At 37.0% G+C, this 121,563-nt stretch overlaps 8 protein-coding genes, 1 non-coding gene and 1 pseudogene across 9 annotated transcripts; 3 read left to right on the top strand and 7 right to left on the bottom strand.

Moving 5' to 3' along the window:
• The first annotated feature begins 11,852 nt into the window (after positions 1 to 11,852).
• LOC145765015 (retinol dehydrogenase 16-like) lies at positions 11,853 to 21,617 on the top strand. The gene is made up of 5 exons (XM_082576749.1): positions 11,853 to 12,018; positions 13,838 to 14,056; positions 15,069 to 15,251; positions 18,050 to 18,184; positions 20,209 to 21,617. The coding sequence occupies exons 1-5, from the start codon at positions 11,982 to 11,984 to the stop codon at positions 20,835 to 20,837; spliced, it is 1,203 nt and encodes a 400-aa protein (XP_082432875.1). The 5' UTR covers positions 11,853 to 11,981; the 3' UTR covers positions 20,838 to 21,617.
• On the bottom strand, positions 16,644 to 16,746 carry LOC145765767 (U6 spliceosomal RNA). The gene has a single exon (XR_014288641.1). It is a non-coding gene; the product is annotated as a U6 spliceosomal RNA (small nuclear RNA).
• A 2,080-nt stretch (positions 21,618 to 23,697) lies between the features above and the next one.
• On the bottom strand, positions 23,698 to 28,759 carry LOC145765497 (inactive ADP-ribosyltransferase ARH2-like). The gene is made up of 7 exons (XM_082577326.1): positions 28,534 to 28,759; positions 27,722 to 27,889; positions 26,994 to 27,113; positions 26,629 to 26,776; positions 25,995 to 26,115; positions 24,895 to 25,042; positions 23,698 to 24,166 (listed from the first exon to the last, which is right to left on the bottom strand). Exons 1-7 carry the CDS (start codon positions 28,751 to 28,753, stop codon positions 24,015 to 24,017), a joined length of 1,077 nt encoding a protein of 358 aa, XP_082433452.1. The 5' UTR covers positions 28,754 to 28,759; the 3' UTR covers positions 23,698 to 24,014.
• A 2,746-nt stretch (positions 28,760 to 31,505) lies between these two features.
• LOC145787336 (sodium- and chloride-dependent creatine transporter 1-like) lies at positions 31,506 to 54,183 on the bottom strand. The gene is made up of 15 exons (XM_082599065.1): positions 54,084 to 54,183; positions 51,124 to 51,463; positions 47,961 to 48,303; positions 46,901 to 47,032; positions 42,983 to 43,159; positions 42,012 to 42,111; positions 41,448 to 41,580; positions 40,654 to 40,788; positions 39,875 to 39,978; positions 38,981 to 39,218; positions 38,601 to 38,732; positions 36,024 to 36,126; positions 35,097 to 35,197; positions 33,582 to 33,755; positions 31,506 to 32,851 (listed from the first exon to the last, which is right to left on the bottom strand). Exons 3-15 carry the CDS (start codon positions 48,301 to 48,303, stop codon positions 32,606 to 32,608), a joined length of 2,118 nt encoding a protein of 705 aa, XP_082455191.1. The 5' UTR covers positions 51,124 to 51,463; positions 54,084 to 54,183; the 3' UTR covers positions 31,506 to 32,605.
• A 2,504-nt stretch (positions 54,184 to 56,687) lies between these two features.
• Positions 56,688 to 64,429, bottom strand: LOC145788234 (F-actin-capping protein subunit alpha-1-like). Its single transcript, XM_082599999.1, has 9 exons — positions 64,324 to 64,429; positions 63,914 to 63,977; positions 62,975 to 63,026; positions 62,492 to 62,620; positions 60,887 to 61,022; positions 60,049 to 60,210; positions 59,753 to 59,824; positions 59,086 to 59,148; positions 56,688 to 58,024 (listed from the first exon to the last, which is right to left on the bottom strand). The coding sequence occupies exons 1-9, from the start codon at positions 64,360 to 64,362 to the stop codon at positions 57,887 to 57,889; spliced, it is 855 nt and encodes a 284-aa protein (XP_082456125.1). The 5' UTR covers positions 64,363 to 64,429; the 3' UTR covers positions 56,688 to 57,886.
• LOC145765763 (small nucleolar RNA U3) lies at positions 58,994 to 59,071 on the bottom strand (annotated as a pseudogene).
• On the bottom strand, positions 64,429 to 66,323 carry LOC145788235 (protein FAM32A-like). The gene has a single exon (XM_082600000.1). It carries the CDS (start codon positions 66,310 to 66,312, stop codon positions 65,950 to 65,952), a length of 363 nt encoding a protein of 120 aa, XP_082456126.1. The 5' UTR covers positions 66,313 to 66,323; the 3' UTR covers positions 64,429 to 65,949.
• A 31,256-nt stretch (positions 66,324 to 97,579) lies between these two features.
• LOC145765215 (uncharacterized) lies at positions 97,580 to 99,935 on the top strand. The gene has a single exon (XM_082576999.1). The coding sequence runs from the start codon at positions 97,580 to 97,582 to the stop codon at positions 98,711 to 98,713; it is 1,134 nt and encodes a 377-aa protein (XP_082433125.1). The 3' UTR covers positions 98,714 to 99,935.
• Positions 99,936 to 101,451: 1,516 nt separating this feature from the next.
• Positions 101,452 to 105,308, bottom strand: LOC145765184 (uncharacterized). Its single transcript, XM_082576962.1, has 3 exons — positions 105,000 to 105,308; positions 103,521 to 103,658; positions 101,452 to 102,884 (listed from the first exon to the last, which is right to left on the bottom strand). Exons 1-3 carry the CDS (start codon positions 105,228 to 105,230, stop codon positions 102,567 to 102,569), a joined length of 687 nt encoding a protein of 228 aa, XP_082433088.1. The 5' UTR covers positions 105,231 to 105,308; the 3' UTR covers positions 101,452 to 102,566.
• A 1,616-nt stretch (positions 105,309 to 106,924) lies between these two features.
• On the top strand, positions 106,925 to 113,159 carry LOC145765318 (uncharacterized). Its single transcript, XM_082577121.1, has 6 exons — positions 106,925 to 107,030; positions 108,182 to 108,384; positions 108,612 to 108,764; positions 109,390 to 109,592; positions 110,738 to 110,887; positions 111,349 to 113,159. The coding sequence occupies exons 1-6, from the start codon at positions 106,978 to 106,980 to the stop codon at positions 111,787 to 111,789; spliced, it is 1,203 nt and encodes a 400-aa protein (XP_082433247.1). The 5' UTR covers positions 106,925 to 106,977; the 3' UTR covers positions 111,790 to 113,159.
• Positions 113,160 to 121,563: the final 8,404 nt, after the last annotated feature.

Genomic DNA, 121,563 nt, shown 5'->3' with positions numbered 1-121,563 from the left:
ACGTCATCACGTAAAGCACTTACAACTTATAACATAATTACAAAGAAATGTTTTTTTTTTTTTGAGATTGGCGATGATATATCAGTTTTCTTTCACGTAAACGGTTCATATGTAGTCCTCCATCATACTTTCATTGTAGGCCAACTGGCCTTTATATAGCGATCCTCAAAAACCTGATATCTTGAGCAAATCTTTCACCTTGTTTCTCTGAGGAGTCGCCCTTTTTATCTTTGAATTGATCGAGGTGAGCATGTAGTGCGTGTAGTTTCAGTGACATCCTGCATCCCATTTTCTAACAAGCATCTCTGAGTTGATCAAAAAGCACCCTGTAATTTTCTGTCTCGTGATTGGCCAAAAATCTGTTAACTACAGACATGAAATAGGTCCAAGCTGTCTGTTAAACTTCAGACACCAGAGGTTGTTGTTTTACATTATAAAGTCCAATCTCATAGCTGGTTCTTGGAGGCCAATTCCTCTTCTTGTAGTGAAAAGCTGTGTTTCTGCTATCCCAGAGACATAGACAACATTGAAACTTGATAGAACCACCCTGAAGCGCCATTATGAAGGCCACTATCTTGAAATCACCAACAACCTCCCAATTGTAGAGGTCCTACTTCAATGCACTTATCACGATTTTGATGTTTTAATATTCTTCCTTCATATAAACTGAGTAAGCCGGAAGAATGGAGGGACACTGTCACACTTGTCTGCGTTACTCAACAATACAGATGTGAGACTTCTAGATGAGCTGTCGGTGAAGAGCTTCCACTCAAGGATTGCAGGAAATGCCAATTTAGCCTGAAAAAGTTTTTCAATATCATGGCAGTAGTATAAACTGTCTTTAAATGTGTAGAACACTGAAAAACTTCTTTGTGAAATAAGTAGAACACTGTCATCCAATTAAGTCCCATTGCTCTATTGTAGAAATGAGTAACTCAGCAGGTGACTTATAAAGATAGTACTTGTTTTGGATTTGTATGTCAATGACAATTTTCCGACACTATCGTTTATATCTTTTTTATGGCGGTAGTAGGGGCGCTTTTCACCAGTAACTTGGAGCTGAAGACAAGACAAACAGACCGTGTAGGGTTGCATCTCGCAAAGTAGTAAATGTTAATAAATTGCTCAAGAAAAGTATGCGACTGCAAAAATGCTCAGCCTTTTTTGTTTGATCCCAAAAGCAAAACCTTGCAAGGCTTTGTGTGCAAACAGAATCCAATTGTTACTTAATTATACCCATTATTAGGTAACTATTGCTGGAAGCAGCTGACAGTAAATTTTCAACGTTATGTATATGCCTATTTTCATGAAAAATGAGAAAAAATTCAAACTAATCTGAGGAACACAAACCTGTAGTTATTGTGGTACAATAAAGATTTTTTGTATTTTTTAAGCAAAAGCAAACAGAAAATAGCAATTATTTCCCAAGGACAAAATTTTTTTCTTTTTTTGTTACATAGTGTTATATTAAGATCTTGATAATGTTTGAAGTCGCGGAGAATCTTTTAAATCCGGGCCTCTTAAATATTCCGGGCCCGGGTCCAAAAGTACCACCTAGACCCCCCTGTCAATGCCCCTGACTATCAAAGACGACTCGTGCGTGTGTAATGAATGAATTGATGCGCTCACTCGTTCAACAGGCCATTTTTTTTCTTTTGCGGTTGATGACGTAGTTGAAAACCAGTCGCCTTTTTTCCTTGAGGTGATTGAGTGAATCGTTGAGTCAGCCATTTCTCATTTGTTGAAGTCAAAAGTTGTTTTTGTATGTGAGTCTACAACGTTGTGCGTTACCGCATTGATTAACGTTTTGTTTTGAAATGTGTTGTGACTTCAAATCTGATTGGTTTAATTTATTAAGGTTGAGGTATACGAAGTTGGTAGGTCACAGAAGTAACTTTGGCAGTTGTGTGATTGAGATGGTGTTTTAAAGGTGTTGAGCAGTGAAAAGACACGTTTAGGGACTGGTAGTTGTAGATAATGTAGAAAGATTGAACTAGCAATTCAGACTGTAGGTGACTGCTGTAAAAGTACTGGATTTAATTGGGAAACTTGATTGGCTTGTGCCTCGCCGTTTGAAAAAAAAAACTACAATCCTCAGAAATTTCGGTATTTTCTGAATTGTTTATTTTTGGCAATGTAAGGTTGGCTGAATATACATAATTGTCTCGATTTGAATTCTGTCGTGATGACGAAGGCGGCTCACTGACGCTATGAAGGTGATTGGTTCAAACCCCATCGAGAGCAAGCAGCTGTGGCTTACCAGTAGCCTCAATGACATGGCAGAATAAGAGCAGCTGCTTATGATTATTAGGCATACTAGCCAATTTTTGTTCCTCACTCTGTTGTATTGTCTCTGCTGCCAACGCTGTCGCAATGAGCTTGGTATAAGCTGCAACTGCAGTCACAGTTCATGAAAAATACAGTATTATGAATGGTTTATTTTATTACTATGTTGTGCTGAACGTCATTTCACATTCCTATGCCTGAGTTTACATTGAAAGCATAAGCAGGTTGTTAGTGGCTTTTTTTAAATCTTATTTCTTTTCTAGGTGATCATAATGCAATGCAGCAGCTTGGACCACAAGTAATCTTATGCTGCACGCGTATCAGCGATCTGACAGTGTAACATTTGATAACTTAGATTCTGTGGCTGAAATAACAATATTTGCTTTTCCCCTTTTGATAAGTTCCTCCATTTGGATGACGACGAACACGTTTTGGCACTTGAGTGTCTCCTGCCGAAAGGAGAAATAGGTCTGAGTCTTGACAACGCGTTAAAATGTCACATGCTTTTATCTTGAAAAATCGAGTGTTGTTTGAACAAAATATTCATTTATATCAGTAGTTGAGTTCCTCGTAAACTTCTGTTTACCATTTTGCTTCGTTGAACCCTGTAACTACCGGATTAAGTAATTTGCTTGTAAAGTTTTAAATGAGGTTATGCTTGCAAAGTTTTGTTCATAAAGATTTAATATCACACAGCTCGCACATTCATACGATCTTCACTGCTATTCAAGCTGCTAAATTGACCGTTTTTGCATTGATTCAACGTCTGTAGTTGTTAAATTAATGTAAAAAAGGAGTGATTTTGCCAGCTGCGATATGACGAATCTATGTATAACTTTTTTATCTCAAGACTGAGGTCTGAAGGTTTGCTAACTTGAAAATAATGTTTTGATGGTAGGGCTGCTTGAAACAATTTTGTGTCTTGATTGAACGAAACGAAATTTTACTTTATGAAAAACGGTTCGAAATGAAACATAACATATTTACACAAAAATTAATTCGGACGCAAACCAAGGCAAATTTTGTATCGATATTAAACGAAATTTCGTTTCCGAACATTTTTGTTTTGGACGATCAGTATAACAAAACAAAAATACTTTAATGTCGAGGCAACACGAAACGAAATTAACCTAATGCTTATCGTCAGCAATGCAGTTTCAAATTAATTCTGAAAAATGGATTTGCAACGAGCAGACGATGGCTCCTTTCCCAGTTCCTCGATTTGCAGCGTCATGTCGCATCTGGCTTGTATTTTCATGTTTCTCAACGTCGTATTAACGTCTTCGTTGAAATGACGGCTTCAAAATGTTCGCCCGACTATAGTAACTTGCGTGTCAGCTCCAATGATCCCAAGAGATTCAAAAAAGTTTATTTTGCAGCAGTTGGCATTGAGTTGAGCACTGAGCAGCGTATCAGCAAAAATGTCACTAATTGGGTGGTAGGATTTTCGATGATTTGTTGTCTACTCCCAGACATCAAAAGTTGTCATTTTTACATTGATTCAACGTTGATTCAGCGATTGGTTAGCAGAGTGGAGTGAACTACGCAGCGTAGTGGTCACTTTTGGTGCGTTGATAACTTTAATAAACATTTAATGGGCATCTATTCTGAAATACTTCAAAACAGAGATAGAGGTATTATCGCTTTTTGATATGTACATTTCAACTTTTTACCCAATGGCGACTTCAGCCAAAGTGCCTGCAACTCTACAAATAATGTGGTACATTTCAGTTGCAAGTGCGTAATTTATGATTGTAAAGTTACTTCTCTCCCAATGCTACACTCATAGGCGCCGAGTTTTCAAAATAGCTGGGCGGGCGAACGTACTGTCACGCAGGCGCAAATCTAAGAGTTTTTTTCGGGGGGGGCCAGAAAATTTGAAAATCAATTAAAAAGAAAGAAAAAGCTAAACAGATATGAACAATGATACTACGACATATACGATATGCTAGAAAATAGACATTAAAACAACCATTTTCATCAATTGTGATGCCGAGGGCCTAATATCAGCTGTTTAGAAGCATATCAAACCATTTGATACGGAAACATACAATTTTTCACAAAATTTCGGGGGGCCCGGGCCCCCTGGCCCCCCCCATAAATCCGCGCCTGCTGTCACGTCATAAAGGTTATTTTGTGCGTTTTTCAAAAGGGCGATTTTGCTCGGTTGTTGGGCTAGCTTAGTTTTACATTTAAGTCTATGTCTCCTCTAACACGATTTGGAAACAAGTACGGTAATAAATATAATTGGTTCGCAACAACGTCTGGTCCTGGTAATTCAGTTCCGCATATTTTTTGTGATTGGTATGTGCGGGTTGCGGGACGAAAACTGCAATACTGTACTAGTTTCATAATTACATTACTATTGTTGATACAACACGATAACACACACACAATACATCGGTGGGTTCATACGATAAGTCGCTCTTAGCGGGCGCACAGATAAGATACAAGATGCTGTACAGGCCTCGAAATTCGTTTTTGTTGACGGCGGACAAACGTGTCCGGTCTGAGCAGCTATCTCGGCGGACAAATTAAGTCTCACGGCGGACACACCAGTTTTAACGTCGATCGTCATACTTAATCCCTTTATCTTGATAAATCTTCGCCATTTGAGAATCATAGCTACGGTTTAGGCTTTTTAAAATTTCAGCAAAGTTACTCTGAAAGGCTTTCATCAGACCAACAACGTGCGCTTGACGCCGTGTAGCTACTAAATATGATGATGATGATTGTTAAAAATTTGAATTCTATGGACTTTTTGTGTCTGATGCAAATAAATAATAAAAAAATAATACGCCGCATAACTGATTAACTTCCGCCGAACGAGGTCGTGTGGCTTCTTGCGTCACAATGCTCTGGGCACGAGTCGGAAAACTCTAACGCGTAACGCTACTATTTTCTGATGTGCAAAGTTTCACTATAGGCTTTTTTCTTTAGGTTTATTTTTACATGTTATGTGAGCGAAAGTGACGAAAAGAATAAACAAAACATTAGAAAAAGCACAATTATTTTTCCACTCTCCATGATGCGGTCGCCTTTTCAAAATAGTATCAGTATTCCACGAGACCACGGCAGGCTCGGAGTTATAATCAGCGCAGTCAAGGCCATTCAAACATATGCGCATGATTAGAGCTTCAATAACATCGATCTTCAAAGACGTGCGCCAATCTCCACGAGATCAGTGCTTGTCGTTAAGATACGTGATACCGAGATCTATTCCGTGTCTTTTCTCCAGACCGGCTAGTTGAAGGAAAAACGTAAATGCGAGCTCTTCTTTAGCGATGAAATATGCGATTTCAAACAACCTCTTTTGATTTTTTTCGTTGTCACTCATATTGTTGATGGCCTTGATGATCGGAAATTGATGGCTTGGGGTAAACGATATGTTGTGATCTTGGACAAAGCTAATCCTTACATTCGTTGTTCATTTAATATATGCGTCTATCACCACTAAATTTCCTAGTAGTAGGTTCATCGCCCTCATTCTCACTTTCAGAATTTTCCCTGGACCTTTTCTTTCTTACTGTAATACCAAAACTTAAGTTTTGCTGCATCTTGCTGTAGTAGCCTACTCTTATAATCTAACTTTGTAACCAACCTTGCCTTATCAATATTACTCGGAGATCAAAGCCAGACATTGTGACGTAAGACTTGAACTAAGTTGCGCGTGATTAGTGTAGAAGTACCGGTACTCCCATCGATTCTTAGCAAAAAATTCACCTTTGTTACGCTGATTCAATGTCATCAATCGTTAAAGCAACGTAAAATTCGAAAGTTTTTCTGCTTGAATGGAAGCTAAAAGATACAGTATTAACTTTTTCTAGATGCGCGCTTGGAATGCGATAATTTCGCATTCCCAGCGCAAATTATATTCTTGCAACAGTTGTTCGTGCTATGCAATGACGATTTGTATCGCTAGTTTCTGCGATATTTCTCGGCGGACAAATATGACCGATCTAGAGGGTACTTCCCGCGGACATCACATGCTGTGACGGCGGACATGTCCGCCGTGTCCGCCGTGAATTTCGAGGCCTGCTGTAATCATGGTAATGCAACGCAGAAACGATTTTATGGCAATTCAGCTCCCGAGAAGCCATCTAGCGATAAACTGCGCTATTGAACCGAGGTTACATTGAATCCACAATTAGAACAGTTACGTATATAACGAAGGAGCTGAATTGCAACTAATGCCAACCAACGGTTTCATCCGGCCAAACCAACAGGTGTGCACAGTTTAATATCAGTGACATAACAGACGCAACCAGGGTTGCCAGATACTCAAGCTATAGTAAGGCCAAATCCATTATAAAATAAGGCCAAAAAAAGGCCAAATTTTTTATTTACTTCTAAGGCTAAATAAACGCTAACAACTTAATTGAAATAATTTTTTGAAAATGCCATTTTACGATTAAATATGACAGATAATAATTTAGCACTGTCAGAGCATAATGACCGGTTCGTTTGCATAATTTGATTAATGAAAAATTACTGTAGTAGCAGATAAACTAGAAACCACTATTACTTCAATTCATGAACAGTGCTATTCGGAACATCTAGCTAAGCAATAAGCATGAATTTGTCTTATTGAGTATATGTACCAGGGATGTCTACAACTACAAGATTGGAAACTATTTTCAGGGCTATATATGACTACAGAAGAATTATTAAAATAAAACACTGTTTGTATCAACTAAAGAATGTATAAAATTCAATAACAATATAAAATATAGCCTTCACTCACATCAAAACTTATTTGCTGGTTTTTTTTTTGGTCATTTATCGGTCATTGACCGATTTTTTAGCAAAATGTCCGAAAAAAATGTAGTCAATTCGGTCAAAATGTCCGAAAAAATATATAGTCAATTGACTATTAATGACCAAAAATGACTAAAAATGATCGAAATAAATAAAAAATGACCGAATTTTTTCAAGTCATTTCGAACAAATGACCGAAAAGTCTCAGCAAAAAAAACCCAGCTTATTTGATGTATAGAAGTTTAAAACCACGAATCTAAAAAATCAAAAATAAACGAATGCAAAGATTTCCTGTCGTTCTGTAGCATTTTGCGTATTGCAAACCGGATCAGAAGTAAACGTGGAGTGTTCAAAAATCAGTGAAATGTGTTGTCGTAGGCTTTTATAATAAACTTATTCACAGACCAACCCAGTACGAAATCAATACGTTTAAGATGTCATAAGAACTAAAACTAATACTCGGTTTTAAAATTATTTAGCAGCAAACAAAATACGACAAAATTGCACAAATGGAATGCAAACACATCACATTAACAAACAAGGCAAGTGTATACTTTACGGTTTACGGCAGGTGCAACTTAATAGAACCGCCCTGTCCACCGCTAACACATTCTCTACTCTCTACCAATGTCTCTACTCACTAATTAAAATTAAAACGAATATCATATAGGTCAGGCTCTAAGTGATGATAAGTGATACTTTTATATTACAATTGAAATTGAATTTCCTTAAAATAATACTTTCTAAACCGGTCAAAACTTGCAGCCATAAAAAGGGCCAAATAAGGCCAGATTTTCTGGCCTTGTTTGCATCAATTTTTGTAGGCCAACTGCAATTAAAAAAGGCCAGTTTTCTGGAATTTGGCCTAAAAAAAGGCCATCTGGCAACCCTGGACGCAACTGTGATGATTGAAGACGACAAAAAAGAGCATTTTGGCAGCAGAGTTAATTGATTAGGTGGTTTGAGAGAAAATTACTCCTTTGAAAAACAATGCTACAGTTTTTACACCGATTTAACATCTGGTGATGTTAAAACGATGTAAAAGCAGTGGAAATTGCGGTCAGACTTTTGCCGCGAATGAAGTTCCTCACAGGTTTGCGCAATTTACTTGATTTATAGCACTGGGCTACGAGTGGCAGAGTGGAGACAAACGGCGCGGCTGGTCACTTTTGCTCGTTTAACGGCGAATCAACGTTGCTTAACGTTGCATGAATGTAACAATGGCAATAGTTGACGAAAACTAATCGCTTAATTAGTAGGTCTAGTAGGGCCTATCATATGGCGACAAAACCCTGCGAATAAGGTAAGTAGGCTAGTATCAGAAGGTCGCAGATGGTTACAGAAATTTTGGGACTTAAAATTGCATTAAATTTTTTTTTAATTCCTGAAATGTCCGGCGGGCGCGGCCCGCCCGCCCGGGACGCAACTTTGTAAAAGGTACCATAAAAAAATCCCCTTTGAGCAACAAAAGAAAACGTATATCCTAGCTCAGTTTAATCATTGGTTCACCATCGGCTGGCTTGGCGCATTGGGTTAGGGCGGTGGTAGTCATTACAATGACGTGGGTTTGATTCCCACCACTGCTGTTGCTCTTTTTTCTGGGCAATCACCAAACAAGGTTGAAAGGGGATTTTATAATGGTACCTTTTCAAAAGTTGCGCCCGGGACTCGGCGCCGGTGGCTACACTAATTTATGATTATATTTGAAGATTAGTGGCTTTATATACAACTAATCAAAAGCAACTTCATCATGTGGCAGATTGATATCGAAAGGCATACCATCTTTCAGTTAGTAAATTATTTCTTTTCAATTCTAGCGAAGCCTTGTACTGTAATTTATGTTTTCGTAGTCCCTGTGGCAAGATGTTCACTAATTCGTTTTGTCGATGATCTTTGTCTATTGGCGACTAAACGTGAAGTGCACAGTTTATTTGAAATGTTTGCTGGATGTGTACGATGGTGTGTAATCAATCGAAACGACTGTTTGCTCGAAGTATTTGTTTAAATCTTCTTCAAAAGCGAGGCGAGTATTTTTGCGACTCAGTTTGGGAGGTATCTTTTCTGGTTCAAGTGTCTTGACGCCCCAAACAATCCCAGCTAAACGTTGAAACAATGTAAAGTGATCAACCTTTATTAGTTGGAATGATGTTTCACACGTTGCTTGCACATTTCTTGCACCGCGGTTTGCATTGCTTTTACGTTGGTGTTGCAAAACCCCTATGTATCAGAATTACATTCATCATTCATTCATAAAATAACCGGTAACTCTAACCTTCAATTGCGATGCGTGCACAACTGCGCATTGTGTTAAACGTTTTAATACTCTACCATTAAACGTCTTTCAAATTCAAAGATTTTGGTTCTACGTTTTTCAAAGTAACTATGGTTTAATGTCTGGGTATTTTTTTACAAAATCACAGTTAAGTCGAATTTGCAAACGCGTGACTTTAAACACACAGTCTAGTAGCCTGGAGCGAAAGTTCAATCAATGGCCTTTCACCACCTTCTAATTGGCGAATTATAATATAAAGAATTAATTGCGAACTAAGTTAAACCTTACTTGAACTCACGCAAATCTATCACTTGATTTTCAACGGCAGCTGTTCATAAAACGTCGATTTAACATGGAGATGCATCATGATTGACCATGGCTTTACTTGTGACGTTTTCCGCTTTGTGTATGTTTTGATATCAACTCAAAACAAGTTTCCACTGCTGCTTTTTTTTTGTTCGGTTACTTTGGTGACACAACGTGAAGCAAAAACTAGTGTTTCTGACCTAACCAAGGTAAGTAAAAGTTGTAAAGCCTTTTAGTTTATTTTGTTGTCATTGACGATTTGAGACGAAAAATATCTAAAAACGTGCTTGAACGCATCTTCACTGTACAGCAAAAAATGCCAAGTTATAAAATCTTTTTACATATTTGATGTAGCTAAAATCAAGATGAAGAAACAAAGCTTTTTAGAGCCGTAAGCAATGTAGCCTACTTCGATGTAGGCTACTTCTAGAAGTGCATGATTTATGTGTGTAAATGTGTAAAGAGCCGAAACCACAAACGAGCTCGACTACATTCGAACGATCGAAAAGTCAACACAAGAGTGACAGAGATCAAGTTATATTACGTTTCGCAGTTCACTTTCTCAATGTACAAACTATATACTTGGTTGATTCCATGTTTGCGATGTAGCATCAATGTTCAGCAGATTTGTTTGTCCTACCAATGTGAACTTCAAGATTATGTTTTAAGAAAACTGCACGATTCATCGTATTTGGAAAAGGGTTTGTACGACGACGCATGTGGCACATTGGGTAGTTCCATTTGTGTACTGTCTGTTACTTTGATTTGACAAGATCGTGCTGAGAACATTCATGCCCCAATTCTTTTGTTTGTCAATCTTTAGATAAGCTTTATCAAATGTAACGGTAATCGAGGGTAATCCAATGTCTTGGTGATTGAATGTGCAGCGTGCATTTTCTGCTAAGTTTGTGCAGTAATTCTAATCTTTCTATTCTAATCAATTAAACCAGGAACCAGGGCACAGAGCTTATCATTGGCACAAGGCTTGTTGCTTGCGAAATACATCCGGCTTGGAAACGCTTTGTTGTCGAGCTGGTCTGCACAGACCAAGGATGCCAGAGCTTGGTTTTTCCACCTAGATCTGGGTTTTTTTGACCACATCTGGGTTTTAAGTTTTTTTTTTTCAAATTTAGGTGAATCTAGGTTTTTTTTGTTTTTAACTTTGTACAGAGCTTGCACGGTATTAAGGCACTGGGATCCTCGGTAAATGGTCCACACTGCAACACAAAAATGATTTTAAGGTAATGTTTTTTGCATCAATTACTGTAGTCAGTGAGGTACAGCTGGTATACAGTAGTCTAGCGAGTTGTTGTGAGCAGGTTTTAATTGATACATATATTTTTCATCATTTATTACGCTTCTCAGGGGTATTGGTATTAGGCTGCCTAAGCTATAAGACTCAAATACGACTGTTAGTGTAGATCTAATGTTATAAACTTAACTGAACTCTTCTACAGTAACGGTATTCTTACAAAAACGAGTGATAAAAATAAAAAACCCAAAACGAAGCAAAAATTGTGGTATGGACAATCATTCGAAAAGGACTGGCTAAAAGTTCCTGAATTCAAAGATTGGTAGCAAATGAAAGAAGATGCTTCCAATAAAAACAACAGTTATTGTAAATATTGCAAAGCTATACTGAAAAATGCTAATAAATCAATGTTGTTAGCTCACAGCAAGACTGAAAAACACAAACAAAACTACAGTGCTGCTAAGTCTCATGTGAAAATCAATACGGTATATACCTTTTTAACACAAAATTTAGCCACCCAGTCAGATCAAATTGCTAAAGCAGAAGCATTGCTTGCAGGTTATTTTTCTGAGCATCATGTACCATTCACTCACATTAATCATCTTGTTGATGTTTATAGGAAAGCATTTCCTGATAGTGCGATTGCAAAAAATAGATATGAAATAATGAAACGCAAGTGGTGCTAAAAGCACATCAGGCTTTTTTAACCGCTTTACTACATATTTTCTGGACCTGGGTTTTTTTTACCTCATCTGGGTTTTTTTCAGCACACAATCTAAGTTTATTGGAAATCTGTCGCTGGCATCCCTGGCACAGACTGCTGTTTTCAAGAATGAGCTATGCTGACAGCGCTGCTGTTTTACGAGTTAGCTTTTGCTTGTTTTAACGCTGAAGTCGAAAGTTGTTTGTTCATAAAGTTGAAGGATATATGCTACGTTTCTGTTAACAAGTTTGTCTTCAAATTTCTAGATCTTTTGACTGAAAGCGTTTGGTGAGTTTAAGGTAAACGTTAACTCTTAATAAGTTTTGAATAATATTAAGTTTACTTGCTGGGGAAAAATAAAGAGGAAAAGCAGGCGAATTGTTGTGGAAAAACGCCCATATCCAATGGCGAAAGCACAGCAAAGAACAGTGTTAATCACAGGTAGGTAGGCATATAGCCAGGGCCTGATTAAGGCTCACGGGGGCCCGAGGCACAGCTAAGTTTAGGGGCCCCTGTTGGCAATCGCTTTCAATGCAATGCCATATAGTCTCTGCAAATGATGAAATATGGGCTAACAAATAGTTCAAGCAAAGCTATAACTTCATAAATATTAATTTAGCCAATTTATCTACAACTTTCTAACACAAAGGACCCAACCCCATTTTTTTTATTTTACTTTTTGTGCTTTCCGATTTCTTTCAATGAAAAGAAATTGAATATGTGAATTCAAAAAGGGCCCTCCAGTTTTGTTTTTTTTATTTCACTATTTGTGCTTTCCGATTTCTTTCAATGTCTTCTAAATGATACTTAAAAAAACAGCCAAATTTTTCAAACATATCAGTAAACACATAAAAAATACCCTATCAATTTTTCCATTGATTTTGAAATGGGCCCAACTACAGCAGTTGCAATTCAACTTCTCTATAGTTTCTCCACAGAATCCTCACTGAGTGAACTTTTTAGGTATGATGCTTCTTACCAGTATGTTTAAGCATATAATCATTATCCAAGTTTCACCACAAAAGTAAATGACCAAAATAATTAAAACAGTTGTACCAAAAACACTTTGTGGCAATTGGGCCCTTTTTGAATTCATATATTCAATTGCATCCAACCTGTTATATGTTAAATACATTTCTGCAGATCATGTTACTAACGTTATCGCATTTTAACTTGTTTTTAGATAGTAATGGTGTTTTTAGAGATGTTTCAGTGTAGTTAGACCCAAATTTGAGATGTTTTAGTATAATAAGGGCCTAAATCATCTTCTTAATGGACAAGTACACGCAGTGAACTTTGGCAACTCAAAAAACACTTTACTAAAACGCAAAAATCTATTATTTGTGGGCTCCCTGAGATGGTGGGCTCGGGCCCCCTTGACACGGCACTGCTTGAAACCTATAAAAGTATTGACGCCTACGGTACTAATGTAAAAAAAATTGGGAGCCCCCAAAACCAGGGGGCCTGAGGCCTGTGCCTCGTGTGCCTCATGGTTAATCGGGCCCTGCATATAGCATGCTTCTAACCAACACTGTTAAAGCTGCAATGAAATGTTTGGCTGCTGTTTTATCATATGATATAGTCTATAAAATCTAACTCTTTGTTGAGTTGTGGATGTGTGTAAAAAGCTTAGAACTGTACTACGCTACCACAAATCCAGTCAGCAAATCAGTTTTTACATTGCGATTGGCTAATTTACTGGCTGGAAATATTTTTGAAATATTTAGTTTGTTTGAATTTTTCCCGTCCGATAAAGATTTCACATGAGCTGCTGTTATGATGTAGGCCAGGGCTACTCAACTGGCGGACCGCGGTCCGAATCCGGACCTTCTGGGTGTTGATGGTGGACCTTGAGCTTTTGGAAGAATAGCCTCATTGCCACGTGTCAGGCCTTCTTTAAACAGATTTTTACTGGGAGGAAGCAATTCTTAGTGTGATTATCCTAGTTTCTGGGGGGCTTCGACTCCCAGACTCCTCAAAACTTTCTCAGAAATCCAATTCGAGTTAGATTTTACCTAAAAAAGTGGTTTGGTACAGATAGTTTAACTTTCGTAGTTACGTGGGAAATAACTTATTTACCGGACCGCTAAAAATATTCAATTTGTCAAATTGGACCTTTGTTAAGATTAGTTGAGTAATCCTGATGATCCTGATGTAGGCTGTAATGCAAGATTTTAAAACTTGATTTAAGATTACTTGTGAAAAGCAACCACCCTGTTATTCAGCCACCACTACTTATAAACGAATGTTCTTTTTTCAGGTTGTGACATACCCAACTCATATGGTTACGAATTAGCTTTATGCTTAGACAAGCAAGGCTACACAGTTTTCGCTGGTTGTACCGACTGTAACAGCATTGGTGCACGATCGATAGCCTCTCGAGGGTCAACTCGACTGGCCATCTTGCAGATCGATGTCACAAAACAAGATGAAATTGACGACGCTAAAGAAATGATTGAAGATTTGGTTGGTGATGACGGTAAGCCCTTTTTGGCATATATAGGCTACAATAACTTATAGATTTTGTTTACACAATGTTACAAAAAAGCGTGGTTGCTTCTGGATGCTTTTTTGCTGTGGTGACTGTTCTGACAACGCTCCAACTTCGATGCACTGTCACGTTGTTTTATATGATATTACTTATTTACTGGATTACTGGTTACACGAAGGTAGCAGCTGACTTTTTGATCCTGTGGTTTTTCGCTGCCACCCTGGTATCAGCAGTCAGCACCACACTCTCAGTATCTCATGGCATATATCAGTAACTGTATACGGCATATACTGTATGTATATCGGCAATCTGTATATATCACTGTCAGTAACGTGTTCGCTGCTGTAGTGAGATATAAAAAATTTAAACCAGGAATGATGAGTTCACTAAAAGCTTTTTTTGTCATTTTACCTCATGTGATCAGGATACATTTGTTTACATCAGTTTACTCGGACTGTTTCCTTTACCGTGATGTCGTTCTTTGTTTACATGATGCTGTTAAACCAACACTCTGTGTCTGTGACCTAACTCAAAGTGGACATCATGTCAACTTGTAATTTAGGAAGTTGTCACCCGAACCCATTTCCATGACAGCACTCACTTCGACGTTTTCTTAGCTAACCCGAACAGGCGAACATTATGTGTCGAAGTATTTTGAGCTACCCTGACAACCTTTTCTAGCCATGCTTAAAACATGACATCATACATTTTGTGACCAAATGCTACAATCTACTTAATACTTTGACACGATATTGGTGATGTGACTCTTAAGCTAATTTAACATGCTTGAAAATAGGCTACACTTGAAATGTCGCACATATAATCGCTAGATAATTTATAGCACACCTAGCAAGCAAAACTGGTCCTTTTTGATTCTAAAAAAGTCCTTGGTCCATAAATTGAACAAAATCGGGACCAATTTTGCTAGCTGAACAAGTCATTTCATAGTAATTCCAAGTACGGTAGCTTTGAAGAATAACAGCGACATTGTTTTGTTTAGGTGTATGGGCAGTTGTCAACTGTGCTGAATCGTACGCGGTTGCTGAAGTAGACTGGTGCGCTAATGAGGATTTTGACAAAATAATGCAAGTCAATTTCCTCGGTGCAGTTCGAGTTACGAAAGCTTTATTGCCGTTGTTGCGACGCGCGAAAGGGAGGGTTGTCAACCTGAGCAGCATATCTGGTATGTGGTTTTCTTTTGCTTGTTCTTTGTGTGTTTCCTAAGTCTGAAAAGCGATTGCTGTGTGTACAATTTTCCAATGTAGCCTATGGTTTTAGAGGAAGCTTTAAAGTAGGAATTTAGAAAGTCCGATTTTCTTAAACCTTAAAGCAAAAACAGCACAAATACAAATAGAATTCAATTAGACACAACGTCAAAAGTTATGGACGAGAACTGCTCTTGAAAGAAAAACAACAAGACGACCATACGCCCTAAGTATGTTGTCAGTTGCCATCCAAGGTTACGATACTTGCAAATATGAAACTTCAGCACAATGAACGTCGGAGTTTCGGCTAACATAGCCTACACGCAATATGTTCTGTGGTGTGCCATGTTGCTGCTAAACAGGTATTTTTCACCTGTATCAGTCCCCTTGACGTCATGCTGACTGACGAAACGTGGGAAATAAAAACCGGTTATCATTTTTAACATCTTGTAGTAGCCAGCTTGCACTCTCATTTTGCATTCACCTGAAGCACGTGTTGCAAAACTGTGAGAACGCGTTTGCAGTGTACTGGCAATCTGGCATATTGCTGCAAAGATCCAACAAACGAAAGGTTTCCTTTTTCTATCATCTGGCAATGTTGAAGGAATGTATAAACGGCATGGTTTCTCCACTCTGTTTTTAATACGATTTCTCATGGGGCACAAACATAGGCACCACAGCTACCTCGCGGCGCGTTGGCTCAATGCTGCATTTGTATTCATGCAATTTGCTGAAACATTATGACGCATTTCATGCAGCCACCACGCTTTTCTACCAGCAAGTAAGTCCTTTCACACAATAATTCAAGGTCTGCACATCCTGTGCTGCTGACTGGTTCTCTAGATCAGGGGTCACCAAATGGCGGGCCGCATGCGGCCCGCCACGCTGTATCGCTGCGGCCCGCGGAAGGTATCAGCGTACAAGTATAACCAAAAATACTTTTCTTGAGGAGTTAAAGAGCACGAAGGCAAAAAATACTTTCCGGGAAGCATATTTTCGCTTTGCATACGATTCCATAGACCGACCAATCAGATTATAGTTCGAGGTGGGGATTGCTTAAAGCTATTCCAATGCGATGTCCAGCCACACTGTCCCAGTGGTTGATTAAAACGTCTGTTTTCCAATTTCGAAAATGTCGAACATAGGGTTGCTTATTTTAAGTTTGCAAATGTCATGTAAACACTAGTGTGCGTTTCACCGTTATTGTGTTTCACGACCAGTGTTCTCTTTATGCAAGTTTTTGTTGGCAAAATAGGTCGGTGTGCCAACTCAATTTATAATTAATTGGCAAAATATTATATATAAATTTAAAGACTTTTTCTGATTGTAGGCTATTATGAAAATATTTAGCTTAGTATTTCTTTTTTTAAAGAAATATGAAACGCTTCACGATTTCGCGTGTCATCCTTGCGCAGGGGCTATGCTAATCTTCTCTGTATCGTTCCAATTTTAGTATATCTACTGCCGAAGCAAGTTCTGCAAAATGTTGTTAATCAACAAATTCTTACCACGCTGATAAGCATCGCAAATGACAGTTGTCTATAACAAAAGAAAGACAGTTTTATAGACTCACAAAAAGGATGAAAAACCAACTCATTGCTTTTTTAAAGGGAAGACTGTTCATGAGCTACGATAGAAATGTTTTTTGGGTGATTTCCACAAGCATTTGTTTCATGGTGCCTGGTTTCTTTTTTCCTGTTATTGAAGCCTATTTTTCGCTGATATGTTTGCAGGTCACTATTGTTGCCTGTATTGCGATGTGTCAAACATTTCCTTGTTTACTGAAATTATTAATTGCAAGATATCTTTTGTGAAGCGAGGTGACAACACCACTCTTGCTTGGCGATGAATATTCTGATGAAACCGCTCGATTCGCTATAAGTGCGCGAAACAAGTGGCCTCGTTGATTAGGCATTGTTAAAAAAAGTCAAAAGTGTTGTAAAAGGAGCTTGGCCTGGCAGTAGCGTTGTTCGATTAATTTTGTTGCTGCGGTATTCTAACATATTAAATATGAACAACACGTAACGCTAGATACTGGGTACGAAATGCGTTCTTTTTTAGCATAAGAGTCAACCTACCTAACATTTTATTAGTGCAGCCCGCCACAGCTCTCCTTAGTGCCAAAGTGGCCCGCATGCAAAAAAGGTTGGTGACCCCTGCTCTAGATTAATAAGCAGCATTTACAGAGCACTAGAGTCACAGTGCAAACTATTTAGGGAAGCTTTCTCTAGTACTGCTCACTGCTCAGCCATGAACCTTATCATATGTGACACCTTTGCTAACATGTAGATTGTAGAGAATTTACGGCTATTTGGCCTTACAACTTAATTTGCTATGTAGAAGGAGCGATCTACCTGGCGTCAGCACAAGGCTGAGCACTCACAACAGTTTTGCCAATCATGCGGTATAGCTTCCACGCTAGCTATAAAGATTTTTCAATCAACAAATGGAGAATATCTCCTAAACAAACATTTCTATGACCCTCAAAACACATAAAAAGGTCTACAAAATGTGACGCAAATGAAAAAAGTGTCAAACTAATAAAACAACTTTTCACCTTAATCATGTTCTACTTTATACTTGGTAGCTCATGGGGCGACGTCAATTGACTGGCAAAAGCAGCAGTCGAGAGGTCTGGCATAAATTGGTGGTGCGATACCGATGAGCCCAGCTTTATGAGCGAAACACTTGTTTATCTCTGTCAATTCTTGCTGCACTCGCCGCCGAGAAAACATAGATTGCATCGTATTTACGTATGATTTTGTCTAATTTACAGGCTGCGTTTCCCGTGCTGGCCAAGCAGCGTTTGCTGCAAGCAAATTCGCGCTGGAAGCTTTTAGTGATTCCTTGCGACAAGAAATGCTGAAATGGGGGGTGTTTGTGTCCCTCGTCCAACCTGCTTTCTTTCCAAGTGAGTTCATGTATTTTTATTCATGTCTCGTAAATTAACACGCACAACAGTAAGTCAGTTTATTTTTACAATTGTTTAACGTCTGCAAACATTGAATCGTTGAATCAATGTCAAACATGATTGATTTGCTGCATGGGTTGTTGATGTTTGATTGATTTCAAGAGAACTATTCCAGCCAGCAAATCATTCCTTTTTCAGATTTATACAACGTCTTCAGACGTTGAATTAGTGTAAAAATGACTGATTTTCTGGCTCGACAGCTTTCGTGACAAACCATACTTTCATAAAATACTGCATGTCTAGTTTGCTTCGTGACACCTGACCTAGGTTGCCAGTATATTGAAGTGATAAATTTAATTGCTTTTGCAGCTTTATCAATAATAACCAGTCGACAAATTTGATTTCGAGGTGGTTCACTCGATGTCTACGTATGGTGTGAATGCTTCAAGCAGATCCGCAAGATTTTCTTCCCGTGCCACGTTGTGTTTTTTCTTTCTGTGCTGTACAAGCTCTTAACTTTAAACCATAGTTATGGAAATGGCAAACCGTTTTGACCCCGTTTGTCAGCTAATCCGAGCATAGGAAATTATGAAACTAAAAGACATATTTAAGTTCGAAATCTGCATAACATTTGAAGCCTGTACCAGGTTGTTTTAGAAAACCTATCGATCGCGCTTTACCACATACCTACGTAAGCCTTTTATCATGGGCTTGCTGTAGCGTGGCTTGTAGTGAATAATTCATATGACTCTTTTAGTGGATCTAGCTTATGCTGCTACCAGCATTGAACTCGAAATGAATCATTCACTGGTTCTTATTAACAAAAAACAAGCAAGTTTTAACGTTTAAAGGAAGGTTTTTCGTCTCAAAGTGTCGAGTTTGTGTTTAGTTTTCTTTTTCATGAATTGGCTTCAATGATCGCTTTTTAGCGACAACAAACCCATGATGAGTGTGATGTTAGATTTAGACCTGGGCATGATAGGCTCACTTATATTGTTAGTATTCCGTATTGAAATGGAATCAGAAACTTCAACGGTTACTTTATTTTTGGATTGGAAAGCAATTGAATACTTGAATTCAAATTTTCATATTTCTCTTTTCGTGCTTTCCAATTCCTTTCAGTGTCTGATGCCCGAAAACACAGCCAAATTTTCAAGGGTTAACATGAAAAATACCCCCTTCAATATTACCACTGATTCTAAAAAGACCCCAACTTCAACAATAGGGTTTCAACTTTTACCTATTTTTTCCACAGAATCTTCACCGAGTGAAATTTTTAGGCATAATACTTCTTACCGGTATATCTAAGCATACAGTCATTGTCGAAATTCCACCACAAAAGCAAATAACTAAAATAATTAAAACGCATTTATCCCAACAACACCTTTATGGAAATTGGGACCTTCTTTGAATTCACGCATTCAACTGTACTTAGCTATTGACTTAGTTTTTATTCTAACGCATTTGAGAAAGTAGGCTGCATGAATGCGTTCTTAGCATTTAAGAACGATAGGGATTCGAAGTAAAATTTGCTTCCTTGTCAAAATTGACAACCTCAATGGCTCAACCGCAGTCCGCTCTTCACAAGAAAATGAATTTCTCGACGAATAACGTAATGCAAGTGATGTGGTTGATATAATGTTGCGGCGCTTAAGTATTGTTTGCCAGCTCAGTAGCAGAGTGGTTAGTGTCTTCTGCAGTGCTGGCAGGTCTGGATTCGATCCCAGCATGAAGACTTGCTAGCAATGCGCTGTTGTCAAACCATGGCTCAAAATAACTCATGAATATCAGTTTAGTGTGTTTTTATTTCCGATTACCACAACGAAAAACGTGCTGTTTTGTTAACAATATATGCCCAACATAACAGAGGTCTAGAAAGAGGTAGAAGCGACAAAACGTATTACTACAAGGTCGTCGATACATGGTTCATAAGCGATATATGGGTGTTTTATTATTATTGTTTAGTTTACGTTGTGTTACGTGGTTATGATGTTGCATTTATCAATAAACAACGTTTTTTGCAGCTGGTGAAACGGTGCTTTCAGATGCTGAAACTTCCGTTCGACTAAAGCGAGTTCCGCAGGAGATAAAGGATCTTTATGGTGAGGAGTATTTTGTCGACTATATTAACTCTGTGTCGGGATCTTCCTCAAACGATGAGGAAAATGGTGCGTCACCCTCCAAGAAGTCCCCATTGTTATCCTCCAGCCAATCTTCCACTCTCACATCCGGATACTCGTCGTTGTCGTCAACGGGAAATTTTGTAAAAAAGAACGGGGATTCCGACACTGTGCACCGGCGCAACAAGTTTACAGAGTCGAACTCAACTTCAACGGGCGCAGACAAGAATAATTCTTTAAAACCTGTCGATACAGTAAAACGCAGAAGCTTTTCGACTCTCACATCTTCGACTTCGTCTACTCTCAAATCACAAGTCCCATCTAATCTTGGGAATACAAATCGGGTCCTACATGCCCTAGTTGAGGCCGCAACCGCCCAATCCCCTAAAGTACGGTATTTTGTTGGTTCCTTGCCCGACAAAATGCTCAAGTCGTTCAGTCCCGTTTTACCAACGGTATTTCTTGACACTTATTTAACATCTGGAGAAATCGCAAAGGTGGTACCGAAGCACATAAAGGAGAAGTGGGAATAGCAGTGAAAGAACGTGGACTGTACCGTAAGCCATTGAGATAAGTTTACGGTTTTAAAGCACGAGATTCAGATTACACGCAATCGGGCTCATTTCGTTAAACGAGTTATCGATTGGCAATGTACTGTACAGTTGTAGTAGGCTAGTATTTTACCTTGTGGAATACGATTTAATTTATGGGCAAATTTGAATTGTTGCTCTCACTTAATTTTTTTATTTCTTACTCGTGTTTTAAATTATGTTCTTTTTCTCAACCTCTTTCACATTTGTTTTCCGAATTTTTGGGTTAACACAAATTTCTAGGCAACCCAGTTTGGCTACTTACTGAAACGCCTTAAATCGTTCGAGGCAAGGGATTTAATCTGTTTATTTTTCTTGAATCAGTTGAAAACCTGTACATACGGACACAATGAAACGTTATTTAGACACGAAAAAGACATGAAACAACACTGCGTTGCGATAAATTTACTCTTGCAATAAGGTTGAATTGGATCCGACTTATGTATTTATTGCATTGTTGATGCTGCTATTTTGTTACGTTGAACAAACGTCCTTTGGACTTCAAATTAACTATCCTGAAGTGTTTTATCATCCCGCACATACAAGAAAGCTGTTACTTGTTGCTATTTCAATTTGCAATTTAGTTAAAATCCAAATGCCGCTATGACAGACGTTGTATCTGTCTTGTGTAGCCGAGGACAATAATACGAAGGGAGACTTATGCAATGGATTATTTTCTCTTGGCCCAAACGCTGTGGTAGCCACACAATAAAACGCAAAGCGACTTTATTGCATTCATTGTTTTAATAGCAATGCACCACAAATGGGTACTCAGACTTTTGAAAAGGATACTTGGAAGACAGTTTAAGTTTAGATTTAGAATAATTATGTCATTTGGGGCAACCACTTGCCTACCAACCAGGAAAACCAGTTCATTTTAACATTTATTGAAAGTCTGCAGTCGTTAAAAATATGTAAAAAGAGACTGATTAGCGGGTTAAACTGATTAAATAAGCAGTCCCATAGGGAAATCACTAAACAGTTTTTACAATCGTTCATGAGCAAGGCTCTGATTGCATTTTCTGTGAAATCGATACAGGCTTAGTTTTGTAAACTCTTGTAGTGTGGGAATATCATCAAGCTCTGGGGCGTGGGTGGTGTGAATGTGGTGATATAATCGTTTCGGTTGGGCGCCTTTGGAAACATTGCAAACACTGCACTTCAAACCAGCAACTTAGGTCTGCAAACGTTAAGTCAATGTGAATAATCAAGTGCTTTTCTGACGAAGTTAAAGAGTTGTTTGCTATTGTTTTTTTTATAATGTTTTGCTCAGTCAGGGTAGGCTACTGTATTACTGTCAGTCTTCACAGCACACACCCTTTCAGCTGACAGTTTAGTGATGTGGTAGGAGTAAAACTACTGTAATATGACGTGAGCATTTTCCTCGAGGAGGCTATTCCACTTGAATGTGATATCTGCTGGGTCGTGTTTGCACCGAGGAGAAAAGACATGTCGTGTTCAAGATAGTCATCTTTGTGGTAAACGTGCGCATTATCAACAGAGAAAAGAATAGCTGGTCGTGGTTAGCATTTTGGTGATGCTAACTGGCAACTGCTGTATGCAAGATCGAGCCTTTCAACCACTTGGGTTAGCCTAAGAAAACCCACAACCTTGGAGCTGTTCAAATACTACATAACTCCAAGAAAATTTTTGAGTTTGTGACTTTTTTTGTTTTCTTGGCGGTTACTTCTGACTATTAGGTTGATCGCCCATTTGAGGAAGTGTCTCGATAGCCTATCAGATCGCCTTTTTAGTTGCGGTAGCGTTTTCCTGTTTTAATTAGGCTTTGGCGCCACTCTCTTTAAGATATTTACCCCGCATGAAACGTTACATAAAGAATACAACAACACCGCGACATATTATTTTCTGTAGGCTTTATGTTTAATGAGTAAAATCATTCATCACTACCATTATACAAATTATATGTAGAAGCTATACTAAAGATTTTGCTAAAGTTCTCAGCAATTAAATGCTGCTCATGCTGAATGCACAAGCAATTTGCAACTTGGTGTATAAAGCTAGACAAATATTTCATCCACGCCACTCTGTTCTACAGGTGTTGGTAGGCCTAAATATTTTTCGAAATATTATTGCATTTGATTAGTGCGTGACTTCGTGAATGAAGAAGCTTCAAGATCAAGTGGCGCTGGTTCGACTCTCGGGGTGCGCGCTTGAGCAACGCACGCTAAGGACTGCCCTCCATTCAGCGGCAACTAATGGATGGAATAATTCCCCGCCAACAATTACACTTCAACAATCGGAAGTTTTATTTATCAATCTCGATAACCGGTCTGCTTTAGTGTTTCAAAGCCCTCTGCAAGTATGCGAAACTGCCAGGATTAAGCTCTCAAAGAAGCTTTCCCATTCTGAGAATAAAAAACAATCTACCAATCCATTAGGATATTCTACATTTTTGTAATAGGTTACCCTCAAGTAAATTCTAGTTGAAAAACGTTGTTGGAAGTAATTCGATTTATCCAACTAAAGAAGTAGGTTACAAACTGCAAAGACCCTTCAAAGAATCAAAGTTGTAAATCCAACAAAGTAAAACCGGTGTGCAATGTAAATCTATATAACTTAGTTGTGCTGGCCAAGTGGAAATGCTTAAAAAAAAGTCATTTGTTGTAGTGGACAATTTATTGTCGCGTCATCACAATGATACAGTACGGTATGACAATTTTCGGAAACAAAAAATATAGCCGCTTGCTGAAACGCCATTTTCAAACACTGTAAAAGAGCCTAAACTTTTTTGATCTTACAGAAATTTAATACAAATCATATCGCTGTGACGAAGTGCAGGGTTACTAAAAAGTGTCATAAGATTCAGCTTATGGGCAACAGTAGGCTGTAGTTTCACTTTTTTTCCCTCTGCAGAGAAGATTGGCTTTCTGGTTCAAAACCTCTACCTTTTTGCATTGATTTGCTGATTGAATATGGTGCACCGATGGCACCTTTATTGAAGAAAGTTTCGTACAAAAATAAATGAACTGTTAAAACAAATTTTAATACTTTTAGTGAAGTTTAACAAAATTAAGCTTTTCAGGACATTAAAAAAATGCATTTCAAAAGTTTAGCCTATTGACCAGATCAGCGTAACAGCTTCAGTTCATCGACCACAGACTATTTATTAGCAAGTTTGAATAAGTCTTCTCCAAAAGTTTCCAGGTCGTTTCGAAATTCTATATTTTTGTGGTGGTTGTCTGGGACTCCCTCCATCCCGTACATCAACCCGTACCAAAAGCCCGCAATTCCACCGCTGGCGTCGCTGTCACCTTTGATGCAAACTCAAATATAAATGCCAAGACTAAAATCAACACAATAAAATTCTAAGAACAACTGAAGCGAAAACATAACATAACCGAAAAAAATTTTCGTTGAATTTAATGTGGTATTATATCAACCAAAACAGATCAGTTACAAAAAAGTTGGTTGGTTGGTCTTTGGTTCCATTTTGAATTGGTCCAACAGAAGTGTTTTAAAACTTTTGGCTTACAGATTGCATGTTCTTTGAGTAAAATAATCAAGATATATTGGGTAAAAACGGAGTCTTCTACAAGTCAACAGTTGTGAACTGAGCTAGCTACATTTGAGCAAGTCGCTGAAGTTGGTAAAGGATGAAACTGAGCAGGTAACAACTGAGCAAGTCAAAACTTGACATGCCACAAGTCAGCAAATTCAGTTTAGCAAGCGATGACCAAGCGAGTCCGATGTGAGCACGTAAATCTCGTTTGCTGACTTGGCAGTAGCTGAAATGTAGCCTACTTGCTGAGTTGAAGTACTTGCTGAGTTGTCGCATGCCAAGTGGTCCGACCAGCGTAAAACCGTAGCCTAAATTTGTTTCTAATGTTCAAAAAAATTGTAATCTTTCTGAAACGATGTCAATCGGTTTTGGCTCGGTTTCAAAATGAAAAAAAAAACACTTAATTATCTGCATAAACTAACGTTACTTCCAAAACAGACAACGCAATCAAAAATGTTCAAAATTGCAATGGCAACTCACCTCCGTGAAGCATTGCGTGACGACAAAGGTTTGTCCATATTGTTCCGTTTTTGCTCTTTTGTGCCACCAGGAGAGCGTCGTATGCAACCATTGGTGCGTCATGGCCCCTTCGTGCAGGCTTTCCACAGGAACTCCAACGTTTATAAATCTGCGCAAATTTTAAAATAAAGTAAGGCAATATTTACAAATAAAACCAACTAAAGATTGCAGTTTACTTCAAAGCATCGTAGCAGCATTCTTTTCAGTTAAAGTAAATACGTTGAATACAGTGACAAGATACAATTCTACTGTGTCATGCAGATCCAAGTCGTGCACATCCAGGGTGGACTACAAGCAGAGACGTAACTATGAGGGGTTGGGGAAGCGCCTCTCCAAAGGGAGGCATTACTATTTTTTTTGTAGAAAAACGTCCATTGGTTCATTATAGCCAGCAAGAGATCACCATACTCAGGGTTCATTTAACGATGCCAGTTTTTGAATTTTCAACAGCTAGATCTACTTCGGATGGATTGTGCATTAAAAACAAATGATATACCTGTGGTAGCAAATGAGGCTAAGAAACTCGAAAACTTTATTAGCTTAAATTAAAAATTGTGATAAGCTGCAAGCTGTTGAAAAACTGCTTGATAAATGTAAGCTGTTTGAAATTTAAAAGCTGTGATAAAAATGAATCACTGATTGGCATCGTCCTGGCCAAGTGATGACAGCATCAATAGGCCTACGACACTGCGAACTCTCGGAAGGAAGCTCGACGCCTGCATTAAGAGAACGTATCTATCTTGACGACATTTAAGACGTATCTGAAGAAGTTTGAAGGTGGCTCACGAAGACCAGCTTTTTTACCTTTCCGTCTACGAGCAACTTAATCTTAACCTTTTACAACCGACCAAAAGCCTGGATACGACAAACAGTGATTGACCAGCACTTTGGTCTCCAATGAATGAATATCCGATGTTAGACATTGAGTAAATAAGCACTGAATTTAGCTTTTATGAAGATCTTTAATCAATGAACTGGCACTTGCTTTGAGAAAGGCCGTCATGTTGCTATTGGTTTGGTTTACAGGGTTGTTGATGTAGGCTAGAAATCATAAGACTGACCTTTTCTCTGGATTTTATGTCATAATTTTCCGGAAACAGAGGAGAATCTTGTCCTTCTTGAAATATTTGTCGTTGTCTGAGGTATTCTTCCCATTTCACTTCAAAGTAGCCCCACTGTGAACTGAAAATCATACCAATGAATTCAACGTAAGAACTATCCAGAGTTTGCAAGCGATGAGCGCAGGTTATTGAAAGAACCATTCTAATCTTGATGCTAGGTGATCTCAACGATTTTTGATAATCAAGCTGTAAAAACATGATGCCTCTAATATACTGTGGCTTAAGCATGAGAGGTGTTTTTACAGTGTTTTTCAAACAAAGCTGAACAAATTTTTGTATTGAAATGAAATAAAAGATCTTAATGTATTTTTGTTTCAAACAGCATTTTTTGTGCACATGCTTATTTACGGTGTCGTAATTTTTAATAATCTATTCCGAGACAACAAAAGCCATCATTTTTGCATTGATTCAACGTCTGCAGATGTTGAATCAATTTAAAAATTACCAATTTTGCTGTCTGGGTTGTTACTTCATTTGTAAACTCAAATGACGTAGAGAGATAAAAGTTTCTAAATTGCAGAATGTGATGTTTCGTTATGGAAAAGATGACCAGTAGTCACATTGCAAAACACACTTGTATTCTTGATTGTGGCGAATCGCCTTTTTGCAATGAGCTTTCATGATATCCAAGCATTTAAGCATATCACGTCCCCAAGAAGTAATAGGTTTAGACTGTAGAATATAGGAGGTGAAGAGCGCGGTACATACAGATCCAGTGAAACCTACAAACAATATCGAAGTAAACAAGTAACTCAAGTAACAAAAAATGCTTTAATTTTTTTGTTTGCATATTTGACCGCTCAACCAACAAAGCTATCGTCTTTAGTGCATTTTGTAATTTTTTTCCGGCAAGATCATCACAATTAACTCTGTAATCATTTTTATTTTTAATCATAGTAAAGAGCTTAGAAAATAAAGTTCCTTGTCTTGTAAACTCACCAAGAGGATGATTGTGAGTCATCCTCCCACACTCTGTCGCGACAGCAATGAGATCTTTCATCTGTTCAGGCTTGTGGTAAACCAAACCAATGCACATTGCTTTGGTTGCAGCACCATAGCCTGTAGAAATTGATGCCATTGTTAAAGCTGAAGATTTTAAATCGAGTCCTGAAGGATTAAAACAGACGCCATTTTACCATTTCAAATGTGGTTGAGTGTTTTTTTTTTATTTTGGCATCAGTGTAGGTTATAGCTACAGCTATTACTTTTTTAAATGCAGTCTTTCTTTTAAGCTTAGGCCTATAGCTAGCCTTAAGTTGTTGGAAATCTATTATATAATCTTCATGCACGTTGTACAAATGCATAGTGTTATTTCTCTTGGATATTGAGGTGTTACATGTTCTGTTTTCCAAAAGAAGGAATGGACAAATAAGCAGACCAGTTGAGAGAATAATTTGAGCCCAGTACGGTACCAATAACATGTTTGGGCCCCAAATCAAAACATTTCTAAGAAAAATAAACTATATCCAAAAAATAAGCAGTGATTTCTTCAAGTTTTCGGGCCCCTAAAATTACCCTGGACCCGGGTCCAAAAGTACCCCTGGACCACATGTCAACGCTACTGCAAATAAGCATAGGTTATAAATCTGATATTTCTCGATTTATGAAAATGGTTGATCCGTAAGACACAGGACAAAACAAAACGTAGTAGTTTTAAACATTTTTACCTGAAGCTAAGCGATTGAAAGGAGTGTGCCAACCTAATACTTTTCCAGGATGAAGACATAGGCAAGCTTGTTGAATCGCTGAATCTGGGCAACGGCTAGCCGACTGCTCGAAGGCTTGCACGTAGTGTTTTGCGAACTTATCGTAAAGATCATCTTTCCCTTCGGCCACTGCAAGCCAACATTATCATTTCATTTTTGTCATAAATGCAATGCAACCATGATAATAAAAGTGGCCTAACTGCAACTTTCGTAGACATCGCTATAACAGCATCTTTGGTCAGGAAACCAGCAGAAACTTACAAGCGCGCTATGCAAAATGAGGCCAAGCGAATTGCACAGTCCCTGTCTAGATCCTATCTGTAAACTGAATGTCAGCAGTCACGTCTATTACAGCGACGTCCACGCTTGTATTATGCCCATTAGAGCTAATTTCTCCAAATTTTCATGACTGTGAAGATGCCCTACAAATTCCATCTAGCGCTTTATTCTCTGTAACTTTTCCAAAAGAGAATACAATTTCTACTCGACCTAGTAGAATCAAACTGAGATTTACCAAAAAAAGCAATGAGACTCCAGACTGCAGACTCCCACCCGTGGCCAAATTTTAATGGGCCCAGATCGAAAGTTTTTTTTTTAATCCTTTATTGTCATGGTGACTTCAGACAACAATTTATTAAAGATTAAAAACAAAACTGTTTGACATAAATTTTCATTACAAGCACATCATATTTGGAATCCCAAATGTGTTAAAGACGTAAGCTATGCTAGCCTGTTCTTTAGCTACACAACAGCACATTAGATTTGTAACTTGCCTGGTTTTTCAACTAACGCTTTACACGTTGCCATATGCATGATCACAGATGCTGACACCGGCCACTCTTCAGGACAAATTACAATCGATTCTAATCCACCTAGCTGTTCAAGTTCTTCAAAAATCAAAAGCCCACTGCCATTGTTCTTCCAAGAGGATTTCTTATACCCAATTGCATCGCCAACTGCAGAGAGTATCATAGCGGACTGATACTTATCCATCACGGAAAGGACTTTCCTACTTTTAAGACTTGGACACAACTTTATAAAGTGTAGCCTATTTAGTAGCCTGCAGCCTGACAAAAGATGGCTTAAGTAATAAGCTTAGTAACCTACTACGAAAAGAGAAATGAAGCATTTATCCAAAGAAATGCTTGGTCAACTGGTGTTGTATTTTTTAAAACCTTCAGCTTGTTCTGTATCAAGTGATAAACCGTAACCAGGCATAAGAACCCAAGCAACTCACTGAGACTCTGTGGTAACAAAGCTGAGTCATTCGCTATCAGTATTTGTACCATTAGCAAAATCAGTTCAACTCATTGACAAGCGTGATGCCTTTTGTGACAATAGCAGACAAAGTACAGACATCGTAACCACAGTACAGGCTACTAGCCAAGTGCCCCCGGGATCCGCTGCTGTGGTAGGCTACTGTAAGGATGAAAAACTACCGTGAAGAGACTACCCGCAGTGGCGTAGCACCATTGCAAAATTTGCTGGATAGCCTATTACAACTTAAGTGAGTGAATTGTGAAGCTAGATAATCTCAAGACAGTAAATCAGTCATTTTTTAAGTTTTCTGCAGACGTTGAAACAATGTAAAAAAACAACTGATTTGCTGTCTGGGATGTAAACTATCATCCACTGAAAATATTAAAGGTTTTGGATCTTAAAACTTTCAAATAATGCGGTGCGACTGGTCTACACAGTGAAGCAAACAGATATTACTTATTAGCTGCAAATCTAAGATAATGGCTAGGTTATCATTAATACCAAGAAGAAGGAGAAGTTACTTGTGCTTTTAAACAACATTTCTCGTCGTAATAAATTGTATGGTGCTGCACAGAAAAACATCTTGGGTGCTTTGGGTTTATTGCAAAGTTTATCCCTCTGGGGATTTGGAATAATGTTGTTGAAAGAGCAGTTTGAAGGTAAAAATTAAGTAGCCTACAGTAGAATTCGCCTATAGTGACTTTGGCTATAGTCATGGGCTCCGTTAGAGGGGGGGCGCGGGGGTGATTACCCCCCCACCAATTGGAGTGGGGGGGTAACTAATACAAAATTACCCCCCCACTAATGAAGAGATAAAAATTTCATTATTAATAGTTTTTCACTTTTGTGTTTTATTTTCATTTTTTATTTTGTTGCACAACTTTTGAGTTTTTTGCTTGGAAACTCCAACTCGCAAGACGACGCCAAACTATGTATCCTGTCAAGAATATACGCATTGCAACGCGCTATGTGTGACGTCATAATTTCTCACTGCAACAAAGTGTTTAATTTCGCTTTTTTACCACTCACAAACGAAATCTACTACAGTTGCACTGTTTCAATGTCTTTCGGCGTTGAATCGTTGTAACTCGGCGGCCTTTTTCGCGGAGATAGCTTCTCTTCGCTTTTGCTTGAACCATCCGGGGCTTGATAGTTTTGCCATGCCATGCGATTTTGCTGATGGCGAGACGATGGGTGGCTTTTAAATTTGATTGCAAGGGATAGGTGAGTCAAGTAAAATTCTTACTTATTTTTAAATAATGTTATTATTTGTAAAATCCATTTTTTGTTTAGTGTTATTTCTTACACGGCGCAGATGGTAGGCCTCCCTGTAGTATCGATCAAGATGTCTCTCTATTTTCAATTGTTATAAACGTTAATGCATTTTAGCTTTAATTTTATCTTTTTCTGAGTTGAATGTAGGCCTAGATTTGACCTTAACGCTTTTCACCTTTTAAACCTAACCTTTTATCGTCTGAAGTGCAAAATTTGGAGGACTTGAGCCAAGGAAGAATACTGAGAAGGATTTTTGCGTACATCCCCTCTTCCAGTCAAAATTGTCTCAAAACTTCAAAAATGTGGCAAATGTTAAAGAGCTTTTGCTCGCGATTTCAGATTCGTTGAGATAATTTTTCGATTTTAAATCGTGCTGAAAAGCAAAAATTTTGCGTCTTCGGCGCGAAAAGTGTCGTCTAAGACGCTGTATAAGAAACTGAAGCTTTCAGCAATGCGAAGGGGGTGTGGAGGCCACTTCCCATAAGTATATGTGATGCGATAATCCAATAATCCCCCTGTCGATGTCAAAACATCATTCCCACCCTTGCTTAAATTACACCCCCCACTCTCAGGAAGTGTCCGGAGCCCCTGGCTATAGTAACACTTCGCCTATAGTGACACGTGTTGCAAAGTCCCGTTTGCAAACCATATGTTTTGCATAGAAATGACTTCGCCTATAGTGACTTCGTGTATAAGAACACTTTGCTTACAGTGACACCACATTTCTGTCCCTTGGGCTCAAAAATTTCCGTATAAGGACACTTTACGGTGTATTTCCAGTTTAAGTTGGAATCATATTTTGTCCTTATCAGCATTCGCCAGTTCCCAGCCAGCAAATCCATCTTTTTACATTGATTTAACGTATGCAGAGGTTGAACCATAAAGGATTGATTTGCTGACTGGGTTTGAATTAAACCAACATGGGATACGCATGCGCAGATACTGCACAAGTAACGTTATCAACGACGTCATCATTCGTCTATAGTGACACTTCGCTTATAGTGACACTTTTCCCGCGGTCCCTTCAGGTGTCACCATAGGCGAATTCTACTGTATATCATTTAAATAATTTGCTCGTGTGCGGCTCTTCAGAAAAAAGCGTCTTTTCTTGCATAGCCCCCACAGAGGAAATAAATTAAAAGAAAAATATATTTTTTCATAAATTAAAAAGAAAAATAACTTATCTTTGAAAAATATAAACAATAGCCTATTTATGGCGAAAACGATTGAATTATTTCGCATCAACTAACTGATTATAGACAATTCTTTTGCAAGAAGTCCAATTGTATTTACGAGTGTGATAGGCTGCAGTGCAGTACATATGTGTCGGTCTACAAGCATTATATAGAAGACTACGCAAAAACACGGTATGTACAAGACGCATTCGACTCAAATTTAAAACGTATGCGTAGCCTAACAATTTTAAATAGCCTATGAAGAAACGATTAATATCAAAAGTAATATAATTATTCTAATCTCATGCATATGATTTAATTCTGCTATAGACTCGACAGCTGCTGTTCAATATTTTTGGCAATGTATGATGATTGCCAAAGTGTATAACTTTGAATATATTATATAATAAATAGTACTATCAATAACACAATTTAAAAGACCTCAATGCCAAGCAGGGTGACTTAAGCGAATGCATACAAGTAAGTTAGATTAAGACAAAGCGAAAATTAAAATTGTACTATACGTAGATCGGACAATGACACTATAAAGTTATGAAGCATGGACAAGATTCGGGAAAAATTTCGTCTTTACCGGTTTTCGTGTTATCTCTTTGCTGTCGTCTACCGGAACTTTTCAAGCTTGAAATGGAATGCCACCTTTCCGGCTGCAGAGTGAAAAGTGAATATTGTGGTTTCAATAACAAAGTGGCTAACATTTCATGAATTCACGGTTTCAGCATTGCGGGGATTTGACAGCTCGCATAATCCTGTACTGTAAAGTAGAGCCAAGATTACAATAACAGTTTTGATGCTCATAAGTGCAAGTTGCAGTAGCAACCGACACTTTGCAGAAAATCAATGCTCACGATTTTATTCTCACACATACGGTACGTATTAGTTCTAAATGTAATATCAACAAATACACGATATAACGATATTGAAAGTGATTCTATAATAGGAAGATACAAAAAACACGGTTGAGGTTATAACATTCCAATCAATTGCTTCAAAGATTGGAGCTTGTTTGTCACAATGGACACTGAATACTTCACTGAAGATTCAACGGTAGCTTCAATGTACAACTCGTGTTTGGGGTTGATTAAACATAAAAACAATGATAAAACATTTATCAATTTTAAGTCTCTTGATGAAACAATTGCATGCTCTCATATGACGGTGGAGATTGATCCCCGGAGGAGCAAGATGTCTTGGAGGAGGAGAAAACCTCAGTTGTGACACTGTTGGAGAAAGAGTGGAGATCAATCCCGCAAATCGATGACCCAAAAATGTCGTGGATTTTGCTTCTTTTTTCACTCATGTTTGTGTGTTTCATGTTCTCATGGTGGCTCCGAAACTGCGGAGTAGACGCCTTTGCAATTTTCTGAAGCACAAGTTAAATAGAAATTAATGTTGTTTCAACAAAAAAAAAGAGATCTTGTCACAGAACAACAATCTTTTCTTACGATCAATGAGTTTCAAATCCGGTTTCATCCAAATTTTTGAAAAAGTTACATCAGAAGTCTTTTAATTATGTAAAACAGAGGAAGTTAAAATTAACTAGCCATAGAAGGAGAAAAAGCAACAAATAAACTAAAATAACAACATGAGATTCGGAAAGGGCTACTCAAGAAAAGAGGTGGAAAATATGTAGATAAAATGGGATGGAATACATTAGAAGATCGAGAAAGCTAGAATAATTCGTGGTGGTCATCTACTAACCGTGGCATGGTCACCAGACGGCAATAGTGAGCCTCACTGCATATAAAAATGATAAAAACAAAATGTTTTAACGGACGATGCACTCATCTTCTAACTTTAGCGTTAGGCTACTACCGATAAATTATGCTTAGTGAAACAAAAAATAAAATAAAAACCTCTTACTCGCAGTGGATGTGATGCACAACAAGACTGATAACGTATGTCACTTACAGTTGGTGAAATAAACAGCATATGTATTATAGCTTTGGTAGAGAGATAGTTTTTGAATACCATAGCCAGACTATGAATACATGAATTATGCAATTCAATCACATAGATATTACTTTCTTAAAAATTTACAATGATTGAACTCCCCTGACTGAACTCCATAAATTGTAACCTCAACGCCGTACCTCTACTATGGTATCTCCGGGCGCGATTGCCACTTGGTAGATAGCGCCAATGGGAATGCATAGCATTGAGGATAAAGCAAGAAGCCAGCCGAAAAGTTGGCCCCACCATGGGTACTCATATGTTCGGTTGTAAGTGAGAGGTTTATGGGAAACCATTGTGAATATAAGAATGCCCTGAAACAAAGCACAATTGTTGGAGCCCAACGATCTTTTACACCAAATTATGGTTTATGCTGAGGTAAGTAACATAATGTTTTCAAACGAATGGATTTATTTTTTAAATTAAAATTCCAAGCTTCTTAAGTTTCTAATTTTGATTTATTAGCTAGCAAATAACATAAAAAGCTTAGAAAAAATAGAGACTCATATTAGGCAGTTTTTAAAAATATTTGAACAAGCTAAACTGAAGATGATCTAGCTGCTAGCAGACAGAAATCGATTCTTAGCTGTTTATGATTGTACTGACTCGTGCAAAAATAAATTTGTTTGCATTTAAAACGAATTAAGATATACAGCCTACTATCTACAAAAATAAAGTTTGATTAGTTATGTCCTAGCGTCAAAGTTTGTTCACAATGTGCAGCCAAAAAGTGTCAATGAATGCAACGACTCTTGCTTTCACAGCAAACAGCTGCAGCTACAACAGTTGTCGCTACGCAGTCTGCTTTGGCTGTAATCAAGTGTAAAAGTCTTAATTGCTACACTACAAAACTTGTCGCTGACAATTAATACGTTAAGTTTCTGGGCAGCCGATTGTAGCATCGAATAGACAGCGATAGACACGTGTTTCGCCCATGAGGCTGGGCTTATCAGTATCGCACCGTATTCTTGCCACTTGGGTAATCGACCGCCGCTTTTCCAGTCAGTTTAACTCTTATCTTTGTGGAAAGAAAAGAGCCAACAAAACCAGCAGGTGCCAGGGGTAGGACATGTGAGGACATGTGGCCGGGAAGAACACCCCTTCTTCACAAATTAATACTGTACGTTGTTGCCAATACTTGTTTTACTGCACCAGACTCCGTTTGTTGATGGACTGTCCTGTACAAGCTTCGAACATTCGTCGTTCGATCTGGTATTTTTAGTGTAGAATCATGTAATCACCAGACAGTTGATCATGTTGGGCCACAACTCTTTTTTCAACTCGCCAAGCAGCAAGAGCACCCGACATTCGCAAATACACTGCACTTCACGTGCATGTCAATAAAAACTTCTACACAAATACTGCTGTGCCCAAATCAAAGATGTGACAAAGTTAACAGAGCGGTTAATTGTCAATTGTCATGGGCCTAAAGGACACCACAGCCGAAGTTTCTAAGTGTCAATTTTTTCTAAGTGCTTGAACGGACGTATCCGCCATGATTGCAGAGTGGTGCCCTTTCGACTATAGCAGTTGGTTTCTCTCATGATTAACAGTAGGCCCACGCTGTTTTAGAAAGAAGTGTTCACGACTCTTGTCAGGGCTATGGTTTGGTGAGTTCAACTGCTGCTACTGACTGCCTTTATGACCTCACTTACCATTGCAGTTGCTGGCGTAAAGAAGAGCCAACAAAACTTGATGTAGAGTGAAGGCCGGTAACCGATCATGTCCTCAATGTTTCGATAATAGCGAGATGCACCTGATATGGTGAAGCAAAAATAATAATCTGAACGCATTACAATAATATTAATAAGACTTTCGTTTTGAATAGAAATAAATTCTTTTTTCAGTAAATAAGAATAAACGCAGTAATAAAATTATAGTAGCCAAACCAAATGTGTTGTGTTATGATTACAAATTATAGCATTGCAAATAAGTTGAGAAATCATCATCATCAATTTTGCTTCAAAGAAGCCTGATCTTCATTCCGAAGCATCAGGGTCGACGAGATGTCTTCAGCGACTCCTTCACCTCTCTCTATTGTTGGCATCTTCAATTTTCAGGTTTCTTTTTGTCGTGTCATCTTTCACGGTGTCATCTCACGTTTTCTTTGATCTTTTCCTGTCACTATCTTATTCCAAACTCGCTTTGTCAAATTGTTCTCATCTATTCGTTCAACATGTCAAGCCCATCTCAGACAATGACCACGTAAGTACTCTTCAATATTCTCAACATCAGTCTAGTCTCTTAAGACATCATTTTTAATTTTGTTAAGAAGTGTAGAACTAACGTTAACCCAACATTCACTTCTATAACACATTACTCTTCTTACACTCGCCTTGTACAACCTTTCTTTCAATTTGCTAGAAAGCATTCTGCCACAAAATGCACAAAGTGTGCCTGACAATTCTTTAAACTTTTTTTAACCTGCACATATCCTTGCGTCACTGCTCTGCTGGTGCAATTTATCTATTCCTAACATATCTCCAAGAGAGCGGAACTCTGTAACAACTCCTATCTCATCGCATATTGAGAAATACAAAAAATAAACACATTCAGCCTGTCAGCACATGCCAATAACCTACCATAAATCCAAGCGATTGCCACACACTGCCAGAAGGCCATCCAGAGGAGCGTCATACCACTGGCCGAGTAGTAATCAAATATTTGGAAGACATACATTCCACCCTGTAAAATAATGAAGCAGTTATCAGCCTGAGTGTCGTAGTTCGACGATAGTAGATTTTTGAATGGTTAAATCAGTGGTTCTTAACCTGGGCGCTACCGCCCCCTAGTGGGCGCTGTTAACTTTTAGAGGGGCGGAAATATTCAGGGGGCGTTATAGGGGGCGCTACATTCAGAAGGTGTAACGATATTTTCCTCACTGCAAATTTGCTTTAGTAGTTCTGCTGGGGGTACGAGAATCCACAGAGGATGAGGAGCTATATACAGTATAGAGATTGTGTTTAACAAGGGAAGTAGTGATTCTCTCTCAGAGCATTCTATGTTGGCCTATACAGCACAATGCACAACACCATCCGACAAGCGTGGACGTCGGATGGTGTTGTGCATGGCCTTTGTTGTTGATAATGGGCATTGTTTCCCTTTCCTTGTAGTAAGTAAATGGCATTTTGTGGTCAGCTTTTGGCAGGGACAGCGGGCAGGCAGTGCAAGCAAACCATAAGGACTGGTCATAATAATAGTCAGTCAATAATGGTTATTAGTGTAACTCTTACTAACTACTAAAAAATCAGCAGAGATGTGCCTTAAGACTTTTAAGTTAAGAGCCTTAAGGCACATCTGTGCTGATTTTTTAGTATTAAAACTAACATCGGCTTAAACTAGTTTTTTCTTACTAACTAATAACTAATTACTACTGGCTGTAGGCTAGCCTTATAGTCTTGGAAGAAAATGTCATTAGTAGGCTACAGCCCTTATATTATGGTGGGCGCCAGACTATGGAAATCTCTGAAAAGGGGCGCTGGGGAAAAAAAGGTTAAGAACCACTGGGTTAAATAGTTACTTTTGTTTTTAAATTTACAATCTTATGCAAAATCTAGTGGTTGTCGAAAAGAAGATATAGGCTAAACGACGAAAATCAGCACCTGACGTCTTTTTAATATTGGATGAAGAAAAAAAAAATGACAAAAGTTCCTTTCACAATCAACCAACAGATCGATAAATGTAAAGTAGGCACGAACGTCACCACAATATCTTAGATTTAGGACAGTTTATATCATCACTGACAAACGACTAAGTATGATTAGCAAAAAGCTATGAAAGTTATCCCAAGCTAGCAAAATTAGTCCTTTTTTTACTGGTCTGCAGATGTTGAAGATCAATGCAAAAAGAGCCCATTTTGTTGGTTGGGTTATTAGGTCGTCTGGTTATCTGATTTCAAAGAATCTCAAGCAACCTTGAAGCCTCAGTACCACCACAGCATGAGCGAAAATAGACTTCAAATTCATACACTTTTGCATGGAGCCATGCTGTGTCATTGCACCAGACTGTCATGCAATTGTGAGAGATTTATGATGTATTGCAAAAATTTTCAAGGTTTTGGTGTGGAGCAAAAAGAAGAAGCTTGAAATCGTCCTTGTGAAAGAAATGAACTTTTCAGGAAACTGCGTTCATCATCATTATGTTCCTTCCTCGCATTGAGGGTTGAATACAATGCGCCATTGTTTTCGACCATGAGCTGTTCGTACTGAACTTTCATAACTTAATCAGTTAATCAGTTAATTTGTCCATTTAGTGATGTTTGATGTCCAAATCATTCTTGGTGTGCCTTTGTTTCTTTTACCGTTTATGTATATATAATATTTATTTCTATTTGAATAAGGACCTTCTGATGATCCTCCTTTAGGGGAAGCAGGCTGTCAAGGGTTTAGATAGTAATAACTATATTTAATATACCCAGTGATGTACGCGCATACAAAAAATATTGACGCCGTCAGCGTAAACGCAAACGTTCGAAAAACCATACGCCGTATGCGTCAACGTAACTTGTAAAAAAAGTTGGCGGCGTCAGCGCATACACTAGCGTAAACTTATTTTGTTTGCTAGGTGCCAAACATTCACACGGTATAAACCACTTGAAACAAACAACATTTATTTTGAATTTCCACGAAGAAACACAAGCATCTGAAAGTGTTCATCTGACATTTTGCTGCAGACTTGCGGCGTATACGTACATCTCTGGATATACCGTAATATTTATGTATATATAATTTAAACTTATTGTTTACTGTAATATTAAATTTCAATGTTGTCCATTTTTAAGCATGTTCATGTCCATATGATCTGACATATTTTTTTTTTCACTTTTTTAGCTTTATTTAGGCTTTCTTAACAACTGGACTGTGGTCAGACATTATGTCACATTCTGGAAACTGCGTTATCAAAATTGATTAAATGGGAGCGTTTTCCCACAGCCTGGTATCATAGAAAATCGTGATTCAATAACCTCTGTGGCATACTTTATTAAACAATATTGCAATCACTAAAACAAAACCACAACGAACACACCGCTGCAATCCACGAATAAGTGTATCCCAGACAGCGAATCCGTCGTTTTTTTTTACATTGATTCAACGTTGAACTAATAACGCCTGATTTGCTGTCTGGGTAACAACTGCTGGCCACAAACTAAAGTCTCTTGCCTGAGTGATCATTGGAATTTCAATGATGTACCAAATCAGACATACAGCTGCGGCGAAGGCGGCTCTCCATGGACGGAGAGTTCGAGGAAATTGGTCGATGACAGCAGTAAGAAATCCTTCCACACCAACAAACTGTAAAAGTGATTGTGTCAAAGCCAAACATGTTGTTTTGCCAAGGAAAGCAATTATTTAAAAGCAATTTTGAGAGAATTTCAACAAAACACTATGATGTGTAGGTTTACATAAAGTCGACCTTACGAAAACTCCTTGAATACAGTTACTTTTTTTTTGTTTTTTTTAGGGGGAGGAGCGATCACCCCAATCGAACCCCCCTAGAATCCGCCATGACTAGGTCCAACGATAATGATGCTACCACTTACTTGACTGTCCAAGCCAAGCATGAGAATCATCAGAAAGAACAGACAGGACCACAGGGGAGCCATGGGCATCAATGTGACGCCTTTGGGGTAAGCTATGAAAGCCAACCCAGGCCCGGACTCGGCAACTTGATCAATTGGGATCCGCTGTTCATGGGCCATGAAGCCAAGGAAAGTGAATATGACAAAACCGGCAAAGAAACTCGTCCCAGAGTTGATTAGAGCCAATATCGTGCAATCCCTGCGTAGAAATAAAGATGAAAACGGGGTAGAGGTACCACGAATTCAGAACTGTAGCACATTCGATTTGTACGCTCCAGTAGCTCAGTTTTTTGAGCAACCGACTTTGTGCAACAAGAAGCCTTAAGATCATGCGAAGCTGGTTCGGCTCTCAAGGTGTGCGCTTGAGCAACGCATTTAAAGGACTGCTCTCCATTCAGCGGCATCTACAAAATGGAATAATTTACACACAACACTTCGACTATAGCAAACTTCACTTAGCCAATTTCGGTAACCGGGCCTGCGTCAGTGGTTCAAAGATTCTACAAGTATGCAAAATTGCCAGAATTTAGCTCTCAAAATTACAAAAAGGTTTTGTTAGTCCGAGGATAAAGAATCAAACCAACTAATAGTAATACTGCACGTCGTACACACAGCCAAATAAAATCCACGGACTTAAAATTATGCATTTGAGCATAGATTGGAGTAACACTGACTATTTTAAATTGCAGCCTATATAGCCTACTGTGTTTCAAATTAATGACTTTCTAATTTTAAGTGAAGCCTAGTACCGTAACATTTTCTTGAAAAGTCAGATGTCAGAAACACTACTACATTCGAAGAAATGTGTACAAAATATAAGCTTATCACAATAAACTGATATGTAAGTGCCAATACTTCCAACAGTCATTGCTGTAAATGTTGTAACTCCCTAAAGCTGACAGAGCACCAAGTCCAATTGCGTACGAGAAAAACACTTGAGTTCCAGCATCCACCCAAACCTGCGAGTAAAACGTCACAATAATGCAAAAAACTAATAAAAAAATGCACTGCACTTGCAACTGAAGGTGTCAACAATACAAGTGCGTGATAGCAGTGGAAGTAAAAAGAAGGATTGTGGTGCTCCGGGGACGTTAACCTAGTCGCATTTTCTACATAAAATATATTTTGTAGCATCAATATAGAAGGAAATATGAACAGTCTACTCCGAGAACCGCCGAAGACCTTCCAGGTCACTTCGCAGCCACCCGCTGCAGTATCCACACATTCTACGTGATCGTTTGTATTAATTGACTTTTTTTAATGAATGTGTGTAATTATACTCGCAACAAAATAAACGCCAATCAATCAATCAAGGGCCACGGAAAAACGACAAAAATACAAAAATCGCATTTTCAAAGCAACATTTCTGCAATCGATATTATTTCAGTTGCTCTGCCGCTACTTCAAACGACGTTGACCCAACGATTCGAACATGAAACAGTGCAGTATATTTTTCTGTTTTTTCACAATGCTGCAACCAAAATTTCACCCAAACGCATTTATAATGGAGACATTTTTTCGTGGTGTGAATAAATCTCAAAATTCCATAGACCTAAAACTAAGCAAAAATACCTTATTTTTCAAATTTCTGATGAATTTTACTGAATACGATGATCAAGCGTGGTGTTACTGACCTGCGCTTCTTGTAGTTTTGTCCAGTTTGGTTTGAGATAAAATTCGATTCCTTCACCTGCGCCATCTAATGTAACACCTCGTATAAGCAAACAAAAGAGGACAACGTAAGGAAAAAGGGCAGTGAAGTAGACAACCTGAAATTTTAGTGACGGTAATCATGCTGAACAACAGAAGAAAAAGTGCAATTAAAAGTTTGCATCATTAGGTCATTTGGCTTTACAAAACTGGTCCCACTTTTTAATCGATACAACCAAGACATTGCCTTTGATGAAACAAAAAGTAAAAAGGGAAACGCAGATAAAAAAAAAATTAAAATTTCAAAATTTTTCACCCGCTGTTATTTACGCTTTTGTTGTTTGTAAGCCTTTAACAGGGCTGTGAAGAAATCCATGAAAAATGAGTGGCCTTGCACATGCGATGCTTGACCAAGAATTACGATTCATGAAGAATTAGATACGGTAGCTTAAATGTTTCAAACAAAAATATTTTTTTCTGTTTTGTTAATAGCCTAAACTTCACTGTCTTGGTTCCTTTTCCATTTTAAGTTCCTCTTAAATGAATTCCTTTGAACAATTAGCTTAAAATACCTTTAGTCTAAAACCATTTGATTACATGTCTGGAAAAGCAATTGCGCAACCAGCAAATCAGTCTGTTTTTACATTCATTCTACGTATTCAGCTGTAAGTAGTTTACATAAGTTGTAACGATCACTTGACATGTAGTGTTATGGCAGCCGGTGGGAGCTTTTACCAAATGATCAAGGAGTTAGTTCTCTGATAAATATCTCCCATACCTTTCCAGTAGACTTCACTCCTTTACAAACACACACGTAGCACAAGAGCCAACTTATTAACAAACAGATTGCCAGCTGCCATCGTATTTCTCCAGGTTGGGTGATTTCCGGGGTAATTTGAAGCACTTCACGCCTAAAAGTACGAGATGCAATTAATGCGTGTATTCGATTTATCCATACATGCCTTTACTGGCAGCATGCAATTAAGCATTAATTATGTATTGGTCGATCAAACTTCTGATTCAGTAGAAGGCTACTTGGCAGTCTTTTAGTCTTCGATTAGGCTTTACTGGTAATACGAGGAGCCAATAATAATTTATGTATTTACTACCCCCCGAGAAAAAGTGTTACTACGATTCTACGAACTATACCGACGGACTACTACTCGAGGGTAATATATCAATTACGATGAAAGAGAATAGGCTAAATATCACTGTAAAGTCTGCACCATAAAAGAAGTATAAACAGCTGTGAATTCAAACATTTCAGTCCGCTCAAAGCCAAAGTTGACTTATTACGTAAAAAAACATTAATCATAAATTTCAGGAAACACAAACATCTTACTCCCAGAACTCAATCACCGGAGAGGTCCTGGAAATGTTGAAGAGACTCACATTCCTCACAGTGCTTGTAAGATTTTCCATTCCACTGATATTTTCAAGTTCTGACACACAAACAAGCTAAACAGGTAAGTTTTTGGTATTTTAATATCTATAAAAGAATAATTTAACATTTTGCTGTGCCATTTAAATGTAAAGCTTGCGATTTACTTAGGTCCATAGCATCCTGTTAGAGATCTATCAACATGTAATGCACATTTTACAGTTGAAAGTCATTAAATTGCTTGTTTTCAGTCATTAACTTGTTCTTCGAACATTGATGACAGATTGACAGAATGAATTGGAGAGGAGCTTTGCTTATTTTAGTAAGATTGGAATTTGTCTAATTAAAACCATTAAAACCTGCTTAAAGCTTGCCTACAGTTTCAAATTTATTTAAAATGTAAGTATCAAAACAGGCGTTGAGGGCTTTAAGAGCGAGTGAGATTCAGGGGCGTTTAAAGGAAAACTTGGGCTTAGCAGGAATGGAAGGCTTTCCCCTCCAAACAAGATGACCATAATGACAACAGCAAGACTTTAAAGATTACACGGATCATTCTTTCAGTTCTTTACACAAATATGTGTTTTTGTCACTTGGTTTCAAAGAAGCATTGAAAGAAAAAATACAGGGAGTAAAATCCATTATCAAAAAGTTTGGCTTCAGCGCAGAAGGTCAGGACGATAACCTTGCATTGTTCAATTGCCAAAAAAAAATTATTCCAAACTAATGATCGTGCCTTCTAGATCTACCACTTAGCTTAATAAATTACATAAAAGCAGTGTTAAGTATTAAGTTGGACCTAAGTATTTAGCTAAAATATTAAATAAAACAAAAATGATGCTTAAAAAGTTTCTATAAACCTCACTCCAACTTCAACCTACTGAAATACTACATGCGTAATATTATATTGCAACGTAGATAAATTTGTAACTTACTATGATGATAAGCCGTAAAATTAGTTGTACAGTTTTCGGTGTTCCAGTCATGTCCACACACAGACCAGGGTAGCACGGAAGTAAAGGAGCGATACAAGTAATACAAGGCCCAAGTTAGAACCATAATGTAGTAGCTGTTGCAGAAGAATACAATGACAGTGGAAGCAAATCCAATACCTACGAAATTAATTCACAGTTTTTAAAACTTGTGCCTGTAGGTTTACTGGTACTGGCTTCAAGCATGGGTCTAACGTTTAAATCGTTTAAAGTTTACTACCGAACATCCAACTTGATGGGAATTGTGGACCTCCTTGACTTGAATGAGAATTGAACCTCCATCGAGACTGTACTACGGTGTCCAGCTCCAGCATATCATTCTTAACCAAGTTGGAAGTTTGATTTCCGCTCAAGACACATGGATATGCACCACTGATGATCCCGAACAAGGGTGAAACTCGAGTATGGCGACTTCCATTTTCGTTTGATTAGAGACTTTAATTCTTTATAAACCCCCACGGCCCACATCTCCATAATTCGTTTGCATCAATGTTAGACCAAATAGCAGAAATTTAAAATAATACTGCTAAGTATGTCTAAAACTACAAACTTGAAACATTGGCTAAAACAACGGGTTCGGCTCATATTAAAACCCCAGTTGTCTTAAACAATTTTAATAAACACAAGTGTGAAGTTTAAAATTTAAATTTTCGTTTCGGTTCTTGCCATTGTTCCAACTATCCGACGACTGAAGGTTTTCAACTAGAACACTTAAAATGAACAGTGAACGTCTTTAAAATAAACAATATGTAGATTGAAAATAAAAGGTTAGTTTCAGATAAGTATATTCATTACGTTTTATGTTAGATACTGTATTAAGACAGATAGAACACCAGAACTTAATGAATTTGTTGTTTTGTTGGCTACTGGTGTTAGGCTACTTCCGTTTGCTTATTTTGTCAACAAACTTGTTGCTAAAAGACTAACCTGACGATAAAATTAAAGTAAAACGAAAGGATCTCAAATAGCAAATGCTATAAACAAATCCCTTCAACCGGTGCCAACCGGATTTAGCGCAGCGGTGCTGAGTGTACAGTTTTGTTGAAACATAAAAACCACATACTTTGGGCCCTCCGATTTTAAACAAGTTGTGCGGACAGCCAGGAAGAGCGCTCCTTTCTACATTAAGAGCCTTCTTTTTGCGATAGTATAGAAAATCACATCGGTGTCTTTATGATCATAGCCACATTGCATTAGTTTCAGTAAAGAAAATACCTAAACCTTATGATTGGATTATTTTCACAGCTTCTAAAACGCAATCCAAATAAACTATCCAGGTTACCAACTTGTAAGGCTGAGCTCTGCCATAGAGACCAGCAGTTGGTGACCACTTTTCTGTTGTAGTCTACTATTAGACGAAACGGATTTCTTTTGGCCAAACTTTATGCGATGAAACGCGGTTCGAAATGAAACTAACATATTTACGAAGAAACTTACATTCAAGATGAAACGAAACAATGAAAGATATCTTATGTTCAACACACTGCCGCCCTAATTAGTAAACCTTCCTAGCGCATTAGGCAATGCCATGTGTTTTTATTCAGATTTTGGAGGATGCTGTCTAAGTTCCGAAATCCTTGCGCGTTTCGTTTTTGCTTCGAATTCTCACAGCGAAACGCAACCGATTTCATTTAGAAACAAAACAGTTTTTTTATTTCTGTTTATTACACCAAAAAAACTTATAAAACAAAATGTAGTAATTTGGTTTTGAAAAGCTGTAGGCTAGGGGAAGGGAAGGTAGGCTAATTTGATACACTTTTAACATTTTTTCCTGTTAACTGAAAATTACTTGACACAAACTATTGATTTTAAGCTGAAATGAAAGTCTGATCATTTACACACTTTTTAAAAACATTTTCACTTTTCTACTTTTTTACTTTTTTTTAATTGAAATTTTAAAAACGTCACTCAAATGTATCAATTTACCTTCCACGGAAGGTAAATTGATACACTCGGAATGTAATTTGATACAGTAAAACTAATAAAGAAATCCCATTTGACAGCAAAGCAATAAATAAAAATTTATTATGTGGTTGGCTTGCTTGGGTGCATGGATAACTGTTGAGGCCCATGTGTGCGGCGAAGCTTCTGTAGCGGGATGGACATGGGGAGGATGATTGGCTGGAGTTCTTATTCAAGGGGGTGCTTTGCGCTTTTCTCATTTTTTCACAGCAGATAGCGTGTAGGCATACGGAAGCTTATATAATAGTTGTTTCCCAAAGCAGCAGGTCTTGTTAATAAAGAAGAACTTATTTAAATCAACTAGATCAATGACAACATTTATTACACTCACAAAAAGAATTTAATATACTGTATCAATTTACCTTCTCTACATGTATCAATTTACCTTTTTCAAAAAAAGTTTTAAATTCTAATTTTTGTATGCTTGGTTGCACATTGCAGAAAAAACCTGACATGCCCTTCAAGCCTTATCAATGAACTGTCAAATGAGTTTGGTTTCATCTTTCAGGAACTTTTCTTTAATTTTCCAGACGAAAATAATCATGAGTTAAAATTTGTACGAAAATGCTCAAAAAACACACTTTTACAATTTATGTCATAAAAGCACGAGTTAGCTGCATGGTGCAATTTTTGTAGGCATTATTTTCACAGGTCTTCCACCTAATGACAATATTTTTGACTAATATTTTTTGTACATTTCTGTAGGGAGGGTGTATCAAATTACCTTCCGTATCAAATTACCTTCCCTTCCCCTATAGGCCTACTAGTCTCTCAAATGAAACCCTGAGAGCTTCTATCCGGGCTTCTATGCCAAAGTTAGTTGTGTTTGATGTTCATTTAATCTGCAGTTAACCAATTAAGAATTTTACAACCCACCAGTCACTAAAATCAATGAAATAACGAGCCGAAGTCAAAGTGCCATGACAAGTGTCAGCTGTTGATTTCCGTGGGGACTACAATACAATTAGCATCGCCAGGCAAAAGTACTGGAACAGCTTTAACCACCTTCATCAATTCACACGTGACGACAAGCATTAGTATAGCCGGCAATCGGTTAGTTATAAATAGTTTAAAGCTGAGGCTAACCACATTTGGTTATCAGCATATCGTGACTGTTAATGCGAGTCCTGAGCTGGACTGCAGATCATTTTTTATTAAAAAGCAAACAATGGCCAAGGCCATTAAAAATGCTTGATTTGTCACATTTTTCAGTTTCTTTGTTGTTGTTTTGAAATATAAAAAAGGATCGTACAGTCATTCAATTTTGACTGTGTGTGAAGCTACATGTGCTTGAGAGGCTGATGACCTTTTACTTTTTTTGCTAGCGGTTAATACTTTGAATTTTTTTTTTGCCAACCACTCTTATTCAATCCTCTAATAACTTTCTCCAGGCGAAACCACGGGATATAACATTACCTCGTAGTGAGCAGTCCAAAAATATGACGTTTGGAAAACTTAAGTCTGGTTGCTAGCAACAATTTTCAAAAAAAAATATTTACAATAAATCAAAAATGATGTTTTCCCTCTGATTATAATTTTGTTAGATCTCAAGCCAAGTGGTGTCACCGTGTCAGACTGCATATTCGCTATCTGTCGCAAATCAGGTGCATGCAAGTATGAAGCTATACCATTAAATAATTAATGGTCTTCTAATCCTATCATTTTCTTTTACAACAAAGAAAATTACTTAAAGCTGGTTAAAAATCAATAAAAATAAATAAATTGCCTTATGCATTTTTTTATAGAATCACAAACTGCACTCTTCTTACATTAGTATGTTATTTACCATATCATGGTCTAAAATGAAATAGTTGGTTGAAAATATCAAAATTTGTAAAAATTCCACCAACAACTACGCTTCTCTCTCATTTTCTTTTCATTTTCCATTCTAATCTCTACCTTTCATAATGGGACACAGATCCCATATTCCAATTCCTCCTTGCTTCATAAACTGCCCAAGTGAAATTTCCAGGAAAAAGACGGGAACCCCGCTGACCACAATGAAGAGCAAGTAAGGAATCAAGAAAGCTCCTGCAATGGCACAGTGAATATCCACATTAATAACAGTGGGAGGAACAACATCACCCGTAATCGATAACCTGGTTCGTTTTTAAATCGTGAGAAAAACCTCTGCAAATATTTTGCCTAAAGGACAGATAATGAAGGCAACAGAAACTGTAAAGACTTATTCTAATCTTTAGGTTATTTGTTGGCAACAGAAGTAGGCTAACAAGCTTTAAAATTTAAGTTATTAAAAGGTAAAATTGGAAAAAATTATCTCTCTGGTAACCGATTAAAACGAAATTTTCTGATTTGCAGTGGAATTACATAAAGACTGATTAAATTGCGGAATGAGGCTACAAAATTGAAAGTCTGAATTAAACAATAACTAATAGTCTAAGACTCTAAACGATACAAACCTAAAAACGAAAGTTACAATAATTATGTGATTCGATTGAAAGAAAAAACTATTGCGCAACAGTCAAGAACTGACTTAAAAAAAAAAAACAGTTTAATCGTGGTGCAATGTAATGTAGTTTGACCAAATGGCAAAAAAAAACATTGACCTTTACTATTTCTGGCACAAGTAACAGGGCTTGGCATGTGGGGAGCGTGCCGGAAATAGTTTAAGTGCCAAATTAGATTGTAATTGTACCCTACTAGTTGTAACGCTTTTGTGGAAAAGCTTATTTTGTTTGACCCATTTCAATAGTTGGAAGCAGTTTGAATAGCAGATACGGGATTACAACGAAATTTGATATTCAGACTCTATGATGGTTCTTTGTCTCAATTTTCATAGCAAGCTCTCATACCAAGAACATGATTACACAATAATCGTGGTCTACGTTTACGCAAAAAAAGAATTCTGTGTTTTAGGTGATTTAACATCAAATCATACAGTATTGACTTAAACCAAAGTTTAATGCTGCAAATAGCCATTTCAATGAGTATGTCTTACCACCACCATTCTTGTAACACAGGTAAGGAAATCTCCACACGTTTCCGAGGCCAACTGCAAAACCGACACAGGCCAGAATGAAGTCTAACTTTTTGCTCCACGTTTCCCGATCTGAAGAATCATCCATTTTCCCTTTGTTCAAAACTTCTATGTCATCATCTCCTAAGATACCAACAGATACACGGACAGACACCTCATTAGGAGGAACAGAATTTTTATGTTCAGCTGCTGAACGAACAAGAACAGAATCTTCGTTTTCGACCGGGTTTTCAGAATCATCTGGATACGTCCCTTCGTATGTGAACTCATTTTCACCAGTCCCATGTTTTACGAATGAATTCATCTAAAAAGATTGAAACATATTGCCAACAGGTTTACAACTCTATCTGCTAAATGACAATCCCCTTTAATTAGTACAAATTTAGTGCAGTTCGGTTGCAACAGTAAGAACTCGCCAGCTGTTGTGTTAAGAATAAAATAAATTTTTAAAAAGATACAAAATTTTTTAACAAAATGTCTCGATGTGTCTATATTTCCAAACCCCTTACCTAGTAGTGGAGCCAGGCTACATATTTTAGCAACGTGTAGGCTATTGCCAAAACAGAATACAAGTCACTGTTTTTGTCATTCGTGAATACTGACTGAATATAGGGAGGGCTTATTTAGCAGAAATTTTCAATTTAACTCAAACCTTGAGTTTTGGATGCAATAGGATATTCTAAGACTTCTGGTCTATTTTTTAAGTATCTATTCAGTCCCTCTCCCTTACCCTCAAAACTAGGTTACTTTCAAGAAGGACTACTGTGTCTTTACGTCTTGTAAAAAATGCCTCATATTATTGTAGCCTATTTGCGTCACTTATTGGTTGCATCATTTAAACTTCAAATATTACTTGCTACTTTGCTGAAACTCGCCAATACGCTTCAACGGAGCCGCAAACAATTTTTCTTGTCTAGATTTTGCACATTTGTAGTAAAACAAGAAAAGTTGCCATTACGATTTGTGCGCATTGCAAAAAATGTGACGTAAAACTTGCTTTGCATTCGATCTATATAGGGCTTCATTTTGAGATTCTCCTGTCAATTGCTTTTCGTTTAACAGCTTGCAGTGTTTTCTTAGTCATACAAGCATAACATCCTGCCTGACCAGATGTGGCACCAACTATCCGTTTCCTCTGCTGACTGCAATGCAATCACGTAGCGGTAGGCTAGTTATTTTGTTTATGCTTTTGCTGCAACAACCCATTGGAAACTTTAGATCGACAACTGGTGTTTAAGACGCTTCTCAATAGCAATATTAAGTGTAAAGTTAAGTTGTTGTAGTGGATGTTTGCTGACATGTCGTAATTACTGATATTATTCATTGGCTGTAAACAGACTATTGAGCTTTCGTTGAACATACAAACAGGATGAATGTAACATTGTTATGTAAAGTTCCCCAGCTCAAGAACCACCATTTCGTTTGCGCCAAAGTTGTGCATCAGTGAGCTTGAATAGGACTTTCTCAAATGCTCTTAGGCGGGGCATTTTGCATTGCTGATAATATTGGACAGAACATTCAAGACTATTATTCTGGACGACATAAAATGTCCTCTTGTCTCAGAAGAAACGAGGAAAATGGGAAAGACTCGATATTTGTCAATCACGTTGTCGTGGACCATAAATGACTCTTCTTCTTGCTTTCAAGTCTGTTTGAGTTTATTAATATCGTTGATATTTAAAAACTTTTGAAAAAGCAGAGCCTAAAGTTTTTTGATTGTCAGGTGTATCTGCAGATCGTGATGAACAGTGTGCACTGTTCGGGTTAATCGCGTTATTTACAATTTTATCACTGCTTACTTTACGAACAGGAAAATACAGTCATGCTTTTATACACCTATATATACCTATACAACTCATGTTTGATTCTATATTCATAGATACTTCTTTTGGCCTTGTTCTATAATTACAAGTGGGCGATTGCCATTACTAATTGACAAACAGCAGGCCTACCCCTGGGCATAACCTACAGGAACAGCAGACCTTGGCATTAAACTTTTCACAATATCTGAAAGTAATACAACATGTAACACACAAAATGATGAAATGGCTGTACTTTTATAAAAAATGGATGTAGTTTAAAAAAACCCCTAAGGTAAAAAATTCCATGAAAAATCTGCACGCGCTGACAATTATATACCGTCCAAAAGTAGGCTATTTCTATCGTGAGAGAAAGACTAATTCGGGTGCTATGAGCATGTGTAGGCTACCATCAGGAATTTTGACCAGGAATGGATTTTTAAATACACTCTCACGTGACTAATTACATAAATATTCATGCATTTCACTACACGAAAAACTAAGGAAGTTTCGAAATAGATTTCAGGCGAGTTTGGGTGTATTTAAGGAGCTGTAAATTTAGCCGACACAATACGAAATTGGTCACTGAACTCTTTATTAAAAATCTTTCTTTTAATTTACCAATGATCCAAATGAATGCGTAGTGCAACAAAGAATTAATTATTATCAAAGAAATGGAGAAAACCACGATAAATTGATAACTCAATATCAAGCGTAATGTAGAGCTTTGGGCACACAAGTGTAAATAGAAAATTTGAAAACATTATGAAGTTGAAATTAACACTCCCCCTACAAATAGACATTGCTATAAAACGTGTGATCAGTTTTGGAAAGTGCACTCATGGTTCACTGCATTAGCATGCCCATAGAAAGCGTCTATGCTAGGGCTGTTTTCTTCATTTTTCTTTGTTCATTTAAGGAAAATGCAAGTTTAATACCAAAATTATCACCTAGATCTGTTCACATCTGGTATACATACAGTTAATAAAAAAAAAAGATTTTGCAATAAAATTGAAATTATCGATTGAAAACACACTGGACACATTTAAGCTTGAGTTTTGGCGTGTCTGAGACCTTAATGCAACGTTCGGTTTGCGAAATATATACGAATAATCAGCGAAATACTGGACTTATAAAAGCTAAACAAAGTAATTTGTCTAAGTGATTTTTGCTCCACCTACTATTTGTTATTGAAATAGCCAATATTAAAGCGACAGATGTTTTTACCGGGTCGGTTAACAGGCTTTTACTTTTCAAAAAATGGAAGTACAACATTGCCAATATTTCATTTAAATATTGCTAGTTTAGAATATTTTTCAACGTACCTTTGCTGGAACTGAGAATATCTTGTTCTTCTGTGACTAAACTGGCAATGGATGAGAACGTTGAGAAAGATTTTGTTAAATGTTGGAAGATGGGGAATGCCTTGGTTGGGAGGTAGCTGTACTTCAAGTTTTAAAAACAATCAATGAAACACTTAAATGTAAATAATCGGAAATATCTCATGGCTTACAACTTGATCTGACTGGCCATTCTTGCTCCAGCAAGGCTTAAAATCTTCTTTCTGTATGGAGATAGGCAGTGGTGTTCCCAATATATACTTAGCTCTTTACCTAAACGCGTCTGGTACCACCTCCAGCGAATTTTTTTCACTCAATTGTTCAACTGAAAAAAAATAAACAATACAACGCTTTTGAAATACGGCCACAATACACAAAAGAATGATCTAATTATAAGCTTGGTTGCGCAACTACTGGACAAGTAAGAGAAGCTCTGAAACTGAAGGTCTTATAAATCAAGGTCGAAACAGAATGACCTATCTTGTTCAAAAACCCAACAAAATGTAACCTGATAAATTAGGGATAGGTCACAAACTGCGATAGATTTTGTACTTGTTACTTTTTTTCTGACAATAGCTGATACCAGTGTGGCATTAATCATGCACAACAAAGCAGACGACTAAATATAACACTTTTATTCAATCACAGGTTTACGTTGCACAACAACCGCTTTCTACCTCACTGCAGTGTGATTGACGTTGAAGGCAGCTGTTCTTTGCTTCTAATGCTTTAATCTTGAAGCAGCATTATGTTACGCTGCTTGAAGTGGACATTACGTTTTACGGCACTAACGCAAGCGTGGCGACGCTGATAATGGCAACGTGTTTCTTAGCAGAGAACAACTGAGGGTTCAATAATAGTTTTTAACTTCTTTTAGGTACAAGACACATGATTAAATTTCAGGTCAAGTGGTGGAAAGCAGGTCAGGGTAGCTTAGTCCAATTCTACCATACCATCAATTGCGTTGACAGGGGGTCTTGGAGGTACTTTTGGACTCGGGCCCGGGATAAATTTGAAAGCCCGTAACCTTCACAAGCGGCCCGGAAACTTGAAAAACACCGCGTATGCTTTGAATCTGTTGTCTTTTTCTTTAAAAGTTCTTGATTTGTGGATCAAGAATCTCATTGGCACCAGGTTCAAATTATCTTCCCTGCATACCATGTAACTTAGCATTCATTTAAGCCTCAGAGTTTTGTAAATGGGGCACCCAGAAAAACATGGTCAAAGGTTTGTTTCTTTGTGCCGCATTGGCAGATTATTTTTTAGAAACTAATTCTAGAAAAACTGTATCGATTCAAGGCTGGTCACACTTCATTGAGTTTCCCATTTTAATTTTTTATACGTCTTATTGTTTATTATGGCCTTTTACATAAGTTCTACAGTAAGCTACTACTACTACTAGTACTATAGGCCTATATTTTACTTCGTAACCGAAATATATTTAAATTTTGTCAAAACTGAAGACCGAGAAAGTAAAAACGCATTTTTCGGATGATATAACAAGATATTGTCTGACAGTCAACAAAAAGAGTGAAAAATGCAGGTTAGTATCAAAGTTGTTAAAATGTTCGTTCTAGCCCAGTGTTTCTCAACCTTTATTGGTCCAAAGCCCCCTTTATGAACTGGCAAAATGTTACCGCCCCCCAACAAAAACGATTAATTACGACAAGCGAATATAAAACAATAAATACTATTAATACTACAAAAAGTGCTCAATGCAAAGCAAAAAGCCAAGCAGAGCGATATAATTACATCAAATATAGTTACAAATCTCTAAAACCCTTAGAGCCTGTTTTACCCTAAAATGGGGTAAAACAGGCTGTAAGGGTTTTAAAGACTAGTAACAATATTTGATGAAAAGCAAATATATTTGTGCGAGCATGAAAACAGTATAGGCCTACTGGTAGGCAGTGTGAACCTTGGGCTTGGTGAGAAAGTGCCAGTTTCTTCACATCCGGTGCAAAGCTAGTGAGAAACATTCGAAGATCACCTCTTATGGATATGTCGTGAGTTTCGCTGTTTGGTATGTAGCAGAACAACACAGCTGAATCCCTTTTCCACCAGGTATGTGGTAGGAAATGCTACCACAAAGATACGAGCTCTTTGACGAAATCGTTACTCTGGGCGGTAGATGGGTTAAACCAGAATGCCCCTAATATTCAAAACGCCCCCCCCTGCAAAGTCAAAGCGTCCCCCCGGGGGGCGGTACCGCCCCCGTTGAGAACCACTGTAATCTAGCCTAGTAGCCTGTGCTTTTGTTAATTTTCGATCTAACATAGATTTTGGTCCAGATTTTCCAAGGTCCAAGGTCCAGTCCAAGAATCTCATTGTCACCGGCCCAAAATATCGTCCCAACGGCCCTGGGAAAACTGACACTGATGAAAACTGCTGCAGAAAATAAATAGGCTAAGCCAATATACAGCAGGGTTACTCAACTAACTTTAACAGAGGTCCAGTTTGACAAGTTGAATATTTTTAGCGGTCCAGTGAATAAGTTATTTCCCACGTAACCACGAAAGTTAAACTATCTGTACCAAACCACTTTTTTAGGTAAAATCTAACTCGAATTGGATTTCTAAGAAAGTGTTGGGGAGTCTGGGAATCGAAGCACCCCAGTAACTAGGATAATCATAGTAAAAATTGCTTCCTCCAAGTAGAAATCTGTTTAAAAAAGCCCTGAAACGCAGCAATGAGGTTATTCTTCCAAAAGCTCAAGGTCCACCATCAACACCCAGAATGTCCGAATTCGGACCGCGGTCCGCCAGTTGAGTAGCCCTGATATACAGCATACAAACATATTGACATCTCAAACTCTTATCACGAAACTTGTCTGTGTACGCCACAAGGTAGCCCTAATCATTGTTTAGGCTAGGGTTTTTCTTCGTATTGCAACCAGAAATATTGTTGATAATAACATACACCAAGCAAAATATAAACTAACTTACCATATTTGAGCCTTTATCAATGCAGATAATAGGTGGTATTGTTGCATTTACAACATCATATATAAATTGAATCCTAGCCTGCACGCTCACCCAAACTAAGACTGTAAAACTGGACCAATTATGTCCATTGTTTGCAAACAATACTTGTCAAGACAAGTTTCAAAAATTGATTGGGGTCAGAAGTTCAGAACCTGAATGTCGTGGTAAGCCATAACAGGACGTTACAGTAGCAACACCAAGGGCGTCCGCAGGTTTTCGGTTAGGGGGGTCAAGGTGGGTTCACTCCACCCTTTCGGCCGGATGCAAATTTTTTTTGAAAATTTGACCATTACACCATCCAGACAATTTATCATTTTTATCAGTGTTTACATTTCTACGGATTTTTATCAAAATTGGCCAGAGCAAAAATTATCAGAGTTATATAATCGTTTTATTGCATACTATTATCTTGCTCAAGTGAACCTGTAATATATACATATAATATATACATGTTAAGCGTAAGGTGTAATATATACATTTGGCGTAATAATGCACTTTGTTTTGTCATAACTGTGTGGTTTCCGCAGCGACCAACTGCTAGTAGCTAGTAGTTCCAAGAAGAGATACAGTAGTAAAAGAAGGTAAGAACAGAGAAAAAGAAGCATTTCAATTACGCGATGGTATTTGGGAGTCTATTATCTTTAAAACCATACACAGAAAAAAGTTATGAGTTGTTATTATATCAACAGCAAATTTGAAAATTAGCGTCAAGTATTCAGAGCAAATACTGGTGGCACCAGTGAGGAATACTATCGCCGCTCCATTTACGTTCCTTACATAGACTCTTTAATCCAGTCTCTGAAAAGCCGCTTCTCAGAGACGAACATGCCGGCATTCATGTTATACCGACTGCATCCAGCGCAGATGGAGAAAATTGACCGTTCAGACTACAAAGCCCTGGCAAAACCATACACCAATTCTACAACTTTGACAATCAGCAGGACGCCATGTCGTGGTATGACATAACCATAAAAGGAAAATTTCCTCAGTCCGAAGACCAGGAAGAATTGGAATTTGTGGACTTGGTGAAAAATATGGAACTTTTTCCCGCTGTACGTCAAGCGATGATAACATTACTGACCCTCCCCGCCACTACTTGTACGGTAGAAAGATCATTCAGCACAATGAGGCGGGTCAAAACATGGCTCAGATCAACCATGTCTGACTATCCGGGCTGTGTATGATGAGTGTCCACAGAAACCGAATAAACTCGGACAAAAATTCGTTTATCCAAAAAGTCATCAAAAAATTCGGTAAAGACCCATGTCGACTTCACTTTGTATTCAAGAACTGATTAACTAAACTGGTGGCTGATTGTTCTTTTCTGTATGATTCAATGTTACGAACAGCTTCATTGAATTCACGAAATACGAGATGATTTTATCTGAAATTGTGAATTATCCTTCTTCAGATTTATGTGAGATAAAGCCAGTGCCCGCACTAGTAATGTGGTTCTGAGGGTAGGCTACAGGAGCTCAAGTTGTCGAATTTTGCGATTACGGGTAGCTCGTAGGTATCTTCGTAAATTAATAGAGGAAGTGAGATACTCCTGAAGAAGGGTGATGATCACAATCGGAGAGCTTGACCAGCCAGTCATCACTCGTATCACCTTCACCCCTCCCCCCTTTTCATAAAATTGCCTATTTTTGCATTTGCTCGCTTTTTCATCCAACAATTTTCCAGGGGGGGGTCAGCTGACCCCATTTGCCCCTATGTGCGGACGCCCGTGAGCAACACCAATATGTTGCTGTTAGGATTTGCGCCAGTTTAACACTCGTGTTGTTGAATTGCATTCCTTTGCAAACTACTGCCGACCTTGTTACCGAGATTGACTGAATAAAGTTTTTGTTTGTGAAAGTGTTTGTTGTCTGAATTATTCTATACACCAGGTGACGCTGAATGGAGAGCTCAAACCAAGTTATTCATGCACACCCCGAGAGTCGAACCAGCAACGCTTGATCTTGTAGTTTTTTGTGCACAAAGTGGGGCGGGTAGCCACGTGAAATTTTGGGGCTGACATGTTGTCAACAACAATTAAATTTTATCAAATAGAAATGATAGCATTCGGACACAACTACAAAACAATAAGCCTCAATTCTAAAACTTATATTTCATAGTAGTCCTACATAATACAAGGTGGTGAAATCGGAGGGATTTTGGCGTGTCGGAAAACGGAATAACAAAAAAACAAAAAAAAGCCGACTTTGACTTCATATAAAAATAATGAGCAATATTTTTTTGTAACTTAGCCTAATCACTTTTTAAAATATTATTTTTTGTTCTTTGCACTGTGTTTAAAACTTTATCAGAAAATAAAAGTGTTAGTTTTTGTGGAAGCCGCTGTTTCAATTTTGATCACAACTGAAGTGAAATTAAACGAATCGAGGAGTCGTATATTTTTCACACGACTCCACAGCTCTGGTGCAATAAGCCTCATATAAATTGCAGGAAGGAAGTGATCAGAAAAGTCATCAGTGATAAAAAGTTGCGAGTTTTTCTTCTTTTCCATTTTCCTTTTCCAGAAACCATTTCTGCTCTTAAAAAAGCCTTAATACTCTCATCACATACGATGCTACCTTGTTTAATTTAATGAATAAAATGAGTTGATTGCATGCCAGCAGTGAACCCGCTAATGTGAAAGCCTTTAACATAAAAACTAACATGTATCTCTGCACAATACTGACAGAAAAACTGAACTGATAAACACCTCGGACGTTAAGCAAGAATCAGGTGATTCTGTCTGTAGCCGGGAACAGGACTGATCCAAAGTCCTAACAAGCCGGGGCCAACTTTTGATTAAAATCTTCACACTGAGTTTAGTTGAGTTCATGATTGCTTAAGTTGCTGTTGAAATGTGGCAACACTGAAAGTGTACCAGTAGTCAGATATAATGTTTTAAGAAACGATTTGCTTAAGGAATTCGATATACTAACCATTCCAAGACAGTAATTGGTCAATGAACGATACCAAGCGACAACTTTTAAATCAACCTAAAAAGAACTGGACATCGGTTGGGCACCAGGCAGCTGACATGCGTGGAAGGGAATTCCATGAGCTCTGAAGCTTTTACATATTTCAACGTTTCAAATACGAAAAAATTGCGTTCTGTAGCTGCAAACTGAAGCATGGGATGCAGCAAATATTAAGCTGCAAAATGACAATTTGTTAGGCTCTCCATTGGTATCGGTCAATGAAACATTTTATCAAGCAGTGGTAAATTTTAAGCAAAACCATCCGGTTGAGGTCGATATTCTTGGGTATAAAGCACAAATATTGTCTTAATAAAAACTACAAAGAGAAGAATCAATAACGTGTAGAAATGATATACAATACATATTACATAGTAACTGGTACACTCTTATTTCCCCGGATATGATTAAAACGATGAAACTAAATCAAAAGCACACATAACTAGCCCGTGTACGATACTTGAATATGTTTCTCTTTTGGAACTATAGTAATCTTCAAAAGGAACATAAAACTAGGGGTGGAACATTTACAAAAGATGATTGAGTGCCGGCTTGGTAAAAGCTGACGTTGTTGCAAAAAGACTGCAGATGTTGAACGTCCGTAAAACTTCAGTTTTACCAATTGAACACGTGTCTTATCAGAGCATAGAGTTTGCAGCATCAATATTTTCATTTAATAACATTTACATCGGCACAACACACTTTAATTTGACGGAGAAGTCAGTGCATTCACGCCGAGATTTCAGTAGTTAACGATTTATATGACTTAGAACAGTGGCATAAATTTAACAGCGGTCACTTTCCTATCTCCTTGCCAATCTGATAACCGAGAATTTTGTTCCAATCGATCTTGGTTCTCGTAACCGGTAGCTGGCGCCGAAGAGCTTTAAATGTTGTCGTTGACATGGACTGGTAATTTCCAATAATGGCGTTCTGAAATAAATGATGAAAATAAATCATGTGGTACACGCAATAGACTACTAATGTTGAATCTAACGTCTACAGATGTTGAATCAATGTAAAAAAACGGTTGGTTTGCTGTCTGGGTAGAGGAAAGGGATTGAAGGACACCGGGATGAACTGTCAATGTACGGTATCGGCAAAGATTTAACATTCAGAAATTGTCTTTTTATATTGCATTTTTTTTACATGAAAACGTGTAATAACCCAAGTAGCCTATGCAGCAAATGGTGTTTGCAGAGGACTTTTCTGATTAACGAATGTACGTTGACAAATTTTGGTCATAAAAAGAGACGAAGACCTATCTTCTATACAAAAGCCAGCATAGCCGAGTGGTGAGAGCCCTACTTCGAAGTTCCAAACCGCTCAAGAGCATGTGGCATTGTCGCTAGGTCTTTGGCAGGACCCTGAAAGACTTGCCTGAAAGTGGGTAAGAAGATTGACTTTCTTGCCTTCCCGTCCACTTAATTTTCAACCACCAGGCGTTAGGTTGGACACAACAAAAAATAAATACACGTTTATATTGATATACTAAGAAAAATGTGTCAGACAAGTGTGCATCGAGTAAATTCCAGCATCTTCTTCTTCATGCTTTAAGTCTCATTTCCCGGATGTCGGGATAGGACGGGGTCTGGCAAGGCACATACTTGCTAGGCTGAGCTTGCCAAAAATCATCTCCATTCATCACGAGCCAGGAGGTAAGTGTTGGTCATCTACCACCGCTTCCTGCTATCACTTACTGTATCAGCCCACGTCTTCCTGGAACGTCCAGACTTCTTTGTGGTGGAAACTGGCCACATCTCGGCAGTGATTTATCTATCCGCTACTTCTTTAATCATGTCTACACCAATGGAGACGGTTAAAGCGAAGGGCATCCTCGATTTTTGGCAAGCTCAGCCTAGCAAGTAGTGTGTCTGAGGTGGTATGCTGGATTTCTTGTGTTCTGATGTTGCAGATCCATCGCATGAGTGACGTTGTCAAGATGCACACTACAGAAATTATCCTTAAAAGTATGATCTTCACGTTATACAAACCTGGTAGTCGAATTCGCATTTCTCCACCAGCTTTGCAACATCTTCACCAATCTGCTTCTTCGACTGAAAAGAAAAGCATCAATTAATTTCACTCTATTCAGCTAGGGGTATAAAGATATATGCCATCACCATGCCACGGTTTTCTAACTGTAAACAACAATGCTAAGTGTATGTTTTTTTTTTGGAGTTTAAAACTTCAATGTGATGGTCTGTTTATATGCCAAATTTTAATAAAAAACCACACAAATGTTAAAACAGCTTGGAAGAAAATTTCTCTATGACCGAACCAGCATTAACCCAAATTTCACTGACGTTGGATGACGAGGAAAATTATGACGTTCCAACCCAAATTAGGCGTTACCAACATTAAACAAATGTCTTTTAACATTAAAGAAACCAACTTCAAAGTTGGCCTGAAGTTAAATTGATATTTAATTTTACGGTTGATATCACAATGATACAAATGGCTTATAATTAGTGACAAAATTGTAACTGTCAAACAACAAAGCATTGAACATCCCAAACAGCAAATCAATCGTTTTTTACATTGATTCAATGTCTGCAATGTAAAAAAAACAACCGATTTGCTACCTGGGTTGTTCTACGAGCCATGAATAACTGAATGTTTTAATGTGTACAAAAAAAGAATGCAAGAGCAGGTACTCACCGATACTGTTAAGTTGTCTTTGCATTCTTTTTGGCTGACCAGTTGCACATTGCCATCTTCATAGTAATGAACCTAAAATTGGTGCGTTGAAGGTGGTTTTACAAAGAAATTCATCCATCTACGGGAATTGTTTGTAACATTGAAGTTGTTACTATCCTAGCAAACATGAACAAATAATAATGTTCAGCTAAATGGACTTTTCACATGTTTGCATCTAATTTTGTTAGATATGTTGTATAGACAGAACAAAGTCCATATTCCAGGCTCCTAATCATTGGTATACACTGGCACTGCACCTGCGTTTTCAAGATTCCAGTAATCTTGGCATTCCCGCCTTCGATTGTGACATTCCATTCAGATCGCCATTTCCCATTCCAGAAGTTTTCGGGGCTGAACTTGTGATCTTCAATGCAGATAGTGATGACGGTCGAGCCGCCTGGGCCTGACTTCCCATAAACCTTCACGAAAATAGGAACAGTCACGCTGCGGATGAATATGTAAATTTACCGAAACTTCTGGCAAGTATACACTTAAAAAGAGTTAAGTCAATAATAAGATGACCCATTTAGCAAAATATGCCTTTTTACATTGATTCAATGTCTGTGGGTGCAGTATATGTGATAACAAAGAACTATCGTGAGCACATTTCAAGCAAAGGTGAGGTAATTTTTATCACTGAGGCTGAGGGTGTTTGAAAACGTGCATTTACGAAATGAAAAATAACTACGGGGATAACAAAAACACGTCTCTGTTGCCTACTGAAATCTTGCTCTTTGAAACCAGTTTTAAACCAAACAAAACGGGCGAACTTTCTAGATGGAAAAAAATCTTGACTGGTGCCACACATAGGCGATGGTACTTCTCAGCCGTGTGATGGAAGCGATTGCCTTAAATTTAACAATTTATTGCATGCCTTTAAAACTATAAGCACAGTAAGTGCACTCACACTTATCCACTCCATGACGTTTTCATCGAGTCGATACCAGACAGCTCACGGCAGGGTCAGTAGTAGTGGCGACCCAGACAGCAAATCAGTCCTTTTTTACGTTGATTCAATATCTTAGACGTTGAATTAATGTAAACAATGACTGATTTACAATCTGGGGAGTTATGAAATACACCAAACAATCTTACCGTGTATGTGCCGTTCGGGTAATGATTCTTGATGTAATCTTTCAAAGCAGAATCATGAGCCCGTCTCCAGCTATCGACGTCAGAGTCAACATCTTCAGGCTGGATACTGCTCACAACTTTCGAAGAGAAGTTGTATCTGCACCGTTGTTGAATGCAAACAAGTAAGTTTTTAATGAAGACAAATAGCAGATAATGACAAACGGTTTATTAGTTATCGGTGGTTGTTCCATAAGCGGCTTTTATAAATTATCAAAAACAAAAAAACAGCATTGAGTAAGACATGTTTGACTGCAAGCGTCGACATACGAATATTTATAATTGATCTAAACGAGAAGCTATTCTAGTTGAAATTGATGGACAATTGAATTGCATCTAATAGCTGGATACCACAAAGCTTGAAGACTTGCGTAATACTGAAATTGCTAAATTTATGTGCGAGGTCAACAATGAGTGATTGCTTCACACTTTCATTTATAAGCAGCAACGCTCCCTGGTAGGCTACCAGAAACTCTACGAAACTAGATTGTCACTTCCTCAACGCTACAGAACTACCAACGTTGCGCGAAATATTCTGTGGCCAACGCTGAAATAACATCTCATCCAAAATCGTCTTTTGCATCTTTTAAAGATCACAAATTTTCCGTTGCTGATTATTTGAATTATAAAGGCAAGTTACACATATCGAATTATGAACGTTTATGTATATTTTTCCCACACTGCCCATCAATTATTGTCACTATATTTTTATGTCTGAACATGGCCACTTGACTAGAATACCTTCAATGGTAAATTTTGCAGCTTTTGCATAGTAAGTTGTCTATGTCGCTATGTTAATCTGTATCGATGTGCATGTGCTTGTAACTGAAATACGAGTGATTTGCTATTCTATTGTGCTTTGGTTTACTGCTTCTTTGCAACATCAACTAAATTTTATGTACACTTTTAGCACAATATCTTGTTTTATTCTTTTATTTTCGTCCATGCTGTCGTTTGTGGTGCGAAACATTGCAGAAACGCAAATTGGATGGAGTGCTACACAAATCATGCATATAAATTCTGACGTATCAAACCTAATAATTAAATAGACACATTAAGAAAGCCGTACTTTGAAACGGAGCAGTATCTTTGCCCGTTTAATGTTAACCGGTTTACTTCACAAATGTAGATACAAACAAACTGTTTTAGTCTGATGCTGCGGGTTCGCTGTAGTAGTATCGTCATAGCACATGACTGGGCAATTGTGTTCCGAAGGCTAGTGCAAACCGCTACTACTACAGCAACAGCAAACACGCAGCATCAGGTTAAAACATGTCGTTTGTATGATTGTATCTACATTTGTGAAGTAAACAATCATACTGCTAAAAGCGAACCTCACTCTATTGTTAGCCGGTTTGTTTTCGATTATCAAAATTACAATCTATAATATATTATACATTATTATATATAATATACTTTAATATATCTGTCAAAGGCGTTTTCGGAACGACCCTCCTAGACTTTTGATAAAAAAACAAAAAAACAACAAATAGCAAACTGACTTTCAACAAAATCATCTAACCCACACATACAACAATACATTGGATTAATAAACAAGTGAGCACTCACTGGAATGATTGTTTTGACCGTGGATCTAAAAATCGGGCGTTGTCCACCTTCCCGTGCATAGTAAGCAGCACAGATTCGTTATCCACCGACACAGGGGTGAACTGGTCGGTCCGGTACTTAGCGAGAGAACTGCGAACATGAAAGACGTGATCGTGCTTTAATGAAGTTTAATAAGTGATGGAAGAAAGTACTCAGTAGAACAACAGAGAGAAGTATTGTACTTTTGTGAGCTTGTGTATTAAATGTGTGGTCGTTATCAATCTTAGGATTTGTAGCGTTGGTTATGTTAACAAACTGGAATGAACACTACGGTACTAGTAAAAAGTGGATTAAAAAAGCAATAGCCTACTTTTTTGAAAGACAAACCGAAAAAGACAAAGAAACTTCATGTAAAATGGGATTGCTAAACACTTTATTTGTTGAACAGTTTGAACACTACTCTAGCGCAGCACTAGGTGTTGAGAACATACCAAACATACTCACCCAAGCATTCCATCCACAAACGAGTTGTCATTATTCAATAGTATCCGGACATCTAAAATAAAGACAGATAATAACGTAAGAGAATCCTGTGATTTCACCTTGAATTGGTAGCAGTCATGAAATGTACAAATATGGAGCATTTAGTAGAAACAAAGTAGATCAAGCCGCAGCTACACAACAGATATATAATTATATAGTTATATACTACTGTAGTACACTATATGTCAAAGGTTGATCACAGATTACAGGTAACATCCAGTTACTTTCTTAATGAAAGTTATAAATGTAAGACTAAACATATGTAAAAATAAATTATTAGACTAACAATAACGTACAGAATAACGCAATCCCAAGCAGAGCGGATTAAACCAATCCCAAACAAAGTTGCTACACTCCAACCTTAAGTTTGTTTCACTCTTGATATTAACCATCTAAAGATCTCATCAAGAGTGAAACGGACGGTTAAGGTTTTATAAAATAGTAACTGTATTTGCTATTTGAACAAAAATACAAAAAAGAATGTTTGTGTAGCAAAGAAGATTTATGGACTACAACTTAAACAAATCTGCCATTTCTTTTAGTGTAATTTAAATATTAAAATGCATAACCATTAACCAAGCAAAGATTCACAAGTAAAGTAATAAACGCTGATGTCTCTCATCTCTGTTCTGGTTCCTCGATGTTATTGAGGATAAAAAATTAGGCTATATAAGGGTCCTTCATTTATCATACAACGAGATGATTTTGGTGAGATGTCTCACCGGTAGAGTAGACACAAAACAGAAACTATTTGAATAAGACACTGAAGAAGTCGCCTTTACGATGGCGAAAGCTTTATAAGAAATTATACAAGTTTTCAAACCTGACTGATTTTAATTACTTGTTAAGGATTAACAAATCAGTACATACTTTAGATAATTTTGTAAATAGCTGTCTAACCTTTCATTACAGTTTCCACTTCTCCAGGTGGGGCATGGGCAATGAAGTCACTAGCAATGCGAGCCTGAAAGCATTAAAATCAAATTTTATCACACACCAAAAAAACTAACAACATAAATATCATAGCTAACGGTTTACTTTTTTAATACTTGAAAAGCGTTGAATTTCATAGGGCATTTAGAATATTAGATTCCTCATAAGGGATAAAGGTAAGCTACAAACGTTCAACAGTTAAAACTATTTGTAAATTCGTAAAAATATTGTTATAATGCACAACTGTGTTGTGTTGTTGTGCCTTGCCTGTCTGTGCTACAAAAAAGAAAATTCTCTCCCGAAACTATATTTTTTAACATGTATTGAGGTCAGAAGAAAAATGAAAACTTCTTTAGATAAATATTATATATAAATACCTTCTCATCATCACTGATTTGTTCACCGTAATCATCCATCTTGAATTCTCTTCTTCAAACTAAATTTGAAGCTCACAAAGCTTAAACCACCCAGCTAACACAGGACTAATCAGAAAACACGTATAAGCAGTTGAAATGTATATAAAGGAAACTTCAGTGCGGTGCTGTACAATGCCACATTCACGACTGATAGTTATAACGTCTACAAAACGAGTGACGCCAATAATGTTAATCATACTGTATCTACAACTCTACATTGTATCGTAATCTCTGCTTTTCGAATACTTCTTTTCATGCCATATAATTTCCTGTGTTTTGAATAAAGCATAAAACCGCAAAAACACAATTGAAATTCATCACAAAGCACATCAAACATAGATTTAAACCCCATTTGCTTTCAAACAGGGAATTTTTGTGACAATATTTTGGCTTTTAAAATTAACCTGCATCATCAAAGCATTACTTGTAGGAGCATGCCAGGAAAGAGAAAGGGCAACATTTGAGCTTTAAATTTGACTGGAGACCAATCTGCTATGCTTGATAGTACCTCTATTTTGCTATGCTTGTTAGTAGTCAGAATTGCTAGTATAAATTGATGGTCTGAGTGGTAATTAATAAAAATAATCTTTGTGTATATTTTGGGCATCATTGCACTTAAAACCTGATTCATTTTAACTTAAACAAAAATGAGTGCTTTCAAGACAGAAAAGTATAAAAGCCTACTTAATTCAGTTCAAACAGTCTCCAGTTATGTACTACAGAAAGCTTTTCCGTAAGTGGTCAAGTTTATTTTTGTGAAATAATATCTGGCAATAACAGCTTGGGTGCATATCCAATCAATATCATGACAAAATCGGATAATCTAGGCCTAACCAATTTGCTAAGCTTTTTATGTGTTCAACCAAAATTCAGCACATATAGGAGACAATTTGAATGAGGTTATCCGATAATCTTGGGGTTTGGGATTTCTTATGCAATGATATATTTTACTTATTTTATTTGTATGAACACCAGGAGTGTTTATACAAATAAGTGCAGTAACTAAATTTAAAGCCAGTAATAACAGTGCAGTATTCTCACAAGTCACAATCTTAGCAATTTCAATTTTATTTTAAATTAAATGCATGAGCAGCAACAATGAACAGAACTGCAGAATGCCTATAACAGGACATGCTAACTGTGCTAAAAATGCCAATGACTTAATAGTTAAATTGTTCATCAATTTGTGACAAAGTTCAAAACTTGTTTTCACAATTTCCATGGCACTGACAAAGAAACCCTTCCATGCTCATTTTACGTTGATCTCATAAACTTGTTTTTGATATTCATGAACAACTGTTCAATATATATACAATTAACATTTGTAGTAGCTTGGCAGCTTTTTATTACTACTGTATTATACTTGGTAGTTACATATTAATCATAACGTCAATAGATAAGTTTGTTGCAAACACAAATATGATTTGCCCTTCTACAAGCTTTTGAGATTCTCCATACGATTCAGCTTTGTTCAAATACAAATCTTGCAAAAATAAAAACAATGTAACACAGGAGGAAAATTTCTATGCATCAAAGTTTAAGCATGTACAGAATAAAGCATACGAAATTAAACGATGTAAAAATAAGCTACTTAGTCCAGCTTACTTTTGGTATGTCATAATGTTCAGACAAAGAATCAAGGTTTCTGTTAAACTGTTCTACACGATCTCTGTGAGTAGTGGATGCTCTTTGCATAATCCTATCCAGTTGCTTTTTATCCTGTGACTCTTTGAAACGATGCTGAGCAGGAGTAAGTTTGTCATACTTTGGAGCAGAAGCTTCGCCTTTGTTTGATTTATCTTCGACTGAATCCAAGCAAACTTGCTCCAGCTTCTTCTTGTCTTTTTTGTGTTTCTTCTTTTTTTTCTTTTGTACTTTTCCACTGTCCCCTTTAAATTTTAATGGCCGTTTTTGAATTGAATCAAAGTCATACTCATTCTTACAAGACATAATAAAAACCTGGATCTGGTAAAAAATATAAATTTATCAACGCAAACTGGTATGGCACTTGACAAATGATGATAATTACCGTAACTTTGCTTTCATTTGTTGTTGACCAACAAAGATCTACCGCACCAAAAAAAAACAAAACAAAAAACGATTTAACAAACTTCAAGCAAAAATGACTCTAAGAAACGTAGCCTCAGAAGCTATGCCTCCCTTTCAACTTTCATGATATATATATATAATGTTTATGATGATATCATTCATTTTTAAGGTCACTTTGACATCACAAAGTGTTTCCTGAGTCAGATCCTGATTCCAAAGTGTTTCCTAAGACAAAAGTAGCAGTAGTATGCTACTTTTTAGATTGATAGTAGTAGCACACGCTACTTTAAAGCGAGTAGCGCAATACCTTAAAAGTAGCAGATGCCTACTTCTGCCCATGCCATGCTTACCATAAATAATTGAAATAGGCTAACTTATCTAACATATGGTTTCTTAAACTAAGGTCCATGACAACTACACAAGTAGTCCATAATGATACTAATATTAACATACTGTATATACTCGAGTATAGGTCGAGATTTTTGCAAGTGATTTTCACCTCAAAAAACCTGAGTCAACCTATACATGCGACAAATTTGTCTCCATTACGGTTCCTTTGAATGACCTCTTTATCAAGTGCTCTCTTTTGGTTGGTATCAGCAATTGCCAAAATGATCAACAAAATAATGCATTGCTTGAGCAAAAAATGTCTCACAAATCTCTGTTAATTACAAAAATCAGTCAAACATTTTTTGAGTTGATTAAACACCTGTAGCCGTTAAAACAGCGTGTCAAGTGACGTGATAGATGCATGAAAGGTATAATTTGTCACGTGAGCGGTGGATCTTATTAAAACAGATGGAAAGGTGCTGCCTTGTGTTTCTCGGCAGTCGAGTGTAGCAGGAACTCAGCGATAGACACGTGTTTCGCCTATGAGGCTGGGCTCATCAGTGAGTTCCTGCTACACTCGACTGCCGAGAAACACATGTTTTTGGAAAAGTCTTGATGGCTAGTGTGGAGGCTACACCAGTATGGTTAGCGAAACACAATGCTCGCTGTTCTATAGTGAGTAGTCAGGTAGTGCTGACGCCAGGAAGATCGCTCCTTTTCAACAGGTGCTGCCTTAAAAGAAAGATTAAAGCCATTGATTTCAAACAAAACAAAATATGCAATAAAGGCTGGCAACAACAAGATAAGACGTGAAGTTACTGGTAATATGTGAGAATTAAATTAAAAACCGATAAAAGAAAAGATATTTGAAAAGTGGGAAAAATATTGAACAAAGTGGTATTGTTATGCATCACAAAGGATCATTCACAAAGTTTTTTTGTTAATTACAATAACAAAGAAACAAAAATTGAAGTGATATTGCTAGATTCAAGCAAAGCTGACTACCAGTTTGAGGGCCAAAAAACGGAGCTCGTGGGCCAAGTTTGGCCCGCGGGCCTGTAGTTGGACCACGCTGTTTTAGATTATACTTTCACGCTGTTTGGGCAAAAAAACTGATGCAAAATATGATTGGGGTCCATGAAAAACAGCCTTCCAAATAAGATACTTGGTCAATGGCCTAAAAAGGCAGTTTGGAAAACCCTGATCTAAAGAATGAAGGATTGCAGACAAATATTACAAAACTCATCCATTCGTAAGTTTGCTGAGAGTTGAGCAGTTGAAAGCTGAACAGTGAACAGTGAACTACTGAGTCCAGATTGCCACTGGCCAGATGCAGAATGAAAATAATACCTAGAAAAAAAAATCAATCAAGATGAAAACAGTGTTGCCTACACTTTTTTTCTGTTTCGATTTCCGGGAGAAAAAACGTCACGACGACTGGCTTAGACAAAAATTGCTTCAATTATTTTTGTGCTTTCGGCATGCAAAGACTGCACATAAAAGTTGCCATAAAAATGTAGTAAAAACATTTTTACTACTAATGTATTTTCTTTATTCCTATATTCTATCAATAAAGAAGAAACATCTAAACAATCTTTCTTGCTTAAAAAGCACTGTACATAATGGTATAAGCTACCAATAAAATTTATCAAACTGTCTTCAACAACAATTCCCCCAGTGCTTACCAACTTGTTCAATAAATGTATTGATAAAGGAGTATAGGCTACCCTGATGTAGTAAAAGTCTTTCAAGTTACTGCAATCTTAAAAAGTTGCTGAAGGAAAAATTGTTCTAACTACAGGCTTAGATCACTTTTGTCCACTTTCACAAAAAAATTCGAAAAATGTCTATGTGAACAAATGTACTAATATCTAACAAATAAAGATCTGACCACACCACATCAGTATAGATTTAAGACACAATACTCCTCTTCGTTAGTTGTTTCAAACGTTTGTAGCCTACTAACCTACTATGTTACGACGCTATGCTAACATACGACCAAAAAAACTTTTGAAATCAATCAACTCTTGTAGCAAAGACGTTTTAGCTTTAGTACAGCCAATTGTTTAATTGACAACTTACAAGAAACTTCCAGCTAATAAATAACACAAGCAAAAGCATTTTCATTTTTTTTTTATTTAATTTTTACTTGGCTGTTTGGTTTGACATGTTTTGCAACAGATTAGCCTACCAGTAACCTACAGAGTAGATTGGAGTTATTAGGCTATCAAATAGCACACGACATAAGAGTTGCGCTATCTAAAAACAACTAGGCTAAACATTGACGAAATAATTGTAGCAAAACAATTAAGTAAACCCATCGCCACCCTGTTCAATTTCTCATTGAATTTCGTGTTTTTTGCTTTTGTTGGCTCTTTTAGTGGTGATTTTTTACTGTTTGTCTTCATTTTGTAGCAGTGCCGGATTAAAGGGGGGGGGGGGGGAGACTGGGATGAAGCTCAGGGCCCCCACTTTTAGGGGGCCCACCTCAAAGAAAAAAATCTGCTGTAGAAACATGGCGGTAAATGTGCTGTAGAAACATGTCGTTCTGCCGCTGAGCTTTTTCAATTGTTGCAAAGCCTTCATTCATGGCTCGTCTCGTCTATTCATCGTTGGCAAGTCCATCGAAAATTCCTAGATGATTTGCCTGTTTTAAAGACATTATCTGATACAAGATGGTCAGCCAGATATAATGCAGTCAGTGCATTAAACAAAGGATACAGTGAGACCATTTTAGCGCTTGAAGAATTTGCCCCTGATGATGCTCAATCTCGAGAGAGCAAAGTCGAAGGAGAAGGATTTGTAAAAAAGTTGAAACAACTGGAGAAAGCTATTTTGCTTGAAATGTGGAGTGCAATTTTGGAAAGGTTTCAAAAAACAATCCTGTCCCTTCAAAAAAGTGGATTGTGTTTGAATAATGCAGTAGCCTACAGTTGTTACAAAGTCTTTGTCAAAAGCTTTGTCATGAGCTTTGTCATGAGCTTTGTCAAAAGCGAAAGATCCAACTTTGAAACGTACGGTATGAAGATAAAGGTACCGTAAGAAGAAATGTGGATCCAACACCTACGCACTACGCAGGTTCTTCAAAACGAATTCAAACCCAACGTCATAGGCATTTTGATGAGCCCTCTACAGAGCCAACGATTTTTTCCCTAAGAGATAAATTTACAGTTGAAATGTATCTTGCCATAATTGACCAACTATCTGCAGAACTGGATAAGCGTTTGAAAGCATACCGTGACGTCGAAAGTAAGTTTGGCTTCATTTCAAAACTGACGGATCTTAGCCCTAACGAGATTCATCAAGCTACTGTTGCATTGATGAAGGAATATCCCATGGCTTTCGAAGCCAATTTTCGAACTGAAACAGTTCATTTTGCAGAGTTTTTCAAAGTGAAAACTGTTGATGATGGAAAAGAAGCCTCAGAAAACCCTAATAAACACAAAGTGGAAAACAGTGTTGAGCTCAACATGTTCTTACTTCTAAGGGAAAAGGTGCGTTGAAACCTTTCCCAATGTGTTTGTTGCTCTGCGAATGTAGGCTATTTGTGTATGATGGTCTCCAACTGCAGTGGAGAAAGATCTTTTTCAAAATTAAGGAAAATCAAAAACGAAGTTCGAAATTCTTCGCGGCAAGAGCGAGTTTCGAATCTTTCGCTTCTAAGCATTGAACACGATATTTTGGATTCATTGAATTTTGAAGAAATGATCTGCGATTTTGCCACGAGAAAAGCAAGAAAGCGTCCATTTTGAGTTGATATGAATAATTTTCTAGGGCAGCAAGCAAAATGACTACCGGTACCGCCTACCAGTTGCAGTTTCATTTTTGATTTATGGCCTATAGGCTACTCCTATGAATATGCTTCTGTTTTTATCGCGTGAAGCTGACAAACAATTCACAGTTCATACATAAAGTTGCGGCCAAAAACAAACGTTTAGTTTTTTTGTGAAACGATTAAGCTTACTTTGATCGCTCGGTATCTCAACAGTTTTGTGTTTAAGCATTCACACCAAGCACTAAAAGTTTATTGTCATTGCTAATTTGCTTTTCAACCATAAAACGAATCTTTTCCGAAGAAATACTGTTGAAAATTAACCAGGTTTTTCCTCACAATTTTCTTCGGGCAAAATTGTTTGTTTTGAACAGTACAGTATTGCACAAAATGAACATGTTATCGTACAGTACCGTACCGTATATCAATAATCGCCTATACGCAATTAAAAAAAAAGAAAAAGAGAAAAAAAAGCAATTTGTATTGAAAGTGTTGCCACTAAACATTGCGGAGAAAGGATCGAGTTCACTTTGAACAGTGATAGCTTATCTCACAAACGGATACGTTTGTTGATCTGCTCTAAAATAATTGGTTTTGCTTTCAAAAAGACAACTAGAGAACAGTGGTGTATCTAAAGAATAGAGGCATCCTTCGGGTAAGTTTGAGACAGGGAATGGGATGGAATGGAATGGAATGGAAGACAGATTTTCAGATGGAAGATAGAAAATGTCAGGGATGGAAAGGAATGGAAGATCTTGATGATGGGATGGAAGAAAATCTTCCATCATTCCATCCCAATTCCATCATTAACTTCTAACGCTATATCAAAACATGCAAAATATTACGTTGCTTGCTGAAATAATTCGAACGGTACGTTCAAACAATAATTCAAACGGTACGTAATCCTTAGGAAAATACTGCTGTTAAATTTTTAGCTTAAATTTAGCCTACGGTTTTTAGGTTTATTTGTGGCATATTCAACGTGGAGATCACAAAATGTGAAGATGGAAGATGGAATGGAAGATGGAAGGGATTTCTGTGTTAGAAGGGAAGATTTTTAAGATGGAATGGAAGAAAATCTCAGGATGGAAGATGGAAAAAACGTCTTCCATTTCATCCCATACCCAGGTTTGAGAGTTTGCGCCCTTCTAATAAATTCAGCATTAAACGAATTATGTCATTTTGTTGTTTTAAAAATATTGTTCCTGTTCGCTTTTTTCGATCCCAATCGCAGCAAAAGAACAATACCAACTACACAATACACACAAATCGGGGTTTGGAGGCGGAGCCCCCAGCTCCTGAGAAATGCTTTTAGCGTCATTGACTGATAACTTTTTTAGCGAAGAATGTCACTTGATAAGGGCCCCCACTTTCAGCTTAGCCCAGGGCCCCATAAACCCTTAATCCGGTCCTGTTTTGTAGCCTATAGCATAATGTGTTTTTGCATTTTTTTCTCATAGTTTTTTTGATTAGGCTATTTCCTCTTGCGTTCTTTTCTATATTGGGATTTTTTTTTATCTTTTTATTGAATTTTAAAGGGCCGAAAATTATCAAAAAGTTCCAAAAAGTCCACCAATCAAATTGCACGAAAAAATTTATAAACCGCTGGCTTAGACTAAAACTGTCATATTTTTGGTAGCGGTGGTTTATGATTTAGTCTACGTTCAAGTTTAAGATCATAAAAAGAAAACTTTGCAATAGATTTAAACTTGCCTAAACATATCTTCTAGAGAGGGGTTATATTTTGCATCGTGTGGTTAACGAGAAGGACAAAAACCTAAGCAATGTAACATAAATCTATCCTTTGCGACGTAGAGCTGTGCAAGTTTGGTTTGACTTCCGATGAACGGATGGCGCAAGAAGCATATGGAATAGTTCACCAAGGAAAGCTGGTTTGAAGCACAAGCTACAATTTCGTCAAAGAAAGATCTGGACTTACTGTAAGCAGAATTTATGTTTGGTTTGATATGATTTTACTGTCACTCATTTTGTCAAAATTTGACCAGTGGTTTTCCCCTTTCCACTATCCTAAGTTTTTAGCCTTGGCTCAGACCAGCTAACTCAGTGCCCCGGCTCAAGATCACGCGGCGCTGTTTGGTTCCTGGGGTGTGGGCTTAAGCAACGCATTTCAGGAGGCACCTAGTGAATGGAATAATTCCCCGGTAACAACACTTCAACAATCGGAAACTTCACTCTGCCAATCTCGGTAACCGGCACTGCGTCAAGAGCCTCTACAAGTATGCGAAACTACCAGGAATAACCTATCAAGGCTTTGTCAGTACGAGAATAAAGATTCAGAAACCAAACCAACCCTTAGATACCTATATAGCATTGACCTTGACGCACCGCAACAAACGATTTAGACAACCAAACCAGGGTGTCAAACTAATTTTTACTGGTTAGGCTATTAGCCTAGTGCAACTAGAACTTCATCGTAACAAACGTGATGTTTTTTTTTTTATAAAAACAAGTGACTTTCACAAAAACGTTTATACTGAAATATGAATCAAGTTTTTGAGCTGAAAAAAGCTGCACGATTGCATATTTTCCGCACAAGCAGCTGGATATTTCAACCTATGCTTGCGTATATTGTGTTAATCCTATTTTTCTTTTTTTGAGCGGTTCTGCTGTTACTGGTACCTCCTTTATGCCACGACGACTACAATCTTGGGCAACCTTCAATCTTGGATAGCTTTAAGCAGGGCTGTGGACTGTGGAGTCGAAGGAGTCGAAGTCCTTAAAAAAGGTGAACTCGGACTGCGGCTTGATGTAAAACGATGAACAATAAAATATTTATAAATTCAAGAAAAATGTACAAGTCCAATTGATGTCAAGTTATCTTGTTGTGTTGTGTATCCTTGTTGTGTATAGAAATTTAGCCGGCGTAGGAGTCGACTAATCATAAACCGAGAAGTCAAAGTCGTGTATTGTTCATTCGACTCCACAACCCTGCATGTATAGGTATAAAATCTTTAAAGTCCGATACTGGAAAAGGTTTTTCTACAGTGACCGGAATGCAAAGAGATAGGCCTACTGGTAATTCACTACAGTAGATCAACCAAAAATAGCACAAGTTTCAACTCGTAAATGCTGTAATCTACCAGTTTACTTCCAAAGTGCGATAAGATCAAAGTGTGATAAGATTCACCAAAATAAAATATAATCAGCCATTTTGGCTTGTTCTGACCATATGGTTCTCAAGTTCAAAGTAACATCAAGAAAAAACACAGAATCATCGATTTACTTGGGCTGTAAACAACATTTTTCGATTATTTTGTAATTTTTTATTGATCTAGCTTTCGTAGGCATGTCGTTATCCATATCAGTCTTGGGGGTAGTTAACACATTTTGTCAACTTTGAAAGATAGTCTACCTCTAAGAAATTGATCCCACAAAGTAGGCTACTAAAGTTCTGTTTCTTGGCTATGCATGTTCCTAGAATTTCTGCGGCTGCACATTCAAAATGAGCTTTTTTCGTTGCAAACTTGCCAAATTAGTAAACTCCAAGTCAATTGGTTTTCAGAGTAGCCTACGGAAGGTTACAAGTTTAAATTGGAGTTTTGGAGAAACATTAGTTTGTCAGGTTTGAGGTTTTAGCCTTACCGCAAGCAACAAGTTTGACATTTTTTTTGGAAACAAGCTGTATCAAAATTTGCACTCTCTCTTTAGCGATAAATAGAGTGAAACTGCAATGAGCTCATTGATCACGTGCTTGATGTGGTTACCGCGTTTTCTTCACTCAACATGAAAAAACATGGGAGACTGTAGTAGAAAATGCCTTTTCTCAGAAGAGAGATTCTATTTTTGCCTTTCCAAGAGATATCAATTGCTCTTCTGGACACAAGGTTGTGGGTTGTGAAAATTTCAGGTCAGTTAGACAATATTGCACAATAATTAATAGCCTACAGTTCCTGATGCTGTTTCAATGTCGCATGACTTGATGTCAAACTCATCGAAAAGCTTTTCATGGATATAATTTGCTTGGTCAATTTTTAACCAATATCATGGAAGCAAAGTTCGTGGAGTGATTTTGAACAAACCTTCACAGGTTTATACAATGTCCTGGACCAATAATTCCAATCTTGTTATTGAAACGTCCGTTACAGTTGCTGTGTGGAAAAATTAGGAATGTGGAAGCCTTCTGGGGAGATTTAATTCTTTTTTTACGACAGGAAGTAATAAACAGCGGTCTTTGGTATCACCAGCATATTAGACTGGATATTTGAAAAAGTTGCTGCAGCTGGATCTCTCACCAAACACCAAAGCCGTTCTTTTGGAAGTAGGAAAGCAGCAGATATAACCGAACTCTAGAATATAATACCTCTGCAATGTTGACAGTTTGTTCAGTAAAGGGCACCACACAGGACTTTATTTTCTTAGGCTAAGGCTATGGTGCAAAGTGGAGCATATTACGTATTGAAGAAAAATAGAAATTACAACAGTGGATTATTCACCGATAAAGCTAATCAGCTTATTATTTCATGGATGAATTTTCTTCATCATCTACCAACTATAATCAGTTGAATTATATCACCGGTTACTGATCCTCCAATGGACTCTGCACAAATTGACTTTTGAATAACTATAGTCAGACTGATAGATTAATTGACAACTTAAAGATTCCCTCCTGGCGCATGTCCACTGTCCAGTAACCCTCAGCCTTCAGAGTTGCTTTATTAAGTTTTTTTTGTTGTTCCCGGTTTGTCATAAACGTTAATTTAGAACGTGCGCATTTTCTAGAGTGCTTTTAATACATTATTTTTCACTTAGTTTTGCTTGAGGTGGGTCAACACGCTTGTAACCACCATGTAATATCTGTGAGGCAAATAAGGTCATGGCACTCTCATGCTTGATTTGACTACAGATGAGCCGCCATACCAAAATAGACCCAACCCCGGTATCATACCAAACCTCGTATAATGGATTTTACTCTTAGGGGGACATTAACTTCGACAATCTCATACCAGTTTGTTTATTAATTCAATGGCTTTAAAGAGTCTATAAAACCTTGGAAAGTGTTAATTTCCTGCTATTATAGATTGATATTTTTGAATAGAAAAACATTTTTCAATTAAAATTATGTTGAAATTTTCGAAGTGTATGAGTGAGTATTATAGAATTGTTATTTCTGCTTTTGTAGACTCACCAGTTGCGTTAAAGGTCTATCAATTTTTTAAGTCAATTGTCACTAAGTCATTAAATCACTGTCATACGCCGTAAGCGTAGGCTATTTGTAATCTGCAGGTCGCTGTAGCAGATGGGATGTTTTGACCAATCAGAAAGCAGGATTTAACGCGGCTGAAAGAAATTTTGCGGGAAAAGTTTAATAAATGAAGTTTTGCACAACTCGCAATAAGCTTATTTGTCTATGACAGTGGTTCCCAAACTTTTTCAGCTTATGGCACACTAGAAAAATTATGAAACGCTTGCGGCACACTTATAAGCAGGGTTGCCATCGACAAGGACCCCAAAATAAGGACAACCTAAGAATTAAATTTTCATACGAAACAAAACAAACGTTTTTGAACATATCTTTGCACTTATACGAACTATGATATATCAAAGGCGATAGTTTTTGTCAGAAACGATCTGTTCCAGCAACTCTATTTTCGTAGAAAATACTTTCTGCATCTCATGACAGCTAAAGTCTGGGCTTACATTTACATGTAGCGAAGATTTAACTGTCATTTCACTAAGTCTGTTTCTTTTCTTAGTTTATTGAGCCGAAACAAGAGAGAACACCTGCTCCCAAAGCGCATTACTGATCGGAAGAGAGACGGTGACGCTAACCAGCTAGTAGAGCAACAGAAAATATTCGTCTCTAGTAAAGATCTTCATCCACTTGTCCCCAGGTTTATCCTTTCGGAACACAACATCTGGAATCTTCTTGAGCACAGCAATGACAGCCGAGACCTCATCGAAGAACTCATGCTTCATTGCCATTGGCGGATCAATTTGTTTCGCTAACCCCTTAACTTTCTCACACTTAATTGTTTGATCTCTTAGCAGGGTAAAGTTGAAGTTTATTGGAATGTTGAATGCTTATCAAAGTGATAGCACTCATTGATATATTCCCAAAAAAGATAGAAGATTTGTAATTGTTAAAAATAAGGCAAAATAAGGACTCAAGTCAAAAACAAGGACATTTCTTAGAAATAAGGACATTAAATTTTCTAAGATATTGGCCTTTGAAATAAGGACAAATCTTAGAAATAAGGACGGTAAAGAAAAGTTGCTTTAAAAAAAAAACATTTTTACGTGTTAATGCAATAGATGTGCTTGTTTATACCAACATATGCGACTGAAATGAGGTTGCATTGTTGACAAACATACCCGCATTTCATCATCAATATTATTCTAAGCAGTCTCTCTCGTTTACAGCTTTTAATTTCAGTCAAAACAGAAAAGCCATGTTCACATAGCCATGAAGATGCAAATGGGAATATAATTTTGATTGCTTTTGCACCGATCATGGAATAGGATTTGGAAGCAGACAGCCAAAACTCATCCAAGTTTTTTTTGTGGAAACAGCGTTTGAAAAAACGGGTCGTTTCGTAAATCAATGAGTTCTTCTTCTGCTTCTGCAGAAAGATTGCTTCATTGCTTCCAAATGGTGGGAACTGGGAAGTAATGTTGCAGTGCAAGCTGAATTCCAGACTGTGTGCTCACGATTTACGGAAGGATTTCTTGTTTATGAGTTGATTCATTAAGAGCTGGAAACGAATCAAAGACTTTCTTCGAGACTTTTATTTCCCTCCGGATTGTCAACCATCAGTACAAACGCTCACGCAGCTACTGCATTTCAACTCAGAAAGCAAAATATTTTCATCTGCCAATTTGAATATGGGTTCTCCTTTGGTTGTGTCCTTCAATTCTTTGCAAAGCAAACATTCATTTACTAATGTTTCAGTGTTAATGAAGAGAATAAATGCCAGCAAATGAGATTTTCCTGTTCTGTCAGTAGATCCGTTAACTTGTAAAGATCATAGTACAGACAGCTCGTTGTCTGTAGCAACAAAGTGTTTGCGAACTTGATCCATTAAATCTGAGGATATAGCTCTTCTATCCTTCGTGAAATTATGTTATTTGACAACAGAACCATAACTTTTTCGGGGGAAGCACTACCAAACATTTTTTCAATAACAACAGCTAATTCCGGTCCAATTACTGTTTCTGCATCTGTGTGTGCTTTTTTGTGTTTCGCCAACAAGTGAGCCACTTTGTAACTTGCAATCAATCCTTTTTCCGGCAGCTTGAGGTAGCTATTCATGATCTTTGCCTGCTTGTTTGTTTGGGACTTCAGGTTCGCAAAATATCCTTTTGGTTTATCCTTCAATATTGGATGATTTTTCTCCAAATGTCTGCTAAGCTTACTGGGAACAAGCGACTCATTAGATAAGGCTTTATTGCAGATAATGCAGAAAGGTTGTTGGTTATCTTCGGGTCCTGAAGCAATAAACCCGTACTGAACGTATTCTTTAGCAACCCAATTATGACGTGGAAATTACCCTACTCTATCGGCAATGCCATAGTTGGTTTCATTGTCACATGTGCTCATTTATCATCTATTGAAGCAATCAGAACGCTTTTAAGTCGCATATGCTCGTCCGCATGGCTTATTTTAATTATTTATACAGTTCTTTTCCAAAATTCCAAAAAGATTCGCGGCACACTTGAAAATCTGTGGCGGCACACAGTTTGGGAATCACTGGTCTATGATGTCGAAATTTCCATAAGCATGTCAGCCACATACTTGATAAATCTGAAAACTTAGCCTACCGGACAAGTTAACATTCGAAAATCTTTATGCAAACCTAGTCCCAATGCAAACCTTGTTTAAGACTAAACTTTTGTTGCATTTTTTTTCAAAACTCTCTTTCTGATTTTTTTCAAGTTCGATTTTGACAAATCATGTTGAAAATTGTGTGAAACCTGATCTCCATAACTTTTTCAAGCGAAATATTTCGCACCTGAGTTAAATCTTGCATTTCTTATTAGTCAATCTTCTTCGTTTAAACCTTCTTCTCCACTCCAGGGTTCGAGGGGCTCCTCTGCCTTTTACCACCCTTGGGCAGTGGCGATGACGAGGTCTAGACGCTAGATGTTTGGGCATGTGTCGAGCAGCCAATGGATAGATTCGTCATCCAGTTCACGCAGGCCACTCACACCATATGGCGCATGATAGATTGCGCAGTTACAGATGATGTGGTCTGCGGTTTGTTCCTTCTTGCCACACTCACAGATCGTGGATGGATGAATTAGTCAATGAAAAAGCCATTGGATGCAAACTTCTGCTCCATTGATTCCAAACTCCAATCTGACTCCAAACGCAAAACATAAATCATAATTTAAGTTTTTATAGACTTCTACGTATAACATTAATACCTTCCCTATTCCCTGACATAAAAAGAAAAGAATATTTTTAATAAAAAAATTAATGCTAGGAAAATAAAACCATAAAAGAACACAAAATAACAACTGCACCAAGTGCCGCGTAAATATTTGCCTGTTAAAAGTATCAACGGGCAAAAAAATCGGAATCCTGCTCCAATTCGGCTCTTGCTTTTGACAAGAATTTCCGACTCTGGCCGAAAATCTAGACTCCCGCTTATAAATAGTACTCTAAAACTTCAGCTCCTGTACACCTCTGCAACACACACACAAAATATTTTACAGTCCAATTTAATTTTCAACTTTGCCGTAATTAGCAATTTTTCAACAGACAAACATTGTTAGTGAAAATTAGAAACTGCAATTCATATTCTTTTTTTTTTCATGACAGGCACTTTGAAATATGTGACTTTGTGATAATAGTAAAATTAAATCATGAAGGTCACTTGTTGCTGTATCACTTTCATTTGTTCATTTGATAGCGATGAATCAGAGAATGAAGAAGAGAAACTCATTTCAAGTAAAGACGATGAAGTTGTGAAATCCAAGCCCCCAGCATTGATGGAACCTGGTTTGCAAAGCTCGAAAACAACGTATCAATCAAGCTCATGGGATACCGATGACGAAAACAATCCTAATCGAGTGATCAACGTCATCAAAAAGAGCAAAGTTTACGCGCCTCCTAAAACAAAATCAGGTCTACTTATGAAATCATCTGTTGATCTAAAAATCAATATAACCAAAATACCCACCGGTGATATTGTAAGAATTTATGCGATTGAAGCAGCTAACGTGGTTCCAACGACATGGGCAGACGACAATGATGAATTCACTGCAGATGAAGTTTTCTCGATCCAAGTTCGCAGCAAGCTAATAAACTCAGAAATGAGGGGACGTAGCCAAAAGTATGAAGTTGCTAAAAATTTCTCTGGTTCAATCAGGTTCAGAAACGAGTGCTTGCATTCAATCACAAACATTGAGCTTTTAAGTCAGCAAATTCGATTTCGTTTATATATTGTCTACAGACAAAGACGAGATGTCTTGATTGGTGAGTACATTTTAGATCCAACTGTTCTTGATCTGGCTTCCAATAGAAACGCAACAAACTTCATACTGAGACTACATAATGTTGATTCTGATAAAATACAACCTCCTGAGATAAAAATAAACTCGTCCCCTGAAAGGCAGTTGCTATCTGAGTCGATATCTCCAACACCAAGATCGGGGTCAGGCTTTTCATTCTTTATCGATAGCCCAAAAAGATTTCCCTTTTTTCCCGATAGCGCAGAAAAAGACGATAAAGTTGAGATTGCTGGCAAGTCAAGTGCGGGGGATGAGCAATCATCACACAGCCCTTCAATATACGAAAAAACCACCCAGGAGAAGCATTTAGACTCCGCAGAATATACTAGCATGTTCGAGCAGTTGAAGAAAACGGTCCAACAAAGAAATGACAACATTTCTCAATTGGAAACAGCAAGCGAGGAATTAGCCGGTGAAGCTGCTACTTTTGGAGAAATAACTGAAAAAATTAAAAAGAAATACGAGAAGAAGCTTGGTGGAAAAAAGTTCCAAGAGTGATCTCGTTTTCATCGTTGTAAATGCATTGCTTGTTTATTTTTTATCGATGACAAATTCCAAAGGACCTGCTTTTCGAGAAGAAAGAGAAGTGCGGGTGTTGGATAAAGTTTCATGAAAACAAATCACCTTTTAGAACACGAAATAATTCAAAAACATGCTATTAATTATAAAAAGGAATAATTGCATTCATGAGAATGGTGAACTGCTTAGTCAAAGTAATTTTTTAGCGAGTCACATGCTGTTTGGTTTTTAAATGTATCGTCGGAAGTCTTTAATCTGGCAACAGCAATCTTGTCAAAACAGTAAATTAAAGTGGCAGTTAATTTTGTAATTTTGTGTTAATTTTATGTAATTTTATGTTGTAATGTTATGTTATTAATTTTCGGTTAGAAGAATTCGTTATTTGACCTTTTCGTGTGTTCTAAGTATTCTACCGTGCTTCTGAAAATACATCATGTCAAATTTTTTTGGCTTCAAGAAAAATTTAGCTTTTTTGATGCCCCGTAATTGTGTGTAGCCTACTAGTTCGGACAAAAGAACAATGTGTAATTTGCAGTGATTCTTCTAAGAAAAAAGACTTGTACCAAAGCAAAAAAGAGACTTGTAAAAGTGACATCTGCTTGTAAGTACCCATAGCCATTGGACAACAAAACATTTTGGTACTAATGCGAATAGAACTTGCCCAAATTAATTGTGCAAATACATATTTAAAAACGCAGCAATTTGCAGTTTTTTTTACAATTTTCCCAATTACAGGACATTTTTGCCCGAATTTGTGTTTTTTTTGAAGCTGGGGAGCGGCTGTCCATGCTGCAACCCCATATCATACGGCTATACTGTATGTGTACCGATACATTGTCTGGGGCAAATCAAACGAGGAAGATTGGACACTGCGTGTGCATCACATGCAAAGATTAGGGCCATGTGGCTTGTGCTGGCATTTCTGGTTTGAATTTTTATTATTGTGATCATGGTGACTGTATGAAGAGCAACCTTCTTATATTAAAAACTTTATGAATTGATTGACTGTTCAGAACTTGAAAATAGCCAGTCGTCGATGTCTTAAAGCCCCTTCGTTCATTTGAATTACGATGATCATTCAAAATTTATATTTCGTTTTTCTTATTTTTCTTCTACTATAAATACTTTACCACTTTTAGTCGTTTTTTTCTTCGATACAATTCCGTACAATTGTTTATTGCTGGCGCGAACACGTAGAGAACGTCAAAGTAAACGCATGAATTTGGCAGCCTATACCAAATGAGAAAGATGGCAAAGTCAAAGGTTTAAAATAATTATGTAAAAACAGTGTTTGGATATCACTACCTTTAATTTGCACAGCCATTTTGACGACAGCTCCCATAGAGAGTCAGACGATAAACTGCAGCTTTGCGCTATAGGCTTCTATAGGCTACTCACTATTTAAAAAAGGTTTCGCGAACGAGATTTTAAACTTTTGGATTGACATTTTCTGTGGTCCAAATTACTAAAACCTTCGGGCCAAATTACACTTTTAGATGTGTAATTCGAACTAGGTTGTTATTTTTTTCATGTATCATTATATTATTGTTTGTGTTAAATTTTAATCGATACTTGGTAGGCTAGCCTACGCTTGGTTAAGCGCCCGACTCAAGATCACGCGGCGCTGGTTCGGCTCTCGGGGTGTGTGCTTGAGCAATGCATTTCAGGACTGCTCTCCATTCAGCGGCATTTAGTGGATGAAATAGTCCTCCAGCAACAACACTTCAACAACTATATGAAAAACTTTACTCTGCCAATCTTGGTAACCGGTCCTGCGTCAAAAGCCTCTACAAGTATGCGGAACTACCAAGAATAACCCGTCTGAGGCTTTATCAGTCCAAAGATTAGTGGCGGCTCGTGGCATTTATAACAGGGGGTGCTGCAACCGGAGGTATACGCGAAAGAGCGAGCGCCAAAGGCGTGATGTCAAGGTAAGGAGGTATGGGGCATGCCCCCCATAAATTTTTACTTTATTTTAGTGGTATTTCGTGCATTCTGAGCACTTAAATTCCTGAAATTCAACAAGTTTAAATAGGCAGTTTTAGCATGTGAAGACACCAAAAACATGGCTTTTCTGATGAAAACACAAACGGGGTGGTCGTTAATAACATGAATGAGTTTATTTCGCATTTGATGAGCAAACAAAACACAATGGAAAATGAAGATAGTAAAAAGCGAGGAATTGTAGCAGAACGAAAAAAACGTTAAAGAACGCAAAAATACCTTCTCATCCAACAAGTAGTGTTGAAATTCTCATGAAATTGTTTCTACTTACGACAGATGGGGAGTTTTATTTGCAATTGCCCCTTCTGGTCCACTTCATTTATAGATAAACTCCATTCGGCGCTTTTTGGCTTCAGCAAATCTATCAAAACTCTTTCATTAAAATTAGGTAACATAGTAACAGCATCAGTCGCAGCCACCTAATATTGCGCTTGAAAACGATGAAAGTATACCGTACTTGCAACAGTAGCTAGCCTGACCAGCAACTGCAGAATTTGTAGTTCGGAATTGTGGGATTTTAAAGCAACCTCAGCCAAAATATGACGGCACAATTTCTCTTTGTTCTTCTTTTATAAGATTGCAGTTCAGGGCTTCCAAATATAAAACTTAAAAAATCATAATACTTTTTAAAATCCAGAAATTATAAAACTTCTAGTCGATAGGATCTATAGAGAATATGAGAAAAAAACGTGAAATTAGTAAAAAAATAAAATACTGAAATGTGCAGGGGTGCTGCAGTTCTGCAGTTTCTATGGACGAGCCGCCACAGCCAAGGATAAAGATTCAAAACCAAACTAACCATACCATTTAGTAGCATTTGTGTTCCCTATGTTAAAAAAAATAAAGTTAACATCAATTTTATGGAAAGGAAATATCATTAGTTTATTATTTGGGGGTCTAAATTATACAGGGGTCCAAATTAAACTGTTTTTATTCGTATGACTTTACTACTAGCTAAGTAGAAAGCCTTGTCGTGCAGTGCTTTTCAAGATTTTAATAAACAGGATATCTCTGTTTTGATTCTTTCTCACATAACACCAAAGATATTGGAACAGTCAATGCATTGTATAATCGTAATAGCAAAGTGTGCATATCAACAACCTGTCTTCCATGCTGTACTTCACAGAGAACTAAAGAAAAACTTTGTGGGACTTAAAACTTAACTAAGGTTGGGAACATAGTATTTCCTGTGTTTTGCTTAAGTCTTCACCATTTTTTTTCATGACAGGAAGTAGTAAACAACAGACTTCGATAACAACACAGCATTTTTAGACGGTTAGTTTACTTAGTAGGTGCAGTTAAAAATCTCAAAAGGCATTAAAGCAGTGCTTGGTGGAGTATAGATAAATAAAGTGCGGGCAACAAATTTTAAAAATTAGACATTAGTTTTATGAAAGTGTGATAGTTACATTTTTAAGCTACACGCAAAAGAAAGGTGTCTTTTACAACATAAATAGGGTTTGCACTGTACTTTACAGTTTTTGCAGAATGAAACAATAAACATTTTCAAAGTTTTTCAAAGTCAAACAATTTCAACCCTTTTACAAGACGACAAAAGGAATCTCCTTATATATGAAGGAACTGGGATTTAAGGTGTTAACTTTTAAGGTGAACTAACTTTTAAGATGTTGCGACCGTTCGGTTACCTTTGGGTCATTTAAGATCCTTTTGTAGAGCTGGTTGTGGGTGTAATTAACGTTCTTTTGTGGTTTCTTGACAACTTTAACGTGATGAGAGAGTTTCCTTGCCTCAATGGGAACGCGCCAGAAAATCAACAAGAGAAATAGATCAGTGTCGCATTTATATCATTTGCCTTGATTTACTTCATTGTTGGAACGATCACACAATCGTAGCAATATCGCCACTGGAAGGAACTCAACAACGGCTTAAGAACAAAATCAGTATCATAAGATCATCACCCGCAATAGTACCAACAACGCATCTACATCGCACAATGACATATATCATCAAATACTTTAAGAACATACAACTTATTATCACAGCAACAGAAACTACACATTGACTGCACAAGACCTTATCTAATACAATTACATCATTAACTGAACAGTATCAAAATCGACTGACTAATATCAAAACCGACTGACTAATATCAAAACCGACTGACTAATATCAAAATCGACTGAATAATATCAAAATCGACTGCCTAATATCAAAATCGACTGAATAATATCAAAACCGACTGAATAATATCAAAACCAACTGCCTAATATCAAAATCGACTGCCTAATATCAAAACCGACTGACTAATATCAAAATCGACTGACTAATATCAAAATCGACTGCCTAATATCAAAATCGACTGAATAATATCAAAATCGACTGAATAATGTCAAAATCGACTGAATAATATCAAAACCGACTGAATAATATCAAAACCAACTGCCTAATATCAAAATCGACTGCCTAATATCAAAATCGACTGAATAATATCAAAACCGACTGACTAATATCAAAATCGACTGAATAATATCAAAATCGACTGACTAATATCAAAATCGACTGAATAATATCAAAATCGACTGAATAATGTCAAAATCGACTGAATAATATCAAAACCGACTGAATAATATCAAAACCGACTGAATAATATCAAAATCGACTGACTAATATCAAAATCGACCGACTAATATCAAAATCGACTGAATAATATCAAAACCGACTGCTTAATATCAAAATCGATTGACTAATATCAAAACCGACTGCTTAATATCAAAACCGACTGAATAATATCAAAATCGACTGAATAATATCAAAACCGACTGACTAATATCAAAATCGACTGATTAATATCAAAATCGACTGAATAATATCAAAACCGACTGACTAATATCAAAATCGACAGAACAATATCAAAATCGACTGCCTAATATCAAAATCGACTGCTTGATATCAAAATCGACTGACTAATATCAAAATCGACTGCCTACCAACAAAACCGACTGACTAATATCTAAATCGACTGCCTAATATCAAAATCGACTGCCTAATATCAAAATCGACTGAATAATATCAAAACCGACTGCTTAATATCAAAACCGACTGAATAATATCAAAATCGACTGCCTAATATCAAAATCGATCGCTTAATATCAAAACCGACGGATTAATATCAAAAATCGACTGAACAATATCAAAATCGACTAGTTGCTTAAAAGATCAAAGTCCCAATTGGTGTACAATAGAAAGTCCAGCCCAAGCTTTTGCTCGCGTTAGGCTAATGCGATAAAGCAATTATCCCTTGCTCCTCCCTGCAGACAATGGAAGAATTGCACTTGTATAGCGGATTAGTAGGCCTACAGTTTTCCTAGAAAACTGTCTGATAACAATAGACTTAATCTACTTTCTGGCTATTGTTTGTTTTCGTTCCAACTTTGGAAAACTAGTCCAGCTGTGATTATTATTTAATGTTGAGGTAGGTGCTGAAAATACCGTATTATATTAAAAGATAATGTATTTGATCAAAATTATTGAAATTATTTTAATATGCTGTAGCTGAATAATATTTAGGAAAAGTCAAGAAATCTCGTAGTCGTAGCTTCAGTGATTTCAAAGATACAACTGTTGATACAAAAAAAGTTGAATTGACATCCCCCCAACCCCATAGCGTAGCCAGCCCAAAATTTTTGGGGGGCCAAATGTTTTGACTTTAAGCGATTAACAATACTTTGTTTAAGGCATCGCCCATCCAAGCACATCACGACAAAAAATGCTTAGTTGGCAAACCAAGTTACCGTAATAATTAAGCTAAGTCGCTATAAATTTCAGCAACATAAAATCCACTTTTCCAAACAATTTTTTTTGATCTAAAACATGACAAATGTTTATGACGCCATAAGCAAACAGCACTATGATCAAACCTCCATTCGTCGCTTTCCGCCAACTAAGCTCGTGACAACTCGATAGTAGGTAGGCTACCTATGGCAATACTCTACCTAATGACACTTTGAACCAGGAGTTTGCAACCTTTTTTCCACCGCGACCCCCTCAGTGCAATCAATGGAGTCTTGCGACCCCCCTTAAAAGTATTCAACAAAAGCATATTTAATGCAAAATTTACCAAATTCGATTTATGCCGACATCCCGTTATGTTTAGTTTTGCTGTTCCAACGTATACTTCCGAAACGAAAAACGTTTTTTTGCGATGTTGTTAGGCCTACGGCTTTTATTATATTTCCTCCGATTGTTATTTCCATTTTCTATCAAGCTTGGATAGATAGATTATAGGGAAAAAATAATGAGAATAATCTACGTTTTCGCACTTTCACCGGTTGAGTTTATTGCAATCTTTTATGGATTTATTTAAATCAATTTCAGTGAGATATACTGTATAACTAGGCTATTAAGTTTGTCAATGCGTGCACATGTTGCTAAAAGAACTTCCAAAATAGCCGACACTAATTTTTTTAATGCCGTTGAAAACGATACTGAGAAATCTATATTTTGCATAGGATTCTACATAATTTTGCTTTTTTACCATAGCGTTGTTAAACGATATAATAACCTCAAGTAGAGGAATGCTCAATTGCGAAAAAACGCAGTTTTTAATCTTTTCTGGCAAAAAAGAATTGAAAACAATACACTGGAATTTCAAGCGCCTCGCAACCCTCCGACAAACGGCTCCCGGTTGAAAAGCCCTGCTCTAAACTCAATTTCGATAAAAGTGGCGCTTACGTGGTATTGGAAATGGGCTCTTCATATGTATTGACTCAACTCAGTCATTCGTTTTTAAGCAAAAACTGTAGGCCTACTGTACTGGATCTGTATCACTACCAGCTTTACAAAAATTTAACCTTAAAAAAATAATTGAGGGCCGAATTTTTCCAGGGCCTAAGGCTATAGCCTTATTAGCCTAATGGTTAATCCGGCCCTGCCTATAGCCTACTCCTATGAATATGATTTTGTTTTTATCGTGTGAAGCTGACAAACAATTCACAGTTCATACGTAAAGTTGCGCCAAAAACAAAACGTTTAGTGTTTTTGTGAAACGATTAAGCTTACTTTGATCGCTCTGTATCTCAACAGTTTTGTGTTTAAGTATTCGACACCATTCACACCAGGCACTAAAAGTTTATTGTCATTCCAAAATTTGCTTTTCAACCAGAAAATAAATCTTTTCCGAAGAAATACTGTACTGTTGAAAATTAACTAGGTTTTTACTCACAATTTTCTTGGGACAATATTGTTTGTTTTGAACAGTATATTGCACAAAATGAACATGTTATCGTACAGTAGGCTATCTATCAACAATCGCCTATTAGCAATTTGTATTGAAAATGTTGCCACTAAAAATTGTGGAGAAAGAATCAAGTTCACTTTGAACAGTAATAACCTATCTCACAAATGGATACATTTGTTGATCTGCTCTAAAATGATTGGTTTTGCTTTCAAAAAGACAACTAGAGAACAGTGGCGTAGCCTACCTAGAGAATCGGGTAAGTTCGGGTAAGTTTGAGAGTATTGCGCTCGGGTCGCTCGGGTAAGTTTGAGAGTTTGCACCCCTCTAATGAAGTCAGCATTGAACAAATTATGTCATTTTGTTGTTCTAAAAATAATGTTCTTGTTTAATCGCTTTTTTCGATCCCAATCGCAGCAAAAGCACAGTACCAACTACACGATACACACAACTCTGGGTTTGAAGGCAGAGCCCCCAGCTGCTGAGAAATGCTTTTAGTGTCATTGATCGATAACCTTTTTTAGCAAAAAATGTCACTTGATAAGGGCCCCCACTTTCAGCTCAGCCCAGGGCCCCATAAACCCTTAATACGGCCTTGAATATAATTATAGGGAAAAAGTGACTGGTAAATAAGACTAAAAACGCTGTTTAGACATTATAAAACGTAAAATTTGTGAAACATTAAAAACTGCCAAACATTTGTTGCAAAAGTTATTGTAAAACTGTTTATAAATCAGACGTAATTAAATACTGAGAAACAATGGAGGCAAACTTATGCTGACTCTAATTTCCTGATTGATCTGAGTAGCCTACATTGTTTCTCAATATTTAATTACGTCTAATTTCTGAACAGTTTTACAATAACTTTTGCAACAAATATTTCGCAGATTTTCAATGTTTACAAATTGTACTTTTTAAATTGTCTAAAAAGTGTTTTTAGCTTGAATTACTCGTCAATTTTTCTGTATAATATTCTTACAATTTCGCGTTATTTATTTACGTGTGCTTTCCAGATACTGAAAAAGTTACCGAAACTGGATGATTTTGTTTACTTTGTACATTCTATCGTTCGGGTCGCTTCCTAGTCTATCGATCCTTGTATAATGTGTAACTCTCCATAACACCGAGAAGCTGGAACAAAAGTCGGGGTACATCAGCCATTACTTTCTTACTATAATGTAACCATTGATAGGCAAATCTTAGAAATTTGGGAGGGCATGGCCCCTTTGCCTCCCCCCCCCCCCGGCTACGCCTATGTCCCAACCTTCAAAGTGTCAAGCCACGATTAAAGGAATTTCACGTGCAAAACCAAACATTTACAGGGTGTACAAAATGATCGGATACAGTTGCAGGTTTAATAAAAATGAAATAAAGTAAATAATGAAAAAATTACGTTTCTTTTTCGGATAGTACGTGTCTGCTAGTAGCAACATGAAAAATTAGTTCTTAACGAAACACAAAACAATAAGGTAAGACACAAGTAGCCTATACAACAAAGTAGAAACATTGGAGCAACACAAAAAACAGCGACGAGAGATAGCGAATAAGACCAACCTGAACATCATCATTGTTTTAAAGTCGAATTCACAAAGTCGGATCGCATCTCCTATAACTCGACCTCGGATTGAGCCCACAATTTTGTAGGCTTATTCAGAAATTAGAAGTTAATCACTGATTCGCCACTTCTTTCATTAATGAAAGATTGTTTAAATCTGAGATGAAAGACAAGTAGAATCAATAATCAAAGATTAAATCCGAGTTTGTGAACAGGAAATTGTGGGTTCGATCCAAGATTCGATCCGACTTCACGAATTCGGCCTTTTGCTGAAGCCTAGAATTGGGCGAAACCAATTTCAAAATTGATAGATCGTAAGTGACGCTGGTCTACTGACCTAGTACATTCATTAAACTAATCTAACATGCAAAGCAAAACACAAACAACGTTAAAACTATGAAAATATTTTAATTATTTTGGCCACAGTTACACGACATGTCGGACAATGATATCCCAAGTCTACGATCTGTGACGCGCAACTTTCACATGCATTAGCGTGGCCACAGGGATCGAAGCAAAATGTGGCTGAACGAGGCTGAAGGCAAACGACACACTTTTCTTGTGATGGCTGACTTGTCACAACATCCGTTCCAATATTCGAAGCAAGATGAACTGCTTCTAGATCTGCTTCATTGGCTGATATGGACTGGATATATTCCAGAAGGGTAATCTGATTACTTCTAAACTTCTCCTTCAGATCAGTTCTCAAATCGAACAGATCTTGAGTAGCCTGTCTGCGTGGCCGCGAAATTTCCAGCCCATTTGCTAACCGCTGATATTCGTTGTCGAAATCAGCTATAACATTGTTAATGTTCTTCATAAAGACCCATACATTGGGCTTGTTTACTTTCACACGCTGCTTTAGTTTGGCGTGAAAGGACTCTGCACCGTTGTTTGTGGCGATGTCAACATCAAATACAGAGAGTTCCATCGCTTGCACCCTATCTAACCAGTATGATTTAACATACTTTTTGAACTTTTCTAATTTCAGCAATCCTGATGGTTGTAAAGTGATGTCGATGTGCTCATTCAATGCATCATATGCAGCATTTATATCTGAGGCGGGTGCGAACGGAAGTGCCATTGCACATTTTATCCAATTTTTCAAGGAGCTGTTTGAAAAGTAACTACTGACTAGACCATGGTGTTGCAATTGGCGCCAAAGTGCTTGTTTGTAATGAAACATACAACCTACAAGGTTGATGTTGGGAAATACTTCCTTAATAGCGCCTCGTGATGCTGCCTCAAAATCAGAGATGGCCCTTGTCGGCTGAAATGAAGGCACCATTGTTTTAATTTCTAAAAATACTGCCTTATAATGTTTCTTCGTTTTTGACACCATAAAACATATCACGGCTGGTAGCGTATGGTTGTTTTTGAAGACAAATATGGTAAACATCTGAAAGAAAAGCTTTGGAACTGTAAAAAAGGTTCCATCAAATTGTATGGTGTGCGAATTTTCAAGTTCACTCTTCATGGTATCGCTGGAGAGAAGGATGGCACACACACTTCCTTCGCACTCAACATTCCGTTGATAGTAGGTGTTAAACCCGCTTTGCATCAAGGAATCAATAAAGTCTTCTATCGTTTTAGGGACTTTGGGCACTGTAGAAGCTCTTCTTTTTGACATCGAGCTTTCCATTTCCTTGAATGAAATACTTGCACCAAAGGGGTTACTTCTCGTTTCGTTATCGAAAAGTTCACGCAAACTTCCTGTTTCATTCTCAGCTTTCCTTTTGAGAGCGCTTTTCAAAGCAACAACTTCAGCTTGATACAATGTCTCATCATGGTTATGAGGTTTCGTAACCAATATACTCAATGACGATGCATCAAAAGTACCCGCACCTTTGCAGTTATTTGATTTGTACAAAGTACATCGCACGTACATCTTTCCATTTCGACTGTAATTTAACAAATATCGAAAGCCTTCGTGTACGTAAATATTGGAACCACGCCTTTGGCCTTCTTCAATTTTAACACTCATTATCAGTAAAGCACACGATTATAATAGCAAGCAAAAAATACTTTCAAAACTAATCTGAAACAAGCAATAACAGTTGAAACAAGCAAATCGATTGAAGCTGAACGTTTCGTACAATATTTTCCGACACACCTAAAATACGACAACCAAAATTAGAGTGATCTAGCCTAAGTCTGCTTTTTTTCGTGGTTACTGGTCGAGCGGTCGTATCTGCATGCTGCTGATATAGGGTTAGGTTAGGCGGATAGTTGCAAAAAACGCTGTTCGAATAACGAATTTATCCAGACATTCGTCTGAAATTCGCAGCTCTTACCAAATCCTTGATTCGTAATACATGAAGAATCACTGCAGTTTAGTCTGTAGGTGCCAAAACGAAATGCTCTCAAATAATTTCTATTAATTTCCAACGTTTCCACTCAAAAAGACAGTACCCTTGCAATAGACAAATTCGAAATAAACTATATCAAATTGAGATTGGTATTTAAAGACAAAGAAAAAGAGAGATTTCGAATAGTTGTGGCAAACACCTACAACGAGCTTAAATCTGAAAGATAGAACTAAACTATTACTGTTTATATTCATGCCATAAATGAAGCTGCACTAAAAGTGCGAATACATGCTATGGCAATGCTCACATCAAGCTACTAAACTGATCAAATAAATTGAAGGATGGATGGAAAGCGCCGTTTGCGCCGTTCACTTTCGACTGCGCTTAGAAAGCAGTGGCCCATATCTTTACTAAATACATAAAAGTTACGTTGAACAACAAAACACAGACATCATAGCGAGAGGGCAAGAAAGTCGCTGTCCCATGATTCCACAGGATTCGTATCGAAAGTTTAAAACAGCGCCACTCTGGCGACAAATGTAGGAGACCTAAACATGACGTTGCCAAGACAAATATTTACGCAATATCTACGTAACATTAAAATCAGAGAGAAAGCATTACAACCTTCCCGAACCGACGATGTGTTTGTAACAACTCCACTGTTGTTTTCTTACTACAATAATTGACGAAAACTAATCGCTTAATTCAGTGGTTCCCAACCTTTTTTAACCGGTGGACCCTTTCAGTCGTTATTCAAATCTAAATTCCCCCCCTATAAATTTAGTTTGTTAAAAACTCGTTTACATTAATATTTTAATCTAAGTCTTGGAAAATAAACTAAACTTTCGCTAGTAATAAGCTTTTTAGCCTGTACGCCTAATATTCCTTTTCATACTAAAATAATTTAATTAATGAAGAACGTTGCTGAAAAGTATTTTATTCAAAGAATACACTCAATCAAAATACAGTATAAGAGTCAGTGCATTTAACAGTCTGTGTGAAGCTTGTGATTTGTTGTTTTGACAACTCATGAATGTGGTGGAAGAATAGTGGAAAGAGCACAACGAATATCATTCTCCACGTCTAATCTGTTTCGCTCTTTTGTTTTCATTTCCAAGAGTTGAAAAACCTGATTCGCATAGATAAGTGAAAGCAAACGGGAGGATATTTCGAATAGCTTTCTCTGCCACTTTGGGATAGAAATTACACATTATTGGCCAAAATCTAGTGATTAATTTTTCTCTGAATAAGTCTTTTGCGCAAGAAACCGTTTTGAGTTGTAAAATTTCATCCTGCAATTTATCTGGAAGGTTTTTCATCAACAATGTGAATGAATTTCCTATTAAATCAAGCTCATCGTCATAAACTTCAGGAAAATATCGAATAAATTCCAGTTCTAATGCTGTGAGATGTTGCAAATCAATTCTTTTTCCAACTCTGGAAGAACTTGTTCTTTGCCGTCAACAAGCAGCACCGATGACAATTCTTTAAACATGGTAACATGTTCAATTGTTCATTCTAACTTGAACATGTTACCATGTTTAAAGAATCATCATCGACTTTAAAGAATTGTTCATTCTAACTTTTCTCTTTCAATTATCAAGCTTGCTGGTGAAAACTACCAAAGCATCTTTAAGTGCTGAGCGGTACTGGCATCTGCTTCTTGAAGGGCCACCCAAGCCAGGATGGTCGAAAGGTAGAGGCCAGACAAAACGTAGTCCCCCTCGACCAGGACAGCAGAGCCTTCTAGTATCTTAAGACAACTCCTAATAACAGTGACATTAATCAATCACTCACTTCCAACCTGCCTTGAGCCAGCATGGAAGCAGTAGGCCTACAGCTTGTAAATTCACATGGTAGCCTACCAATATCTCAATGACTCAAAGATACAGATAACCCATGTTGAATTGTTGATGCGCAATCTGCTTTGAACGGAGATGGCGATTGGATATATACCGTATATTGGTGTTTTTCCCTTGCATTTTCAGATTTAGTTAATTCAATGGACCAAACAAATAAGCAAGTAACCTAATCCATTTGTCATCATTCAGCAATGCAACAAATTCCAATTTTATTTAAAGGTCAAAAAATAATTTAAGCTCGTCTATGAGCTCAAACACTCGTTTGGTTACGTTTCCTCTTGAAAGCCATCGAGTATTTGAATGAAAAAGAAGTAGGCCTACGTGATGGCCTGCATCCATGTCAGTGCACAGTTGCTTAAATAATCGGAAGTTAATCTAATAATAATTTCCTCTTTAACACTCTAGTGTAGGCCAACTTACGAGGCTTAAAAAGGTTTACATTTCCTAAAACCAAATTCCCCCCTAAAAATTGCAAAATTCCCCCCCTAGTGGGGAATTCACCCCCGGTTGGGAACCACTGGCCTAATTACTAGGGCTAGGGCCTATCATATGGCGACAAAACCCTGCGAATAACAAGAGATTAAATGTAGCCTACTTTTGTTTTATATCTGCTAATTTGATTTTGATATTATGCAGTCGGTTTTGATATTAGGCAGTCGGTTTTGATATTAGTCGGTCGGTTTTGATATTAGTCAGTCGATTTTGATATTATTCTGTTGGTTTTGATATTAGGCAGTCGGTTTTGATATTAGTCAGTCGATTTTGATATTACTCAGTTGATTTTGATATTATGCAGTCAGTTTTGATATTAGGCAGTCAGTTTTGATATTAATCAGTCGGTTTTGATATTGAGCAATCGATTTTGATATTAGGCAGTCGGTTTTGATATTGGTCAGTCGATTTTGATATTAGTCAGTCGGTTTTGATATTAAGCAGTCGGTTTTGATATTAGTCAGTCGGTTTTGATATTAAGCAGTCGGTTTTGATATTATTCAGTCGGTTTTGATATTATTCAGTCGATTTTGACATTATTCAGTCGATTTTGATATTAGGCAGTCGATTTTGATATTATTCAGTCGATTTTGATATTAGTCAGTCGGTTTTGTTATTAGTCAGTCGGTTTTGATATTCTTCAGTCGAATTTGATATTATTCAGTCGGTTTTGATATTAGTCAGTCGGTTTTGTTATTAGTCAGTCGGTTTTGATATTCTTCAGTCGATTTTGATATTAGTCCGTCAGTTTTGATATAAGTGAACTGATTATTTCAATCATGTGTTGATATTGGTGATGTGATGGCAACGATGCTGAGATGGTATTCATATTGCGATGATACTGTTGTGGTGGTGATACAACTACTAGGATGGTATTGACACGTGGCTGATATAAGTAACGTTTAGGTTACGTTCCTTCATTGATATTGCTATGGTGTAGCTCCACGGCTGCTTTTGTGATTAATACTACGGATTTGATATTATTCAGTTGCTGTTTTCAGTCTGTTGTTGGTACTAATGGTGGAGTCCGCCTCAATGACCTCTGGAATCACTAGTGGTCACGGCGATCGAGATCTTCTTGATAATCAACGGCGCAGTATTGATGATACAAATTTTTAGATAGGTTACTTTGATGTACTTTAGGCCTGATCAAAAGAAACCACGCTGCGAAACCACATTTATCGTGTCTCTTTTTTTTTATTTTTTTTTTCTTCGTGTCTCAAAAGGTAAAACTGCAAGCGTTTTTGGCTGCACACCGTCAAGCATTAGAAAGACTGATTTTTATCGATTTCTTTTTGTGGTAATAAACTGAAACGTTTCAATACAAATTTATCTATTGTAGATCTATGGTTCCCAAACTGGAGTACAAACCCTGAAAGGTATCTGTCAATGCAACATTTTTTGATTTCATTAACCAATAAATTAGGCTAATTGGTCAATTTTCCTTTCAATTTGTTCGCCTTTTTGTTTCTTTACAAATTAAAGTGATTTTCCAAAAAAATGTTTATACATTAGTATGCTATGCCACTGTGTAGTGTGTATATCCTGTAGGCTGCTATATAATTATGCAAAATTTGCTTTACTGTACATTCTTAATTATTGTAAGGCCATCTTTTTATAATTATTCTTGCTTGAAAAATTGGAGTTGTCCTCCATTATTTCGAAAAAGAAAAAAGGGTCTATAAGGTAATAAATAATGAGAACCACTGTTAATACTACTGTGATTGCCAAAACTCAAACTTAACCCCCTTTTTTACGGGGAGATCGATTTGGCATTGCTATTTTTAGAACGATATTACTGCAATACTACGCAACCAATAAAGTCACCATACATACCGTAGTGTTATTTATTTGTCGCACAATAACACTGTAACTTTATTGCAAGCGTAAACAAGAACCGGATTCAGGAAAAATTTCAAAAAAGTGCAATGAGTAGCCCATGTACGCTATTTGGTCAATTTGTCACTTTTCAGCTAAACACAAAGGATGGAAAGACGTCACATATAGGCTGACAGGAAAGCAATTTTTATTTGCACCAGTCTAGTGGTAGAGTGCACCAGTCTAGTGGTGGTTTGTGTTGTTAAGGCTTCATCAGAATGTATCAATTAGAATAACTTAGAGTAGTTACATGTTCCCATTGTCAATATGATGCTGATGAAAAAAATAAAGTCGCTAAAAAGCTTGGATAGTTGTAGAGCAACAACGAATGAACAAAGGAGGCACAATCACTGGATTAAACTCGTCAGTACGATGACCATACGCTATGACCCTGGCTCTGAGCCTAGCTACAGTGTGCACGACTTGAAAGGATAAATATTGAAGGCGGAAGCAAACTTTTGTAATTTCCGTTTTGATCATTTTTTTGTATTTGTTGTTTCTTTCTGCTTAGATTTGCAGTAAACAGCTTTTTGATAGATAAACGTTTGAAGATGATCGATACCTGTACTACAGTAGTAGCCTATAGGCTACTGTAGGCTGTAAATACCTTTTTGAATTTGTAGTATTTTTTCGAATGGTATTTCAAACAAAGAAAAGAAATGTTGATTTAGATAGTTGTATTGGTTTTAGTATAGTTTGGTTTACTTCGTTATAAAAAACGTTTGTGATATGTCTTAAATGGATAGCGGGCAGCGCAATACAGGTCTCACTGCGAAATAGTTCCCACAATCAAAAGATTTCATTGCCGGTGCCGATGAGTGCATTAGTGTTGATAGGGGGCGTCTTGATTTTTAGGTCCGATGATATTATTTGTACCTGGGCCAAATTATCTTCTCAGCTGCCCTGGGTGTGACAAAGGAAAACAGATTGAATTACCGCAGTAGAAGCAGAGAAGGACAGGAACAAGAAATATACTTTTTGAGACAAAACACGTCACAATATAGAGACGATGAACTGCAATTCTGAAAGTGCTTTTGTTGACACCCGCTCTTGCATGGAATTAATGTTTCAAAATATACTAAACACTACGCATACAAGTGTTAAGATGTTGTTACCCAAATTTTAAATTGTTTTTTTTTTTATTTTGATCCCAAGCACATTATAACGTTCGCGTTTTATCGCTTCTACCTTTTTCTAGACCTCTATATTTGGCACAGGGGCGGATTAAGCAAGTAGCCTTAGTGGGTCGGTTTTAACAAAACACAATGACGTGTAGAACTATACTAATTGCAAAAATACTATAAATACTGCAGTTACTTTTTCGGTGTTTCAGCTAGGCAATCGTTCCTCTCCCCCTGGATTTGGCACTGGATTGGCATGCATTGTTTTTGTTGTAATGGTCAGAAATAAAAATATACTGAACTGGTACTTAGAAAATCAAAAATTTAGATTATATAAACATGACTTGTTTTTTCAGCAAAACTTGAATTTGTTTTCTTAACAGTTGTCGACATATTTTCAATCGATACACGTTGTTCTGTGGAAGCAGAGTACTCAATAAATCTCGATTATTTATTTTAAATACTTTTGAATCGACCTATGATGGTCTTAGCGGAAGTATATTTTTAGTTTTGTCTCACTTTGACATTGATGACATTGTTTTTCAGGCAAACATTATCAGTAAAAAACAAAAGTTACTATAGCCTGCACTGTTTTGCTTTTTGTGACAGGTTCTCAAAAGTATGTGAAAGTTTTTGCTCATAGTGACGCATAGATACTATGAGGATCACCTGTTGTTGCATCACTTGTGAAATCAATGAAGGCAAATCAGAGTCGGAAGAAGATAAACTTATTTCAAGTACCGATGAAGTTGTGCCATGCAAAGGTACATCCAAAGAACCTGTCTCGCAAAGCTCAAAAAGAAAAACTCGTAAATCAAGCTCATGGGGCACAGACGAAGAAGACAAAGAAACTCGAGCTATGAACATTATAAAAAAGTATAGGCCTTTTTTAAGTCAAAAATCCAGGTCAAGTCCAATAGTTGAATCATCTATAGATCTTAAAGTCAGTTTTACAAAAATGCCCGGACGTGATAGTGTAAAAATATTTGTGGTTGACGCCACTAATATAAATCCAATGCTTTGTGCTGTCACCAATGATATTGGTTCTTTTTCTGTAGATGAAATTTTCTTTATCCAAGTTCGCAGCAAGCTCCTCCATTCCGAAACAAGAGGACATACCAAAGGAAAGTATGAAGTTTCTAAAAATTTCTCAGGTTCAATCAGGTTTAGAAACGAGTGCTTGCATTCAATCACAAACACTGAGCTTTTATGTCAGCAAATTCGATTTCGTTTGTATATTGTTTTCAAACAAAGACGAGATGTCTTGCTTGGTGAGTACATTTTCGATCCAACTGTTCTTGATCTGACTTCAGACAGCAATACAACGAATGTCACACTGAGTTTACGCAATGCCGAAGGTGAGGAAGGGAAACCACCAGAAATAAGAAGAAACGTAACCCCTGAAAGACAGATTAGTTCTGGATCTGTATCCCAAACACCAAGCTTCATGCGAGGTTTTTCAATCGGCTCGGGCAGTTCGCATAGATTCTTTTCTTTCTCCGATAGCGGAGAAAAAGAAGATGAAAGTGAGGCGGATAAGTCGAAAGGTAGCCTGACTGACCGATCTTCGTTCGGCTCTTCAACAAATGAAGGAGCGATTCTAGAAAATCCCTTGGATTCTGGAGAACATGCGAAACCTTTTGAACAATTGAAGAAATCAGTACAAGAAAGAAAAGAAAACATTTCGCAGTTGGAAACAGCAAGCGAGGAATTAGTCAGTGAAGCTGTTACTTTCGGGGAATTAAGTGAAAAGCTAAAAAGGAAATACGAAAAAAGGCTTAGTGGAAAATAAGTGTGCGAGTAATCCCGTTTTCACAAACCCATTTGAAAATCTTATCTTCTTTTTATCCCTAAAAAAATTCAAAGTAATCTGCTCTTCGGGAAAGGAAGGGAAGTGTCGGTGTAGCAGTCCGAAAGACACCACTTTTAATTTAGCACATTCATGATATTTTCTAAGCAAAATGGGATTAATCAAATCATTGAAAAATGTTTCTCAACAATCAAAACTAATTTCAAACAATAAAGAAAATCAGAACTTTCTAACAAAGCAACGGGTTGTGAATTAAGCTTCACTTTGCTCCGGCTTAAATTAAGCTTTGAAACTGTTAAGATGCAAAAAGAATATGCATCCTTCCAAAGGATTTTCATTTCGTCTTTTTTTACGTTCCTTCTGCAAGTAATGCAACTCTGGCATGAACCAATTGGTGTTGTTGTCAACATTTCTGGAAACGATTTGATTTTTCTGTATCTAAATGAAAGAAAGTTTGTGTAATATCTAGTTGAATGTATGTATTAATAGCCTATATAGCTGGTACTGTAGTGAAATTTTGTATCCAGATATACTACTTTTTTTTTATTGCGGCTTACCATATTGTGTTTCTAAAGGGGCTTTACGCTATTGTGTTCTACCTTTTCATTAGTTTTAATCAACAGGATATTTATGCTTTTATTCCTTTTAACATAAACAGGAAGCTATCATAACACTGAATTATTGTTATCACAAAGTGTGTGTGTGTTGAAAAAGTATCTTTCATTTACAAAGATCAGATCTAATGAATTATTTCTGGCACTGAAAACCTAACCTACAAAGCTTATCTGCTTGAAACTCTTGACTGGTTAGTACCAACAAAATGCGCATCGTTTTTTCTCTTGACGTTAGAAATTTAATAGCCTATACTTTGAAAGCGACATATACTTTTACGGCTTATCTCTGAAGCTTGTGAATTAACAGTGAGTTTTGTCAACAAACAGGTTCATTATAAACACTTTTAAAGCGAAAATTTTAGTTTGTCTAAAGCAATTGTTGACTGGTATAAACCGAACAAAGCAAAGTGTTTGGTTGTGTACTTGTTATTGTTGGTTTTGAAATGTCTATTACTCATTTTTCTTTCTACTCTGCCTAAATATCCGTTGATTGCAGCAGTCATTCTATTTCATTGTGATAATAAGCAGTTCATTGTAATAGCAGATGCAACAAAATAAATAGTTGAAGAGAGGAAACGACTATATACTCCAGCCCCTATTTTGACGTGTCATTATACGTGTTTAGCTAAGACAGTCTCCTATTCTTAAGCGGTATCGAGTCAATTCCCTTTGGAGCGTCTTGTGAGTTTTCTCACCAGTAGCGTTGATAAAGGGTTCAGAAGATACTTTTGGAGTTTGGACCAAAGGGTATAGTTTTAGGAGCCCAAAACCTTGGTAAGAGGCCCCAGAACTTACAGAAACTACAACATATTCTTTTAATATAATGCGTTTTTCTTAAAGTTGTCTTGATTTACCGCCCAAGAATCTCATGGGTAGGCTACCGGGTCCAAGTCATCATTTTAACGGCCTTGATTCTCATCGCTCGGCCACACATTCGACGAATCTATATCGAACTTGTTTCTTTGTTTCATTAAGACTTTGTGTAGGCTATAGCTTATATTGTCAAAACGGGCCATTAGCAAACAATGTTGGCTATAATAAGGAGTTTGTCAGCCAATGCAATATTTGCGTTAAAACAAATCATAAAAATCGTGTAGATTGAAGACAAGTGATTTATTTGATCCCATCCGGAAAATACCATCCTTAAAAATGTACAACAAAATCTCTCACGCGAGCCTCCACACAGACGTCACAGTATCAGAGAACAACAGAAAGGAAAGGTAATCCCCCCCACAGTGCAGACGCTGCGACATCTGGCGGTTCATTGTGAATTTTGGTACGGTATTGGTTATTTATGCTTTTCTCCTCAAAGAGAAAATGAGAATAAAGTAAGAAGAGCAAATAGAAACATAATAAAGCGGAATATTAAAATGCTTAAAAGAATCAAAATACTTTGAAAATGCTTAAAACCAGCGTGATTAAAAATGGCTTACATCACCATGAATCCTCTAAGTGGATTTTTTAATAGGGATTTTGATCATGGGATGTGAAAATCCACTTTTGGCGTATCCGCCACACTGGAAGAGGTAAGTTTTCTTTTGATTTACTAATTATTGTACTTTTATGGGTTATATCAATCAGTGAAGTTGGATTTTCTGTAATTTAAATTTTTGTTGTTGAAAGCAAGTTTGTGGTGAAGTGTAAAAAGTGTCGATTTGGCAATGAACCCTTCTAATGTTGCCGAAAAGCGGAGCTTGGTTGGTTGGTTTTGAATTTTTATCCTCGGACTGACAAGGCCTTGATAGGTTATTCCTGGTAGTTTTGCATACATGTAGAGGCTTTTGACGAAGGGCCGGTTACCGAGATTGGCAGAATGAAGTTTCCGATTGTTCAAGTGTTGTTGCCGGGGAATTGTTCATATCACTAGATGCCGCTGAATGGAGAGCAGTCCTAAAACGCGTTGCTCAAGCGCACACTCCGAGAGTCAAACCAGCACCGCGTGATCTTGAGCCGGGCGCGTAACCACTGAGATATCGGGTCGGACGGTCCTGTAATCCAATGGCCCTATGATCTTAGGTTTAGGCTATCATAGGCTATCAGCTTTTTTCACCTTCCCAAAACAGAGTACAAAAATAAAGTTATTTGTCGTAAAAATGTTGTCTTGTCAAGATCTTTACTAAACAAACTTACCACAGATGCAAAACTTATTGAATCGGCTACAAAAGTTTTTTTTCATTCACTCTTGGACAGATTTTTTTTTTTTATCAAGTATTTGAAGAATGTGGCGCTAGGCTATACGCAGTTTCAAAAATAATGTGGTTTTTGTGTTCGGAGATTTTCATTTTGTTTCATTTGACAACGAAACTGAATTGTTTTTACTTAGAAACAAACAAGGAACAAATTTTATCATTAATGAACTTTATAACAACCACAACAAATTTTTATAAGAAATAAAATTTTACAAAGTTGCATTTTCGAAACAATTTCTTTCCGTCAATCATACCAAACACAGCCCATGTAAAATGAAACATCCAAAATATTAATGGAGAATTGCATTAAAAATTATCAACATGTAATTGTTTGTAAAAGGTTCAAAGTAAAGACATTCCAAACATGTTAGCGCTGAAAGAAAGTTACAACCGATAAGGTTCTTTTTCAAAAAATCAGGAATGTTTTAAGGAAGAGAATCTTTCTCTTTTTTTTACACAAACAGGTAGAAACAAATTTCTTAGGTTGTCAAATTCAGTTCTGAAGTAGGTTATTGCTAATCCTACGTTCTGTACATTGCTAGGTTTTGCAACTGACATTATTTTGTTACTGCCAGTACATCATAAAAAAACGTATTGATAGAAGTTTAAAAAGCAACTCGTTATTGATTTTATATACGAGAATTATGTCAATGAAATAGATGAGCATCAAAGTTAATTACGTTCTACCAGTAAAGTTTTTTTATTTTCATATTTAACGCTTGAACTATGAAAAACTGAGTTAAATCACAAATCAAATGAGTATCTTTGAGCTACACTTTAGCATTAAACTTTGAAGAAAATTTACACCTACCAGCTGATTAAATCAGTCTATGTGATGTCACAATAAGAAAAAATTTACTTGTTGGAAGAAATCTTTTCAGTTACGTGAAAAGTTTATTGAACAAAAGTAAAAACGCAAAAAATATATATTTTTTGCTTTTTCTCTGAGAGTTAATAGCGAAGATTGAAAATCTTCATCACTTTGTAGCTTTGACTGACTTCAAAAAATTAAGAAAGTAGAAAATATAAAAATCAAACTACAATGTCGTTTTTTGCTGGAGCAAAAAAAGTTATAGTAGGATACAATCTTAGAGGTTGTGCTGTTGTTTTTCGCAATACATTTTGCACCAGTCTTCTGCGAAAGTATCGGCTTGAATGTTTGTCTTTTGTTGCATTGTATTCTGGTATAATCGGATTTCGTTTGTTTCTCTGACGTTCTGAGCGGACATTATCCAGAACAAAGCTCTTTTCTTTATATTCAACTACTTCAGCAGGAGGAGTTGGTATGGAACGGGATCTGGCTGACATGCGATGTAAACCTCTTTTTTCTGGAGGTATTCTTCTTTTTTCCTAAATGAAAAGTCGATTTAGTTTGTTTAATCCTTTTGCAAATGATGTCGTGCTGTGCGACATGCATAAAGAGCAGATAGCAGTGGCTAATCCAGCAAGCAAATCAGTCGTTTTTACATTGATTCAACGTCTGCAAACATTAAATTTGTTTCTAGGTTATATCTCAAGCCAGTGTGGCCCAAACTGGAGAGGCCAGATTTTATAACCATGTTTGTTACCAGTCCTCTCCTTACACGCACCAAGTCTATTTAAAATTCTTGAATGCACTTAATAAGATGATGGATGTCCCATTCCAGGAAGAATGCTTCCCGTACCCTAAAGCTATGTATTGCATGATAAAATCGTTTTTTTTTGTCGTATCTTGGCTTCCACCTTGTCGTTGAAGATTTAGATTAAATGGACCAGAATGCAAGGAAGCCAACCTTCAGGCATGCCTTTAAGTGTCTTACAAAAAGCGCAGTTACATGCTCTTGAGCAGTGTCGAATCAGCGACCTTTCGAACGCCGATCCAGTAAAACCAGTAATCAAGGTCTTCATGATCGCCTTTATTTAGTTCTGTGAGAACGGTCGTTCTAAGCTAGAGCTATTTTTGCCCTTGAAATTTGTAACCGGTTTAATCTTTTCCATTAATCTTACTTGAACTGAGACTGTTCTTGACACTGTCTCTTTAACCATCGGGGAGCGAAAATATCCAGCTGAATGGCGATCATTTAAAGCGTCATAGGGTCGAATTATTGACTGTCTCCGTGGCCGGTGGTAAGGACTGTTGAAAAACTAAAACAAAGAAGAAAAATCTTGTTTTATTTTATTTAACCTAGTAAGGTTAACCTACTTAAACCAGCAAACTAAAACAACACCAGTATAGATCTAATGCACACAGCAAAAGACCGAGCATCTTTGAAAATTTGTCTACAAGAGGAAGCCAATACTTAGAATCAAGTACGACAATGGTTGATTGGTTTTTGAATCTTTATCCTCGGACTGAAAAAGCCTTGATAGGTTATTCCTGGTAGTTTCGCATACTTGCAGAAGCTTTTGACGCAGGGCTGGTTACCAAGATTGACAGAGTGAAATTTCCGATTGTTGAAGTGTTGTTGCCGGGGAATTATTCAATTCATTAGGTGCCGCTAAATGGAAAGCAATCCTGAAATGCGTTGCTCAAGCGCATACCCCGAGAGTCGAACTAGCACTGCGTGATCTTGAGCCGGGCACGAAACCACTGAGCTAACGGGGCGGACAATGAAAGAAAAATAATGTTGTTCGAGCTATGTTCCTCACTGCAGGACTGTGGTAATTGACATAATATAGCCTAGTTATAATTGCACAAAAAGAAAACAGGTTAAAAAGAAAAGTGACGAAATGAAGTGATTTGAAATATTTTTAAAAACTTAAGAATTATAGATAATAACCAATGAAATACTTGACAAAAACATCTACTTTTAAATTATCTTGCATCATGTTAACTGAATAGTTCGTAACTAAATATGTGTTGATCTTCGCTCTTTGAAGACTCTTTGTGGCATTCTTTAGATAACAACTTTGAAATTTTAATCAAGTTTTGAATTAGGCTACTTTCGGTAACTTTGGTATACTCTTCAAATTCAAAGTATTACGAAGCAAAGACAATTTAGACAATTTCCAAATTATTTTTACGTATAATTATTTCAGTTATTATAGTTTAATTGTGTTATGGAGTGAAATATGTAGGCTACTGAAAGTATGCTTGATTGCAATTATTGGAAAGTGCAAGAGAGTGATGTCGTGCTTTCCAAACAAATTACAAGGAAAGATAAAAAGCACGGAAGCGTCAACCAAAACAAACAAGTATATAGTTGCTTTTTGCCTGCAACGTTGAAAAATATAAGCCACTGCTGCAGCTCAATTAAATGTAGTTCAAAAGTTTAACTATAAAGAAATAAAAAAGTTTATTTCCTTTCTAAATTAAGTTTCATAACCAATAACTTTCTTACTGTATGCTATAAGTCGGAACTGAGTGCAAACTTACATTTACCCATTACTATTCCTGTTTTAGATAGCTTTCTTTAAAAAGTATAATGCCTCTGATTTGACCTAGCTACAGAAGGCTTACATATCAAACAATAATTTCATTCTCACCACATCAGACTTGATAGCATCCAGAACGTATTCTCGCTCTCTACTTTGCTGCACAGCTATAGGAGGAAGAGGAAGCATGCTTGGGATGGAGTCCCGGACTTTCAACGGAGAATAACAAGTTAGATGAGGATGATGTGATTTAGGTCTTCTGGGGGATTCCCGTTGGCTTGACGACTGAGTGAACCGTGGCTTTGCAACAGCAGAGCGGTACACCTTTTCTACATCCAACATATCTGACTTGTGCAAAAAACTTTACTACGATGCAGATATATATCACAGAGTTTGTCTTCTCAACGTCCTACGCTACCTTTAAACTGGTCTGCTATCTTGTAGCATTTGCAGTGTTCCCTTTAAACTGAATGTCTCGTCGAAAACAAAGAACTTATTTAGACCTTTCTTTTAGTTCAATGGAGTTACATGTTGATCAAATAAACTCCAATCACGCTTTCCTTTGTTTGGATCTTTGGGCGGCAATTATCGGATGGTTTCCAATACAATGTTTGACATTGTCTGCTATTGTTGTTTAGTTTACAGTAGGAGGCTAATTATTTGCCAATGGTATTGAATTTCATGTCGCCGGGAGTAAATCTCACAAGATCCCATTAAAATGTCTTGCCATCGCAACTCTTAATGTCGATTTGAGTGTGAGAGAAAAATTACACTTTCATGTCTGCTATTAAGAAAGCTTTTTATTTTAAAAATTAAATTATAATTTTACACTTCAACGAGTGCACTAACATTTTAATGTTTCAAATACAATAATTTTTCTGACAATCAACTTCTTTAAATTTTTCTTAATTTTTCTTCATAATGTGATTCCTCCCACAAAGTAGGCTACAAGAAAATAAAATTTCTAAACTCTCTATGAAAGATCTACCATGGACCACATACATGAGCCAATGGTTTTTCAAGCAATGCCCATAATCAGGAATATTTTGAAGTATCGACAAAGTTAAGAAAATTGAGAACAGAATTTTCTTAAACGAGTTTAATATAAAACGCGATTTCAAATTAAAATAAAAAAATCTGTATTTTGGAATGAAATAGCCGTGACAGTTACCAAGAAAAACAAGTCAATCCACTACCATTAAATTAACTTCTTAGTGCTACGTTACCATGCTATAACACTTAATAATTAGACGTGATTAAAAATTATTTTTTCTTAAATCAGTATCAAGTTCTTTAAATAAACTTGACGTTTATTTACGCTATGCATAGTTAGTGTGGAAAATTTAAATTCAAAAGAAAAAAATGTAAATAATTTAAAAACAATTTATTTAATTGACAATAGTATACATATAATTTTTATACTTTATAATCATACACTACATATATGATATAGTATAGTGCACATTTTTATACTTTATATACATATTTTTATATTGAAAGTCATACAGTACTTACGTACTGCACTGATGAGGCCGGAAGGCCGAAACGGTGTACCACTGTCTGCAGTTATATACTATGATGCGTATCATACTATATTTTATATGCATTTATTTTCTTTTTGAAATCTAAAAGTAGTGGAAATTTTAAGCAGCACTTTTGATTGTTAAGTGAACTGCTTTGAAGAAAATTTTAGTGCAGCCAATCTAAACCAGCACACTATATGTATGATAAGAAGAAGAAGACATTGAAAACATTAACCAATACCATAATTATAGTACATGTATGATATTGAAAACAAGGTCTCAAGTTCTCTTTCACGAACGCATGCAACAAGTAACGTTTAGTTACGTTGTTCAAAAATGTTTTATGGTCAATTTCACAGAAAAGGTTTCTTGGACAACATCAATCATTTAATTAATCACGGCTCTTGAAAGAAAGACAATGTGCTCGGAATATCGTTTACATCAGAGGTCACCCTTGTAATATGCTTATGTAAAGAGCTTGTACACAGCTGTCTAGATGTCATTTTGGCCAAAGTACAGACTCAAAGAAGCTCATAAAGTGATGCTTGTATTTGAAGTGATTAAAAATGGTTAAACTACTCAACACACCGTTTGGAGAATATGGCTACGTCTTAAATCGGTAAGTTTACGTTGTGTAAATGGTGAAGAAAATAAGCAACAATGCCTTTTTTAAGCTATTTTTTGTTTTTCAAATGATACTATAGGTCTAAAGCTTGTTTTTCTAGTTATAATAAGAAAATAGTCATATTTATTATTCAAAATTGAAAACTCAAAAAACAATGATTTATTGTTACTTCTATTTATTACTGAGTGCAATGTTCTAACGAACTTAACCCAATCACCACTAGTATACCAGCATTGAGTTTTTAAGAAAATTGTTAAGTTTTGTTAATTGCGACTTAATTACCCTCCTCTCATCTGTAGTATTTGTCTCAGCTGACAAAATTAATCCTTTATTTCGCTTTAAATTAACTCAAAATTTGCAGAGGTTGTCTCAATGTAAAACAACGATTGTTTTTGTTATCTTATGGCATCACGGCTTGCTAAAGCAAACAGTAACAATAGCAGGGTAAGCATGCGGTTTCAAGTAGGCTTTCAAAAGGTTTTAAATGAGGTTTTGCTGTTAGTAAACAAAAGAAGATTAATCCCTCTTGATCGGGCGCTGGGGACATTACGGGCTTACTCCTCTACTTTTCTATGTATTTTTTTAAATGCTGTTGTTTTAAAGTCTAAACTTTTTGACCTTGCATTCGCATTGCATATCCACTTAGGCTTCTTCTACTGTACTTCTACTACTAGGCTACTACTTCCTCTACTGTCAGTAATATTTTCTTAGGATTGGATGTATTGGTCATTTTTTTCCCTTGAAATAGTATATTATTCTTCGCTTGATATTACTCAACAAGTTACTCTTCTGAATCCTGGTACGTTTAAACCAAGCTCAAGTTTTTTTTTCAATCTGTGCTCCCGCTACTGTAGCCTACGCTCGACTCAACACACACACTGGTTGGTTTTGAATCTTTATCCTCAGACTGACAAAGCCTTGATAGGTTATTCCTGGTAGTTTCGCATACTTGTAGAGGCTCTTGACGCAGGGCCGGTTACCGAGATGAGCAGAGTGAAGTTTTGTTTTGCAGGCCTAGTTTACATTTGTAGTTTATATTTGAAGTTTACATTTGTAGGCCTAGAAGAAAAGCAAGCGCCCACCTATTGCAATGCATTTAATTACTGAATATTTTAATCCTTTAACGAAAGAAAACTGTTTCACAGCGACCCTGTGTTCGATCAGCTATTACCGGAGTTGTCAACAACTGCACCAGCTGAAAAGCGTAGTTTGGTCAACCGCCCTTCTGCTTACGATGCCAAGTACTTGAGGACCACCGATTTGTCAAAAGGATCAAAAGTTTTTCGAGTTAGTGACCAACGCTCCTACATGAAACACGGATTGCTTCATAAAGGTCAAGCTCCATTTGGTGGGTACACCTTGTGGGTGTAATTCTGCAATGTTTTTATAAAAACTCAAGTTTTGAAATTGATTAGCAGCTTGCGAAAGACAGTTTATCCATTACTATTTTTCCTGTTTCAACTTACTGGCCAGATATTACTTTATATCTGCTTGTTTATATTTTTTTGGTCATGCTAGAAAGTTACAGTGAAGAGTTATAATGTAATATTGGTGTTCGTACGTTTATTTTCAAAGTATTTCTGGATCATGACACTGCAAGAAACAAACTTACGAGTGTTCACAACAGCACATCTGCAAAAGCATCTCAGAAAAGTGAACGTGTTGGAACGAAGCTTGGCGTACGATTGCCACCAAGCGTCAAACAAAATTGTAAATTTGTTGCCGCTGGTAGGTAAAATTTATGCAATATAATCTCAATTTAGGGCTTCGTATTCTTTACAGATCATCGCATAACGAATAAAATTGTATTTTTCATATCAAGCAGACCTAAGCTATTAAAACAAATTTTCTATTGTAAGCAGAATGTCAAAGCACTAACTTTTCAAAAAAAGCGTTTGTGACCAACTTATCATCTATCTCTAAAATTTCAATAAAGTATACTTATCATCAACATCATCATCGGCCATGCCTGAATAAGGCGTCGGCTGCCGTGAGTCTCCACAACAATCGATTGTCCATAGTTCTTATTAAGTTTACAAAATGTAGGTTTGTCCAATAAAATATATCAATAAAAAACATTGTAACATAAAATGGTTGACGCTTGAAATCTTATCAACTTATTATCATGCGTTTTGAGAGTTGAAGATTACGATTTGTTAGATTGTTCCACTTTTGACCAGTCTTTGGATGTGAGCTGATCACACATGGATAAAGGGAAAACCTACAGTGGAAATATATACCTGTAAAAACAAACTGTGTATATACGAGTACAAATAACGTCACAATACGAGTGAAAACAACGTTACAATAATGACATGCACCACGTGTCATCTGCTGCTATTTGTGCTCGCAGAGGATAGCCAACACGCTGGAAAATCGACTCTAGCCCAGCAGCATCACGGATTTGCAAATAGTTACGCTGCCAGTCGAGCTGATCTGGGATCTTTGGCTACTCGATTGGGCAGTGGAAACGAGGATCCATTCAAAGGATTGGACGGATGTTGGGATGATGGATCTGATAAGAGGATGGAGAAGATGCTCAAATCTAACACTGAGGTACGAACAGGGAAAACGGATTTAGAATAGAGGGTGATTTTCACCTCAAAAAAGGTTTTTATTTACGCAGCATTTGATCCAAAAATGTGGCCAATGAGAGAGTTTAGCTGCAAAAGGAGTTTCGTAGAAGTAACTTTGTAGCCTAATTGGTGAATTCGCACCTTAAATTACATATTATAGTCTCCAAGACGATCCCTGACAAAAAAATTGACAAAGAAGTTGTAAACAATATTGAGTTTTAAACAATATTGAGTCATGAAGCCGATGAAATCGCTTTTGCGAATCTGAGGTCAATCGAACACGTCTGCCTTGGTTTTGAAAGAAAACAACTTGGGTAATGCAGAAAGCATATACTAAAAAGATTCACTATCGTTATCCGGTGACTTTACAAACTGTTTTATCAATTCGAGTTTTGTGCGAAGTGGGCAAATACCTTCTTTTCTCAGCTTACGATGGAGTAGTGCACAATGTTTGGCAGGCCTGCCTCCAAAGTTCACCAGTTGGTCACTCTGTATGTGTCCAGTGTTTCTGTCGATATTTGACAAAGACTAATTTAAAGCAGACTATTTTGTGGTCTACTCAGATGATCCAGATGTTCTCGTGACCATTCACTAAGTTGATGATCTCTTTTGTCATCATACGCTTCTCTCAAATATAGGCTACAAATTGTATATCTCTGATCATCATTTTGGCTGTTGGTAACAAGAGTAGGAGCTTAATGCTTAACTACAATCTCTCCTTCCTTCTGTCACAACCATAACTTGCAATTTTTATTTTTATTTTGATTGAGTCTGAAGTAGGGGCAAAAACATAATTCTTTGTGCATACTTATGAACTTTACAACGGTTAGACTCAAATTCAAAGTACTCATCTAAGTTTTCAAATAGCATGAAAACGAGAGCTTGCAGATAAAAAACGACTTTAGATTTGGAATCAGCGCTAAAAAACTTATCAACAATTGATTGAAAAATGTCATGCAACAAAAAATTATTCTCCAGTGTTATATTATGTTTCTGATACTTTACACTACCTCGTTTGGTCAACTTGAAATTGTACAGTATAAGAAACTTTAAGTATTTAAAAGACTTAAATCTCGTACAGTAAGAACCAACTGATGAGCTTAATTATGGGTCAATCTTTTTCAGCTGATGACAATTGAACCTTCTGAAATGCCGCTTAGCGAACTAAGCAAACTGAAAAACCGACGATTGCAGGACGTTTATACGAACATGTACCGAAAGCATGACAACACAAGAAGGAAGCTTATAGCTGAAAGGGTCCGCACAGCGGAAAAGGTGAGTAAACGATGAAAGGCTACTACTGAAGAAACTACTGGCTACTACTGCTACTATGAAAGGCTACTACGACAGCTTTTTCAACTTTGGTTGCATTTGAAAAATTCTAAGCGTTATGCGTTATGAAGACACTTCATAATCTTTAAAGCCAAAGTTGTGGGAAAGTGTTTTTCTCATGTTGCATTGTTTCCATATGTGATGAGTATCCTACGATTGGATCTTACAAACATATAGCCTACGGTACCTAACGTATAATTTTGCAAGCATACTTTTTCGAATTAAAAGTAACATATCCGAGTAGCTGTGCTTAGTCCTATATTGAAGTTGGAAGAAATGATAGTAAAAAATGCTGAAGATATACGATAAAGTATAACCTACCTACAAAAGGTATTAGCATGTTCAGTTCTTCATTAACTATAGTACAGTATATCTCATTCTCTTTTCATGGTTATTGTTGTTAGATAAAAGAAAATTTACATCTTGTTGAGTTGGAAGAGCAACGTAACATGCTGAGGACTTCGACTGCATCGCAAAGAAATCAACTAAAAGAGCTGAGAGAGAGACATGCTAAAAGCTTCAACAACCGTTTAAACTCTCTTTACACTCCCAAACTACATCAAACCGGAAACGATCTTGTTCCCGAGCCTCCATCCACTTACAATTTGCTGAAAGAAACCGTGTCAAGACTGTCTTTACCTCGAAAAGTGTACGGACTCCCAGAAAATTGTGATGAGCCAAGACCGGATACTGTTCCTTCTAAACCAATATATCAATTTCCGCCAGGGAAGTTATCGCTAGATTCTTTTCTTAGAACGAGAAATAACTTGCCAGGTAAGTTCAACAATGTTTGGAACAAAACAAGCCCAGTTTCAACACCAAGAAAATCAGAAGCAAATCAATAACAAATAAACTGGATGTTAAAGTTTATTACGATTTTCATGCAAAGCACACAATGTAAAACTAATGTTTACTCTACGTTCACTGATCAGACTTGCAAGCGGAGTGGTAGGCCTATGACTAGATTTATTTTTCATACCCTTTATTTTGCTGATGTTCTTTTTGGCACTTATAAAGTGCTTTAGTTGAACAAAATTGCTATTAAATACTGTATAAAGAAAATGTGTAGCTTACAGGAACTTTGTATTTCATTGTGCAACACAAATTTATTTGAAAATTCACTTCAGTGAACAATTCACTGTAGAAACGTACGCAATTGCTATTGCAATACAGTAGCCTATGTCATTTGTCAATCGGATTATACATCAAGGAATTGAAGGAAACCTTGACTTCAGTAGGTTTTGCTCAAAAAATAAAAAGTAAAACTAAACAAAAAATCTTTCTCTATTGACAGCACATTAATTTGTCTTGAAAATTGTTTTGGTCAAAATATTTTTGTTTCAAAAAAAAAAATGTTACAGCTTACACATTTATTGATAAAGGTGTGACTGACTGGTCAAAAAATTCCAGGAAAATAAATTAAGTTTAATAACTCAAAAGCATTACTTTAAATTTCAATTATTTCATTATTTTAAATTACTTAAACTTTCCCCACAAGCTTGTTGCGGCCGCAGCAGTTCCTATTTAAAAAAAAATTACTGCTTGGAAAATAAAACCACCGAAATACGCAAAAAGAAGAACTAGCCTATGCCAAGTGCAGCGTAAATGTTTGTCCGCAAAAAGATGAACTGATTAAAAAACTCGACTCCAACTTTTGTTTTTGACAAGAATTTCAGACTCTGGATCTATTCCGATTACTAATAACTCCAAAACTCCTGCTCCTGTATACTAGTAAGTGGTTTTGAACTTTTGGTGCTGTGATGATAACATGATACTTTGATCCAGAGTTGTCTTATTGGATTTTTATCTACATAGAAAAAGACATGTGAAAGCTGCGTTTAACTATTCTAATCTAGTTTAAATTGTAGCCTACTCTAATTTGTGAAAACTTGAATAGCTTTAATTTTAAGTCTCATCTAGTTTGCAATAACTTTAACAGCTCCATCATAATTTTAATCTAATTTCGAAAAACTAAAAAACTGTATTTGTTCAAGACTGACTTTAATAGGTTTCGGATGAAGAACATAATATTAACAAAAACTTTTAATGGACAATAATATTGTAAAAGTGAAAACAGAATAATCTGACAAATAACTTTTCACTGCAAGGCTGTATCGACAACAAAAAATGCTTTACATAATTATGATACCGGTACAAGCACGTTGAAAACAATTGCCAAGTAAGCTAAAGTAAAGCAAACAAATGCGACCAAGAAATATTACTGATAGACTCTTTAAAGCAAGAGTAAAATTATGCGGAAAGGATGTGGATGTAACAATGTGGAAAATGTGATGCGTAACAATGTGCATTGTGATGAATTAAAATTAACTTGAACAGTTGCGCACTCCTTGCACTAGAGACAATAGACTATTAGACAAACAAAGCAAACAATAAATGCCAATTTCTAGGAATGTAAATTCGCCATAAATTACGTAGGCGATTAAGTTGATAATATAGGACAAGTCATTTCATAAAATACCGCGCGGCCACTCAGAATCTTCCCGCGGGCCACAAGTTGGACACCCCTGGCCTACAGGTTTGATACACAACTCTGAAATCGGTCCAAGCAAAAAAGGCTAACTTAACTTGTCATCGTAGGCTAATAAATTTGGGATTTTAGTTATAAATCATATAGTAAAATCAGCGGGCACGGTTACCTAAATTTGCAGAGTAGACCTGCTGTTTCTATATCTTTGAGATTGATAAAGTATAATTGCAATGTAGTTCATAACGTACAATAGGTAGTACATATAGATCAAACAAAGCACAATTATTATTTGTGCAATATTGACCCAAAAATAAAAGTGCATCAACAATTTTATGATTATAAGAACGGCACTAACGTGTTTAGCTAAATAGGCAACCAAGAGTAGGCTATTTCAAAGATGTGACGGAAAAGTGATTAAAATCTCGAAATTTGCATCGTAATTTTCGGTTTCCAGCCGTGCAACCTTGTGTATGTTGTATGTGGTCTATGTACAATTGTACATTGTACAGGTATTATATTCTTTTCCACTCACTGTGGTGGAAAGAGGCTGGAATTTGGACCGATGTATTTTTCAAGTTCAAACCAGGGCCCAGCTCTGAGTAACCACATTCCACAAATAAAATAGAAAGAAATGAAAATACATGTCGCTTGAAATTCGGTTAAAATGTCTTTGTTGACATTCTCGCAGATAGGCTGTTGATTGAATCACAATTATTGTGGATTGAATAAGGCAGTTTATTAAAAAATAAAGCACCAATTGCTAATAAAACATAATAATCCGGCGTAATTGCGACATTGTAAGAAGATTAATAAACTTGCTGCCATGACGTATGACGTACATAAAATCAAGCCATCGTACAGATAACCTGGTGTAGTCGTTTGATACATTTTCTTTTATCTTAAATCAATACATTTGCAGATAGTGCATTTAGAAGACAATGGATTTGTTTACCATGTAAGAACATAATATGGCAAAGCAAAAAAGGGACATTTACCATCCGATGGCGACTTGAAAATAAAAAGACACAAAAATATAAAGATGTAGCCTAAATAAAATATAAAGAACACTGCTATGTCATTATTCATGAATGCTTGTGTTTGATCAGGAATGCTTATTAGTTATTACAATACTGATGTCCATTTTCAGTTTTTTCAGCTTCCAAGTTGTTAAATTAGTAAAGTATTTTAAGTAGACCACGTGCCATTCAATTTATTTTATACCAAACACGCGGTGAACCCTGGCATTAGCCTTAACAGAGTACAGTAGCAGTATTCAATATTCAGTAGGTTAGTAGGCTAAATTAGCTGCACAGCATAATCAAGCATAGTAAGGTGGAGGAAGATCGTTAGGGTCGTCTTCTTCACTGGAAGAGGTTGTAGCATGTGAGTTAGTTGATGTTTCTTGATACATATTTCCAGTTAACCTTGAAGTACCAGCATTGAGTGGTTCTTCAACTTCAACAACAAAATTTAATTGACTAACTCTTGATTCTCTTCTTACTTGCTTCATCAAGTCATCATAAGAAGGAAGTCTTGTTTCAGGAATATCAATGTTATGATCAGCGATACCTGTGGAGTCAGCTGCCTCCATGGAAGATGAATCTCTCAAGGAGGAATTATCTGTTTGAAATGCTGGTGACAAGTTTCTGCTTTTAAAAGTTTTTATGCACATCTTGTAGCAAACCGCAATTGTAACTATGATCAAGATGACCACAACACAAATAATGCCTTCTTCGTCCCATACAAAAGAGGTCATAATGTTTTCAGGAAGCCTAATAACTTCTGAATATTAATCACCTTAGAAATGAACATATTTTTTTCAATTTGAATAAACTGCTTTGATGTCTAAAGTTCGTGTATTGTATATTGTTTGTACTTCGTGCATTTGATGGAATAGGCTAGTTATGCTTAGTCCAGCTCAGTGGTTCTTAACCTGTTATTAGACACGCCTCCCTTAAACAGTGACTACATGTTTTGTTCCCCCTCCCCGTTTTGAAATATTTTAACACCAAAAGTTTATTATGTTTTTGTTAATGATATTACATATTATAGTGAGTTACCGCACTTGAAATTGATTCTAAGCAACTAGTTTTTTAAAGCCAAGTTTCACTTCTGAAATTGCGCAACGTAACTTGGTCTTCATCTCTCAGTCTTTCCATGGTTTTGAGAGCACTGCAGTAGATAAAGGAGCTAAGACATGTGGTTTCAAGCACTGTTACTATTTGAATATCTTGAGCATATGTATCTTGAGTTCAAGCAAGTGAGTAAATAGGAAGATAATATAGAGTTTCAATTCTTGAAGTCTAAATTGGTTGTGTGATTAAACTTCCATGCAGAAAATTCTTTTTGTGCTTCTTAAAAAAATTTTGATTGGTTTTCATGTTTTCCTCTGCATCTGAAAAGTATTTTATGATTTTTTGCTTTCAAGCCATTTAGATGATTTGCCTTGATTAGTCCATTCAGTTGCTGCCTCACATGTTCGGTTTACAATACAGTACCATGCTCCACTATGGGGTGGGGTTCTGATCTGCTCGTGTCGTCTTCTTTGGTATATTGACTTAGCTCTTCTTCGAACAAGCCGGGCTTTCTAAGCTTTTCAGACCCGGTACAAAATCATCCAATACTTTTGAGGGATTTTATTTAAACGTTTTCTTAGCCCTTGCAGAACGCCCCATATTTTCATTCAAATCAGTCTTTCCGTTTTGCAGGAGACCTCAGTTTTTAGCTCCCGGCCGCTCATAAAAGCAGCCGGCTGGGAGCTCTCAAAAATTAAAACTCAGGTGAGTGTCCGTAGGATGACAGCGAGAGAGAAACGCGAGAGAACGCACTCCTCGGGCTATCTTACCCGCAGGTGTAAGCCGTTCTCCCCGGCAGACCCAGGTCCGCCGTAAGACGAATCCCAAAAACAAAAGGGTAGTTTGTACCCGTCTTTCTGGTCCGTCCCGACTTTCTAAATTTTCGGACGCAGTTTCAGCAATTGGAATTTCGGCCACCAATTTTTTCTTCACTGGCACCACGTCTTCCCAGCCCTGGCTTCGCGTCTTTAGTTGGTAGACCAAACGCTTCCGGGTGCAAAGTCGCCGTCCTCTCACGCGTGTCACTCATATGGAGCGCGGTAAGCCGGTTATTCAGGATCTTCACGATCGGGATCATTTTATTTTGTGTCAGTGGTTACTTACGTTTTATCGCTACTGATGCAAGTAAAAGTTCAAACGAGTGATACAATATTGACTAGCCAAGCCTCATGGGCGAAACACGGTGTCTATCGCTGTCAATTCTTGCTACAATCGGCTGTCGAGAAACAAACATAGGCTACCACATTGTTACATTTATGATTACAAAAGAAAACACAACAGCAATGACTTTTTTAGCTTTATTTCAAAGTATAAAGCATAACATATTTTGTTTTTAACAAGGTCAAAAATCTTTCCTTTCAAACCTGGTGTAGTAGTTCATTGCTTTCTTTTTGGAACAGCTCTTTCATATTTTACTGTCAAATTGGACTGTTAGTCTGTGAATTGTGTGATAGCTGCAAAAACTGCTGTCACGTACGATCTGCGTAAGACACTGGAAAACCCTTTGAACACTCAAATACAAATACAGCATCATAAAGTTTAATGTTTGTACATTCACACAAAAAACGCTTGATTGAAAAATGTTAAACATTAATGAACAGCCATCAGCAAGCTTTCATTTATGATACTTAGGTACTGTGGTTGCAAACTTGAAATGTCCATAGTCAATACTCTTTGCAAACAACAGAAACGAAAGCTATAGCTTTCTGATCTACTCGGCTTACCTACTATTTGTAACTGCGCACCGAGCGCAAAAACTATGTAACTTTTTACATACCCTTCAAAGTTATGACGTGTGGTGAGCCTGTTACCAGTCTACTACACTGCACACCGAAAGCAAATCAGATTTGGTAGCAAGCAGGCACATAATAGGTAGCATGTTGTTTTTTATCATTTTTAAGATCTTAACGAATTTTATAGTTGTTTTGGATAAGTTGTTAAAATAGAGTTTGTTAGGCCTAATTATTTTGTAAATTCTTGTTTTTTGAAACATTTTATGTAATGAAAATACGGATTCAACAGCAAAAGAGTGTAAACCTTTCAAATACAGTAAGGCAATAGCATTATGGTTACCTTGGACGATATATTCGGCCAACTTGAAATTGAAGAGTCCAGGTGCAAAACGATCAAACTACCAAAACCAACTTTTTGAGTAAACTGAAAATTAAGTTTGAGATTGATCGTTTTGTGGCTGAACCCTGTTATATTAAAGAACCCTTATTTTGAGAGATATTGATCGTTTTGCCGCAAAAAAGGGCTGCTACATAAAACTTTCGATGTGAACACAAATGGAGATGGTAAAATTTAAAAATCACAAATAATGGAGTTTGATCGTTATGCATCTGGACTTTTCAATTCTACAATATAAGAAATGTTAAGTATTCAAAAAAATTAAACCTCGGCCTCGCCCAGCAAGAACTGACTGATGAGGTTAATTGTGGAATGATCAATCCTTTTCAGTTAATAACTATTGATTCTTCTGAAATGCCGCTTAGCGTTCTAACCAAGCTGAAAAATTGACGACTAGGCCTACATGACGTTTATATGAATTGAACATGTACCGAAAGCATGATGAAATACGAAGACAGCTTAATGTGGAAAAGGTCCGCACAGCGAAAAAGGTGAGTGAATTGTTGCGATAGGCGGAGCGCTATGATATAGCTATACTATAATATAACTATAAAAGGTTGCAAATTTGGTTGAATTGGGAAAATTCTAAGCGTTTTGTGAAGTAGAGAGAGATGCTTTATCTGGAGTGACAAAGTTGAGGGGAAGTGTTTTTCTTATGTTGCATTGTTTCAATTGTATAATGATGAATTGCATATTGAGTAGCCTTGCCTACAATTGAATCTAACAGAGTTGTAGGATATTTTGTGCCTAGCCTACTGTAACATGTAGACCAATTTTCTTTCAAAGCAAAAATAGCATTTCGGAATAGGTATGTTAATATCAAAATCGGCCAACGATAGTAAAAAAAATATAGTAAAAAAGACGAAGATACATAAAAAAAGCTTATTCTAAGGTTTAGCCTTTTGGAAGTTCTCTTTGCATACACTTTATCTGATTTTTTTTTTCGTTTTCGTTGTCGGATAAAAGAAAATTTGCATCTTGTTGAGCTGCAATTCTGAGCATTTTGAGTACAGAGCACTCATAACATTTCAAGCACAGAACATTTTAACATAACATTTCGAGCACAGAGCAGTTTAACATTTCGACTGCATCGCTAAGAAATCAACTTAAAAAGCAAAAAAAGAAACAAAAGCTTCAACAACCGCTTAAACTCTCTGTACATTTTCCAACTGCATTAAATTAGAAAATACCTGGTTGCAGAGTCCCCATCTACTCACAACTGATTGGTTTTGAATCTTTATCCTTGGACTGGCAAAGCCTCTGATAGCTATTTTCTGACAGTTTTGCATAAGTATAAATGTAGAGGCTTTGAACCATTGACGCAGGCCTGGTCACCGAGATTGGCTGAGAAAAGTTTTCATGGTTGTTTGAAGTGTTGTTGCCGGAGAATTATTCCATCCACTTGGTGCCGCTGCATGAAAAGTCCTGACAATACGTTGTTCAAGCGCACACCCCGAGAATCGAGCCATTAAGCACGATTTAACGGGGCGGAAAGAAACCGTGTCAAGACTGTCTTTACCTCGAAAACTCTACGGAGTCCCAGAGAATTGTAATGAGCCAAGAACGGGTACTGTCAACACCAACAAGTTCAGAAGCAAATTAATAACAAATAGCTTGCTGGATGCTGTTAAACTTTTACTGCAATTTTCATGAAAACTAGTGTTTACGCTTAGCCTACTGATCAGACTTGCAGGCGGAGCGTTAGGCGGTAGTCTATGATTGGATTTGTTTTCCATGCCCTTGCATATCTTTTTTTGGCACATAGCCTACAAAGTGCTTTAGCTGAGCAAGTTTGCTAGTAGCCTATATACAGTGCTGTATTCGTAAAAAAAGCACAGGGTATACTGTTATATTTGCCAAAATGATAAATAATAACTTACACAACTTTCAAAATACTAATCTTTATTCTACCATAACATGAACTATCAACATCAAAATTGGACGAGAGGTGCAAAATTGTTTATAAGGGGCAGTTCAAAGGAAAACATTCAAGTATAAAACTCGCAGAACGAAATTAACTTCATGGTATACACTCGTGTACCATGGTCCTCAAAGGGTTAAGTAGCTGTCAAGAATCAGTAAGGATAGCATAGGCACTCTCTTTGGAAAACCAGAGGGTATACTATAGCTACTCGAAAAAGCAGAGAGTATACTGCGTATACCGCCGTATACCCTCGAATACAGCACTGCCTATATATAAAATGTGTGCAACCTACATGCATTTTGTAGTTCCTCTTTCAACAACCACAGCTATATTTGCATACAGATTTTACTATACAACACGAATTTATTTGGGTATGACACTTCCAAAGAACACGAAATACTTTCACTGTAAAAACGCATGCGGTTGCTGGTGCTATAACTTACTTTATATCTCATGTGGCAATCGGATTTTACGTCAAGGGAACTTCGACTTCAGTTGATTTAAAAATAAATCTGGCATCGATAAAATTTTGTCATTTTCTATATTGTTGACGCAACAAAAGCGAAGTTGTTTTTCAAGATGACGTAGCCATTTTCACAAACATTAAATCGATTCGTTAAATGATTGTAAATGAATAATAATAGATCTAGTAAAACAAAATAGACAGTATCACAGTATCACAGTATCACACTAAATCAAAAAAATCAATTTATTTATAAATAAACTGATCTTTCTGATTTAGTGTGATGGCTACTTGTCTGTCTACTTTTTTTCAAATATTTTATCACACTACGCATCCTAATCGGATCATCACTTAAATCATAGGAAGATTTGATGAAAAGTTTAATAACGAAGTTTTGTTTTCAATTAGTAAAACATGTTGAGTTCTCCACGTGGGCAGGCGGATAGCATTCTTCGAGAACAGGTCTCATCCAGCGTTTAGTAGATCCTGTTGTGTCAAGATGTAAATGCATCATTTAGCACCAACAATTGTGCAAAGAAAGCGAGAGCAAGAAAGACTGAGTAGAAGAAAGGGAAAGGGAGAGAAGCTCTTCCTGCGAGTGTCACACTGAAAAACAAATCGCAGACCATATCGTCGATTATAACATTATTCACTTTTTGAATGGAGCAGAAGGTGTGTGCGTCTTGAATGATGTGACCAAAATCGGATACTATCTTGTAGCCTTTGTGCACTGTGCAGCCGACAACCTGGGACGAAAAATGGATAATCTTCGTCCTCAAAATCCAATATAATTGTCGTCTCGAAAAAGACAAGTAATCGCTGTTCTGATTGACGTGTTCTCACAGACTATGAAGTTTCACTCAAAATTACCTCGTCATTACTTCAGTGACAAATGGAAACTTCAAACTGTCAACTTCGGTGATCGAGCAAAGGTTAGTGGTTGAAACCTAGACAATATTAATTGTAAAATTGAACTTTATTCGCCAAAGAGCTATATGTAATACCATAAAATATCCCCTGCTTGAAAGATTGTTTTGGTCTGAACATTTTTGTTTTCGGAAAAACAAAGGTTACAGCTTACAAATTTATTGAAAAGTGTGCGACTGACTGGACAAAGAATTTCAAAAAAATAAAATTAGTTCAGCAACCTAAAAGCAATAGTTCAAATTCAAGCTTTCGCGAGCAGTTTGTTGTGGTCTCATCAACAATACTATTCAAACAGAATGATTTGCAAGAACAGTTTTTGATTGTTGAACGTAAATAAATGGGTTTAGCAATGATTAGCAAATACATGTAGAACAATTGCAAATTATCAACGTTTACTACCGTACCGAATTCTTTAGTACAACTTGAGCAGTATGGATAAAAAAACTAAACATAGTTGTGACAACCTCAAACATTATTACAAAGAAAGTGTTAATCAGGGTCGTGCAACGAATCGTCTACGAGCCAGACATAGCTTGCAGTGCTTATTGATGTGGCCCTTGTGTTCTCATCGAGTCTGGGTTATTTCTGTGTCGAAGATTTGAATTTACAATG

Source organism: Aplidium turbinatum, chromosome 2, assembly GCF_918807975.1.
Source record: "Aplidium turbinatum chromosome 2, kaAplTurb1.1, whole genome shotgun sequence".
In the NCBI taxonomy this organism is placed as follows: Eukaryota; Metazoa; Chordata; class Ascidiacea; order Aplousobranchia; family Polyclinidae; genus Aplidium; species Aplidium turbinatum.
Note: the sequence above shows the minus strand (reverse complement) of the source record. Positions and strands in the feature narration are given on the sequence as shown.

Bases quoted from the DNA above. Each gene is read 5' to 3' on its own strand.
- LOC145765318 (XM_082577121.1), top strand. From the start codon at position 106,978: ATGGTTAAACTACTCAACACACCGTTTGGAGAATATGGCTACGTCTTA. The intron at 107,031-108,181 runs GTAAGTTTACGT...ACTGTTTCACAG, and splicing joins TATGGCTACGTCTTAAATCG to CGACCCTGTGTTCGATCAGC. The intron at 110,888-111,348 runs GTGAGTAAACGA...TATTGTTGTTAG, and splicing joins GGGTCCGCACAGCGGAAAAG to ATAAAAGAAAATTTACATCT.
- LOC145788234 (XM_082599999.1), bottom strand. From the start codon at position 64,362: ATGGATGATTACGGTGAACAAATCAGTGATGATGAGAAG. The intron at 62,621-62,974 runs GTGAGTATGTTT...TCATGTTCGCAG, and splicing joins TTTGTGGATGGAATGCTTGG to TTCTCTCGCTAAGTACCGGA. The intron at 59,149-59,752 runs GTGAGTACCTGC...TTTTCTTTTCAG, and splicing joins AAGACAACTTAACAGTATCG to TCGAAGAAGCAGATTGGTGA.
- LOC145765015 (XM_082576749.1), top strand. From the start codon at position 11,982: ATGGCGAAAGCACAGCAAAGAACAGTGTTAATCACAG. The intron at 14,057-15,068 runs GTAAGCCCTTTT...TGTTTTGTTTAG, and splicing joins AGATTTGGTTGGTGATGACG to GTGTATGGGCAGTTGTCAAC. The intron at 15,252-18,049 runs GTATGTGGTTTT...TCTAATTTACAG, and splicing joins CAACCTGAGCAGCATATCTG to GCTGCGTTTCCCGTGCTGGC.
- LOC145787336 (XM_082599065.1), bottom strand. From the start codon at position 48,303: ATGAATTCATTCGTAAAACATGGGACTGGTGAAAATGAGTTCACATAC. The intron at 43,160-46,900 runs GTAGAGATTAGA...TTAATTTCGTAG, and splicing joins TCTGTGTCCCATTATGAAAG to GTATTGGATTTGCTTCCACT. The intron at 40,789-41,447 runs GTATGGGAGATA...CTAAAATTTCAG, and splicing joins GAGTGAAGTCTACTGGAAAG to GTTGTCTACTTCACTGCCCT.
- LOC145788235 (XM_082600000.1), bottom strand. From the start codon at position 66,312: ATGTCTTGTAAGAATGAGTATGACTTTGATTCAATTCAAAAACGGCCA.
- LOC145765215 (XM_082576999.1), top strand. From the start codon at position 97,580: ATGAGGATCACCTGTTGTTGCATCACTTGTGAAATCAATGAAGGCAAA.
- LOC145765497 (XM_082577326.1), bottom strand. From the start codon at position 28,753: ATGGATAAGTATCAGTCCGCTATGATACTCTCTGCAGTTGGCGATGCA. The intron at 27,114-27,721 runs GTAAAAATGTTT...CAATTTCTACAG, and splicing joins TTTCAATCGCTTAGCTTCAG to GCTATGGTGCTGCAACCAAA. The intron at 26,777-26,993 runs GTGAGTTTACAA...TATTGTTTGTAG, and splicing joins GACTCACAATCATCCTCTTG to GTTTCACTGGATCTGTATGT.
- LOC145765184 (XM_082576962.1), bottom strand. From the start codon at position 105,230: ATGTTGGATGTAGAAAAGGTGTACCGCTCTGCTGTTGCAAAGCCACGG. The intron at 103,659-104,999 runs GTGAGAATGAAA...TCTTTGTTTTAG, and splicing joins ATGCTATCAAGTCTGATGTG to TTTTTCAACAGTCCTTACCA. The intron at 102,885-103,520 runs GTAAGATTAATG...CTTTTCATTTAG, and splicing joins CAAGAACAGTCTCAGTTCAA to GAAAAAAGAAGAATACCTCC.